The sequence below is a fragment of the Drosophila tropicalis genome, unplaced genomic scaffold, assembly GCF_018151085.1.
Source record: "Drosophila tropicalis isolate 14030-0801.00 unplaced genomic scaffold, ASM1815108v1 contig_867, whole genome shotgun sequence".
In the NCBI taxonomy this organism is placed as follows: Eukaryota; Metazoa; Arthropoda; class Insecta; order Diptera; family Drosophilidae; genus Drosophila; species Drosophila tropicalis.
Genome location: NW_027173362.1, coordinates 1,676,864 through 1,793,377, shown reverse-complemented (window position 1 = coordinate 1,793,377; position 116,514 = coordinate 1,676,864). Strand labels below are relative to the sequence as shown.

General features: G+C 37.8%; 7 protein-coding genes and 1 long non-coding RNA gene across 9 annotated transcripts; 3 read left to right on the top strand and 5 right to left on the bottom strand.

Moving 5' to 3' along the window:
• Nucleotides 1-18,110: 18,110 nt before the first annotated feature.
• On the top strand, nucleotides 18,111-18,822 carry LOC137583661 (uncharacterized). The gene is made up of 2 exons (XR_011033428.1): nucleotides 18,111-18,160; nucleotides 18,221-18,822. It is a non-coding gene; the product is annotated as an uncharacterized lncRNA (long non-coding RNA).
• Nucleotides 18,823-26,273: 7,451 nt separating this feature from the next.
• phtm (phantom) lies at nucleotides 26,274-28,856 on the top strand. Its single transcript, XM_068298322.1, has 3 exons — nucleotides 26,274-26,883; nucleotides 26,936-27,084; nucleotides 27,724-28,856. The coding sequence occupies exons 1-3, from the start codon at nucleotides 26,511-26,513 to the stop codon at nucleotides 28,741-28,743; spliced, it is 1,542 nt and encodes a 513-aa protein (XP_068154423.1). The 5' UTR covers nucleotides 26,274-26,510; the 3' UTR covers nucleotides 28,744-28,856.
• A 2,087-nt stretch (nucleotides 28,857-30,943) lies between these two features.
• Nucleotides 30,944-34,834, bottom strand: Cyp18a1 (Cytochrome P450 18a1). Its single transcript, XM_068298525.1, has 5 exons — nucleotides 33,944-34,834; nucleotides 33,201-33,322; nucleotides 32,660-33,089; nucleotides 32,279-32,543; nucleotides 30,944-31,930 (listed from the first exon to the last, which is right to left on the bottom strand). Exons 1-5 carry the CDS (start codon nucleotides 34,341-34,343, stop codon nucleotides 31,519-31,521), a joined length of 1,629 nt encoding a protein of 542 aa, XP_068154626.1. The 5' UTR covers nucleotides 34,344-34,834; the 3' UTR covers nucleotides 30,944-31,518.
• A 16,819-nt stretch (nucleotides 34,835-51,653) lies between these two features.
• CCKLR-17D1 (Cholecystokinin-like receptor at 17D1) lies at nucleotides 51,654-75,029 on the bottom strand. The gene is made up of 5 exons (XM_068298520.1): nucleotides 74,284-75,029; nucleotides 59,035-59,235; nucleotides 58,633-58,977; nucleotides 52,923-53,223; nucleotides 51,654-52,810 (listed from the first exon to the last, which is right to left on the bottom strand). The coding sequence occupies exons 1-5, from the start codon at nucleotides 74,810-74,812 to the stop codon at nucleotides 52,378-52,380; spliced, it is 1,809 nt and encodes a 602-aa protein (XP_068154621.1). The 5' UTR covers nucleotides 74,813-75,029; the 3' UTR covers nucleotides 51,654-52,377.
• Nucleotides 73,451-73,987, bottom strand: LOC137583472 (mitochondrial import inner membrane translocase subunit Tim13). Its single transcript, XM_068298521.1, has one exon. The coding sequence runs from the start codon at nucleotides 73,877-73,879 to the stop codon at nucleotides 73,598-73,600; it is 282 nt and encodes a 93-aa protein (XP_068154622.1). The 5' UTR covers nucleotides 73,880-73,987; the 3' UTR covers nucleotides 73,451-73,597.
• Nucleotides 75,030-94,508: 19,479 nt separating the features above from the next.
• LOC137583452 (proteoglycan 4) lies at nucleotides 94,509-96,205 on the bottom strand. Its single transcript, XM_068298497.1, has 3 exons — nucleotides 95,895-96,205; nucleotides 95,636-95,818; nucleotides 94,509-95,576 (listed from the first exon to the last, which is right to left on the bottom strand). Exons 1-3 carry the CDS (start codon nucleotides 96,199-96,201, stop codon nucleotides 94,552-94,554), a joined length of 1,515 nt encoding a protein of 504 aa, XP_068154598.1. The 5' UTR covers nucleotides 96,202-96,205; the 3' UTR covers nucleotides 94,509-94,551.
• A 12,005-nt stretch (nucleotides 96,206-108,210) lies between these two features.
• On the bottom strand, nucleotides 108,211-109,018 carry LOC137583549 (cofilin/actin-depolymerizing factor homolog). Of its 2 annotated transcripts, none has more exons than XM_068298620.1 (2): nucleotides 108,877-109,018; nucleotides 108,211-108,796 (listed from the first exon to the last, which is right to left on the bottom strand). In XM_068298620.1, the coding sequence occupies exons 1-2, from the start codon at nucleotides 108,880-108,882 to the stop codon at nucleotides 108,350-108,352; spliced, it is 453 nt and encodes a 150-aa protein (XP_068154721.1). In that variant the 5' UTR covers nucleotides 108,883-109,018; the 3' UTR covers nucleotides 108,211-108,349. The 2 variants fall into 2 exon arrangements, with proteins under 2 accessions (XP_068154721.1, XP_068154722.1); XM_068298621.1 differs by having other exon boundaries at nucleotides 108,893-108,993.
• An 802-nt stretch (nucleotides 109,019-109,820) lies between these two features.
• Nucleotides 109,821-110,898, top strand: LOC137583584 (uncharacterized). The gene has a single exon (XM_068298670.1). The coding sequence runs from the start codon at nucleotides 109,895-109,897 to the stop codon at nucleotides 110,828-110,830; it is 936 nt and encodes a 311-aa protein (XP_068154771.1). The 5' UTR covers nucleotides 109,821-109,894; the 3' UTR covers nucleotides 110,831-110,898.
• Nucleotides 110,899-116,514: the final 5,616 nt, after the last annotated feature.

Genomic DNA, 116,514 nt, shown 5'->3' with positions numbered 1-116,514 from the left:
AGCTCGCAACGATCTGTGTGTGTGTGTGTGTGTGTGTTTACAACACACATTTCAAAAGTCGGTGACTGTGGCACTGAGTTAGTAGTGCGTTAAGTCAACGAACGCTGTCGCGCAGACGCCAACAGAGGAGCGGCCATAGCGATAGCAGCAGAGTGTCAGTGGCAGCGGCAGTGGCAGCGGCAGCAACAGCGACGTTTAAAATCCGTCAGAGATTGGGAACTAAAAGAGGTGTTCAGGGTGGTTCAGTGGTAAAAAGGGAGGGGAGGACGGTAAAAGAGGAGAGTGGGCTGGGTTGAGAGGCAGACTTGGGAAGACGCCGACGACGACAGTGACTGAGGCTTCAACTGCGTCTGCGACTGCGACGACAACGTCATCGCAATGCAAACGCATTTACAATTTGGTTGAATTATTTTTATTTATTTTTTTTTTTTTTTTTTTTATTAATTTTTGTTGTTTTTTGTGGCTTTCACAAACGTTGCACGTTGCTGCTGTCGTTGCCGCAGTTGCTGCTGCCGCAGTTCTTTCTGGCGTATGGTTTATTTATTTTATTTATGTTTTTCTTTTTGGCAAACTTTGTTGAAGTTTATTGAACTTTTCACTGTTCTCAAGCCGTTGAGGTTGTCTGTGTGCCTCTCAGCTGGCTCCGTCGTCATCATCATCATCACCATTGTCGTCGTCATCATCATTATGATGATCCAAGCACGAGACTTTCTCCACAATCGTCATCAATTTATATACCCTACGGCCAGAGAATGTTTCAAGGGTATATAGAATTTGGAAATGTCTTTCTATGGATGGAATCTTTGGTTCTGATATAAACTAGACCAGAAGATCCCCTTGGCATCCAGGCACATTCTCGGTTCTCATCGATTTAGACATTGTAAGCATATGTGGTTCTTTTTTTTACAGGGTATTTGCAAAGTCGGCCTATCCAGTTGTCGTCTGAAATTCATTTCATTTCGTTCACTTTGGTCTGATCTGGTTCGGAGGCCAGCGATGATTTCTCATTATCATTATCAGTAGAACACGACAAGATTGACACAGTGAAAGGGGGAATCATTTGAGGAAGTGTCTTTATAAGCATGTGTGTGTATACACACACACACATACATCTATTTTAATTTCTATTTGGAAATGGAAGTCTGGTCTGGTATGCTCTAGATCAAGAAGTCTTGATTTGACATTGCAATTTTGCAAAAAAAACTATTTGTTTTCAAAAAACGGAAATTAATTCATAGTTTCTAACAGAAAGTTATCTGAAAACTTAATCCAAGTCAATACTTAAAAGAGACCATACTATAACTAAGTAATAAGTACATATAGTCTTTTTTAGGATATATATTATAAGTCCTTGCATCAGGAAACACATTGTATACATTTAGTATACATATTGATCAGTTTGAGAAAGTGGAAAGTGCATTAAAACTTGATATTTTTCACAGTGAATTATTGAAGAAGTTCCATGACTTGATCATTTCTATATTCTAAGTAAGTATACTAAGTAAGTAAGAAGAGAGACAACTTCTTGTCCTTCTATTAATCTCAAATTCCCCAATGAAGACTTCTAAGTAAGTTGTTTGTTTTATGTAGTTTTTGATGAATTAACGATCCCCTAAATTTCATAAGAATCTGAATAGTTTTGTACATATGAACTAGTTATACAGAAGAAGCGAAACTGGCCGACAGGTGCGCTTAAGTGCTTTTCGAATTGGCATAACTTTTGCTAGCTTTTCTAAAAGGACTTGGTTAAGAGTATTCAATAGTCCATGACTTACTTGATTTCTTTTCTGTTAGTTTTTTTATATAGGGCGACTCAATATCTATTTGTTTATATCTACTATGTTATCTTTTGGCAATCACTAATAAAACAAAAACCATAAAAAAAAACTTGATAATACATATTCCGAATTGATCTAAATTGTGCCAATTTTTTGTCTTATTTGTCTCTTATCTGAAACATTTTACTGGAATGTACAGAAAATTTTCAAAATACACTATACAAAATCGATCCATACTAAAAATTCATTTATTTGAGGAATGTTTGTTAAGTAGGATTGAAATATTAAACAAAAACAATAAAATAAAGAATAAAATATATTAGATTGTCTTTGGATTTATTTTCAAATTTAGTTGAAATTCAAAGCCAATATAAAGTAATTTCGAAAGAGTATAGAGAGTTTCGTTAGCTTAGCCTTACGAGTTCAAGTACTTAGTATCAGGCTGTATCTGATTCTCTGTGCATCTTTAAAAGAGTCGAGTAAATATTTAAGCAGACTTGGCAAGAAGAAGCAAAAACAACACACACAAACTGATGTCTCTTGGTTCTTCAGTGACCACGTGACCAACGTTTCCGATTCATGTGTTTGGGTAGGAGAGGACAAGGCTAGATATTTCAAGGGAACAACATTCTCAAAGACAAGAAAAACATCAAAAGTTTGCAAAATACACAAAAACAAAAACAAAACTAAAACGATAAACAAAAACAGAGAACTCTTTCGTTGCTCTTTTTGCCTTTGTTTTGTTTCGTTTGCTCCTTGTGTTTTTCCATTTGCACGTTGCAGTTGCACACGTTAGATGCTTTTCTTTTTTTTTTGCACTTTGTTTTTAGTGTCGCTGACAGAACAGAAATAAAGGAAAAAACAAAACCAAACAAATCAAAACAACCAAAAAAAATAAAAATACAAAACGTATGCACAATATTTTCGAGTATAGATACATATATACATATATAAAAAGACCGCCTCGCATTGACATTCGATCCGAAACGGAATCGATCGAATCTGGCATCTGGCAAGCAATTGCATTGCTGGAATCGAATGACTTTGCCTTATCAATTTATCAGATACTAGATTATAACGTCTTCTACTACATTCGAATGTTCGAAAGTGAATTCCTAAACTTATTCACATATTTATTGTGTATTTAATCAAGAAGAGTGAATTTTCAATAGATTAACAATAAAATAACACAAGTTGGACTGGAGGTTTAGTTATTCTTCACTTGTTTTCAATCATAAAAACAAAATGTATCTATTGAGATAAATATTTTAAGCTGTACTTTAATATAGAGCTCCGGTTTGGGCTGACATCGTAATATGACAATGAACTGCAAGTCACTTCTTTTTGAAAATATATGTTTGTATTCAACGTATTATCATATCAATATCCTGGCATATCAAGGAGGTTTTCAATACAATTTTCTCCCAAACCAATTTCTTAATATATATATAACATATTTAGAAAATGTCTATGCAGGATGAACTCTTAACCCTTGGCATATTACTCTCACAAATTTAATGTATATATCATCTAAAGTGCATCAATGAATGAATGATTCACAACTAGTTTAGGCGTCAGCTGATATTGCTAGTCGAACCGTCTCTAGACTGTCCATACATATTTCTGGGACCCTTGTTCAGTCTCCCAATTGACTGGGCCACATAGACCACTTATGAAGACCAATATGAATCATATTCGTAGCTCTATTATATATTATATTTATATTTCTATATTCAAACAATTCGACTGAATCTGCCTTAGATAGATATTCCTTGTTGCCTGTTGTAGCCAGTTGAGAATTCTATGCTCTTCTGATGGCACTGTGTTAAGATATTAACAAAGTATTTGAATTCTTCTCCACGCTACTCATCAGCATAGCTACCCAACACTAGAACTAGTTGGGAATTACACCTAGATGAAGCGAATAAAGGATGGCGTAGCGGCAGCAGAGTTTAGTGTAAGGAATTCCTCAATAAATTTCTGTTGTTATAATAAAATTACACATCTATCAGTTTACTTGTTGGTCCAACGATTCATTGAAGCTTTTGTCTTAATCAACTTGATTGAATCGTTACTTTTAAAGTGCTTTTAGGTGCATCAATATTCAGTATTGAAATAAACCATGAATAGACCACGCAGTCCCTGATAGATGAGTGGTCTAAATGGCCCAGCCAAGAAGGATCCGTGATCGAATGCCAGGTTAGTCTATGGTGGTAGTTTTCCTCTGAGATGAAGATCATAGTTGGCAGTGCTTGTAAAATGTAGTTGGGTTGATGCTTACTAACTATGTACATATATCCCAACCCTTTTTAGTCTCTCCAATTCGAGGTTGACCATAAGATACGCAACCAAATTGTCGAGGATCTTCTAATTCTTATATGAATTTCAACGCTGTCTGTTTCAGAGCTTAAACAAATACATAAACGGGTCTCGGGCCCAACAATAGATTGTGTGTGTGTCTTCAATAGCCTGTGTTTCCTTAATATTCAGTTCTCAGTAAGTTTTGTGGGTAAACTTTTCGTAATTTCCGTTTGCTTTGCTTTCCCATATTTACATTTTAGCCAAGATAATCGATACTGAATAAATGCAAAAGCCTCACTTGAAATGAAGTGCAAAAGTTACATAAGTGTACACTCTGGCCTGTTGGCCAACACATACACAACAGGCATATCTCTGCAAGAGGGGGGAGGGGGAGGGGGATACACATACATATGTATGTATGTATGTATAACTGATGCGGTAATAATCCTATTTACATAAAGAGCCAATTTTTTAATGGTTGTTCAAGCTCGTAGGCGGTACAAATTCTCAAGCCGATCTCGATTGTGATTGCCGATGTGCCCTCTCCCTCCCCATGCCCTGAGCCCTGTGACCCCCTTGTGTTACGCCAGCCGAAATGATTGGATAAGTCTGTCTCCCCCGTCCGCATCCGAATTTAAATCCGTCAAGTCGATGTCCGATGTTTGATTCCGAGTTCGATGGCAATCAGCTGTTGACGTTGACTTAGTGACTGGGCTGAACGATGGACTTTTGAGTATCGTTACAAGCGAATATAAAGAAACCAAAAAAAACTCACACAGAGTAAAAAAAAAAAAAATTTCACTGGGCTGGTTTTTTTTTTAACTTTACGAGCGCTGCACGTTCAAGGGCCTTACGTAAAAACCAATTTAACAATAATGAAACCAACCCGAGTAGTTTTTTTTTTTTTTTTTTGTATGTATGTATGTATGATGTGCGTGTGTTTGTGTGTGTGTGTGTGTGTGTTGATTGTCGCATATTGTCCACGCGTACCTTACCTGTACCTCCCCCGCCCCAGTTTCAGATCAACGGCCGGGCATTAAAAATTGAAATTAAATTATAGTTTGAATGATTTTAAAATTCAGTTTTTTCCATGTTTTGCATAATAAAAATGCCTACCAAAAGTCAAAAAAAAAAAAAAAAAACTTTAAGAAACACAGATAAAAAAAGAAATAATCGGTTCAAAATTAATGTAACTGGCGCTTAAAAATGCGCCTGCTGTTGTTACTCTAAAGCAAAACACGGCACATTGGCTAACACTTTGCATTGGAACTTTACAAAACGTCATCGAATTGTATGGACTTTCAAAGGTGTCTATTTTTCTGCCCCGGATTGTATGTGTTAGGCTTACAACGCTCGGAAAAGACAGCTAAGCAAAAGGATTCGAAAGGGAGCCGATCAATGATGTTAAGACTTCGATGGCATTTCTTGATCAGACTAAACTCAGAACTGATTGCTTGTCCATCCTTTAAATATCCTTCAGAATGCAGAATTTCGTGATCAACATGACACTATACTCCATCGATGTATGAGACACCTACAAATACAATTACAACCTACTCAAATAGTTCTATCGAGGATGGTGGAAAGGAAAATAGTTTAACAAAATTTCTGGTCTAGAAGGAGCTTCTAGTGGACAGCACTTTTACTTAGTACTTTCTCTTAAGTACGATGGAAAGAATTTCGTTTGTTTGTAGGGCGAGTGCATCCTATTAAGGAAGGGATTCATATCCTATCCCATGTTTAAGCATTTGTCATGGTTTCTTATGGTCGAAAGGGCATTCAACGTTTCGATGGCAATTCAAGTTTATTTTATCTTTTCAGCGCTCACTTATGGGCAGATTGTGACATGCTTTTAGGGTCGGTGGGTCTTTAGGCAATATTTCTACTTTGCATAAGTAGAAATCTTTTTCGATGGTTTTTTTTTTGTATTTATATTTGCATTTCTTTGCCATTGCGGTCATTAATTTTATTTATTTTGGGTTTTTAAATCAAAAAAGAAAAAAAAAAGAAGAAAAAAGTCAAAAAAATCCAACAGAGTTTGTAAAGGATTGTCGACTACAAAATACCCTGTAAAAATAAGTTGGGCACTCATTCGAAAAGCCTAATGTAAGCAATTTACCCCCAAATGTATGCAATGATTAATCTAAAAAGGACCTTACAATGACCCGTAGATCCAAAATATGGCCCTCAACCTAACAAATGATTTCGTTTTGATAGGGCTTTTGGCTGTGGGCTTGCTCGATCGTTATATACCCCGTTAACCCTTTTTGGGCAAGAGGGTATAGAAAACTGGTTGGAACTCTCGAAGTGTGTTTGCTGTTGTTTGACCGCTGGTTGGTTTGGTTGGGTTTGGAGCGGTGTCAACATTCATAATTTGTCATCGAATGCGTTTGTAATTTGAAGTGATTAAGCATTTTTTTCTTTCAGTTTGGTTTGCTTTTCAGCCCAGTTTTTTTTTGTTTCACATTTTTTTGGTTTTTTTTTTTTTTTTGAGTTTTATTTTATTTATTTATTTATATTTTTTATTGAGGGGCTTCGCACTTTCTCCAATTAAAATTAAATTAAATAATCGTTTTTTTTTTTTTTTTTTTTTTTTTTTTAAATATACATACATAGGTATATTTACACAGAGATGTATGTATGTTTGTGGGGTCTTAGTCCCGAATGTTAAATTGAAAGTTTTTTTCAGAAGACTTTTTTTTTTTTTTTGTTTCAAGGTATTTTCGATTGGGAAACTTTTAAGGGCCTGGTCCGAACTCTTTATGGAACTGGAGACCCGAAAATGAAGATCAAGGATCTGTGGCTAACTAAAACATGGGCATCCGGGTTAAATGCTTGATCTTATCTTCCATTCAGAGATTCAAATCATTTATTTTACTTATTGAGTGTTTTTTTTTATTTTGTCTCAGCAATAAAGATATTATTTGTAGCTGCATTCATCGTAATACATCATACCTACATCATTGATACTTTATAAATACATCAGAAACAAATGAGACACTAACTATATAAATCTCTATCACATATCTATCGAGGTCTTTACTAGAATATAGCATGAATATATTCAAAGGTCAGAAGAAGTCATTCAGTTTTTGAAAGAGTTCATATTCGAAAAAAAGGAATAGAGTTATCTACAATGATTATTTATTGAGTACTTATTTATAACCTGATATCCTATTTTACTCTTATAAGCCTTGTAAATACCAGGAACTATTTCTTTCGGGCACTCATTTGTTATTCGTTCAATCTTTATCCCACATATGTATGTATATACATCAATCCTCTAACACACTAGCATCATACTTACATCACACATAGACTCACTTCATCGCTGAGTCCTTTCACAATGAATGAAATCTTGAGCTGCACGCAGTTTGCATGGGGTCGTCGAACCAAACACTTACGATCATGGCCATGTTACTTTCAGTTTCAGTTTTCAGTTCTTGTACATAAAAATTAATGATCAAATTATGTGAATCACATGCAACGGGGAATCACATTTCGATTGGGTATAGGTTGGTTGCATTTGAATCTAGCTAGCCTGGTATTAGCATATGTAAATAGAAAACTTTCTACACCCTTGAGTAGTTTTTCTTTGGTGAAAAGCGGGTTGGGGGTCAAGCAGGGATGAGGGAAATGAACATTTACTCAAAAGTAAGCCCAAAAATATGAATGTGAGTGTGTGCCTCAATGAATCTGAGTATGATGGTGTGTCTGTGTGTGTGTGTGTGTGTTTGTATGTGTAGCATAGCAGCAGCAGCAAGCTGCTAGCAGCAACAAGTTGAATAAACTTTGCAAAGAGTGTGGATAAAAATTAAGCGCTTGAATTATCGTTTTGAAGGCCATTTTCGAGTATATATGAAAATGATCGGCGAACGAGGCTAGCTAAGCATGCGCAATAGTAGAAATCCCCTCGACAAGCCACCCCTCCTTCTGCATCACACACACACATATGTATACATACACACATTCCCACCTACCTTGTCTTCACCCCCTTCCTTGATCGAACTTGCGCCTGAGATGGCGACGAAACGCCAACGCCAGAGAGACGAGGAGGCAGAAGTAGGGTAGAGTTGGTTAGGGTAGAGTAGGATATGGAAGGGGAGGCAATATGTAATGGCAAATGGCGTAGGAATGGCGGAATGGATGCGGGTGATGGCGCGGGCGGCTCAAAGTGCAAAAGTTCAATAAACTAAAAAAGTGTCTTTTAAAACAGGTAAACATACACACATACACCAATACACCTATACACATGTGATGTTGCTGTGGCTGTTGGTTACTTGACGTGTAAAACAAAATGCAGTTCTTGCCAAGCAAGCTGACAGCCAACTACAGGTGACAGCTACCAACTATATAGTATAAAAGACATACGTATATTACACATACATACATATGGGTGTATATGCAAGTCAGTCAAGCGATACGATGATATTCAAATCGCCATTTCGATCTCGATTTCAATCTTAATCTGTATCTCCCTCGGAATACATGCAAATCTATCATCTATTATGTCATGTCCTTGGTTTTCTCTATTCTTCTTTTCAACTCAATCTATACAAATGAAATTTAACCAAAATCAAAACGAAAAACCAATTGCTAGCCCTTTTATTAGATCATTTGACCAACTGCTACCATTTGAAGTCAAACAGGAAGCCTTTGGAAGGAAGAGTAAAGCTAAGTCCTGGTCGTTGGCACAGTACTAAAAAGGATGCCTCCATTTCATTCATTTGTAAACTTTGCACTTGGATTGAGAAGGATTGAAAAACTTAGGAGATCCAAGACATTGTTCTATAGAATCGATACCAAATACGATGCATTAAGAACCATTTGAGATTTCTTTATGCTCCCCGAAACTATAGCCAACCTACTTACTTACCTCACATAGAAAGCCGCTTAAAGTAAAAGCAAATTCTCGCATAGAATCAAAATCAGCTGGCCGACAAAAACGAAAGCTAAAGTTCAAAAACCTTTTTAAGAAACAAAGAAAAAGAAAAAACCCAAGAAAGAGCATTCAATCTCAAGATTCTTTTCAATACAATAAAGGTTCATCATCATCATCATTATTATCATGATCATGATCATAATCATTAGGTAAAACATTTCCCTTGACGAGAGCGTGAAAGTTTCGATACGAATTCGATTGGCCAACATTGGATGGAAATGTAAATGTGATTTCAAAAAATTTCAAACTTTTAGGCGACTTTAATGATTGAGTATTGAACTAAGAAATCGCATCAGATTGATCCTGCACCTAACTCTGCTTGGAGTCATTGACTTTTATCAAAATAGTGTCCAAATGTTACAATATCCAAAAAGTTTGTTCTCATTTAAATTTGACCCAAAGCCAGAGAACTAGAGAGACAGAGAGAGGGAGAGAAAATTAATAAAAGCAGAATAAAAAAATAGAGCATCTACATATACATATGTATATATAAAAATGCTTTCATATTTAAAACTTTTTCCCTACCAAAAACCGAAATGAACAAGCGAGAGTAGCTAATGATGACGTTTTTCTTTCTCTTCTTCTCACACCCTGTAAGTCAGACGGACCAAAAAAGGGTATATTCGCAAATTGAAAACGTTATGAGATTATTCTGCAGGTCATTGTCCACCGTAAAGGATGTTTGACTAATGCTTTCCAATCCTCTCACCAGGTATAAACGGTTTTCCAAATTTCTACAAGGTATTTCAAGGTCTGTGCATGGAACGAGCAAGAAACTTTTAAAACTTTATCGCCGTGTCTCTCGAAATGTGGTAGAGCTAAAGGGCAGAGAAGGGTTGGCTGGTTGGCTGGGTAGAGAAAAGGGGTAAGGGGGGCATTTACGTACACCCAGACGCGGCTTTCTAATTGACCAGCTGAGCTCTGTTGTTGGGGCCCAAGCAGCTGATTAGAAGTTGGCAAAAGCAGCAACACCAACACCAACAGCAGCAGCAACAGCTTCGACGCCAATTGAGGCGACCGCAAAGTGACAGAGACAAGTTTTTTGGGGGAGTTCGTTGACCGTTGGAAGTTAAAGTTTAGTTTTTAATTAAGCCAAATACATATTGCCTTCTGGCTCTCTGCCACTCTCTCGCTCTCTCGCTCGCTCTCTCTCTCTCATTTCTTTCTCTGTCCCTGTTTGTGACTGATGATAATGTTGTCGATGATTAGGATGATGATAGCTTCAACTCAATCAGCTGTTTGTAACAGCTGTTCTAAGCGTTTTGAACTTCTTTATCTTCTCATCATTTATGCTGCTGATGGCGCTGCTTCCGCTTCGTTCATTGCCTTCGTTTTCGTTTCAAGAGATCAATGAACGATATAAAAAGAAACAAAACAAAAGTAAAAGAAAAATACAACAACACCAAACAAAATTTATATACATATATATATATATATGTTTTTTTGTATTTTTTTTTTAACAAATCAAAAGTTGATTTTGATTTTGTTTTTCTCCTATTTTTAGCCGTTTAGATATTTTTGGCACGCTTCCGGTGCCGATGACCTTTTCCTCCCCTCGTGAAACAAACATATACATATATATATATAATATATAAACATATATAATATATATATATATATATATATATATTATTATTCCAATTCGTATGCGAATTTTATGGGGTTTTTTGTTATTTTATTTTTTCATTATTCAGAGGTTGACAAACTTTGACTGAGATCAGCTGTTGGAGCTTGTGGTGTGTGTGTGTGTGTGTGTGTTATGTAATTTGATCAAAGTTTATTGACTGCTCAATGATGAAAGTTTTGCGACCCTCGACCTGCTTCCACCCACGCCTTAGCACCCACTCCTTCTCCTCTCCCTCCACCTACATGACCCCCTCACCACCCTCACACACAAACATCAACGTGAAAGTTAATCGAAATATTAACAAGAAAATGCAAAAAACCAACAAAAAATCAAACGAAAAATTCATTGAATTTTTGTTGAAAAGTTTATTGGCTTTTGATCCCCACGCATTATTATTGGGGTGGGTAATGGTTGTTGTTGTTTACGTAACGGTATCGACAGGAAGTTGTCTCGATTGTAGCTTCCAGCTTTCAGTTATTTTTGAGCGCTTTTTTTCTCCTTTTCTTTCCGATTTTATGTGGGGTCGGTCGTTGCTGTCATCTGATGTGTGTGTGTGTGTGTGTGTGTGGGGGGGGGAAAAGCACGTGCTGCATTTTGAGGAAAAATTATGCACTTTCCTCCTTCATTTGGTGCTCATTTTATACTCTTTTCTTTCGAATCTCACAATAGATAGATCAATTTAATCGAATCCCTACCAAAATTTCAATTGTGGTTTTTGATATTCTTTTACTTAAGAATGAAATTTCATAAACTCTAGCTTTCACTTTTTCTTTGAGGAACTTTATCAAATGGCAACTCGAGAATTTATACTTTATTTAGGCGAGAATGTTACTAGATCTTAAAATACTTTGTATTCTTTGACTCAAACAAGTTTTGAAAGTTCATTTCGAAAGAACTTTGTAAAAGTTTAAATTGAAAAAAATGTTGTTTCAAGTTTGCTTCCCATTGAAGTCTTTCGTTTTGTGTGGCACGCTTGGCAAAATGTTTACACTTAATAACTATTAAGTTGATGTACGAATTGTATTATTTTGAGAATTGAGTCTCAGAATTTCTTGATCTTTGCTATACCCATAAAATGGGTGTTGCCAACTCAGCCATCCAGGCAGTGAGCGAGCCAGCCAGCCAGGCAGTAGACCTCTTGGCCCTCTCCAGATCTTCCCGTCTTACAGTTTTCTGGTTTGACAGCTGCTTCATGGACAGAGAGTAACTGAGTGAGTGTGACAGATAGAGGGAAAGACTGAGATAGAGAGAGAGAGAGAAAGAGTGAGATAGATAGACAGGCAGATAGAGAGAGAGAGAGAGAGGGAACATTTATTGGTAGTAGTAGTCGTCGTCGTCGTCGTCGTCATCATCATCATCATTGCCGTCGTCGTCGACGCACACATTTTGCCTTTGTATATGTAGGTCTACGTCCGATTTTACTTTCACTTTTAAAGGTTTACGAACTTTTCTGTTTACAAGTCAAAATGCTGCTACCGGTAACAGCAACAGCAACAGCAGCAGCGGCAGCAGCAACGTTGACGTCGGCTTCAAATGTTTGAGAGAGCGCAAACGAGAGACAGAGAGAGCGAGAGGAAATTTTTGTTGTTTTGTATAAAAATTTACCTTGAGTCAGGAAGTGACTTTCAGCGTAACTTCCTTGACATTGAGGCAAGGATTGCCTCGGAAGTAACAGCAACATCAGCAGCAGCAGCAGCAGCGCCAACATGAAGTTCGAACAACGATCTCTGAATAAGTGTGTGTGTGTGTGTGTGAGTGTGTGTGCGTGTGCCAATGCTGTTTTTTTTTTTTTTTTTGTTTTTTTTAGTCGGTCGGTCATTGACCGTTTACAACTGAGACGCATTGACGCCGCTACCATTGGCATGGTCGACGCTGTGGCTTGCAGTTGCTGCTGCTGTTGATGGCAGCAATAGTATCAGTAGCAGCAGCAGCAGCGGCAGCAACAGTTGTTGCCTGTTATCCTGCCATCTAACTGTGTGCGAACAATTGGGTGGGGTGGGTGGAGGAGGGCATAAGAGGCAAAACAGTTAATGATGACGACAACAGCTCCACCACCACCACCACCATCACAACTACCACCGATGTTAGTTCGAGGCTGTTGCTGTTGTTGCTGTTTGCTGCCGCTGTCGTCGTCGTTGCCGCTGTCGCCGTTGCCGTTGCTGTTGCTGTTGCCGCTGCCGTCGTCGTCGTCGTCTACCCAACTTGTTGGACAAGTTGACGGCCTGCGTGTGAGTAAGTGAGAGAGTGTGCATTGCATTGAATGGAGTTGGAGGCTTGTGCGTTTGCGCAAAAGTCAATGAACTCCGCTCTCAGTTGTTACTGCTGTCGTTGTCGCTGTCGCTGTCGTCGTCGTCGTCGTCATCGTCATCGTCGTGGGTGTTGCTGCTGCTTCTGCGGCCTGCTGCTGCCACTATTGTGGGGAATGTAGGTAAGCCACTTTGCCAGTCGGGTTTCTAACCTTTTTGCAATTGCATTAGGCAACCGACTGAACGGACTTCGGGCCTCGGGTGCATTGATCTCGCCATTGAGTTGTTGTTGCCACTAATGTTGCTGCTGTATGTATGTATGTATGTGCCTCTCTCAGTAAGTGTGTGTGTGTGTGTGTGTCTGTATGTGCGATTGCATGACACAATGTCGTTGGCACAGTGACCGGAAAACTGATTGACTTAATGACTGACTTTGCTTTTCTTTTTTCCTCTTTCTCTCTCTTCCTCTCTCTCTCCCTCCCTCTCTCTCTCTCTCTCTCTCTCTCTCTCTCTATCTATCTATCACCTGTTGGGGTTAGCAGCGTTTCCATTTTCATTTTTGGGGTCCTGTTAATTAACTGTTGAACTTTTTGGCAATTCTTTTCTTTCCTTGATTTTGAACAAAATACCGTTATGAAAGTTTCAGTCACCTTATCAATGGGTAAATCTAAAAAGTTCTTCAAAACGTTCTTCTAGTAATTTTCAAGGAAATTAAATGAAAATGAATTAGTTTCTTTTTTTTGTTAATCGATCAATTGGTCTAACTTAAAGTTACAAGAAATCCAAAATACTCTTCGACTGTGCAAAGTTCAGGATTGTTAAATGACCTTACTCCTTGTATGACAGGGACTTGATCCTACCATTACTGATAATGATAATGATTAAAATAAAAGTAATAAAATTAATGGGAAAAGCATGAGAAAGGCCAATGTAAAGAATTCAGAAAGCGGCTTCAGTTTTTTTTGGCGACTTTCTGTCCTCTTGGCAAGTAGCCAATTTTCTACATTTCATGTTGTTGTCGTTGATGATGATGATGATGATGAGGTTGATGATGATGCTGCTGCTTGCAATTAAATTTGGCCTCAAAAATAAAATCCCAATACCAATGCAGCACTCTTTCTCTGTATCTCTATCTGTGTTTCTGCTTCTGTCTCTGTTGCTGTGCTTCTGAGGTGAAAAGCAACTGCAACTGAAAAACCAATAAAGACGAAAAAACGAGACGCATATTAACAAAATCTGCCCTCCAGGTCAATCTGGTATGCAACAATGTTGCAGAAGGTGTTGCAAGCTGCTTCTATCGCTAAACATCAGCATCAGCAGGATGAACTTCATTGTTGGAATTGGAACAAGAATATAAAATATAAAACTCTTTCTTTCTCTTTCTCTCTTTGGCGCTGTCACTTTGTGTCACGTTTTGGCATCTAAATAATTCATGTATCCAATATCGAAAAGCATTTGCATGCACAGCAGCAGCAGCAGCAGCGGCGGCAAACAAAAGTTTTACCTTTGAATTGCAATTGCAATGCTAAATTATAATACTCGTCCCACTTGTCTCATTTGTCTGTCACCTTATATAACACGTGCCATTTTCTCATTATATGAATAGGTTTAGAAAGCTTTGTGAAAAGTTGACAATTTCTATTGATTTTTAAGAAATTCATTAGATCGGGGCAAGTTTTCGACATTTGAATCCAGTCCCGGCAACATAATTTATCAAAAAGATGTTAATACATAGATATATCTGGAAATCTTTTCAATATTTTAACAAACATTCCATTAGATCCACGCATTTATGAGCTATGATGTTGTAAGTTTTACCTATCTGACTTTGCTTCGTTTAGTTGGAATTCTCAACTGGTTTTAGCCATGACAATTCAACCAAGAACCCAAAATCTGTTGATAATAGAGCTTGTCTGCTCTTGAAATAGTTACACAGAGAACCTAAGCCCATAAGATGTAAGTAGGTCGAAATTGAGATATATTTTTAGATATTTTTTTAAGCCTACAAGCTGAGAACGGCTTAACTTTAATCATTTACTCAAATATTTATAAACTGGTCATAATTTAACACATTTTAGAGAAAAAATCCGGGACAGTATAGTACGCTGATGCTGATGAAATGTTTGAATTAATTTTAAGTTTATTACGAATCATTAATTTCTTTAGTTCTTTGATGTAGAAGGAGAAGCCCTAGTTTCGTATTGGGAGTCTGCGATAACTTTCGCTGGCAGGCTCATGGTAGGGTGGGTACAGACGCGGAGCGCAATTATCATCTATAGCGCCTGCAAGAAATGATATCCGAAAGTCTTTTGTATTCTTCTCTAATTAAAATCCAGGCAAGGGATTCGGTTAATATGAATAGCCGACATACATAAAATACGCTGTGAAAATACTAGCTATAACGTTCACAAAGAACCCCCCACAGGCTGTTTTTGCTAGTCGTTTATGAATCCCATTGAGCAGTCATATGCTTACTAAACATCTTCTCAAAAGTCTACCACACGCGTTCTCAATATAATCTAAGTGGTTCGGGTAACTCTAGTTGGAAATCGAGGTATAGTCCTGGTGGAACAGCGGGAGTAGGTTAATCCGTTCTGCCTCCATTTTATTGAGCAAAAGGATCGCGGTGTCACTACCCTTTGTGTTTTGCTGACCTATGTCGACAGTTGCAGGGTGCAAGCCAGGAGTGTTAGACTGCTACATGATTTTATTGATATATATGTGTAGTTCTCTTTAGCTAATACATATATAAGGCGGGATGTCCCAATTTAATTGAGATTTTGTCATGTGTCGGGTTCTATTACAACAGAAAGAAGAACAATTTATGGGTCGCATATTTTGTAATTTTTGGAAAATCAAAGGACATAAATACATAAGCTTTTTAAAATTTTTTCTTCCTAACAATCTTGTTGAAAGTCTATCTGAGTCGAGTGTTCATTTATTAGGAATCAATCTTCCTATCATCTTGAAAATCGATTGCAAGTCGACAAAGTTACGAGTTTTTAAGAATTTTCAGAAATTTTCAAGTTAAATTTTTGTCAATTTACCTACTTTGCACAGAACCGCAATAAAAATTTGAAAATTATCACTAATCAACAATTAAACAGCTTCCTGTTATCCCGTAGCCCTTTGCTAATCCTGCTAGTCCTGTCTATGACCAAATGAAAAGGAAATATCTAGACATTTAAACATGTCAATTTGCCATCATACTCCAGTAGGCATATTAAAACAATCTTCCTTCTTTAATTAATCGTAAAATAATGCTTGGTGCCATCTTTATTCACAAACTTTTAATTGGTGAAATATACTCTCCTGAGCTATTGAATTAGTTGAATCTATCTGTACCCCGTAGACCTACTAGAAATTTTATTACTCTATCCTTAAAACACTGTACTTCTAACTACTTCCCTGCATGAACCTTTTCGAGTCCTATGTTCTGATAACAATCTTCTGTATCCCGTAATCAGATCAGAAGCCTCCCTTTCTCTTGTAAAAACCTCTACCTTAGCACACTTAGCTCGATATATGGCTGTGCCCCGCGGACGATAGGAGGCGGGAGGTGGACAGCTCTCTGCTTGGGCTCGCGGGATTTCGGCAGGATGTCCTGGTGTCGTATGGGCCACTTGTACGTCCAGACAAATCACCAGTTTCTGGTCTCTGGTCTAAATGGTAGGTCAAGTGGATGACATGAATTGGATTTCTATGGATTGTCCTGATTGCAGGACACAAGCCTATAAGATCATTCTCTTTGATGTTATTGGAATGGAAATTTATTTTGTTTTTTTTTTTTTAGTTTGTTATTTATTCAATGCATTTGTTATTGTAATTGGATTTGATTTTGGAATTGTCAATCGATGACATTGTGAATTGCTCAAGCGCAAAATCATCACGTAAAATGTAAATTTTAACTAATACAAATTTCAAATAATGAAAACAAAAACAAACTGAGATAATTCTCTAGGTTACAATAGAAAACAAAACGAAAAAGAGAAGAAAAAAAGCGTTACACAAGAAAATTGATCGTTCAATTGAAATGGATCCTGTCATTATCCAATGCCTAGTCCAAGGTTGTAAATTGTATTTCTAGTAACCTCTATAATAGTTTATATAAATCAATAAAAAAACAAAAACAAAAACAAAACCACCATCAATATGAGAGTTTATGAGTTGAGGAAACTGGAAGTTTGGCTGCAATTCAATTTGAATTTGTCAAGCGAATTGACTTTGAGGCCCTTGATATGGTTGACCTTTGAATATTTTTCCAATGCCCTACTGAGTAGTAGGAAATCTCCATAATTTTTGTTTTTATATTGAATCTATGTCAACCTTGAAGTGATTTTCCCTTCTGTAAGTGGTCAAAGAATTAAGAAAAACAGAAAAAAAAAACTAAATGAGATCAATGAACGCTTTCAATAGGAAATTGAAAACGAAATCATGATTTTTGATTTTTTGACATTTGATATTTTTTTGTTGGTTTTTTTTTTTGTCACAGCGGCTGATTAGCGATTAACAAGAGCTTCGATACAAGTTGTGTGATTTGTTTTAATTTGAATTGGCGGCAGCAGCAACAGCAACAGAAGCAACAGCAACAGAAACAGCAACAGCAACAGCAACAGCGGCGGCGGCATCGATGCGATACATTGACCTAACCAATGCAGAACCTTGAAATTAGCATAAAACGTTGTTGCTCCACATAAGTCCGGCTTCAGCTTGTTTGTGGAGGGAAAGGGGGGGGGGGGGAAGGGAATGAGGATGACGGCAACGGCCACGACTGAGGGGATGGGGCGCTTTGGCCTCTGATGCTTGCTCTCTTACCATAAACTAAATAAGGTTTTTCATAAAACAAAAAGCTAAAAAATTAAAAGCTAAACTGTTTAGCCATTTAAAGCATTGATTATCTAGCTAAATATTAAATTCGATTAACTTGAGCAACCCTGAAAATATCCTTTCAAAAATAAACCCTGAAAAGTAATTGAATTTCTATAAAGAGAATCTTCTCTTGGTAATTACTTTATGCTGCTGTTAAATGGAAATGATAAAGACCATCAAAGACTCAGCTGGCATTGGAAAATACTTCAAACTAGTCTGATTCGATAAATTTCAAATGTTTCGATTTCCAATTACAAGTGAGTGCTTTTTAGTGAGACCATATTTCCTTAGGGATTTTAGTTGGGTCAAATCTAGTTACCTTAGATTTTGTTCATGTCAAACAATTACAATATTCTCGTTTGGCACACAGAGCAGTCTAACTTTGAGTCTCGACTAGGTAAGTTGAACAAATCAAATGAAAATTAAATATAATTTCTTCTCTTCTTTCTTGGTTAAGGTATATTTTCTGACTGAACTAATGAAGGTGGTTAACCAACGGCAGCGCGCAATTACTTTCTTGCGTCACAAGTTGTTCAGACTGGCGGACGGCTTTGAAAGGGATTGCCAGGTTTCGTTTAGGGAATATGTTAAAGATTTCTACAAAGTGGAGGATCTGGAGAAGCATATCAATTGGCTGGAGCGTTTCAACGGATTTGCGCCACAAATGCAAATGAATCATTCAACGAATATGATTGATGTTCGTATCAAGGGCACCATGGTGACAACAACCATGCAGCAGTATGACAATCTGGTTGGATATTTGCAATTCGATAGCTTGGAATTACCCCGCAAGAAGGCCCAATACATGCTGGAGATGCTGAATGTGGCCCGGAATTTCCGAAAACATCATGTGAGCGGGCGTCACGGGACTGGCTTAACCAATTCACTTGTGGATAGTCTCCTAAATGTGGATGTGGCCATTGAGAAGTTCCACTATTTGGTGTATCATTTGATGCCATTGTATCATGACCATATACGTTTGCAGACGTTTTAAGGGCTATCCGGATGTGTGATGTGCATATGATGAAATAAATTCAAACCGAAAGGCTCCACCATTCACTTTTTGTTGTCCTCTCTTGTTTCACTTTTTCCGATTCATTCCAATATTGTTTGTTTCTTTTCTGCCTCTGTCATCTCTGAGTCATCGCCCAGGGTCTGCCGGTGGTTCAGGGCAGGGCGGGGCGGAGGCTAAAACAAGTTCAGGGCTAAAATAGATCTGGCTCAGTCGGGCCATTGACTTCGGCTGAAATCAAAAGCTCTCTTACAAAGCAACTAGGACCAGTGTGAGATGAGATGGACGACCTAAACCCAACAAAACGAACAACGCAGCCAACGACTTTTAGCATTTTACTTGAATACATTTATTTTATTTAACTTTTTTTTTTTTTTTTTGTACTTTTTAATGACCAGTCGGTGGACAAGGTGGACGATCTCAGGTGTGTGTGTGTATGTGTGTGTGTGGGTGCGTGTGTGTGTCAGCCAATGAACCTGGGTATGGTGGAACGAGAATGGGGTAGTGCCGTGGCAATAAAAAAGAAAAGGGACAATGTGGCGGTAGGCCGCATCAGCAGAAGGAAGCTGCACTCCAATATACAAGACAACACAAAAAAGGGTTACATTTTCGATTATCTACATAAATCACATTGCCAATCCGAATATGAAACCGGATGTTAACCAGTGTGTATTTAGTGAATGCAAAACGGCAATGAACGGATGTCGCGTTTCCATATTTCCTTAATGTAACGGTTCTGATTCTGATTATGTGCTAACTACATGAGGTGAATATACACATTTATTACATAAGGCTTTCAATATGTTTGGGTGAAACGTTTTGGGGCCAAAACAACTGCCGCATAAAGTTGCAAAGGCCTGCTAATTAAGTTGGTTAGAATCTCTTTTGTAATTGCATAAACTGACGAATTTCGGACCCACTTTGAGATGGGAATCACAACCAACCAGATGAAACAACAAGCAAAGATACTTTCGACTCAGAAGTTTAATGGTTCTGGGAGATAATTATCTCCCAAATTTGCCATTCGCCATCTCTACACTAATCTAAGTGACTTGTTCTGCAACGACTTCTTAGATTTTGATTAATCAAACTGTGAGTTCAATTCAATTCTTTCTAAAGAATCCTTTAGGACAATAGGCACATATCGTCAAAGGTAAACATGCAATGTGGATGGAATCACCAGTCGGTCTCTGGTATAAATGACAGGTCAAGTGGTTGAGTTTCTAGCCTGGAGAGGCTACCGTATGCCATACCATCCGATCTAGCACTCAATTGACAGGATCTTAAGGCCTCTGTGGATGACTGAGTTAAGCACGTAAGGAGGCGAACTTCAGGCTTCCCAGGGCGAGACTGGAACTCATTTTAGAACTCTTTGCAGGATTCGATCTTTAAAGGTGTTCAATCAAAGTCTAATTAGATTAGAAATTCATAACTAACTTTTCCAGAACAAGTATTAAAAACATAATTTCAAAACTAAAACAAAGAACAATAAGACTAAAGTAAATCAAGAGAAAACTTCCCACTGAAATCATGTTTTAGCCATTTCCAAGCCATGGGTCTTATGAACTCTGATGCAGGTGCGAATCCTTAACAATCCGGACAACTGTTGCGGTCGCTGAACCCCATTTATTATTGTTGGGCTTGCGATTCCTCATCCCACCGACTGAATGAGCTCAAAGGGCTAGGCTAGGCTAGGCCGATGACGGCAACAGCAACGGCAACGACAACATATAAAAAGATCATTGGCCGCGTTTGACTTGCGCGGTTAAGTGGACAAGGAATGAGGGAGGATGGTTGGGGGAAAGGACATGAACCATGTCAACTATATACAATGATGCATTGTCGGAGAAGGAATGCTGGATTGTTGGTGAACTATTTATAGATCGATCGAATGTTCAGGTAAAAGGTGGCTACGTGATCAGGGGATTGAATGTGAAGCTGCTGCTGCTGAGGCTGGTCAATAAACCATAGAAAGCTACGCAAAATGTATAAAAACGGCGACGCATTTCCCCGACCAACTGACCACTTCAATGTATTGACACACGACCAAAGTTTGTCTAATCAGTTTTAAAATTGAAAATGCTCATCAACTCATTTAGTCGCATATTTGGAATCGCATCGAAATGGGGCCAGACAGAGAGCTAGAGCGCGAGAGCGAGACAGGGGGAGGGCGGGATATACATACTCTCTTCCATGTCTTTTTCTCTGTGTTCTCACACCGAGTCAGATCGACTCTTATCAATTTCGTTGAGATTTCGTCCACGCTTGTGTGTCTACATATACATATGTATATACTATACGGTTGCAACAGCATTTTGTCATATTGATATTGTAATTGAATGGGCATGACCTACCTACCTACCTAGATACCCACCTTCCATCAGCTACCCCGCCCTTTCCATCCATGGTCATCCAATCTCTTGTCGCACTGCGAAAGCCAACGACACACCCGCGACACGAGAAAAATGTGTCAAGGTAGCTTGGCATGCTTTTCATTTTTCTTCGTTGTAACCCAATTTTCACACTGAGCACGCCCCAAAGCACAGCGAATATAATTATTATTTTTCTTTTTTATTCACATACACATAAACCTATATATATATTTGATTCGTTTACATTCTTTTCTGCCCAACCCGCATTGAAATTGAAGCAATCATCCAAAATGTGATGAGTCCAAGTTCTTCGTTTGTCGTTTTCCCTTAATGGAACATCTCGTGTTCCATACACTCACTCACTTTTAACATATAAAATTTCTGGTCAAAGTCCAAGGTTGAACTTTTTGATATTTGAAGAAAACAAAAAAAGGGTTGCGGATGAGTCGCAAGTATCTAATACCCAGTACAATTCATAGAATCGAGGTAATATATTCTCATATCAAAAAAAGACAAATAAATCTATATGTTGATAAGAATAGTGAATGAAATTAGGTATATAGAGATTTATAAAAAGAAAGGAACAACTAAACCATCCAATTAGAAAACAAGTTTAAGTTTACCAAGTTCAAGGGTATCAACAGGCAGACTAGAGTCGTTTTTTAATTTCTTTATCAGAAAGTCAAAAAGTGAATTCAGAGTTTTCCGAAAAGTGACAAATTTAGCTCAGAAAAAGTGTCTAAACATTCCAAAATCTATTGTTGGATTAACTCCTCATTCACTGTTGGTAGTGGATAGTTAGCCATTCTAACTTTGACCCTTTCCTAATGTCAGGTGAGTACCAATCAGGCCCGGACTGTCCCTCAAGGTAGGGGGCCCCTTTTGATGAAACTTCTTGTAGTAGAGTAGCAGTTTTTAGTCACTAGGGCCCTTCGAACGAGGTTCCCCTGTCGTTCACTGGCTCTGTAAGACACTCGAATTCCAGGCATTGTTTCATTGTATTATATGGCAGAGGACTTAATTTATTTTAACTAGGTTCTAATACACGATGTTCCTAGTAAAAATTGTTTTTATATTGGAAAAGACTGGGGTCCTTTGAGACGAATAAAGTGAAGACAAATTTTCTTAAAAAACAGAAGTTGAATGTAGCAGTTAGCCACCAGGGCCCCTTCATACGAGGTTCTGGGATGTTGAATGCTGGAGCCCCTGGAATTCAGAAGCCCCGTAAGCTACTGGAACTTTAGACATTGTTTTCAAAAGTGAAGAAATATTGTGTAGCAGAGATCTGATTTTATTTTAAGCAGGGTCCAGAACACAAAATTCATCATAAACAACGAATTATAAAAGCCTTATCCTTACAGAGCAATTTACATGAAAAACTTTTGAATGTTTGATGAGTGTTAAAATCTAGTAAAATTATGCCTTACGTAGAAGAGCATTGTTGAAAAAAGATAAACGATCATACTTAATGTAAACCCTAAAAATGTGTACATTTCATTTTCCTCGGAAATAGTTTTTCAAGCATATAGTATAGGGGGCACTTCAATCTCCAGTCCGGGCCTGGTACCAATGGATCTATGCCATGTAGATGGTCATGAAGGAACCCAGAAGTTCCAAGTGGAGCAGAATGCTCAGATATGAATTCTTTAACAGTCTTGAACCACACAACTGAATAGTCAAAGTTGTGTGGATCAAAGGATTTGCCTTATAATCGAAACGATGACATAAAGTCAACTGACTTTGACAAAAGCCAAAAATGTTTCATCGTTTCATTTGAATGCTAATTGCTTGGAATGTGTTTTCACTGTTTTCCCTGACTGTGCAAACTTTGTGTTTCAATGGGGAAATCGTTCACGCATATATGTACATATGTATGTACATAGATCGATTACTTCAAAATTAAACGAAATTGATTGAATTACCAAACCAGCATGAAAGAAAGAAAACACCATGAGGAGAGACAAGTCAAACGCATGTGTATATGCTATCAAGTGAATAACTGAGTAAAGTCCGTAAAATAAAGGTCAGAAAATGTAACAAGAGATTGACAAACATATGCACACACACACACACACACACACACACACTGTATTACTTGTATTATGTATGCATACATGTTTGTTGGTTAAACCCAAAGGTTGCTTTGGGGTATTTACAACCAAATTCAAGTTGGCCAAAACATTCATCAATCACATTAGAATTACGGGGACTTACAATTTGGTTTGCTCTGCTATAAATAGTTTTAGTTTCTGTCTATCTCCTATGGTTTGTTTAGTTTCAAAATGAAATGTAAATGCGAATGAACGTCTTTTTGCCTTTTCATTAGTTTGCTTTGTTTTTGCTGTTTGTACATTTACTTTAATTATTTCTTTTTGGTCTCGTTTGCACAAAATGTTTGTGTGATTAGCTTACTAAATTTGTGCAAACACACTCGCACCTTGACATCTTTCATAGTATAGGCGAGCGTTCATTTAACCCATCCAAAGTGGCAGGCAGCAGCAATATAAAGAACGTGCTAGCAGCTTCTAGTATCTGATAGACTCTACTTTTTTGTTGTTTGTCATTTCAAAGTTTAAGATAGAGAGAAAAAAAAAAAAATTTACATTTGATCACATTTTCATTTCATTCTCGATTTCATTTCAGCAGCGATCTGCTGGAAAGGGGAAAAGAAGTGGAATAGGCGCGTTGAAATCCGAATACATTCCAGTTAGGGTATCACGAGGTATACTCAGTTTATAAACTGTGATCGAATCTGAACTCAACAACAAAAACTCTGCATGAATGCATTCAAAACGGCAAAAGGAGCACTTACGGTGACGAAACGAATACATATGAATACTTTCGAATTAAAGTAAGAATGCAATTAAGCAGTGAACAACTTACAACTTTGTTAATCGAATAGCTTAAATGACAACATTAAGTTTATAGACAATCATTTTGAATACTTTATGAATTCATTCCATTCGTCTCATCATAAATTTTGAATATGCGCATACGCAAACCTCTACCCCATATGAAAAAATCCTTTTGTTTGGTTTACTTGGAGCTACTCGAATAGCTAGAATGACAATATGAATATTGTGGACAATTAATTTGAATACTTTCAGCTTCTCTATATTTACTCAATATGCTTTAGTATGAAACCTTTGCAGTAAATTTTATTCATTTTAAGTGGGTACATCATAGTATTTGCACTACCTTACACTAATGAATGTATTCATGTAGATCACTGGTGCATTCATTTGCCTGTATTCAAAATGTAAAGTGTGGCAATCGAAGCTGAAGAGAATCCTTAAGTACTGGCTTTAGAAATTCCCAATCGGTTCACTCCATTCATTGGATGTTGATCCTTTGTTGGATGTCAGATGGGCATGGCTAGAGCAACTTGCCCATTGTTGCTGATCAGGAATACATATGGCATACAATTCTATACCTATGTCTAATATTAATATGAGTTTTGTTTTAATCATTCCCTGAACTTAAAACTAATGACTGAAAGTGCAAAATTGTTTCATTGTTCAGATTCAAATACTTGGCAAGTGTTCTAAGCTCATGTGAGTTACAAACTTCTTGCAAATTCATGAGAAGAATTGCATTTGATAGGAGATTTCTAACTACTTGTCCATCTGTCTGATCTTTGGATTAGAAAATTATGAAAAATTTACAACATTTTCTAGGGTAACCGAGCGAACGCAGCTTTAAAATTTGCATAAAAATGCATAAAGAATGGAAAAAAATAAAAAAACAAAACGCCCAAGAAAAAAGATACTCAAATACACATACATACAAATATGAAAAAAAGAGCAAACAGTGCTAAAAGTTCTGCCCGATACGGTAGGTAGGAGAATGGTTATTGCAGATCGGTGCGTAGATCTTGATGTGAAAATGTCGCTGCCGCCAGTGAGGCTGCTGTGGCAGTTGTAGTTGCTCGTGGCGGCATGGTGGCATGGTGTTGGTGCTGCTGCTGTAGCTTTTGGTGTTGTATTGGTGTTGAAGCCGTCACTGCAGTTCAATGGCCTTTGAGCCATTTTAAGATCAATGCACCATGCCAACACCATACCAACAGCAGCCACAGATCGTTGAGTTGAGAGTTGCTGCTGCTGCTGATGCTGCTGGAGTTGCTGCTGCTGCTGCTGCTGCTGCTGTCTGTTGAGCGAATTGAAATCGAACTAAGCGCAAAAAACCTTGCGCATGAACGAATCCATGGACATGGACACACTGTCCGCCTAATCAAAAAATGAAAAAAATAAAATTACAACAACAAAAAAAAAAAAAAAACAAATTCAAAAGCTCGCGGAAATTTTATCGTTGGGGGATTTTTTTTCGTTGCTACTTGTTGTTGTTGTTGCTGTTGTTGTTGTTAAAAAAAATGCATTTCGAATGTAAAGTGGAGGTAGCCGGCTCAACTGAGTTCGGTTTGGTCCGGCCGCGTGTCTAGCCGGTTGCCGGTTGACAAATTGCCGTCTCAACTTGTTCTGACATTTTTATTTGAGCGTTTTTTGTTTTTGTTTTCTTTTTTTCTGTTTTTTTTTTTTTTGGGTTTTTCTTAATGAATGTGGCAACATTCTAATTTAAATTGCGCGCCACACATTGTTTCGACACCTGCCGATTCACACACACACACACACACACAGAATTAGTATAGACAATTTTTGCTTATGAAGTCATCAATCTAAAGATTGAAATTTATCAATAAAAACAAAAAGAAAAAAGAAGTATTTTCTTAAGTTCTTTTCTTTCCGAAAAGAATCTAATTTTGAGAAATTTTACCCTCTGAGATGCTAAACGGAGTACATTGGCTTTGGTATGATGTTTGTCAATGAGTCAAATGTCCTGGAGGATATCTGTACTAGGTGTTGGGGGATAAAGTAGCTGAAGAGAACTGTTGGATGAACATGATTGCCAAAGGTGCACTTAAATTTGATTCAGAGTTGCCAAGCGAGCTAAAAAATAAAAAAAAAAAAAACGGAAATAGGAAAGAAACAAGAGAAATGTTAATTTGTTCCATTTTATCATCATGGATCTCTGTCGTATGTAAATTTGTTGTGGTAGACCAAAAATTGATATGTGCATTTGATTTAAGTATTTTGAGACCATGTGAAATTGTTTACTGCTTTTGTTGTTGTTGTTGTTGCTGCTGCTGCTACTGCGGCATTGTAACCAAAAACTGCTGTGAAATCAAATTCTAAAAAGGAAATTCCCAGTAGTAAGTGATGAGCATTGCAGCCGAACGGACGTCGACGATTTCCAGTTGAAGGTGGTCAGACAAACGAAAATAAAAACTCAAAGACCAAGTAAGGGAGAGAGAGAGGCGGGAGAGGAAGAGGACGAAACACAAAGAGATACACAGATAAAAGTGGATAATGGAGTCACTTGAGTCCATGGAAAGTTCTTGGTTCAATTATAGTTTGAGCCTCTTGCTTGGTCCTGGCTTACTTTTAATTCTAATTATGTGGATTTGCGAGCATCAGCATGATAATATTCTGGGTAAAAGACCACCAGGACCTTGGGGTATACCCCTTTTAGGATATTTGCCCTTCCTCAATGCCAAGCAACCACATAAGAGCCTACAAAAGCTAGCTGAATACTATGAAAATGGAATTTTTCAATTACGCATGGGTGGCATTCAGACAGTTGTCCTTTCGGATGCCCAACTCGTGCGTGAGTTTTTCCGCCACGAGGAATTGACGGCACGAGCTCCACTCTACTTAACACACGGCATTATGGGCGGATATGGTAAGTACAATTCACGTGGATGACTCACTGCTCTTACACTAGCCTACCCTAGGGATCATTTGTGCTGCTGGCGCTATATGGAAGCATCAACGGCGTCAGATCATTGATTGGCTAAAGGCTTTGGGCATGAGTCGACGTCCCAGCGAGATGCGTAAGCAACTGGAGCAGCGTATCGGACTCGGTGTCGATGAGTGTGTGCAGGTGAGTGAGCATCTCAGAGTGACCAACAAAATTCCAAGAATCCAGAAAGCGAAGGTTCTTCAAAAGGAGCTGTCGGCATAGCTACAGTGGGCTGCATGTGTGCACATACATACATGTATGTAACTAAGCAAAGATAGAGGAGGGATGGAGAGGAAGTCTTCCATTAACACTTTAAAGAAAATGCAAAGCAAATTCTAATCCCTTTTCGTTTCTAGTGAGAAGCAAATTTGGTAAGAAATGTATTTTCTTTGTTTTTGCTCCACTGTAACTCTGTGACTGTGTTTGCCTGCTGTTGCTGTTGTTGTTCGGTTTTCTGTTGTCTGGCGTTGCTGTTGCTGTGTGTCTGGGACATTCACTTTCTGTTTTGTCGTTAATGTCTGGACGATGTTGCCGCCGTCGTCGTCGTCGTCGTGGCCGTCGCTGCCGTTGACGCCGCCGCCGCCGCCGCATAAATTTAAAAATTTGCTAATTTGTTCTCTCTGGAAAGAGATCCACTCTTACTCTCTATCTCCATCTCCGACTCTGTTCGAGACACTGATCTTGGAATTTTGTTGAATTTTTTGTTTCAATTCTCGTTTGTTTTCTTTTCTTTTGGTTTTGATTTTCTGTGTTTTTGTTGTTATTGTCTTTTTGGCTTAGTTATATGCCCGCCAGTTGGAGACGGAAGTGGAATTTGATCCGTTGCCTGCTCTACAGCATACACTAGGCAACATAATCAATGATTTGGTATTCGGTTTGAAATACGAACGCGACGACACGAACTGGTTGTATTTGCAGCAATTGCAGGAGGAAGGTGTCAAGCTGATTGGCGTCTCTGGCATGGTCAATTTTGTGCCCTGGCTGAGGCATTTGTCGTTCAATAAGAAGAACATTAAATTTCTGCTCGATGGCAAGTCAAAGACACACGACATTTACGATCGCATTGTGAACGAGTGCGAGGAGCGGATGAAGGAGAATGCGGGACAGCCGCCGCGAAGTATCCTTGAGCATTTTCTACGCGAACGCCAACCGCACTCGGAGCTGTATTGTCAGGAGCAATTGCGTCATCTTTTGGCTGATCTTTTTGGGGCCGGTGTCGACACGGCATTGGCCACATTGCGTTGGTTCCTGCTCTACATGGCATGCAATCCGAATATACAGCGCCAGTTGCGATCTCATCTAAAGCATCTGAGCTCAACACCTAGTCTGGAGGAGCTGGAACCATTGACATATCTGCGCGCCTGCATATCGGAGGTGCAAAGGATACGAAGTGTTGTGCCCTTGGGCATACCGCATGGCACTGAAAAGGACATTAACATTGCCGGCTATCGCATTCAGAAAGGCAGTATGATTGTCTCTCTACAATGGGCCATTCACATGAATCCCGAACACTGGCCACAGCCCGAAGAGTTTCGTCCGAATCGTTTCCTCAACGATGAGGACGAATATGTGGCTCCTGCCCAATTCATACCATTTCAGAATGGCAAACGTATGTGTCCAGGCGATGAATTGGCTCGCATGATGTTAACCCTATTCGCCGGACGTATTCTGAGAAAATTTCAACTAGAAATGATCGACGATTATGCTGATATGAATATGGATGGCGAATGTGGCATAACTCTGGCACCAGCTGCATACAAACTGAAGTTCATTCCAGTGGATGAAGAGTCTATCGAATAACACAAAACAAGGAGCAGAAAAGGACAATCTGTCCACATTTGATTTGATGAAAATTCACAATATTGTTTCTACTCTTCTGTCGGCTTTAAATGCAACTTTTTTTTTTTATCTATCAAAACATAATGTTAAAATAAAATATATAAAATAGATTTGAGATAAAAATTTTGAAAAGAAGTTGTCAAATATTTGATTTAAAAAGTGTTGCATACTTCTCTGCAGCTCGAGATGATGCGAAAGTTTTGTGGGTGAAAGATGGTTAAGAATTAATTATTTCCGTACGAAATGTTTGAATAAATAAATGTTAAATTAACTCCAGCAATCATATATTAATATTTATTAGTCCTTTCTGCTCATATGGGCTTGAAAGGGTTCGGCTTAACAATCAATTTGCATAATGTTCAGATGCCAAATATCAAGAATCAATATACATACATATGTACATACAAAATGCATATGCAGAGGTTTCAACAAGAGACAACTTCTACATACATACACACATATGCATGTATATGTATTACAGTCCTGCACGAGTACACTCATTTGCCTCAGTCTTTCAAATACTTACAAATTTTCCTATATTTGGTTTGATAATATTGCTTCGAAACGAATGAAATGAGATGAAAAGTCTCAAATGACAACGACAAACGAAACAAATGAATGTGATACTTCTTTTAAGTTACTTGGTACTTCCAAGTACTTTCGAGTAAGATCATACTTATGAAATGTCAATAATTTTCGAATGCCAATTTCATTTCGGTTTTGTTTTATTCTCACTGGATTAGTTGCATATTATGTACATACAGCTATGTTCAAAAATATAGTAGCGCATCAACTTAAAAAATTAAAATTAATAGCAAGATAGTTTTATTTGACAAAAAAGGCTCTAGGAAGTTTTTGCGACGTCCACCAAACACCTAATATAATCCTAGATACACCACAAACAACAGTTAGGCATCGTGGCATGAGCATACTAATACTTGCATGCTTTTCTTGCAACTCCGTTGGCCCCACCCATGTGACAAACGGAATTATGGATAGGTTTTTTTTTTAGTAGATATATTACAGAATACAATAGTACCATATGGGAGTTGGAAAAGGACTAGAAAATGGACATTTCAACAGGATAGCGATCAGAAACATACCAAAAAAGCTTGCAAAAGATAGGTTTGCATCCAAAAAGATCGATGTTATCCTATGGCCACCTCAGTCCCCAGATCTTAATTTGATCGAGGACTTATAGGGAGATGTTCAGCGGGTTGTGGCAACATCAAATCCTTCAAAAAAGCTTAGCTTTGGCAAATAGTTTAGGAAGCATGGTCGCAAATCCTCTTGAAGCGTTGCCAGGACCTCATCGAGTCAATGATACGGCGATGCGATGTCAGAATTTTAAAAAAAAAGGCTATAATATATAAAAGGCTTGTGAATTAAATTAAACTGTTTTTTTTTTACTCCTTTGTAGCCACTACTATTATTTTGAACAGGCACTTTTTGGTGTATTTCGCAAAAGTCATTAAAATATTATAAAAACCAATGTAAAACAAACGGAATCCAGTCATATTCTCATCTTTATATTCTATTCTTTGAAAAATAAAAAAAAAAATTTAATTTTTAATGTTTAACATGTTGAAAAATTAATATAAATGTTTTAAGGTGATGCGCTACTAAATTTTTGAACACAACTGTATGTATGTATGCGTGTATATGTCCTTTAATCAATTGATTTGTGGCTTCTCAGATCTGTTTAGTTTATACTCTATAACAAGTAACTATGTATAATAAAATTGAATTTTGTTTTTATCCCATAAAACATCCCATGACAAAAACTGAGTAAATGTTCTTAAAAAACTTAAGGACATCGGTTTATTAAGTGCACGGATTTGAGAATTTGGATTTGGTTTAGAAAAATGACTCATCTTAATTTGCATAATAAGGACTAAAGTGCATTGATCTGGGTTAAATCCTTGAATCCTTGAGATCACTTGAATTAAAATTTACTCGCTTCCTTAAGAATTCATTGCCAATTGATTCTTGAGGATGATTTTGTTTAAGGATTTTCATTCTCTGTCATTGAAAAAAAATGAAATAAATTTTTTTTTTTTTTGATTTCTTTTTTTAATATTTGTATTTTTATTTTCTCATTTTCATTTTGTTTTAAAAAAATCTCATTAATATTTCATATTTATTTAAATTATTTTAAAAATTTGTTTATGCTTAATTATTTATTTATTTTTTGTATGTGTGTGTGTGTGTATGGGTTTTTTTTTTTTTTTTTTTCAATTTTAATTTATATGAATTTATATACCTAAGACTAAACCACAGTTTGTTTTTGTTGGATTTGCTTAATAACTTATGGGCTAGTGTGGGGGTTGGAGGGGAGGCGGGGCAAAAAAAAAAAAAACAATATATTATAATAATAATAATAACTAAGTGAACAAAATTGTGCAAACATTAATTCATTAGAATAATGTTCGGCTATTGATTAAGGGGGAGTGTGTGGGAGGGTGGGGGGAGGGTAGGAGGGGGTAGCTTAGAACTAGAAAATTATCAACTATATTGAACACAGCTTCTTTTGGGGTTGATAGAATAGAATTTGTTTGTTTGTGAGAGAAAAATTGTAATTACTCCCATTCTCATACGATTTAGGTAAACGCTAAGATTTAAGATTTAAGCTAGAATTTAAGCTAAAAAAACTGAGTTTAGGAACAAAACCGTGCTCTGGGGCATCCCGGGCATTGGTTGGTTGTTTTCATTTGTTTGCCGATTGTGTGTGTTTGGCTAATTGGAGCCCACGTTTCGCACATGATGCGGTTCACTGGCCGTCGGTGCCAGGGGTCGACGTTTCAGGCAGACCTTGAAGGCCTCAGGTGTGATAGTGGCACCAACATTACCCTTTAGACTCGGCAACGGTTGGCCCTCCGGCAGGGCAATGTCAAAGCAATGCATGAACGAGGCAAAGAACAGGAACAGCTCCATGCGGGCCAGCACATCGCCGAGACACATTCGCCGCCCGACACCGAATGGTATAAAGTATTCAGGTTTACGCACTTTACCCGTGTCCGTATCAATGAATCTCGATGGACGAAACTCTTCGGGCTTCTCCCATAGATTGGGGTCCATGTGTACGCTATTGATGAGGGGAATGACATGTGAGCCGGCCGGTATGGTATAACCATTTAGTTCCACATCTCTAAAGATTCAAAAAGCAACAAAAAAATGAAAGGAGAGAAGAGGAGAGATATACGTATTAGTATATATGTATGTATGTATGTATGTATGTATGATTACTAATCAGTTATCAAACTGGGCCAACTAATGTGTGTGTGTGTGCTTGCAAGTGCATTCTGTCCATTATGCACATGTGCGATGATATTCATTTACATACATTTTTATGTGCAACAGATGTGAATGAACCGAACGATTTGCGTAAATTTGCGTCAGAGTGCGTAAGCACTCTATGGAACGTGCGCTAATCGTTCGATGCTGATAAGCCACTTGCTAGTTAGAGTTAGTTGGTATTTGTTGGTGGTGGGCTTACCTTGTAGGCGAATGCGTTGTGGCCAATGGCACAATGCTCGAGCGACGCATGGATTCGAGTATCGTTGATTCGGTCAGGGGTAAATATTGCAAGTCCTCAATTGTTGGCAAACGATGACGTCCCACCACCTGATCGAGCTCATCTTGTACGCGACGCATTTCCTTTGGATTACGCAACATGAACACATTGATCCACAGTAATGTGGTCTTAATTGTCTCCATGCCAGCTGAGAACAAGTCAATGATCACTTGAACCAATTGCTCTTCTGCAGGTCAAACAAATACAAAAGGAAACCAAAGTACATCACATTAGTTATGGCCACAAAACACACGATTCCCCAACCCTATTAAGGTGTATATGTAATTTTTTTTGTTTTCTTACCATGATTTTTGCCATCGAAGAGCTCGGCTTGGGTTCCTTCGGCCTTTGCCTTCTCAATTTCCAATAGATAATAATCAACCAAGTCACGGACATTCGTCGGATCAAATGTCCGCTTATGATCATCAATCACATCCTGATAGAACTTTTGCATTTCGGCACGATTCTGGGCAATCTTATTTTTGGCTGTCGATATGCTGGGAAAGCACTGCATTGTTGGTATATAATCGACTGTATGGATCTCGCCAAAGAGGCGCATGCCCTCCTCAATCAGGAAATTGAAACGACGAAACTTGGGATCATCGATGCTGAAACGTGTCGACATCATTAGGCTGCAGATGACATTGCTAACAGCCACCGATATGACAGGTGACATATCAATCGGTTGGCCATCGCTGGCATGTAAATGGCCAATAAATTCATGTACTTCTGTCTGCAAGTGCCAAGACAAGAAAAAGGGAAAACAAAACCATATAGAAAATGGAATCAAGACGCAAGAGGTGTGCGTGTGTGTGAGTGTGAGATATACAAAACTTGAACTTACCATAATGCGTTTCTGCATTTGCTGCTTGCCATTGCCCATGTAGGTCATGCCAAATTGACGTAGTTTGTCGTGCAAGAAACGACGCTGATCCTTCCACAGTTTCCCTGTGCTGTTGATAATGCCTAAGCGAGTGGGAGAGAGATAGAGATACACCAAAATTAATTAAACTTAATTGAGGTAGGCTAAAGGAGTTTCGTTGTGGTGACCGAAATACCACACTTAAAGTAAAAGAAAAAGAAATTCCCTCTTCTTATCATCATCATCATCATCGTCATCATCATCATCATTATCATCATGAAAATAAAAACTTAAGCCGACAAAAGAAATGAAGGTAAAAATTTACAAAAAAAAAAAAAAAAAAAAAATCATCTCTCCAGCAAGTTTGCGTATTAAATATTTTGTTGTTTCTGTTTCTGTTTCTGTTTTTTTTTTGTTTTTTAAATTTAATTGCATTTGTGCATATTTGCTGAAGCCAGAAAATCAGATAATGGGCAGAAATTTACAATTTATTTTTACTTATTTACTATATACACATACATATATACATATGTAAGTATATGTGGGTATTCAGTTGGACTTGGGTACAGACCAGATGCCGTGATATGTTTCAAGCTTAGCTCAGCAATATAAATATCAGCAATTAGTTAGTTGTTTTCCATAGTAAACAGAGTAGTAATAGTAAAATGGGGGGGAAATTTCTAAAACTTTGGGGGTGTGATAGGGATGGGGGGCAAAACACTCACCATAGCCATTTAGGGTTTGCATGAACGGCGTATCCGGTCGTCCTGTGAACTCTTCCCGGCGAAAGCACTCACGTATCATTTTATAATCACTCATAACAACTGTCAATTGACTGCCGAGGCGTGTGGAAAAAAGTGAACCATATTGCTTGGCCAGCTCCATGAAACGTGTGTGCTTCTCATTGCCCATGAAGAGCAGATAACCGATAACGGGCAGACCCCAGGGGCCGGGCGGCAATTTGCGTAGCTCACGATAATGCCTCAATAGCCATTTCATAAAGATGATCAATACCAGAAAACTGAAGAATACCATTAACATATGCTGGGCATCCTGTTGTGAGTCCTGTTGTTCGATTTGTAATTGCCGTAGCAAAAATTTTATAAGGTACGAATCGGTCAGCATTTTGAATTGATTATAATTGTTTGTTTGGGATTTAATTTTGTTTTTTTTTTTTTTTTTTTAATTTTGGATGGATTTTTAAAGCGTTCTTGTTGTTGTTGTTGTACTAAATGTGTTTAAATGTGTCTTTTCATTTAAAGGCCATTGATCACTTATTGTTTATTAGGAGGCGCAGAAAAAAAAAAATGTTTAATTTTTAGGATTTTTTTTGTTGGTTTGTTTTTTTGGATTTGTAGGCGAAAAAAAAAAAAAATTATAGTTTTAGTTGTTTTTTTTGATATTTTAAAGCCGTTGTGTTTGGTTTGTTGGTTGTATTATTGTTATTACTATTATATATATATATATATGTATGTGGATCTACATATATATTTTTATATAGATTTAGTTTTATTTTTTTGTTTATTTGCTCGATTGCTGGTTGCTCGGTAGGTGGCGGGAGCCGGAGACGATTTCGCGTCGAGCGTTTATAGTTTTCGACTAATGGCTCGATCGTATGTCCTTGCCACTTTTATAACAAAATCGGGCCGGGCCGCGCGTGCGAGCTCAGCGCGCAAGCGAGCGAGCGAGTGAGCAGAGCCAAGCGCAAGCCAAACGAGTGATAGTAGGTGATCGTCATCGTCATCGTCATATTGTCGTCGTCGCTGCGTTTGCTTCACTTGCTTGCTCGGTCTCGGTCTCAGCCTCGGTCTCCGTCTCCGTCTCAGTCTCAGTCTCGGTCTTGGTCTCTGTCTCGTGTCTCTCAACTCAAGCTCAAGCTCAAGTGGCTCAAAGCTTCGAGCGTTATTTTTTTTTTTTTTTGTTGGGGAGGAGGTGGGGGCAGCGCAGTCAGCAGAGCTCAACCCGCTGCTCAGCCCAGTTTGAAGACCGACCATCTTCTCCACTTCTTCACCACGTGTGTGTGTGTGTGTGTGTGTGTGTGTGATTTTCACTCAAACATGTTGTCAGAGCTTCCCTCTTTATCTCTACCTTATTCGCTCTCTCTCTAGCTCAAACATGTTTGAGATAAATTTGAAAATTTGCTTCTCTGTTTATAAGTTATATATGTGGTTTATACGATTTTAACTCAAGAGAATTTCGGTTTCTTTTTCTTCTTCGTTTGTGTTTGTTGCTTTTGTTTTTGTTTTTCGGTGTGATAAGAAGATTGAGATTAAACAACAAATTTGAAAGCGGAAGCTGCAAATGCAACAACTGATCCGATCCGATCCGATCTGATCTGTCGGAAATCGACATTAGTCCAAAAATTAACATTTTAGGTCAGGGAAAATGCATTAAATCTATATAAAAGACAGCAACTAACTAAATGGTTAGCTGACTGGCTAACTAGCTGGCTGGCTGGCTGGCTGACTGACTGACTGACGTCACAAATAATTATAATTATAAATGAATTCTGCAGAAGTTTCTGTTTTGCTTTCAATTTCATTTTCGGTTATGGGTATTTTGTTTGTTGTTGTTGTTGTTGTTGTTGCTGCTTTGGTTTAAGGACAAGTTCCGACCCTCGAATTCGAATACGGAAAATACGCGCAGACATTTCAAAAGACATTGGCCAAGAAATTTCGAAATATGCATATGAAAATGTTGTTTGCCATTGGCATTGGCCACACACACACACACACACCACACACACACCACATGGATAAACAACAGAAAAAAATAAAAAAACCAATAACATGTAGATAAGACCAGAAAACCAGAATGTTAAGGGCTCTCGTTGTTGGCGTTATTGTAGCCTGTTGTAGTTTTTGTTTTTGTTTTTTTTTTCTTTCATGGCATCTCAAGAGTGTCTAGAAATTTCATCAGGCAATCTGCCAGATCTGCAGATTTCAATCGGATGCTGGGAATTCCTGAAAGATTTTTCTAGTCGAGCATAGATAATCCTACTATCCCACTTCCCATTTGCCATTTTCGGGATCTGCATATGTATGTGTGTGGGTTAGAAGGATTAGAGTCCTATCATTTGAAATTGTTCACGTTTGGACTTAATGCGGATTATTATTATTGTTTTTCTGTATACAATTGTGTGCGGCCAATGAACTAATTTGCATTTGCTAAACAAAAATTTCAATTTCAATGAATTTGTATATATGTATGTTTGGATGTGTGTGTGCGTGTGTGTATGTTTGTCTGTTGCCAATTGGCAATTGGTGGAGAGGGGGAATGCTGACCAAACCAAAAACAAGTCTCGAAATTTAGAGTTATTCGCAAAAAAGGGAAGAGAGCAAATCAAAATGTCAAATGTGAACGAAATAAGTATATAGATGGATAGACGGGATAAGATCAAAAGATCATAATCAAGTCTACATCAGATCAGATCAGATCAATGGTCAGACACACGCAACTGTACAGGATATATGTATGTACTTATATACGGAATGGTTTCAGGTAGCCGTTGAGATTAGTTAGGGACCCCGACCCCGCTCTTGTCTCGATTTACACACTCAGTCATTGAACTTCTCCTACAAGTGGCAGCTGGCTAAAACCAAAAATAAATGAAAGAAACATAAAATAACAATTTCATGTCTAACTATGAAATATCCAGAAGAAAACAAAGCACTTGAAACAATGAAATGCAGGTCATTGACTTAACACAGGACAAGAAGGACAAGAAGGTGCATGAGGACGACAGCAGCAACACCACCAACACCAACACCAACAACAACAACAACAACGAAGACGAAGACAAAACTGAGGAACGAGAAACGTGAACGAGGAAAACTGTTTCCAGCCTGCTCGTTTGGCCTGCTTCCTCGGCCTTGAACGCGTTCATTGAGCCCAAGGTCCCATTCCAAACCATACCATACCATACCATACCATAGCATCCCATCCCATCCATCGGAGAGATGATGACGACAAAGACGTTGAAGAAGAAGTTTCCAGGAACTGCTGCCCAAAGGCTAATGACTGCGCTAGGCCAGGGCCCAGGCAACCAACGAAACGCATCAACGAACGAACAAACGAACTGAACCAACCGACCAACCAACCAACCAGCCAACCAGCGAACCAACCAACCTATCAACCGAGAACGGGAATGCGAACGGGAACGGGTACGAAAAATGGATAGGATCGCAAGATGCAGCATCACAGATGATTCCAAACAGTTTCCATTTCGCTCTCTTTACTTTTGTTGTTGTACAGTCTAAATAAATGTGTCTGGCATCAGGATGTGAGACAGAGAAACATCTATTCATACATATACATATATGTAAAATCTGACTCATTCCTGAACTATGCCAACGAAAACTCTAGGAAAACTCTGGCACTCTTTGTCTATCTCTCTCTCTCCCGCTCAAAGTGTGGTTTTAATAACCCTTGATCCTGTCTAACCAAATATCTTTAACCGATACCTAGGACATCACTTTTGTTTTCTTATATCAAAGAAAACACTTCTAAATACTTGAACTTGAATATGTATGTTAGATAATTAATTAATTTGATTAAGTCACCTTTTGATAATGCTGACAAGATGCCTTAGCATCATCCGACTCTTACTCGAATTGATAACGTGTTTTTTTTTTGCCGCTACCAATTAGAAAGAACACATGCCAAAATGAGTCTCAAAATACGCATATTGTAGAATAATTTTATAGTATTTCATATACAGGTATGTAGACATCATGTATGTATGTATGTATGTATGTATGTTTGCATGAATACATATTTTCTTTATGCATACTTGTTATAAGAATTAGATGTCGTGAGTGAGTTTTTAGTTATTGTTGTTGGTGTTTCAAATTCAAATGAATGCACAAGTGTTTCTGCCCTTACATCCCCTTTGCCAACCCCTCGTCCATACACACACATACACATACACGCACACTACCTTCTCCCCACAACAGATTCTGAACGTAATTCTTTTATTATAATTCTCGATTCAATGATGATTATCTCTACGAAAATACTCTATACAAATTCAAGTCTAATTGAAAACTAATCAATGGACAGTAAATTGAAGTGAAATCATTCGAAATAATCCAATATACTAACAAATTTCGAGGCGTTTTTTATCGTTATCGAAACCTCCTTTATCCTTTGCTTGGTAAAAAGATTTTAAGATCTCTAGAAAAGACATGGAAAGAAAAGAAGAGGAATATATTAAGGAACTAAGGCATATTAGCTGATAACTGTTTTTCTTTCGTAATATTCAAACTAACGTAACTAAATTTAAGACACTAATATTTGTTATTAATATCTATGGGCTGACTAAATTTCATAAAGATCTGAATAGACAGAGTCAAGTTATACGCATATATGTTTTCCCTTAGATGAGCTAGAAAAGAGGCGCCTTTGAGCAAGACCGAGACCGAGTTAAGATTACAAAATTTTGTCTTTTTTCATTGGTTTGAATGGTTTGTTAGTTTGGTATTAGTTTAGGTTAAGTAAACTTAGCGTATTAACGTTTCGGTCATCATCTAATGTCATAAATGGCAAACTCATTGTATATGTATGTACACTTATACACAAACTTATGTATTCTTCAAAATGTGTGTGTGTGTGTGAGTGTGTGTTCTGTTCGTGATGCAATATTTAGAATTATTATTATTTTTATTATTATTTTTTTTCCCCCATTTTGCACGACCTTGGGTTAGGCGAACAAAGCTTTCAGCACAAAGCAGCCCAACAACGCAATAAATAAACAAATTCTCAAAATCCACCAAAAATACATACAAATGCAGCGGGAATAATATTAAATATAACTACCTTCTGGTGCCTATAAATACGATACGAGTTGGAGGTGGTGGGGGGCGGGTGCTCTGAGACTTTGGATGATGGAACCAGAAACAGAATAACTCAAATTGGCTGGACACACACAGCTTGAATGGATATTTGCACAACGCTTTCTACATTTTTATTCGACATTTATAAATGATAGAAAATAATTAACAAACATTATGACCATATAAATAACACATACAAATGTTATATTTGTAGCTGTGACACACCTCGATTGGTGGCAACGACTCTGAGATACTCTTTAGGAATTAATTGCAAAATTTGCATACTCAATTCTATGGCCATATTTTGACAGACGGAGAGACAGGTAAATCAACAGTCAAAATATTTGGCTAATGTAAATTTTGGTTCGCTTCTAATCCACAACTAAATATACACTCTCGTTATGTTGCTAGTTGGCAGGGTATTAATGATATGCACATACAATCAGCTTATTGTTTGAATATTTATATTCTCAACCATGTGATTTTTTTATTTTTGTTATTTTAATTAAATAAGTTTTAATTGAAATATAATTGAAATGCCAGATTAAGAATCATTGCACTATATTGACATATTAAATGAGTTGCTAACATTTACTCAACTTAAAATTTAATCAAATGTCAATAGAATTCAATAAATTAATCTAGCCATCATATTTTATTGACTGTGCGATGAAAAGTTAGCGAAATTATGCACAGAAGAAGAGTATAATCCAGTCGACATTATCCAGAAAAGCAAATTGCAATTGAAACTCAAATATATATCAGATAGTTTACCTGAACAGGAGATATAGATACATATGTTGTTTCATCATAAAAGTCGAGCATAACTAGATACTTACAACTCAAACTAGTCTCGTGTCGTATCCCACTTTATCTGTTAATTCTTGAGCCTAATATACCCCAATGAACATAGAGTAAAAGTAAAAGCAAAAACTATGTTGTTATCTCTTCTCAATTCTATATATGTTTATATGTATGTATGTATAGTATTAGTAGGAGTAGTAAAAGGTGCTCTTGAACTTGAAACGAAATTCCTGATAAACGAAATTCGTAAACAACCAATTTGAAGATAGAATGTGGGAGAAAACAAAAAAAAAAACTGTCTATGACTGCGCAGAATTCAGATTCATGGCTAAAAATCATTGGTGACGTTCACCGGCTCAATCCGGACTTCAAAGAAAACGGGAATGGAATGGAATATTATGAAATTCGCGACGTAAACAAAAATACATAAATCTTTTAACGCCTATCTTCACTTCCCCTGCATGAGTATCTTCAAATCACGATGTTTGCTTTTCTCTTCTTTCCAATCTCATAACGTATTGGTCATCCTTTTTGGCCTTGACATTTCATTATGAACCTTATAACAAAATACGAAATCCCACACACACTTAGACACCCTTGAGATACCTTTAACCAGTCAAGTCGAGAGTTTTCCAAGTGCAAGTCAACATCAAATGCCAAATGTTTCACTATAAATTAACCTATCCTAAATCTGCAAATGCCAGAAGCTAGAACTACATACCTTCTATGTAAATGACTTTCGAAAACAGTCGAATGACTTTTCTTTGATTTATGCATTTTTATAATAATGTGAAATTCACTTTATTCTTCAATCTTCTTTATAATTAAACACAATGTTGTAACAATATATATTATATTTAGATTGTACTCTTTCAAAGAGCCAAAGACGTCTTTTTCCATTATATGAAGTTGATAAACCTTATCAGGTGAAAGTTTTGAAATGAATATACTTACAAGCCATATTTTCGAATGGACTAATATTGTTTTATGTTCTATCTCTCAAGTGAGCCAAGTGAGCCATTTCGAATTGAATGATTGGCCAATATGCAAAGTTGTGTCAAAAGCAAAGAATTTCTTTATGATATTCCCTAACTTTTGTACTTTACACCCGATGTTTATAAAAGGAAGCATCAGCGACTATATAAAGTATATATAGATTCTTTATCAGCATGATGAGATGAATTCTTAAAGACATGTCCGTCTGGGTCGACTGTGATCAAGATCGGTTGACTATATCATACAGTTCCCATAGGAACGATTGGTGGAAAGCAGTGGCTTTGATCCATAACTTCGTTATTTGATTTGTTAAGATTGTAGGAACTCTTTTCACTTCGACATCAATAGGTAAGGAAAGAGTAACTAAATCGGGCAAGGGTATACTAACTATGACGCGATCGAAGTTAGCCCTGGCCCTCTCGTTTTATTTGTAATTTATTGCAGTTTGCTGTTTATCCGAAAATAGTTTATTTTATTTTACTTTTATTTTGAATTATTGTTGTATCCACATTCTGGATATTAAGTTTGAAATATTTTCCATGTCTCTATCTAATCTTTTATATGGGAAGAGAAATATTCTAAAATTTTGTTCATGATGGCATGCGGGGTAAACAAAACATTGAATATTACGAAATTTGTAAACGAAAACCATTTCAAAGTCTGCTAAAATTATATCACGTACAAAGTGTAATCCTTATAAATATTATTTATATAGAACTGATAGAGAAATCATTATAAGCTTGAGGTTTACTCTCTGTGTCTCTTCGACTAATTAGAGTAAATATGAATGTCATAGGCTTTGCCAAAGTATTCATTCGACTTAAAAATACAATTGTTTTTCATTCACCAAGTGACTAACCTCTCGTATTCATTGTGGGCTTGTCATTCATTCAACTCACAATATGGAGTATTCATTTGAGTTGTGAATGGAGTCATGTATCTTTGATGCACGTTTTGCTGATTGAAATCTGTTTCGATTTGGTTAAAGTCAATCGAAACTGTTAATGGGGAAAATCACCTACAACTTGGCTACGGAAAGACAGACGGATAATAATGCTATAGTCTGGAGTTTTCTGTCTGTGTGGGAAGTTCACAAGCTTCAAGAGTTCCTATATATGGCAATTTGAGTATTTGCTTTCGACATCATTTATTTATGAATTACATTGAAATTGGATATGCCCCTTAGAACTGGCGTTCAAAAACTGAATTGTGTTTACTCCAAGTATGGTAAATTTGTACTTAATTTTTTTTTTGTGTGTTTTTCATGTTTACGTAAATACAACGTCATTCATGGAAGGCGTGAAAGACATCCGAGTACATTGTATGAATATAATGAGAAATTCAAAATGCAGAAATGGCATTTTTTTGGTTTTGCCATCTAGACATGTGAAAATAATTATTTTTAAAGTTGGTTTTTGATTTTGTTTTTTTTTTTTTTTGGTTTTTCGGGGATTCATTGAACCCAAATGCATTGGCAAATGTGATACAAATGTTGTGGTTCGATGCGTTATGTAACCTTTAGCGATACGTCAAAAATCATGGCGTCAAAAGTTAAACAAGAAAATTAAGTAAGTGTATATAGTAAAATAATAATAAAAATAAAATAAAAATAAAATAAACCTGTGAAGCTCGTAAATATGCGCAGAATGTGCGTCTTTGACTTCGTATTTTGCCTTTTGCCCAGCGTTTCGTTCACTGTTCACGAGGAGTTCATTAAACTCGACCCGGGGTTGCTTTTTGGAAGGGGTGTGCTCGGTGGGGGAGTGTTGGTGGTAAGCACTTTGGTAAGAGCCCCAGTCTGAGCGAAACAAGAAAACTGCGACATTTCGTTTTTCAACAACGCGCCGTGCTTAATTAATTGATAAATAATATTTAACCATAATAGCAACGACAACAAGTTCAGTTCAGAACAGCAACAACAACAACAATGGCTATACAGAAAAGGGCCTGGTCGCCACAGCACAGCACAGCAGCACTAACTGAGGCTGAGACGGAGGCTCAGTTGGGTCTGGCTGGTCAACCTGTTGCTGACTCATCGCACTACCATTTGGCGGGGAGACTCCAACACTTTAGCCCTACGACATGGCTTTTTGTTTTTGTTTTTATCTCTTACTACATACTACTACTTCTACTACTACTACTACTACTACTACTACTACTACTCATACTACTACGGCTACTATTTATACTATGGCATGCCTAGTATTTGTTTTGTTATTGTCTTTGAATTGTTTATTAGAAACAGACTATCAATACAACGTGCCCTGACTGCTACGCACTGTGGTCAACGGTCTGGTGAAATCATAGTGAAAACACTTGTAAATCATCGACTTGATGCTTAACTTTTGAATCTTTCGAATGATCAGTTTATATCATCAGTATTGCTACCAACTTCTTCTATGTCACCATCTCAAGGCTAAAACTGATTGGGAATTACAAAAACGAAAACTCATTTTGAGCATAAAAAAGTATGAATTAAACAACGATTAAACTATTATTTAAGAAAAACTTCTAAAGATACCTCGTCTTTGTGTTAGAATTTGAGCTAAACTTGCTGACAAAATGGGTTGACAACTATTTTAGCATACTTACATACCACTGTGCCTAGAGCCTTAGACTCCATTAAGGTGGACAGCCAATGAACTTTGTGGGCGGCAGGTGGCAGATGGTGGCTTTCAGTTACCGATCGGTCTTTAGTAATTATATAGCAATCGCATAATGTGTTGACGTCTTGATGTTGATTTGTAGCGATGTGATTATATAACGATGTTGGCAATTCAATAAGCTTCCACTCCCCGAATGAGCACGATGCGCCATGGCCTTGAGATCGTACGCTGACATCTTAAAATCTTGAATCGAAATCCGAATCAGAATCCAAATTGGAGAGTTGGCAACACGCAGAAGCAGCAACAGCCTTAACATCAGCCCCAACCCCAGCCCCAGCACCAGAATCACCACCACCACCACCATCACCACCACCACCAGCACCACCATCAATAGCATCAATAGTAGCCACGGCACAGGTTTGATTTCAGCATTCTTGGAGAACTATTGAACTGTTGTCTGTTGTCTGTTGTGACCGCCCATTGGTGAGAGATTCAAGATTCGAGGCGCACTTAAAGAGGGGTTCAACCACCTTTTGGGGTTTCGTTTTAATGGTGATCATGATGATGGGGTGGACTAGGCGCATAAATTAAAATATTCCTAAATATAAATAATGAAAAATTAAAGAAGAATAAAATACACCACACACACACACACACACACACACACACACAAAGATCTTAGTGGCATATGTATGTGTATACAATTTATATGATATTGTTAAGAAACGCGTTCAATTTGCGTCAATTGGCCAACGACATTCATGCCGCGATCTTGATTGCAAATATTCTCAATATGAAATTAAATTTATATATATATATTTTCAGTATTCCTGTTTGGTAAACACACACACACAGACATAACAACAGCTACAACTCCAATAACAACAAGAGTAAGCAGAAAACAAGCTTTCAGCTAGCCAAAAGTTCTATCAAATACCAAAATTCCACCTGTGAATGAGTTTGAGACGTAGATTTCCGGCTTACGTGAGACTTTGTTTATTGAAAGGGAGCGAGGTGGTGCTGGCTGTGACGATGGTGGGGGTGGTGGTGTAGTGTGATTTAACTTATGACTGAAAGTTCTCTTGGGTTTTTTGCCATATTCTTTGAATGGTCTTCTTTGGGAATCGTTGTTGTTGTTGTCGTTGTCGTAGTCGTCGTCGTACCAGGCTTCAGGTCGTCAACATGCGTGCGTGAAAATAAAAAATACCGCGTGGTGGTTCTCAAAATAAAACCCCTGCACCTCTGCTCCATCCCACCCGGCACCCGATCCATATGATATCTCCAACTTTGCCGGCCATTCTGAAGTGTTTATGTTTTGATTCGGTTAGTTTTGCTGTTGTTCTTATTTTTGGTATTTATTATTCAAGGTTACTCTTGTTTTCATGTCCATTGACCTATTTGGTTCTTAGAAGAGGCATGCAAATGAGCGGACATTTGTTATTGTTGAATTTCTTAATTTGGATGATAGACTTACACAGAACGTAGTTACATGCCAATCCATGTGCGTTTGTGTGTGTGTCAAATAGTGAAGTTGTTTTGAAACTTTTCCTCCATCCGAGGATCATTAGCCACAATTTTCCATTCACAAGAGCTATTTGTGTGCTTGATATCTTTCTTAGAATCCCCAAACCCAATCAGTTTGAATTTCCATTCTCTTTAAAAAACACCAAGAGGAAATATGTTCAATATAATTACATGTTTTAAGGAAATCCAAAACAAATTACCAAATCTTAATATTAATATCATCTTAGTGATAGTTAACGGCTTCAGAACCATTGATTAAGATGGTCCAATCTGAAGATATTACACAAATAAGTTGTCAATTCAAAGTAGATATCTATTTCCTATAGATGGTATTATTTAGTATAATTGAAACTGAAATTGTATAGATTAACGGTTTGAATTAATATTCACTATTGACCTGGTTATACCCTTGCAGAAGGGTATCATCTCTTCAGGATAATGCTACATACAGAATGAAAATGCATATTCATTCTTGATCAACATAAATAGACTAGTTCGTGACTAGTTCTGGTATAGTCCTAGTTATATCTGTTTGTCCGCATTTTTCAGTATTTCAATTTCGTCATTAAGGATTCAGCAGGATCATTTTTGTCGAAAATAGCCATTGACGTAAAGAAATTCGCTGTTTTTTAGGGATTATTATAAAATTTCATATATGAATGTTTATTTTTTAGCCTAAAGAGGTTTTATCCTATCCAGCATCTTACTAAGGGAATGTCACATAAAGTCTACAAAATTCAATGGAGTGGAGTTTTACGAATTGTTATTATGCCCTTGCAGAAAGTATTATATAGTATAAATGTGTGTTCTTGATCAGCATGAGAAGCTGAGTCGATATAGCCATGACCGTCTGTCAGTCTGTCCGTCGGTGCGTATACGTTTTACTCAGCCATCTCAAGGCTATCGGGATAACATCAAGTATGAAAAACTCTCGGATCGGACCACCATATCATAAAGTTATAAACGAAAAGTAGGTGAAGCAGTTGAAGTATCGCTAGCAGAAGTTAGCTTCTTTGTTAGTTAGCTTCAAAAGAGTTTGGAGGAAGGCGTCTTCCTTGAGGATTTCCCTGCGGGACGGAGCAATGAGAACCTTATGTCTCTACATCTTTATGAAATATTGAATATTTTTTAGGATGAATCAAGAGAAAGAGTATGTACATAAGCATTCCCGAAAATGCCTTAAATAACGAAATCCCCAAGAACATTCAAAGGGAGGGAGCTCATGATACATATGTCAGCAATATCCCTTACTACAAACTAGTATTAACGACTGTTTTGCTTATCTCAACAACAAAGACCAAAATCAATTCCATTTCACTAGATAAACGATTTTACTAATCAATTTGTTAAAGCACATAGTACATATTGCATGATTTCCTGTACGTGGTCATTAATCATCGTTACTCAATCATGAACCCATGATGTAAACATTTCCAAAAACTGTGTGAAAAGTGCAGAGGGCGGCACAAAAGCATAAGCGAATGGATTACCATTGGCCATTGTCATTGCTTTTGGGGGGCAAAGCGGCCAATGTCCAGACACATGTTTGTTTCGTGTTTTCCAAATGAATTTTGAATGAGTTATAATATTGAACTAAATTGTTGCTTATTGACAGGGAAGTACATGAAAGGGCCCTCCCTCCTTGGTTAGTCACTCTTTATGTAAAACATGACCATTTAGTCACTTTGCCAAGGGCCATTCGAATAGCGGTCTCTTTGATAATAGTCAAGGTACTTTTATACTAATGAACTTTAAACAAATATTAGGTAATGAAATGCAATAGCAGTAGATACTAAATACAGCTTAAGGATATTCAGTCAGGTCAGAGACTACAATATTAACCTGTGAATTGTATGTTCCTTATTAAATATCCCTATCCCTTTTGGGTATCCACATCCACAGTAACTCATTGATATCGATTTTAAGCTGATTACGTTGCGATTTATGTAAGAATGCAAAAAAAGAAAGGGGAAAAATTAATTGTTAAACGAAATAAATTACATTTCCGACAAATGAATTGTGTGTACTTATGTGTTAATAATAAGGAAATTGGACACCAGGATCCATGAGTGAACCCCAAGCTTGTTATTTTTTGAGGAGACTTTGAAACTTCTCGTCCCCATCCCATCATCAGAAGTCTTCCATGACTGATTTATATTAAAGATTTTCATTTAAGACTAACAAAATAGATAATATGAAGAATCTGCTATTTTATCTCTCTCTTAGCCAAAGCTGGTAATGACATTATATAACATAAGGAGCATAAACTCGTTTAAGGCGCACCCAAGCAGAGCCTTTCATCTACCAAAAAACCAAAAACTTTCACTTCTTTTAATACCCTACAACAAGTTGGGGTATATTAGGTTGGACAGCAACGGTGGATCTAAATTTATCGGAATAGAAGTGATTGAGAAGGCGCATTTAGCGCCGATAAGATATCCTAAGGCAAATAGAGGAAATTAAATATATATGTATTTGAAGTCGTTGTGCATGGTATACTTAAGTCGATGCCACAAAGTACTTCATTTAAAACAGCGAAATATTTGATATATACAAAATCACTTACGAATAAGGCTTAATTGGTTGGTCAAGCAAAAATTTCTCACTGTGTCCGCTACTCGAAGGTCAACTGTATGAAATGAATCGTGAAACTTCTCCAAAATAATATTATCAATAAGTACACATACATATGTATGTAAGTATGTGTGTGAATATATATTTAGTGTAAAAACAAAATAATTTCGCGTATTTCGAAATTGAGTCAAATAATTGATATACAAATAAACACCGTTCAACTTACCAAAAAACCCGTTTCAAAAAAGGGCGTTGCGCAAAAGGTGCCTCCAAAAAATAACAAAAACACACACACACACAGAGACATCAAAGTTACCAAAAAATCTGGTCAAGGTCGTTGCTTGGGTGGCAGAGAGGGAGCCAGGTGGGTAGGCAGCAGACAGGCACAAAAGGGAGACACCGTTAGCTTAAGCTTTCAATAACTCAATTGACGACTTCGAATTGTTTTGTTGTCATGGTTGTTGTTGTTGTTTATCACCACTAACGCCCACCCACACAAGAGAGTCACGAAATGCGACTCACTTAAGATAAAGGTACAAATTATATCCACAAACAACTTATCTTTAATTGCAATTAAGACAATTTCTTTTGCTCATTTTTCGATGAAACAGACATATTCTAGAATCTTATGGAAATACATATGTTAATAGGTATTTGAATACAAGTGTGGACACGATAGTCAAGAACTCATTCATTCATTCTTTGCTCTGATAATTCAATAAAAGAGTAAAAGACCCACAAAAAATGATTCATTCCTCTTGAGAGTAAGTACTGAATCCACTTCAGTTGGCTCAAAGGACAAGATCTTTAACCACTAAGCCACCAAGCTTCTGGAAAGATAATAATATAATAATAAAGAAAGTCGGGTATTTCCTATTACTCGATTACATTCATCTGATGAAGCATAAACCCTCAAAAACGAATGATTGGGTTACTCTAGGTGAAAAGTATTTGTAACTATTCGAGAATGAAAACTCTTCAAGGTTCTTTTTATCAGTTTTTTATTGGCCTTAACAATAATTCTTTCAACTTTCGCACCTTTCGTGATGATAATAGTGAAAATATTTGGGCAACAAACTTGTAGTCCGGTTTCGGCAATTACAGATACAGTAGAGGCTCGAAAAATAGAACAACTTTCTTTCTTATTCGTCAAAATTTGCAGTTGAAACTCATTAAAGGGTGATCATTTACGTCGATGTCCTTTGTAGAAAACGGAAAATCAAAATAAAAGTTATATTCTTGAACTTTGAAAACTCTTTTTTTCTTCGCAAATAAAAATGAATTAGGATGTTTAAATAGGATATTTTGTCTTTAATTTCATGGTGTAACTTTTGATTTTCGAATTTGAAGATTGTGGGGTCCAGTTGTCCTTAATCATCCATGACCTTTGAACAGATTGCATAAGACTTGTTTTGCTTGCTGCTGTTTATTTAATTTGATTTTGCCGAATGCCTTCGGGGCACGTGTTTTGGGCATTGAATGTCGACTTTTAGGTCTTTGACATTATGTTTTTCGAGGGAAGAAAGCAGAAAAAGGATTCCACCTGGTGGCCAAGTATTCCCAATTGGATGAGCTCGTGCCTCGATTTCTACATACAAATGCAATGGCCCATGGGACCGGTTTTTCTGTCTTTCTTTTTCTTTTTATTCTTTTTAAGTTGACGTCAGAGTGTCCTTAGCTCTTGCTTTCTCTCTCTGTGTGTGTCTCTGTCTTTCAGGGCCTTCTGTGTTGGAGTCTACGTGACAATTACCACAGTTATTACACGTAATGAATACACGACAACAACATTACCAACAACAAAAACAACAACCATGCCAACAGAGGTGAGACCTTTACGCCTCTTGAACAACCAGCCAAGTAGATGGTATTAACATATAAAGGGTATACAGAAAGGTATATAACATGTGACCATTTTTGGCATGAATTCCCTATCATTTGTTATCAAAATTAATTAAATAGTTTTAAATAATAAAATCCGTTCCCAATCTCTCTAGAATATTTGCTTAAGACCTGCTACCAATTTTTATGGTCAATTGTAGGTCATATTGGGAGTCGTATTGAGTAACATCGAATGCTCTTTTATTTGCTCTTGCTCTTGCTGGTGTTGAAGCCATTTTTTTAAATTTCAATCGGGATCGGGGTCCAGGTCACGTAGCTGTAGAGATCTCTCCCTCTTGTCCACCTGTTCGGAGGCCAAAGCAAACATGCATAATGCTGCCCAAGGGGGTCAATGGGTGAAAAAAAGCCAACTAAAACGGGTCATCTCCATTCGTATTTGTACTTTTATTAAGTATTCATTGTTTGGCCCGCAACTAAAGCTATGGCAAATAAATTGATGAAATTTTATTATTTTATATTTATTTATGATGAATGCGGTTTAATTGTTTATCACCCAACTTCAGTTGAATGAAAAAATGTGGCAATTTTTTTTTGCAATAATCTTAGACTTGAAAAAAAGGCCTTTGAACCTTTTCTTCTGATCCATAAACTCTAATCAGCAAGGCGAGAGGAGCATGCGGGACGAAGAAAGGAAGCTATAGACCAGGGGGTCATGTCAACTTTTCTTTTTGTTGGTTTCGGTCAGAGGGCGGTAATTGATTTCTTTTGACCACAAAATAGCCACGTTAGCATTTATGTATGAGCACAAAGTAAATGGAGATTCGTATCTAAGCCATCATTATTGTTGTTATTTATGTGACGGAGGGGGTTACGGGGTGGACCACAACAATGGGCTCTTCGTTGTTTTCCTTCCTGTGATACCTGAACTTTGCAAAAAGAATGCTGAGCTTGACAGCTTAATGACTGCCGTGTCCAGGATATATGTATGTAAGTGTGTATATAGGCGATGTGATGAATGGATGAAGTCAGTAAAAACCAGTCCATAAAATCAAAATGCCTGCACCCGAATTGATGTACTGCTCATTAGCTGCAAATGACCAACCGATGTCAAGGATTTACGAACTCTCCGCCAATTTCTCCCAGTGTAGTTGTGCAAGTGTATGTGCGTAGCCATGACACAACATTTCTAACCGACTGACTGACTGGCTGACTGACTGGCTGGCCAACCCTTAATCTGTTGCCCAATTAGACCAACAACAATCAATTAGCCATTGATATTTTCAGCTTTTCTGTTACATGCCCAAAAGTATGCAACTGACCATTGTTATTTTTGTATTGCCTGCACCATGGGCAAAAATGTATTATTTCTTGTCAAAATGGTTTCAAATTTCAAAACGAATTAAATCATACAATGACATTGTCATTTTGGTGAATAGAAAAAAGAGAATGATAAAAAGAGATAGATATGTCAACCAATTAAACCGTTAGCCATGTGTTATCCAAGTCTCATTGTAATATGAAATTTTTTGTTGTTTTATCATTCTTTATTTTAATTTTTGTATTTTGCAATTGCAATATTTACATAAAAAACATTTAGATTTGTATTGTATGTAGTATGTATATGTATATGTATATCAATATCAACAGAATTGCAATTCTGTTTTATTTTTTATGGTTACGTGTTCGTTGAAGTGTATGCTTAGTTAAGGAATTCAAGCCCAAATAGTGTAACTTTTGTATATACGAAGGGAGGGAGATCCACTAACAAAAACTTGTTTTCAGTTATGATCTCCTTTTGTAGGTAGGTACAATTCATTTATCGGATTTGTTTATCTGTTTGGTGTACATATAACAATATTATGCTAGTATTTGTTAATAGACAATAGAAACCATTTTTCAAATGCCAAACATATTCATAGATCCCAGGCAAGAGCCGTTGTGATCTGCATATGAATGAAAACTGAAACTGCTTATTAACTATAGTAGAATCAAATTGCTATATATGTATGTATGTATTTATCAAATATCATTTCAAGTTCAATATCGTTTTGAGCTTAATCAAATACTCTATAAATAGATTTTGTTTGTTTCATCGAAATAACCCCAATAGGTTTAGGATATTTGTATTTATAATATTTAGTTTCAGCTGCTCTTAGAAGCAATATCAAGGGACTGTTAAAAGGTACAAGTTAGTGTATGCAAATGTGTGTCCTTTAGGATGTAGTTACATATAGATGTATGTATTAAATTCGGTACGGTGTGGTTTTCAGTTTTCAACACAATTATTTGTTCACATTGAATCATAGAGTTTTTACTTAATATTTATATTGAGCTTTATTCCATTTTCATTTTACTATTTAATAAAATTTGTGTGTTGTTTGCCACCTGTTTTTGGTTTTCGTTTCTTTCTTTCTTTTTTTTCGTGTTTTGTGTTGGGTTTCGGGGTTTTTGCCCATTCGAAATGTTTGGTTGAAACCGCAGTTGTGCGAAAGTTTTGATTAAAATTCGAAGCATTTCAAATGAAATGCATGTAAAACAAATATAAATTTTGTGGACTAACTGTGAACCTGTTAGAACATTTAAATTTCAGTTTCGGTTTGGTTTTCTTTGCTGTTGAGGGGGTCATATCTAACAATTCACATTGAACTACTAGAGTATTTTATGTAATATTTAGTTTTGCATTGAGACATAATTAGTAATGAATAGATTTGTATTAGAGATTCCTTAGGTAAACGGCTTAACAAATAACCACAGTAGTATTAGTATTCATTCAGATTCATTTACATAAAATATATAAGTAATTAATGTTTTTATCATCATCATCACATCACATTGGGGGGGAGGGGGGCTCTTGTCAATTTAAAGCGACTCTGTTTCCATCATCTGGACAGCGTGGGTTGTGGGTGTGCCAATGGGCCTGTTGCCCAAAATTCCGCTCAAATTGCCGCGTGTACATTTTTTCATAAGTGACTTCCTGCTTTCTCATAGACGTGGACTCTCTAATATCGTATGGCTTGACATAACCGAATTGGCCAATGCAATTGAATTGCCTGCCACCGATAGATTCTGTTCCATTTTGGAGCGACGACGCCAGAAGCAAAACCATTCCGATGTATGACACAAACGCATTCCCTTGAACGTATCGACAAAGGCACGCCGGAAGCTGGCATTCATGAAACAGTAGGTAATCGGATTGCAGCAACTGGATGAATAGGCCAACAAATGTAAAAAGCTAATGGCCGTATAGTCCACATACTCGTAGACAACAGGACCAATCAGCATTGTCATCGTATTGATCACATACAAGGGGGTCCAGCAAATGAAAAACTCCAATACCAGAACAAAGAGCATTTTCACGACACGCTTCTTGCTCTCCAAGTTTTTGTTCTCGTTGGAACGACGTGGCACAATGCTGCTGCAAGAGGGAGAGAGAAGGAGAGAAAAAAAGTAAAGAAAGAAATTCAATTATAACGACTATCGTATCCATCGTTCACCTGTCATCTCCTACATATTTCTTTATCACTTACCTTCTTAGAGCGGCCTCTGTAATACGTAAACTCGGTTGCGAAATACTCTTTCTACGCGATTCATGCGATTCATAATACTGTTGCTGCTGTTGCTGCTGCTGTTGTTGTTGTTGTTGTTGCTGGTGGCGCATGCGTTGGGCCCTGCTGCAACAATCTGCGGCACCTCCATTGATGGCCTGTTGTAGCTGCTGTTGACGCAGCGACTTAACCGAAGCACTACGCATACAATAAAGATGTCGTCGTCCTTCACAGCTGCCGCCAAGCAATTTGCGTTTGCTTCCCCCATGGTTATAGCCATCAGCTGTCCATACGAGAAATTGTATAAAGAAAAGAGACGAAAAAATTGCATGAATGGCAGTCGAGAAACAGTGCACGAAAGTTAACTATCGTTAGCGTTTTTGTATTAAGTCGATAATTAAACTACTAATTGAGACTTAAACCGACCCAAATTGAATTAATCAAACAAATTGTCTCAAACAGCACAGTGACGGATCTAGGAATGTGGAATGGCAGACCTTTACCCCCTAAAGTATGCAACAACCAGACGGACATGGCTAGATAGACCCGGTTGATGATACTGATCAAGAATCTATATACTTTATTCGGTCTGTTACATTCTTTTTTGGCTATTTTGATATACCATTTCAATCTCGAAGTGCCTGGTATAAAAATGGTTCTCACTGTAAACACTTCTCATAGGAGATTCTTAGATTTCTTTACTAATTTATGCAACTATAAAGTTCCCTTTCTTTAAAACTGGGTTAAGTCCATCATGAGTTCAACAAATCTTATTCTTCAAATCAAATCATTGTCTGTATATCTATTTCAAGACCATCAAGCTCTATAATCAACAATCTTTGCCAAGTATCCTAAGTTCTGATAACCATATCTTCATATCTAACACTAGTTGGCAATTCCAACGACACGAACACGGATGAATCTGAGATATACAAACTATGCAGTATATAAAAGCCAACATTTAACTGTAGCTCTAACGGTCTAGGAGAAGTTCGCGCCGATCGAGACGGACAGAACAGACGGACATATCTATATAAACTCAAGATCAAGAATATATATACTCTTTAAGGTCGGCGATGCTTTCTTCTTTGTCATATACCCTTTTTGCAAGGGTATAACAAGGGAGAAGCACAAACAGCTGATAAAATCAGAGTTCATTCGCAAACAAGACAAAATCTCGAAATTGCAAGTTACGAAGTTTACTAATTAAATGACAGAAATAATTGACCCTGGAAAATACGGCGTAGGCTTCAATGAAACCACTGAAGGTCCGTTCATTATCTATATCAAATTAAACTTTATCGTACGCCTTTTCTTTATTACGAATCATTAATCTATCCCTAATGCAACATGACAATTCCAGGTCAATTCAGATCTGTTTCGATTTTCTTTGATTCAGCGTTTTTCAATTGAACCCCAGATCCGTCCCTGGGTCTGACAATGCCTACAATCGCTCGGCATCGTGAGTGTGTCATTTAATTTTGAAAGATATTCGTGAAACGTTCTAGCTTAATTAAATTAATTAAACATATTCCAATATATTTTTTAAGCTAATTTAATAAAAGCTTTTACATTTACGTATCTCATTTTTTTGTTTTTTTAACAAAAATGGTAAAGTCAACCAGTTTTAAATGGCCCTTCATTTCTGTTGTTGCATTCCTACATACATATATTTGCTTTAAATATTTTTTTACGTTTGAAATTTAAGAATTTTATCAACAAATTGTTGAAAATGGTTTTTATTCAGAGAGTTTTTGCGACGCGTTGATGTTTGAATACCCTTGAAAGTGTTTTTTTCAAAGGGTAACAAATGTTTTATGCAGAAACTCGAAATCCTGCCAAATAACGGTCTACAAACTAAAGCCTGATCAATGAGTAACATTAAGCATTCCGTTTTAACACAGGCTTATGTGACAGCTATGTATATAGGAATCCGAAATTGCTCAAGTTCATAACCTACTATAATTGGAACAAATAGTCATCCGATCGTGATCGATCATAAACTGACAAATAATTTCTATGACAACTTTGTTGTCATAGAAACGAACTTGCCGACCAAACCGCCAAATCGACCCTAAATATGCCCCTCCACTACACCCCCAACTTTAATTGCACTGATATAAACAAATTCCTTAATTCCTTTAACTTATCCCAAAAACTTAAAAACAACATAGATAGCTGCAACACATGGTACCAACAGTTAAACAGCAATCGAACACACACAGGAGACTATCTCAAAAACACTTTACAAAAAAAACATAACAAGAATGGACCAAATAAAAATTCTAAGACTTAGATTAGGACACACAAGATTCACTCAACAGCACTACATCAACCCGAACGACATAACACCCTGTCCAAACTGCAACTCAACATCCGACCAAAACATAGAACACGTACTAAAAAACTGCCCTGCAACCTCCCACATTAGGGAAGAAATCTTTGAACAAGTTTGCCCCATATCAATCCTTGCAAACCCTACTCCAACAAACCTCTTAATGATTATAAACTACCTCAAAAACTCAAACTACTACCACATCCTATAGGTTTAAATTTATAAAATATAATTAATCAAACAAAATGTAAATAAATAAATAAAATAGGTTAATGAAATAGGTAAACTAAATATGTAAATATGTAAATACACAAGCCGAAGGCCCAAGCAGCTAGCGCTTAGTAACTAAGTTCCGACTAATTTGTAATTAGTCCTAACTCTAAGATAAATAAATAAATATTGATTTGATACCGAATTATAAAATCAAATGTTTTGATAAACTGTAAAGAAGAAAATGTAGTAGGCAGGATATGTAAAATTGAATATGTAAAGTTGTTATTAAAATGTTGTATATATTTTCTATATATTTCGAAGACCAGAAATTTGACTATGGCGGTAGATGTAACCACATACATTTGGGATTCCTGTCCACAAGAATTAGAAATATTCAGTAGATTGTTTATGTATGTATATGAAATATTCTAGCCTTTTTCGACTCTGCCTTGCCCCACCGTCTTGTCTGCTTTCCTTGCCACCCCGTCGATCAGCTGTTTCGGGAGAGGTCTGGTCATAAAATGTATCTTAAATCAATGTAGTGACGATTAGTTTCTATTCAAGAACTTGAAGATGTACGTAAATGCTCCAACTTAACTCTTAAATTACGTATACGCAATGTGTTCCTACATATACAGGTGGAACGGGTGGGAATGGCCGAAAGAAAATCAATTTAGCTTCACTTTCTAAACTATTTGATTCAGATGAAGTCATTTAAGTCAAGTTTCAACTTGTCACACATATAAGAGTTCATTTAGTTTTAACTATTTAGGAGGAATTCGCGTTGATCCAGAAGTACGGAGAGGCTGGGGGACAGAAATGGCTATTTAAACTTGTCTCATAGTGCTGATCAAGCTGTATATATACTTTATGACAAATTTAATATATCCTTTTTGCAAGGGTATAACAAAAATCTCAATAAAAATCGATTTTTGTCAAAGCGTTGCCGATTCACAGAGTCAGATAGTATGGAAATATGATTTGATGGTAAAATTAATTTAAATAAATTGGCAGTTCATCAATCGTTGCGAACTGTGTGAGTGTGTGTGTGTGGGTGTGCCTATCTAGAGCATTCATTTGGGGCTTTGACATAAATAAGATTTTTGTCATCGTCACTAAGCTGCTTTAAAATGAACGCGAATGGCAAACATTTTCATGCTTCTTTAATTATTTGGTACTTGGTTATGCAAATTGCCAACAAACTGTAGCTGGAGCTGGATCTGGAGCTGAAGCATTCCACTCCTAAAATAATAAAACAATTTTCGCCTGCGGCCTGGCTTATGTATCCGTATGCGGACACACCAACACCGCAGACTGAAAATCTCTACCCTCCCATCAGAGAGCCTTCCCGTCCGCACACTCTTTGCCTTCTCAGTGTCATGGCAATTTATGGCACGTGCATTTAAAAATCCAAAACATAGAAATATAGAGAGCGAGAGAGTGAGAGAGAGAGAGAGGGACTCTTGCGGGGAGAGGAGAAAAATATGAAATTTATTGTCACAAAAGTATGTGAAAATGTGTCGATCCATGCACTAAAAATTGCTCAATGGTAACATGGGGGACAATTTTTGTGGCATGCGTGGGCGAGGTTTGCATGAGGGGGGTGGGGCGGGACCATGAGATAAGAGTTTTTAACGAGCATTTAAATGGTTGTCTTTTTGCATAATTTACGGCATATTTAGGTTGACCCTTTTCATATAAACGAACAACAATTCAAAATTTTCAACCGTTCGGGGTTGCCTATGATAATTCATTTTCACATCTTTAGGATGTGGCATTAAATTCCTCACCCTGGCCATGGTCACATTATTTACTCGGAATTATTATATACTAGAATTTAATATTTTGGTCACTTTGTCATTAAATCCGCTTATCTCTCACTTTTTCTCATCTTCAAGTGCATCTGAAACTCTGTCAAACTATTTTTGCCTGAAAAATAACTTGACAGGGAAAATTTTCCTAAATACTTTAACTAAGGAAATGAAATCGCAGCAGAAATGAATTTTTGACCCTTTCATGCAAATGAGTATAAAGAAAAGATGCTTATCGGCTTTTTTAGGGGACAAAATCTACACACCCCCCCCCAAAAAAAAAAAGACAAAACAAAAACGTTGCAAAAGAAAGGATACAAACAAAAAAAAAGGAAGAAGTATATTTTTTTTCTTCTAGTCATCCATATTAAAATTTGTTCTTTGCTGAATGACAGCCGAAAGGAGGATTTCTATTTCTTTTTTTTATCAGTTTTCATCACATTATCAAGTCAAATTTAATTCAATTGAATTTTGCCAACAAATACTGCAACAGAAATCAAGTGTTTTTGTTTCTTTGTTTAGTATGTAGATTGTTTTTTTTTTTTTTTTTTTAATCCCTAAGCCAGCTGCCTGAGTATGTTTAGGGAAAACATATATTGAGCTTTAAGCTGGGCAAAGAAAGAAATGAATGCAAATGAAAGTCAAGTCCTTGAAATCGTATACTGAATTGGCATTTCGGATAGCTGCGTTTAACAACCGCGGCGATTTATAGCCTACACTTGCGTAACATGGTTCGATCGTCCAACCAAACTCATACTCACTCATCGTATCACCCCCCACGTACACCCACACTCACACTCACACACACACAGACGCCTGTTAACCTCTAACCTAGTTTCAAAACCTACATCTTGTTATCGCCAGCCGAGTGTGACAGGCCATGCATAAGAGTCAACTGGGTAATGGGTCGGTCTGTGTTGAAGACTAAAGGGAATGGGATTGGCGCCTAGTGCCTGGTGCTGTTGCGGATGCGGATGCTTGTGAATGAAACTGTAACTGGAACTGGAATGTGGATATGGATGTGTGCTAAATTGAACGCTTGGCATATTTCGTTTGTGGCAGAAAGTTTGCTATGCAAATTGTCTGTGACTGGAGCGACAATTGGGTAAGCTAAACTAGATAGTCAGCCGCGTGGGAATACCTGATGAGTAGTAGTGCATCAATCGATTGACAATGCTTGCAAAACATAAGACAATCAAATTTTATCAAATTTCCCCAAAGTATATTTGACAAAAACGAAAATCACATTGAATATTTAGTTATAACTAAATGCAAATTGAGTAAAACTTTTAGTTCGCCCACATAAGTAGGCAATACAATGTTTCTATCTTACCATAATAATACTGGACATTGCCAACAAATTGTTGTTGTTGTTGCTGTTGCTGTTGTTGGTTTTGTAGCATCATATCAAGAGATTGAGCATTGGAACGTCTACTACCGTTATTCACTTGTGTGGTGGTTATTGCCGATTGACTTTGATTTATATCCGGGCCACTGCTACCAAAATTCATAGCTCGCTCATTTCGCATGCTGACATAGAGAGTTCGTGTTATAAACAAATAGGTAAATGTCAATGCCAACAAAGGCAACACAAGCAAAGCCAAGTCCAAGAACAAATTGTAAGCAATTTCATAGTTCAAGCTATCAGCGGGCCATTGATCGCGGCATTTGCGAAAACCTTTAAAGAGAAAGAGCCATTACAAATCAAAATATCTGCTGCCCTTGGATCGCTTACCTTGCCGACTCGTCGGCATCAGTTGACTGAACACTGCAATCGGGGTCATACAAAGCAGACTGCCCAACCAAATCATTGCAATGATCTTATTGGCGTGATTAATGGTCTGCCAAGTTCGAGACCTCAATGGATGACAAATGGCATAGTAACGTTCACAGGATATGGCCACCAAAGTCCAAGAGGAAACGGCTACCGAAGCGGCTGCAAAGGCATAAAATGAGAAAAATTATGAGAAAAAGCTAATTAATATTTTTACAACTTCATTTTCTTGATGAAAATACATTAACACGGCATCAAAATATTTTTTTTATTACTAGCAGCACATTTTTATTTTTGTCTGAGGGCAAATATTCTACGCTTGGCTTGGCTGCAGATTTGGATATAAACTCGTTGTGACTTGACCCACTGTGCCCAGCTAATGAACTACTGTCTGAAAGAAAAGCTTAGACAGATTGTATGCCTTTCTATATAGTATTTAAAGAGGTGGCCAATGAAATTCGAGAAGGACAATAACACAGCAGCACATCCCTTCCTGACACCATCAATCGAGCCACCAGCCACGAACCTCGTTAAACCCTTCTCTCGGTTCGGCTGGGGAGTCGGAGAGCTCATTAGCAAAAATTAAATTTAGCTCTGTCGCATGGCTCAATGAGTACGTCCACTACCGTACCGCACTGTCCGTCCGTATAACTCGCTTGTGCCCCCGGTTCCCGAGAGTCCGAGGCAACAAACATAAATGGAAATTTTATGGAAATACTGAAAATAGCAAAATTGGCCAGAAGCACAAGTTCGCGCCTTCCTCCTACACAAAATGTGTTGGGAGTAAAGCAATAAAAGCGAAACTCAAAATAACACAAAAAAATGGAAACATAACAGCAAATTCTTGGTAAAATGCTCCAGCACAACAAGTTCAGTTGGGGTATTTTGCGGGTATTATGCTGGCTAGCGATGAAAGGGTTGGAGCTGGGTGGAGAAGAAGAAGAAGAAGCCATTGCGGAAAGTGTTTTACTAAAATGACACTTAAGTGTGCGTTGCCATACTTGTAGACAGTCACCTACCAAAAATAGGTTGTTATGACCAAGAGACAATATTCTGGGCAAAAAAGAACAGAGAGAACAAGAATTCACTAAAATATCCAACTAAATGTAGTTAAGTAACTTATATTTCGGATCACTTATACATACATATTTTGAATCACTCATTTCGCTTCTTAATTAGCTGCTAAACAAAATGGATTCCATTTGTATAATCCTCTCTCATTGGCATTTTCTTTTTTGCACAGAAAGAAGGAGAGAAAAAAGGCAAAGCGAAATCATTATGGTTGCATCCTCAATGATTGGGCATTACCATCAACAACAACAACATCATCAAAATTGCCATTGCACTTTCCCATCTGATGGTAGCAACATCAGCATTTGAACATTTGGCCAGAGTTTGCCTAAATTCTACCTCTCTCTCTTCTACCAAACCTCACGTTGTCCCCCTTTATGTCATTTCGTACAAAAATTGCAATTCCATAATCGCACAGAGAACACAGAGGCATAATAGACCCAGATACACACACAGGACGAGATACAACGCACGGGATGCCTTATTGGAGCAAGTTTGTCATTCAAAATTCTGTTTCTCTCATGAACATGAGAACCAAATTAATGTAAATTTTTGTTTCCTTTTGATTTAAGACAATTGGAAATTTGAAATAGTCAAGTTTGCTTGTCTTACTTGGCAAGCCAAGATATTGAGAGATTAAATTCATTTTCCCATTGATTTGAATGGGGAGCTTATCTCAGTAAGTTATTCATACTTTTTTTTCCCCCAAACTATAAAAGTTTGTTTCATTATTTCCCACGAACATCTAGATAAATTAACATTTGTTCAAAAGAGTTTCGCGATATTTCGAATTGGGCTGAAAATTATAGAAATTTATGTTAAATTTGCTGATTGATTTTGGTTTGGCTAGGTTCAAGAGCTTATCAATTATACAAGAAACTGTAACATATATTAAGTCAAAGTCACAATATTTAAAATGTATTCACATTTTAGATTTAGTTTAACCTGAAAGAAGTTTCTTTGGAAAGGGGAAAACAAGTGATTGGCAGCTGTCGACATAATTTTTTGCTTTAGTTTAGTTAGTTGTGCAAAAATTGGTAATTAAAGTTTTCACATTGGTCAGAAGAGGACTGCATCCTTTGATTAAAAGTTGCGTAACGTAATTGACTTTTCCCAACATCTGAAACTTTGCTCACTCAATAACCCAGCCAGCCGGCCATCTATCTACGCATATACATAGATAGTGAGAACCACTAAGCTACCTTCTCTTGGCTTCTTGCTCTAGACATTGGTACTTTGTGTTTTTTTTTTTTGTTTCTCTCAGTTTTTCTTTTTTATTTAAATATTTTACCTTGTTACTTTGCGCTTTTTAGAAATTCTCAACTTTCCTCACCGCATGAATGGCTCCTGTCCAAGTCAATTTGGCATATACATAAGACTTGCTGCAAGTTAACGTTAAATTTATCTCTAACAACCGCAAAACTATAACTAACTAACTAACTAACCGGACTCCACAGAAAACAACGCAGCGAGATGACCAGAAAGAAAACGAAACTGAAAAACAACAAAAAAAAAATGAGTAAACGAGAAGTAGAAGCTGGTAAAACGAGTCCACTTGTAATTTCATTTCTCAGGTCAAATACACAACCTGTGAATGGAAATAATTAAGAGAATAACAAAGGAAACCCATGCACTTCTAGTTCAGTTTAGTTCCAGTTAAGCTTGAAAAATAATCTGCACGATGTGAGAATGTGGTTGAATTTCTAGTTTAATTGAAATGTTTTATAAACATCTAACATCCTCAAAAAGTAGTCGAAAAGGATGCAAAAGGAAGAGCATATATGATCAGGACTTGAGCTCATTTATGACTGATTTAATTATAAAAAGGATTCGTATTTGATCGACAATTTTCATTTAATAATTCCAAACTAGGCGATACACTGAGCCGAATTCAGACGCATCTTTCATCTTTGAATATCGACTAATTATTTACACTTGTTAGTTAGGATTTACACATGCATGACATTGACTATGTTTCCATGGAAACTATTGAAACAACATTATCCACATACGTATGCACTTGTGAGCCGGAATTCCTTTCCCCCCATAACAAAAGGCAGCCACATAGACAACTGCATAACATTTCAATGTGCATTTCGTGCCTTTTATTGTGGCATTGTTCTTGCTTGGTAATAAAAATCTAACTAAACAATGTGATTGGTTATGTCAACCAATCAACTTTTGTCACTCTCGACCTCTGCATTTGAAATTGATAGCAAATATTTGAAGAGCGATGCGCAGCATTGTGAACCAATAGGCAAAGGGAAATCTGTGATGAAATAAAACTCAATGTCCACCACACACACAAAATTTCACATATAGAATGATTTATATAAATACTTAATGCAATTTGTCTTGCAATGAAAACAAAAAACTAAAACACTTTGCTTTATTCTATTCCCTTTTTTCACTGAAACGAGGAAGGGACACCTCCCACATTTGCTACTTCTGTAAGAGAGTCATTGAAGTGCTTGAAATAAACAAACTGATAAATGTTTATACCATTGACTTTCAGTGTAAGCAAAACAGTTTTGCCCCTGTCTCCATAGGATCCTCTAGAACTATCCTATATCCTTATGTCAAATACCAGTGAAAAGATGTGCATCAGGTCATTGAGCACTTAAATGGCAAGACCATTGGAATGCGATGCCAAGCGTTAAAGTGAATGCCCGGTGGAAAACTCCCATTGAGTCTCGTATAGCTAAGGACTCGGAATGAACTTTACAAGTTGCAAGATGCTCACAGGCATACTCAACGGACAGTTGCAAGTTAAACCCACTACGGTGCACCAGTTGCGGGAAATCCAAAGCAAACAATGTCCCGGAGAGCCTATCTCCTGAACACGCCAAAGGATGTGGCCGAAAGATTAAAGGACGAACGGCAAACTCACGCATAGATATGTAGGTATGTTGAGATCAACTTGAAGCACAATCTGACACCTAACCTAATGATTGCAAGGTATTTAGGTTTATTTTGTTCGTTTTTCAAGGGATAAACACACACATATAAATGTCATATGCCTCTGGTCGTTGATTTTGATTTAGTTGCCAGTCCTTTTTTTTTGTTTTTGCTTGTTGTCTTTTGTCGTCCTTTCACTCTCTTATCAATAAAAATAATTTCAAATTTTCAGATAACAATAAAAAATGGGCAAACGGGCAAACAAAACTTTTGGCAGCAAACGGCAAAACGAGCAAAGAAACAACAAAGAGACAAGTTGAGCAAGAAACGAAACCCAAGCACATTTATTTCAATAGACATATTTTTACTTTTTGTTTGGTTTATTTTATGTTCGGCGTTTTTGTTATTGTTATTTTAGGGTATTTCCGAGTACTTGCGACTAGCAGCAGCCTATTATTAGCAAACTTAGAAAAACACAAAAATATAAATCGGAATTTCTTATGAAAATTGTGAATTCTGACATTTTGAAAATAGAATCTGAACTTCATTTCAGAGTATTTGTTTTATTGGATTCTTCGAGCTTTATTATTTTTTTGTTAGCCTGCCCGAAATTATGTAAAAGAAATGTTTTTCTTTGTTTTATATTGATTTATACAATATCATTCTGTCTGTGTGTGTGTGTGTGAATATGATGGGAAGGGATGCAGGAACTGTCATGCTACTTCCTTTTTGCCCAAAGGGAAACGACTTTTTTTGTGTTTTTTTTATTATCTTTGTGTAGGCGTGTGAGTGTATGGTTGGGGGGTGCGGGTAGGGTTGGTGGAGTTGTCTAAGGCAGAAAATCTCAATGGAAATATTGAGGAATGGGTCATGTCATTCAATCGGTGTAAAATTGTTCAATTTGTGTAAAACATAACAAATTAAAATGTCAGGCAAAAGGAAAACAAGACTTGAAAGCCTTAGCTAACCGAAACTCATGTCAGTTGCAGGGAGAGAAACGATTGAACAGAAACTGTTGCATACTTTTGGCAGCAAGTACATATGTATGTGTGCATACATGTGAAGAATATTCTGAATAAATTGGCCAGCATTAAGCGCCAAACAAAATGCCATTGAGAATTCATAAGAAATGCACAACAGAACACACACACACACACACAGGCGAACAGACATACATGCTTCTGTGTAAGTAGCTATAAAATGGTACCTATTTCTTCTCTCTGTCTGCACAATGCAATGACAGTGAACAATTTAATGGAAGGTCTTAGCCCTTAATAATGCATACATAAGGCCATGGCTCACCTGCATTTTTAAGTTGGCTCTCGTTTAATTTGGAATGAGTTATTATTAACCAAAAGAATGTAGTTGAAGTCAAGAAGATTATATGGAGCCAATTAAGCTGCCAAAGTGTTGAAAATGTATCAATTAATTTCACTTTGCAAACGAATCAATAAAGGACGTAACTAGCTTGTGCGTGATATTTTCTTACCTGAAACATTTCTGTCAATATTTTTCAATCATTTCGCTCTAAATATAGAAATTTTATAATGCCAATCTTCTGTACTTTGCTTCTTATTTCTAATCCTGTCTACTTATACTGCTGCTTATGCTGCTAGATGCACAACGACAAAATATATATACATATATATATTTATAAATACTATATAGTCATTGCAACTTTGTTGTTCTTTCTTGTTGGCTGCAATGGAAATACAAATGGAATGTCAGACACTTCAGCTGCTTCAGATTCTTCAAGTGACAGCGAACTGTAAGCAATCTACTTAAGCTCGATGTGGACTCTGTGAATCGAATGCGGGTATATGTACATACATACATACATATCTCCGTCTATATGTGCACAATAATAACAACAACAACAACAACAAATCGTTTTAAATGTTCTCCCATGACAAAGTCTGAGCTAAAAAGCAAAACTTTTGCAATAATGTAAAGGAAAAGTTCCTGTTCGTCTTTGTGTGTTATCCTTCAAACCAACTCGCCATTTCCCATTTTTGCTTGTTTGGCTGGATGACTAAATAAATTGCAAAACAAATTGAGTGCAAAAGGTTTGTTTTTTTTTGTTGTTGTTGTAGATGGTATTTAGTTTATTTTTAGTTAAGACTGGGGCGTGTCCAAGCTCAAGGTCACGAAAAGTGTCACAAACTTCTGAAAACTTGAAAATCTGCCCAAAAAAAAGGCAAAAAGAGAGCAAAAAAAATAATCATAATAATAAGGGCCATACATAACAGAAGACAACAACAATAATAACAACAAATGATGCTCATTTATATTCCATTTTCTAAGGCAAGATGTAATAGGCGGTGGCTACGATAGATAGGAGTGGTTAGGGGTTTGATTATACCCAAGAAAAAAAACACCTGACCTGGCATGGCATGGCATGGCCTGGCAAAATATTTTCCATTTCTAGCATTAATTCAGTTTGAAGTATATTTCATTTCACACACATTTCACACTTTGTTGTCAACCTGATTTCCATCTTGAAGGCAAGTTGTACATTTAATACCACCCAAACATAAATTGAAAAAGTTCTCCGCCACAAGTCGACAAAGGAGAAGACCTCAAGTTACCCATTACAATATATTAAATTAGTTAAGGTCTACTATAATTAGATAGTTGTATATCAGCATACCCTATATTCATTTGTTTTAAGGGTATTAGAAAGGCAGTCATGGCAAATTGATGTTTTTCAAAAACCATTTAAGATATGATTGATAAATCAAGTCATTTGTTGACCCAAACGAGCTATATATAGCAAGTAAGACTTAGTGCCCCATGTCTTGGTCAGATTTTGGGCCAATTAACATCACAATGGCCAAAAGGAATCAAGAGATGAGCAAGTGTCAAACTATTTATACAAATTTTTGACCAAATTTTATGCAAAATTTAAATCAATTGTATAAAAAAATGTACATGAAAGATCTCAAAACTTTCTCAAAAGTTAGAAGAAGATAAGACCTATGAACTTTGACCTTTGATTCAAAGGAGCAACTAAATATTTGTTGGTTTGGTAATCCTTGCCATACAGAACACCTAATCGATCTGATTAAGTGTATCTGTCTCTTAAATCAATGTTATCAAGGATGTTTAAGATGGGGTTTCCGCCCCGCGAAATGCTGATAGTTCAAGCTCTAATCCAGCAAGAGAATGTTTCTAAAGTATTAGTAGTTCCGCTTGATTCAATTACTTAATTTAGTTCGGTTTAGTTAAGAGTTAATCTTGTAGATTTTATGTTAGATAATATTGTGAATTCAATGCCGGATATTAAACAGTCGAGTTTTCTTTTCTTTTCCCTTTTTTTTTTTACTTTTATTTTAAATATGTATGCCAACATGTTTGCGTTTTTTTTTTTTGTTTGTTTGTTTGTTGTTTTTCGTTCTCTGATGCTTTGTTTGCTTTTTATGTGTTTGCCTGCTTGTATGTTGCTTGTTGGCCCCGTAGTTTTTAATAAGAGTTAACCAACCGAAAACGCGTAGCACACACACACAGCCACGCCACACACACACATACACGCACACGCACACAGTGACAAACAGGGAGTCCTTACAAACCATTTTAAAGATTTGCTGTTTTTTTTTTTTGCTTCTTTTACCCAACAACATTCTCATCCTCATCGCTTTCATCCGCATCAGCATCATCGTCATCATCATCATCATCGTCATCATCATCGTCATCAACGTCCTTGCAACCTTTTGCCAAGTGAATAAGCCGCTCCAAAATGTTCTTGTTGTTTTTCCTTCTTTTTTGTTGTTGTTGTTTTGTTAGTGTTGTTTGCTGTTTTTGCTGTTTTCGTAGCATTTACACTGCGTTGGATGGTGCTTCACATTTTTAGCTAGGTATTTGTACCCCCTAACTTGGGCTTTCACATTTCATGGCCGCATGGATTAAGATGACTCCTCTCGAGTAGTGCATGAGATTTTCCATTCTCGACTACTTAGCGTAAAACGCTTCTCTAATCAAACGGGCTCTTATGCCTTTTTTTCATCCCACATTTTCTTTCTTGCGGATTTACCAAGTGCCACCTTGCTGAGGAACAAAAAAAAAGGTATTTGGCCTCAAATTAAACTTCTTTCACCTGCATTTCTTTTAGACTTTGCCCTGGCAACAACTGGCAACTTATGAATATTTTCCAACTGAATTTTGCATCATCCTCAGAATGACAGATAAATTTGCTAGTTGTGGTCTTTTATTAGATACATTAAGGTCGAGAATTTGAGAGTTGAGAGCTATCTCGTCGTCTTTCTATCGAGATAGTTTTAAGCTAGCCAAGAGTTTTGAGTTTATTTTCAAGAATGAAGCATCTAAAAAAGTGTTTCTCTGTACAGTTTAAACAAAATGTTGCAGTTTTCTAACCATTATCGTAAAATGTCACCCAAAGAGACTATAGAAAAGTTTAAAGTGTTGTTTCGTTTGACGAAAACTTTTGAAAATTGCTTTCAGGGGCTAATCTTGAATAAACATACATACCTATGAGACTTTCTTTATAAACAGTTCAAAATTTAAGCTCAAATTTTATTTTTTTTTTAAGTTGGGAATAATTTAATCTACTTTTCCATTTTCGTTTGTATTTTTGAGTTAGTTGAGGTTCTTTTGATTTCTTTTGTTGGGCATTGCAGTAAAAATATTTGATTTGCCTTTGCCTTAACTTGAGTCTTTACTTGCAATTTCCCTTTGACTCCTATTTAAGTTATACACTGGACAAAATTTATTTTGGAATAGACTTAATAGAAAACTGCAACTAGTCAAAACCAAAGATACATGTGTCTCTCACAAGATACTCTGATAACAAAGTTGAATTGCTAAAATATTTCAATTTGCCAGACAAGTTAATAAGAGTGAGGAGTGAAACCTGAAAAATATGTATAGATGATCTACAACTTATTTGAACACACTTTTTGTATCGAATCTGCCCAGCAAAGCTGATAAGGACACTCTAACTAAACTCATAGTTAAAAGAATTTAATAAAATTAACGAAAAGAGGGACAAACTTAAAGCAATTACTTTCAATTAGGTATCAGCTTGTTAGTAACTTTCTAGGAAAGCATGACTCAAGACAATATATTCGAAAACTATTTCTAAGTTTGAGGTTCTAAACTAAAGTCAGGTCTGTTTGATATTTTATAGTTTATTTGTTTTACAATTGACTTGTGAACCACAGTGCAGGATAAGCAAATTTTTAGGAAATATGTGCAACATTTAGAAGGCGACTACACAAAGTTTGTATTTTAAAATGTGTTTACGGAATGCAGGTAAGCTTAATCTCTACTCAAAGTGGTTTGTAATAAGCTTTGCTAATGAGTGGGCAAGGGGATTAGAAAGAAACAGGGCAAACAAGTTTTTACAGAAGTTTGGCTTTACTTTTCACAAAAGGGAAATATGTAACTATGAAACTTGAAAATAGTATAAAGAGAAATGTGAAAGTCATAATGTTAAAGAATTTTTGTTAAATTTGACTTTGAAATGTCATTGAAATAAATACCTAAAACACCTTGAGTTGCAGCTTAACAAACAAACATGTTACAGTGGGGAGGGGGGGGTTGGGCTGTAAGGTTAAGAACTCAGTCATGCAAGAATGTTTTGCAAATTTTCTTTTAGTTCTTGTAGTTATTTTTCTTTTGACCCAGGCGAATAATTTTTCTTCTTTTGCTAAGTGATTTTGCATGTTTGTCCAGTGTACACGTATGCGTGTGCGTGTGTGTGTGTGTATGCGAGTGTGTGCATATGTGCACGTTTCGAGTTTCAATTTATTTCGTTCAATTTGCAAAAGATTAATGCTCAGTACTTAAATTCCCACCACTTGAGGGTTTGTTGCATTAATTTGCATTTTGGCCAGGCTTGTTGGCATTTTTCTTTTGCACTTGTGCCTTTGTTTTTTGTCCAATTAATGGTTGCGTCTCTGATTGTTTTTTTCTTGCCCGTTTTGTTTTGTTTTTTGCTCCAACAAAACGAAAGAGCATGCGGCGAAAGCAACAAGAAGAATAACCTAGAAAAATCCAATTAATTATTAATTTGCAGACCTGTCATCGCCTTTTCGAAGAAACCCGATAAAACGAGCTGCGGGGAGTCCCCAGACACAATTTCTCACACACACAGAGGCACAGTACTATACTATATACACAGACACACATCACACACACACATAAACTTTACGGCGATGGACTAATTAAAAATTTGTGTAAAATTGTTGCCTACTTCTCGGCTGGCTGACAAAAATTCTACAAATTTCCTTTTGTCTCTTTTGTAATAAAATTACATTCCACCAACTTAACAATGTTAAATCAGAATTCTATATAGGCACCTACATATATCTCTTGGGAGTCTGAGGCCTGAGAACCGTACAATCTGTTATTCGCACTGTCATCATCACAAGCTCTGAGCTGGCATAAGCTGTGTAAGGATTTGCGAAAAGAATTCAATTGCATTAAATTGAATTGGCAAAGAGAAATTTAGTATTTTCGTTTCGTTCTGCTCCTTTTTGTTGCTTTTTTTCGCAAATGCATAATTGCGTCTATAAATCAGGCAACGGCAATGATGGTGAGGGCTGTGAGGGAAATGAGCTCCTTGTAGTTTTTGGCTGCACCTTGGACATGATGATGGCCATAAATTGGTGTGACAGCTTGTGACTGGCTGGCCAACGCCCTGGCACCAAGTTGACATTTATAAATTTACGACCCGATGCAACAGATGGATATAAGGCATACAGGACTTCCACATACAAAAACAAGGGAAGGACTAAAGCTTAGTCTTAAGAGTAGAATTATCTTTCTCAGACTTGAAATCGAATTAGAAGTTAGTTTCCCTTGAAAAACTTGCCCATCCACTGTAGAATTTTTGAATTTGAAATTGAATTTTAGAAAGAAACGATTGAAAATGAAACGAAGACGAATTCAGACAATGGTTGGAAAACCGAAAAGTTCTTGGTGAGACACTTTGATAAACAAATGACCAAAAAACCTTAAGAGGGCGGCCTTTTGTTGTTGCCGCTGTAATTGATTTTGCCATCGAACAGCAGCCAAAGACCACATAAAATTTATTATTCATTGTGCATTAAATAAAACATTACTTGGCAGTCGATGGAGTAATGGGTGGAAGTTTCCAATGGGATTCGAGGTTTCACATTGAACTTTAATCCCAAACGTGCTAGGTGGCATTTGGGTATTAGACTTGTGTAAATGAATTCATAAAATGCAACTGAAATCAAAACCAAGAGTTAAATATTATATTTCGTAACCAAGTTTAAACAATAACCACACATTGTCTATTTATTAATTTACCAATGCAACAACAAAACTAGTTCAATGTATTGAGTTTTGCTATTGGTGCTATTGTTTTCTGTCAGTGTTTGTCTAACAAATTGCCTTTTGAACTGTGTGTGTGTGTGTGTGTGTGTGTGTGCTTTAGTATGTGCGAATGAGTTGATGTTAAATTGGCGTGTGGGCGAACTTCTACTTCAATCAGTCCTATGCATTCAATTGGGCTGATGCCGTTCAACATGTTTGCCTTGGCATTGCTATTATGTTGTTAATAAGTTGGCCATGTGGGCGTCACACACGCATCCAATGATGAATGGTGGGGAGTGGTGCGGATGATTTATGTATGTATGTGTGGGGGTGGGGAAGGGTTCAAATTGCCAAAGGGCGGTGGAAGCTGCCGTTTTGGGATTGGATGTTTGAGCGAGCGCATTTAAGAGACGTTAAAAGTTGGAGTCAGAGTGGGTGGGGCCTGGCATCAGGGAGCAGCGGTATTTGTGCACGTAGCAGCAATTTCCCAAGTAGAATAAAACAAACTTGCAGCTGAAAGACAAACAACATTATCAACAACAACGACAGCAGCCACCAACAAGAAGCGATGGAAGGAAGCATTTCGCGCGGAAACCGGAAACAAGTCATGAAAACTGCACAAAACATAAAATAACAACACCAGAGACATAATAATGATGACGATAATGATGATGATGATGATGAAAATAGCTTGCGATATGATGATGATGAATATGGGCCAACGTGATGCTGCACAATATGTGTGATGGTATATAGAAAATCGTTAGACATTTTTAAAATTCCATTATTGAGGGAGAGAAAAAAAGTTTCAACGAAAATAGAAAAAGCAAAGCAAATGGAAAATGGAAGCGATATTTTCTTTGCCTCCCACAAAAATAGATACACTCGGAGATAAAATATCACAAAAATAAAACAGGTATTAAATTTTTTAGGGAAATTGTACTTAGGCAAACGGTAGGACATATAATTTTGTTTAAATTGAAATGTTATATTTGGGCAATTGGGGGCTCATTGATTCCGCATCGTCTCTTCATTCTTTATGGTAAGTCAAAGCCTTGACAGCAAATTCCCGGTATGGAACCCCTGATGGTAATCGGCCAAGCGAAATGCTCTTGACACCTGTCACAAATGCTTATCAACATGTACCCACAGTTCATTTAGTTTTACAACTCAACTCAATCTGTTTTTGTCTCTCTCTCTCTCTCTTTCGGTCTTTCTGAAAGTTGCTTGAAGGACTTCGCAGGGCTTTAATTTGATTTTGATTTCAGGACACATATACATACATAGATACAAATACAAACACCCACGCAAACACACGTAAGTATTCACACATACCAAGCAAAGTGCATACAATGCGTACAATTCTAATTATTTGCACATCATTTATGAGTCCCACACACACCCTATGTAGGACATAGGAAGCCAAGCAGGATCTGTTGACAAATGACGATAGCGATTACAAATGTTGAATGAAACAGACACGAGGACAGACAGTCGTAAGATAAGAAGAGAGAGAAAGAAACACAGAAGAGCAAATTCAAAGTGAGATGGATTCAACAATTTATCTAACATCTAAGCATTGCCAGTGCCACTTTTAGCAACCAATTTTCGTGTTTTAGCAGCACATAAACATAAAACATTTAAATCAGCATAAATGCAATATCAGCTGAAATGTATGCTATTCTTTTCTGGCCACATCAGCCAAACTGTATGCTATACTTTATTTCACTAGGATTGCTAGATTCATGATTTTGAATTCTTTCTTCAAACCTTAAAGCAAACATCCCATGGAGTTGGTTTCTTTAGATGTATTGAAAACAAAAACTTCTTAAATTAACGGGGAAGTTCGCTGAAAAGTAAAGGAACAGTCTAGTCATGTAGACTGAAATTCATGGTATTCTTGATGCGTAATCCAAAAATGTGCAATTTTTGATTGATATCTCAAAAATACACTTCAAAAAAGAAAAGAACAAAAAGAAAGAAAACTTTGAGTTAAATCTGTCACGAATCCCACTCACTTAGTCATCATTAACAAGAAGAAAACATGTTCTCTTGATAGGTATATATGTAAATATTTATGTCAGGATGTCAGATTGACATGATCCATTTTCACTAAAGGGTCATTTTTTCTTCCAATTCCAAAAATTGAAAACAAAAATAAAGGTGTCAAAAATACATATACTCAAATGCATATAAGGTAATAGAAGTGCACCCAAACTAGCTGAGAGTTAGTAGTTAATAATCGAGCTGGCTTATTAGAGGAGGAGAGGAAGAAGAAGTTCAAAATTTTGACAAAAGAAAGAAGAGTTGATAGACTGTTTCCAAGCCCTTTAATTGGTGCAGAGTAATCCCAGTTCTGCAATGTTTTACAAATTGTTGATCAACAACAATGTTGGTATATTAAGAACTCAATTCGGTGGACCCAGTCCATTCCATTTCTATTTATATAGACTTGTAGGCCAAGCCAGAGCAGGAGAAACATAACACACGCACACACACACACACACACGCTCACACAATTTGCAATCTTGGGTCAGTCGTTTGATTTAACGGTTTTTTAAACAGCTACGTTTGTGCCATCAAGCTAGTAATAAAAGTTAAATAATCTTTCCATGCGTGTGTGTGTGCAAGTGTGTGGGTGAATGTGCATATTTAAGCCCTTTAACCCTTTTGGAACATGGCCAAGTTGGTTAGGTTTTTTTTCGAAAGGGGGGTTTGGGTTTTTAGCATAATGATGGCATCCATTTTGTTGGCTCTCAGCTGTTCAAGAGCTTGCTCCACTTGTATTTCTTTAGTTGGTAATATTGGCATAAGGCAAACATTGGAAGGAATACAAAGAAGGAGCGAAAGCGAGAGAGAGAAAGAGAGAGACAGAGTGTACCAAGCGTGTTGAGTGTGGCAAATGTGGTATCTGAGTGTATGTGTGTGTGTGTGGGCGTACTTGCTTTGAATTATGATTTTAACCATAAATAAGCGAGGAAATTGTGCGGAAACCGATGGCTGACAGTAAGTTTAGTTTAAGTGGGAAATCGACTTGCAGCGATATCTCTGCAGTCAACAACAAGGAAACGAAATGAAAAATTAAATATATATATATTTTCTGTGCGATCAGTGATTGTACACATGTGTTTAGGGCCTATTACTACAATATACAGTCTCCTCGTAAATACAGTGAAAAAGAAAAACAAAAAAAAACCGAGCAATGTGTCACGACAAACACAATTGCTCTGTTATTAATGTGAATATACAATTAATTTCATGTTGCCTGCTGCTTTTCGCTTTTATATTTATCGGGATTTTTACGACTTCGATGTTGACGAATTCGTCGACGAAAATATTGCCGGGAGACCAATTGCAGCGAGTCCATAAATCGATCCATACAATTCGTTAGGCAATCCCGCTCGATGCCACGCAATTCCACATCAGGCACTTGGACACACTCCTCAAAGCAGCGTTGGGAAATTTTTCTTAGCAATTCCTGTATATTGGCCAGGAGAATTTGTTCTTTGATTCTCTCCAGATCATAGTCAGAGGGCATTCTATTTGCGTGTCCCCCTCCACCACCTGACCAATTGTTTTGTGTCTTAGTCCCTAAGTCTGTATTTTTTTATCTTTTTCGTATTTTTTCTATTTTTTTTTGTGTTTTTTTTTGTGTTTAAGATTTAGTATATGTTTTTCACTTCTTTAATTTTTAATTATGACAGATTATTCCGAAATTGCTTGAATTTCAATTGAGAAGCCTAAACAATGTTGCAATAACAGTAAAAGAAAACAAAAAATATTAAGTATACGCCCTGTATTCACATTTTCACAATCGAAACCACTAGCCACACATTTGTCTCACTACAGACCAAGCAGTTCTTTAAATCTAGCTAGAAGAGGGACACGATATATCAAATATGCCAAGTCAGGTAATCTATTGACTTTGCTAACTTGACTCACCTTGAGCAAATTGTATTAGCTTGCAGAGGAACTCGCCGAAAATGAAATTCCTCAGGATAGTGCCAACTAGGGTTACGGGCATACATAGAACGCCGAGAAGAATGTCCGAAATAGCCAAGTTTAGAAGGAATACATTGGTTATGGTGCGCATGCGACGATTCTGCACAAGTGTTAGGACCACAAGAAGATTTCCGACAACAGCACAGAGCAGGATAATCGAATAGCAGGGTATTACCCAAATGGGTATGTCAGCGCTTACTCTGGCCACACTGCGGTTCGTATTATTTGCCAGCGGACTGTGGACTATGGATGATGAAGTTACTGGACTTGTAATGAATTCGGTTGTTGTAAGGGCCTGCTGCTGTTGCTGCTCCTGGTGCTGCTGATGTAACTCCTGCTGCCTTGTCGGCCATGTCATTTCGCTGCCATAATAAATGTAAAGATCACTGCCATTGATAACATCGCCAGTACCGTCACCACTGCCGCCAAGTCCGATGCCACCGATACCCATTCCCATTCCGATTCCCATGCTGCCCTCACCAGCGACACCAGCAACACCGCCACCACCACCGCCAATACCACCACCGTCTATGCCATATATTTCCTCTGCCGCATAGCTGGCATTTAGCTGAACGGCTGCCCTGGTGGCCAGCGGTCCCAGAGCGGACAGCAACTGGCTGATATAATTATAATAAGTGCCAATTGTGAGGCTGTCTGTGATCCCTTTTGCTAGGAAATAGCAGCACAAAAACAAATAAAATAGCTACCGAACTGCAAACTCTTAGCTCTCTTAGCACTTAAGTTCGTCTTACGACTTCACAAATTCACTCGGAAAAAATTCACAAAAATTTCTGTCATCGACTCGTGGGTCGCAGTCCGTGTTATGTGCCGCGCCTCGTAACCTTTCGTCGTGCACTGAAAGCAAGGCATGGCCTGGCACGGCACCGCACGGCTTCTTGTGTCGGCATTTCCCACGCACAGCCATACAAATCACAGCGGTGCAACCAACACCAACAGCAACACAACCAACGGCAGCAACATGAGGCCCAAGGAGTCAATTCACCACAGCAACATGTTGCCAACGAAACTTGTTGCTGTCGCCATAACTGCTGTTTTCAATGGTCATGGCTTTAACTCAACAACAAGATAACTAAAACAAGTTCAAACTTAGTTAAATAATACGGAACACAAAAAAAAATTCACATAATTATCAAAACGTGCATAGAAAATGAAAAAATCCAATGGGTAATTTTTCAGAAACTAAAAAACAAACCCAAAAACTTTTACTTTTGCATTGCAAAATGTCTTAAATACAAACAAATGGCCAAGTTCAAGAGCTCCAGAGTTTGTGGAAATTAAAATACTGGACTAACAATTATTCGCTCTGAAATTGTAAGCTAGTTTGTTCTAGCATATCCTGAACTAAGGACCCTCCATGTGAAGCGACATAGATACAGTATACGTGCAGTACAATAAGATACAATAAGATGAACTACAAAAATATACAATGAAAGTGACACTGAACTTCAGCGTTCAGTTAATCGCAGATCGCGCATCACTCTGGAAGGAATTCACGGCATCCCACTTAAGTGGACTCGATATCATCTCCTCTATCAGGTTAGCAACTGTGAGGGAATAGCATCTGCCGTTTGCCAGAGAAGCGTTCGAAAAAAGGGTGCTCTGCATCCTCAATGACGCCGTCCCCACAAGAAGCCCAGAAGGGGAAGCAATGTAGGTAATACCTAAAAGAGCCGTGGCCACTTATGAGTTGCGTAAGTTGCGTATATCGGGAATCAATCTATGAGTCCAACGCCCCTTAAAGGATTGAGTCCACCTCCGTTGCCATGTGGCCAGACTTCTCCTTTTAGCCTCAGCCCTCTTCTTCCTCCTAGATGGCCCATCCTCGAGCGATAATGCCAAATGATGTTGGATGTTTTGATATTATAGAGAATATTATTATAAGAAAACATAAATATTGAAATAAATGAACTATATTTTAACACTAATCATTTAGATTCTACTCAAGTATAAACATATATACTAATATATATCTATTAATCAATAGAAAAGCAGTTAGTCAATGTTTAAAAGTTGACTAAAGGAAGTCGGGATCTGGGTTCGAATCCTAGGCTAAAGAAGGGATATATCTAAGCCGACTTTGCAGACTACGAAAAGATATTGTCTTCTATTCAGCCTGTAGATGGTCATTTGGCTCGCAAGGGGTCTAGATGTATGTATCTGCAGCCTGTCATTGTACTTTCTGGTGTGGCGATTTATTTGATCTTCAACCGATTTCACGTCAAGATCAAAGTTGAGTCAATTTTATCCTTCCATAACTTTGGTACTTCAGAAGTTCCATTTGACTTTTCTCTAAAGGTTTTTGAAATTTAATGAGACTAAAAAACCCTCAATAGAAGGTACCGAATGATCAAAAATTAATTGATTGAATTCTTAGATACAGGACTTAAAAAAGAAAGCGGCGACATTTTAAAGCGACTTTCTCTGTGCCGACATATAAGCCGGCAAACAACTTAAACCTGCTAAGATATAGCCAAACCGAAAATTCTCACCTATTCTCAACTTTATTCTTCTAGGACTTGCTAAATATACATATCCATTTTCCCATAGATGGCAACTCTTCTCCACAGATTGCTCACACATTTCTTGTTCATTAGGAAAAGAAAAGAAACAAAGAGACACTCAATTATGTTAAGAAGTCTTGAATTCTGGGGAAATATTGACTTCGTTCATCTTTAACAACTGTCACCCGATCGGATTGCTTTACTTGCTTGGTATGGGCGAAGAATAAAGAACCTCTTTTGGGCCTTTTGTTTTACCTATTCCTCTCGACTTTTCAGTAGTCAACTAGTCAACCATTTTCCTTCGACCATTCTAACATCTTTCGTTTCCCAAGGCATCAACCAGTCCTATTTAAGCCTAATTATAGGTATCCTAGCACTATATCGAGGAGGGCTGTCTATACAAGTAGTGCATCATTCTTACAATTAGTGAGATCAGATACCAATTGTGGATAAGTCGAGTTATCATCCCTGTATCTTTGGGCCCCATTCGCTACCTTTGTATTCTCACTCTGATTTCCATCCTGTTTTTGGTCTATGTGGAAAAACCCTAAGTCTCTAATTGAAGAGGTAAGAACGAAGTGACAAATCCAGGATATTCCCTTGATTAGGTAATAAAAGATTTTATTTATTTTATCTTTTGAATTCGATTGCGCAAAGCGATTAATTCATTTCTGCAAACAACCATTTGCCTTTTCAACCAGATGAATCTTGGTTACTTCATTTTCAAAATCACTTCAAATAGCATTTCCGTCTTCAGCTCCCTCCTCGTCGGCATCTTCATCGCCATCTTCATCGCCATCTCATTATGCATTCATTTTCGGTCTTAATATTTAAAAATCTGTTTTAGCCAGATGATGCCATTAAATGATAGCGCAAAATGTAATTTTCATTTCATCCAACGTCAATTGACATTAACAATGAGGACAAACAAAAGCGAATAAAAAAAGTCAAATGGGCATTATATAAAAAACTGGCTGCATATTTCGCTAGTGAAGCGGCAATAACAAATGCAAATACAATAATTAAAATTAATTAAAGCGCAAAGTAAATAAATAAATGAAGAGAACAGACAATTTCAAGAACCCAAAAAAGAACTCCGAACCCAAACCCAAACCAGAACCTCAAAGACGAACCCGAATTTGTATCTGAATCCGAATCGCTCTCTCTCTCTCTGCTCTCCATCTCTCCCTCTCTCCTTTGGTCCTTTCGGCAAGTTTAATGAATGCTCCAGCATTATTTATATTTATATGCCCAGCAAAAGTTTCGTCTCGGCCGTTTCCCGCAGAAAAGTTAAATTGAATTAATCAATTTGCAAAAAATACAAAAAAAAAAAAAACAAAAATACAAAAAAAACAAAACCGAATAATAAAAGAAAGAGCAAACATTTTGCAAAAGTTCAATTCAAGTTAAAGTTCAACTGCATAATTACCCTGTAATATATGCAGAATGAGAAAAATGTTACAACAACAACACAAAATCGATGGACCAGACAGATGTAAATATCTCAATTTCTTCTGCCAAAATTTTTCCCACAAAATATTTTTTTCGTTCTCGAGTTGAGTTTTGAGTCGACTCTCAAGTATCCTCCACGAACGAAGTCATTAATTAGTTGATTTAGAGGCAATGACTAAATCAAAGGAATATATTCGAAGCTTGTTCATTCTAATATACCCAACAATGTTGTTGTCCCCGAACAATGGGATTAAAATACAAAAACAAATGGCTGGCACATATAGAAAGTCAACTCCTCAAGGCCTTTTGCTTAGATGGGTGGTGGTGGGTTTGGGGAAAGTCTTATATTGTCGCGTGATTTATAAAGCCAACGAGAAAAGGTGTCAGACACAACAAAAAGGCGAACAAACAGGACTTTAAATAATGAGCAAAAGGTGTAAACAAAAGTTGGCCAAAGCGACTAATTAAGTTGACAAATGTGGCCAGGTCCCAGCCAAGTCAACCTTGATTATGATCATTTTCCACTGAGCCAAAGGAAGCTGCGGCTGTACACACACACACACACACACACACACACAGCTCCCCAGAGATAAGAAACATTTTTGTGCCAGCCAACGAACCAACCAACGAGATGTTAATGCCACTTGGGCTTAATTATTTCATTAATAACAAAAAGTATTTAATGGTATATTTTCTTGTTCGCGAAAAATATATTCAACAACTCAATACAAAAGTGTGTAGTGGGAGAAGTTTGCTCATGGGAGAGTTAGCCAACATGAGCAGCTCACTTGAGTGAATAAGTGAATAGTATCCATTCGCTGAATCACTTGATCGATAACTAAGTTCGGCCCAACTGGGTGAGTAACAAAAGGAACGACTCCCATCTGTGAGTGAGTGAACATGTTCTTTTTTGACTCATTCCCGTGTTCCCTCAATGATTCACTAGATTCACCAATACATCTTTTTCTCAAGAAGTGAACTAGTGAGTCAGTGAGTCAACAACTGAACAAGTGAGTGAATGAGTGAGTGAGTTGTTCACCCCTTAAAAAAGTGATTCATTGAAGTATTACAAAGTTCTAACAACGAAGTCTTACCTCAGTTCCTATTAAACTTTTGATTAACTTAAAAAATAAAATAAAGGACTTAAAGGATCTTTTATTAATGCCTTATAAAAAACTTAATCTAATTTGTTCCTTATTTATAAATTCGATCCGTTTGACCCAATTCTAGTGGATTTTCACGCATTAGCTCCTCTAGTGACCCAATAAACGGCTCAATGGATTTTGTTAGTTGGAGTAAGCCAAGGAGAAGAGCTGTTAACCTACATTCCCTTAAATTCCTTGATTACCCATACACGACCTTCGCCCACATCTTAAAATTTGGTAAACTTTCTGCTTGAAATAATCTTTTCATATCCTTTTTATGGAAATTTCAATGAATAATGTTTGAAAATTCGTATATTATTATTATTTGTATATATTATGCACACGTCTTTACATATGTATATACATATAGTATAAAGGTCGGTGGTGAAAACTGCTGTCCAGCTAAATGTGTAATACGTGCCGCAGCATTAAAGTATGCAACAACAAAATTACATTGCATACTTTTGGGCGTGCGCCAAAGTGCAAGTAGAGCAAACATTAGCCGTATGCTCATGCATAAGAGAAAGTTTTCAGTTCCAGATGAGAAAAGAAACTATAGCAATGTTGGCAGAAAATTCGCTAAACTAATATTCTTGAAACTTCAAGATTATCTTGAATCGTACACATTTGCCTTGAAAACGGTTTCTTTTAGGCTTTTTGCTTTTCAAATTTTATTGTTTGTCTTGTCATTTGCAACCAAGCTCATCCATTCCCCAAGCCAACACATAATTTGGCTCCTTGAAAGACTTAAAAACCGTCAAGAATCGTAAATCGCCAAGGAAAATAAAAAAGAGTTTTGTCCAGAAAGAACCAAAAACACAAAAAGGAAAAGTTGATAGGCTAGAAAATTTCTTCCGTCCCATGAAATACTCGTCAGACAGCAAAACCAGCAACAGAAAACAAAAAGACATAAAAATGAATTCCATATCTCTCCCTCTCCTTCTTTTTGCCTCAATCGGTCTCGCCGCGGCCCGTGTTTATGTACATATATTTGAAACGAGTTCAAGTTACGCGGAAATTCGCCCAAAAAGCACGCAGCAAACCATAATTAGACTCAAGTTGCCGTTAAAGATGCTTAAGGATATTTACCCAAAAACTTTTCACGGATACGGATACACTGGCTCTCCGAGGCCAGCGGCACGTTCTCACACCATTTCAGAGTAGTTCATAAGTAAACAAAAGCCAGGCTAGCTTAACCGGCACAATCGCATGATAGTACTTTGTATACCCTTTCATTTGTCCCACTTGGCAAGTGAGACTCACAGAAAAGGGTGTCCATATACCTCCTGCAGAGGGTATTCAGATGAGCAAGTGGGCGTGGGATGTGGGCTTACCTTTGCCTGTTCAGCATCAACAGAAAGTAAATGCAACCATCGAGTTCAAGAAGAGGCCGGAGAAGTGAAGAGGAGGGCGGATGCGAGAGCGTATCTGGCTTTCTTTTGCGGCATTTGACTTTGCTTGGTAAGAAAGTGGCGCAAAGACACGGCAAAAGCTAGATGTAGATAATTATCGTAAATGCCTGGGTTTCTTTGACCAGAAACAAGCATGCACAGTGGTTTCAAAACAAACAATAAGAATAATCGATACCAAAAAGAGTACAAACAATGTTTCAGTTAAAATTTTCGGCATATTTCCTTTTCGGTTGACTTGCATTTGCGGCCATTTTCCAACATTGTATTATACTAAGCCAGTTTTAGTTTAATAAATGAAATGAATTGTATTTGAAACCACTATGGCACTTGCCACTTGCCACTTGGATCTGTTTGCAGATGGCTATTACAATTTTTTGGGTTGCCACGTCAAAAGTCCAGCTGAAATTGGGCAACAAAACGCCCAAATGGACAGAGAGAGACTAAGAGAGAGTGTCTGAGAGATTAGTGCTACGCTCGTTGAACCAAAAGCCAACTATAAAGCAACTTGCAATTGGTCAGCGGGGGCGAGGCGAGGGGTTCTTGAAGGGTTTAAGTTTTCAACTTGAAACAAACCAAACCGTGTGGCTGGAATTTGAATGAGAATTCTCTACTCACCATCTCTCATAATGGTAATCCATTTTCAATTCACTTTTTAGTTGGCCGACAAAAATTTCTGTTGCTTAATTATTTGCTTTGGCCGAGTAATTAGCATAAGATTTCAAATTCCCCAAATTGTGGCGGGGGGTTAAAACCTTTAGGTTTTAAGCCTTCGCATCTGGCCCCAAGCAAGTGTATGTAGAATTCAGTTTATTGACTTAGGCCCTTTCGCCCCTTTTTCTTGGAATGCTTTCGCCTATTTGCTGACCCTTTTATAATGCAAAATGAGCAAATTGAATATTATATGTATATTTAATTTTTGCCTATTTAACCTAAATCCCAACCAAACTCTTTTGTTTTCAGCCTGAGTTAATTAACTCCGATTTGGGGAAAGAAAAAGGAAAGAAATAATCTGGTTAATGTGAAAATGTGTGCAAATATTGAAATGAAATCGTTTGTCGGCATGCATTTTATATTAGCCGCCCCATCAACAGCCACAACAACTTCAGACAGTTGTCTAAATGTAGTACATGGAACACCCTGTTGCTGCTGCTGTTATCCTGGTGGCATTCGCATAACAAATTAATAATTGCTCTGTGGCATGACATTTGTTAAATGGCGTTTATTTGCTCTTTTATTTTTGCAACCAAGGTAAATAAATGTATACATATGTGTGTGTGTGTGTATGTGTATGTGTGTGGGTGTAGCCAACTTGACCATATTCATTTAGGTACATACATACATATATTTAGCCTGGTCTAGAAAAAAGGCTTAAAGCCTAAACTAGACTTTAAGATATCCTTTACGAAATTCGATTCAATTCGATTTCTATCAATTAAAAAAAAAAAGGTTTTCATTCTCATTCAATAAACAAATTAAGAGGGAAACTCTTTCTTATTAATTGGCATGGACATATTAAATCTTTGTATGCCCCAAATAAGAGCCAGAGGGTAACCACTTGACAGGCGAGACACGTTTCCTTTTTTTTTCAGTTGTTCGGTTTTTGGTTCTCGGTTCTCTGTTTTTGTTTATGCCCTCATGCTTGACTTTATTTGTTGTTGGCCTTTTAAATTGACGTTACGCATACGCCCGATTGAACGCGCAAATGCCACGCATCGGAAATGTCTAGCTTATGAACGAAACGCATACATTATTAGCCGTTTGGCACATTGCATTGAAAACCAATGAAAATGTGGGAAAATCTCCACACCATCAAGGAATGTTATAAAGTTTATAAGTTGTGATATCATTTTTGAACTTTTTGACTTGCAGGAATCGTTAGTCATAAGAATTGTCGAAGCCAAAGAGAAGTTTTCATATCCAAAACTTTGTTTATACCAATAATCTAATAGATTATAATGTTTTTTAGAGTATAATTACTATAAAGAGGTGGTGAAAGAGGTAAAGAAACTATTAAGAAGGGATAAAAAGAAGAGAAGAGAAAGAAATCAAATAACTAAAATTAACCATTCAGCTCGTTGACTCAATCACTTTTGCCACACTGTATGCGACCTTTACTTGCATAAATATACATTCATTCATCTGTATGTAGATATGGATGTATGTGTATGTATGTACGTTTGTATGAATGTTTCACTCATTTGCATTTTTTCATAATATTTTTGGTTTGTGTTTTTTATGGAAAAATCACAACGTGTGCGACATGTTGTCTAAAATAAATCAAAATAAAAATAATAAGAGGACAACAGAGGCAAAGTAAACCGAAAGTCCTGAATTATGCTATACACTGATTTGTGGCCATTAGCTATTGCCAACATAAATTTCATCAATGGATGGACCTACTTCGATGGCAAAGCGTGGAATTTATAACACCAAGACCAGGACCAAGAGCCACAAGAAACACCACCAAGAACAGGGGCAGAAATAGAAGCTGATTCAACAAAAAAAAAAAAAAAAAACCAGATCAACCCCAGAGATAGAGACCCCCGCACCGTGGTCACCAATCAAGTGACACCTGAAAAAAATGACAGCTCAACAAAATGAACTTGCAAAGGTGTAGACAGAGCAACAGTAGCTAAAAGAGGCACAGTCAGAGGCAGAGTAAGAGGCAGAGTGAGAGTCAGAAGGTACGTTCGAGACAAGCAGCGAATCAATCACTGCAAAGTGAATATACAGAAACAAAAAGGGAAAACAAACTGAGCTCCATTTACGAGTATCATCGATGGTTGTCTTGATTTTAATTTTGATTGATGACTCGACCATATTTCCATACCCTTTAGTTGCCATCAACTGGGGAGGCATATATACTACAGCAAGAATTAGAGATAAGACTTTCCACTAACTTGAAGCTTGCTTTGAAGATATTTACACATTGCTTGATTTGATGAAGAAGAAACTTAATATCTCACTTTGAAAGGGTACATGGTGTTCGACTCTTTGAATTTTTGGTATAACGAATTATTGTTTATTCTTTTTCCTCTGCCACTCACTCTCTCTCTCAGTGTCTCTTTCGCTCTTTGGTTTCTATTTTTGAGGTGCACTGAACAAACCTGGCAGAATGAATGAATGAATCAATGAAATCTCTAAGGGAGGAGGCAACAACTGATGAATGAACTTGCCATCACGTGCCAAGCATAAAGTAAACTAAGCTCCCCCGTCACTTTTGCCCCTCTTTAGGGTTGGAGAAAACATAAAAAATATGTGGGAGCTTTTCATAAAAATATTGCTGACAATTCAAATCCATTTCCTTCATGCTCGATTTCAAAAATGTTTCATATATCATTATAGACAGCAGTTTTGAATTGCAACAGAGACTCAAAAACTAGAATAGAATAAATTTAAGCTTAAAGTTTCTTATATACTAAATATGATGATAGATATTTAAAGGACAACCGGATTAAAACGAATCCTAACTCTTTTGAAATCTGTTTGGCTCTTTCAATCGACTTGATCTTAAATGATCAGTTTATCATGAAAATGTTTGAATCTATGTGAGTACATTCCAGTCGAACACATTTGTTTTTTCTACCTGAATTCCTTGAGGTGGGGGGGGTTTCTGCTTGCGTTTTCTGTGATCTATTCTCCCTAACCACCTGCAGGCACAGGACTTTCTATATTTAGCCACAATTCCTTTCCAATGTCGCCTTGCCGCAAAATATTCTTCACATTATTTGTCTCTGGCTATGTGTGTGTGTGTGTGTGTGTGTGTGTGTGCATGTTGCTGTGGTTGTGACTGTATCTGGCACATTCTCTGTTTGCTCGTTGGAGCATGTGCGGGGAAATTGCATTCCTTAATGTGTCTGTGTGGCAAACTGTGCTTATGTGTGTGTGTGTGTGTGTGTGTGTTTGTGTGTGTTTGTGTGTGCTTTCGTAACTCTCCTCTGGCGCTAATGCGATTAGTCTAAAGTGTTGCGAACGCATTTGCCGACCGATTTTGAAATCGTTTAGCGTAGCCCGCCCACATTCTTATACATTCCCCCCTTCCCCCCCCTCCCTACCCCCCTTCAGACGCCTGGAAACCTGCGTTGACTGAGTGCACTTTCAATTTCCGTCATGAGGCAAGTTTGTCGCTTTGGCTTCTCTGGCTTAAGCAACAACATTTCCAACTTTCCGACTTTTGCCGTCAAATTTCATTTTTCTTCTCCAATTTTTGGATTTTTTTTCCTGACTTTCTCATAATACAGCAAAAAAAAAAAAACGGGGGAAAAAAACAAAAATTATGTTGTCAGGATGAAGCTTAAATAAACCCTGTGAATACCTAACTTTCTCTCCCTCTCTCTCTCACACACACACTCCTCCACATATTGTTTTTATCAGCTAAAGGGACAAAGACATCACCGACAGACTCATCCGAAAATAGGAAAATGCTTCCCTTTGCTGCACGGGCAACGATAATCATGACGAAATATTTGCCAACATCAAATTAATGTAAGTACAAACTTTAGCAAAGTCAAAAAACAACAACAACAACAACGACGTGGAAATAAAACTTTGACCAGGAAACAGCCTACTGCCACGCCCAGCCCGACAATTCCTCCTGCAACTTGGCTCTGAGCGGCTTATCAATGTTTAAACAGCGCAACGAGCAAAAAACAAAAACGTAAAAACAAAAACAATAAAAACAAAAACACCAACAAGAAGGAAAGTAACCGAGAAAAAAAAAACAAACTTAAATCTTTTTAAGGCGCAATTTTTATTATAATTTCCACTCGACTCACAATTTTTGTGGGTGGAGGGCGGGTGGCGCCCATGTGAATGGTTGTGGCCGACACGTGGCGTGCCAGTTGGACTCCTTTTTATTATTGAAATATTCTTTTGTGCCTGCTGCTGTTGCTCTCTTTTTCATTTTATTTCTTTGGCCTAAACAAAAATTTCAATTAGCCATTAGGAAATGCAAAGAAAATGGACAAATGACAGAAAAAAAGCGAAAGCAGTAAACAGATCCCTTTGCGTAGATAAAACAGACAGAAGGACGTGGACTTCTAGGAACCCAGTCATATACACACCATATTGGACAGACATTATACAGTGATTCTTCCTTTCGATTTGCCAATCAGAAAAGTTAATGAAGAAGAAATCTAAAAAACGTGCCAGTGGGGGATGCTACCCTCGGAACCACCAAACCAGCATCCCTCCCTGTTAAGACTATATATAGATATTCCACAATGAAAATCAAAAGTTTTAAAGATCACAGATCATCCAGAACGGGGCTAAGTACGACGGTGTCAAAGTTTCTATATAGTAAGGATATCCTTACATCGTTTTTCTTACTCTTTCCTTACCTATTGATGTCAAAGTGGAAAAACCTTTTATATAAAAATTCGAATGCTTGCGAAAGAGCGGCCAACAATCTTAACAGATCAAATAACGAAGTTATGGATCAAGTCACTCACTGCTTTCTATATATATGATAAAGTCACCTCCGATCTTGAGCTACAAATGATATATTGGTTCGATCAAAATGCCTGTGCATTATATTCAAGCCTTTCCGTCTAGAAGGACTTTGCGTTGATCCAGACATGGCTATATGATTTGTCTCTTCGTGCTGATCAAGAATATATATACTTTATATGATCGAAGATGCTTCCTTCTATGCGTTGCAGACTTCTGACCAAAACTAATATACCCTTTTTGCAAGGGTATAGAAATTAGCAAAGTTATGGATAGGTGTGCCATAGGAGGGGGATGGGAAAACTTGATCTTATGAAATTAAAATAGTTGTTTCACTTTGGAAGTTTCAAAAGACCAAGAAAATGTACTACAGTGAACCCTCGCCTAACGAACACAATTCGTTCCAGCATATTGTTCCTTGAGCGAACTAACAAATTGGGAATTGGCAATTAAAACTAAAAGGAAATGAAATCGTAATCGAAAACGAAAACTGGCTTGATTTTGTTATTGTGAGGATATGTTTCCCAGTTTCCTCATTCTCTGCGCCAAGTGACAAGGATATGTGCCAAAAATGAACAAGAAAGTTATTAGATGTTAACAAATCAGTAAACGGCAAATAAATTGTTTTTCACTCGGATTTTTTATTACGGCTCGCCATATTTAGGTGCCTTAAGACCCTCGATGTGATATTTAATTTAGTATTCATCAAAGTTTGATGCCAACAATTTTATGACATTTGTGTCTTCAAGTCGATTACTTATCACGCCGTGCCACACTCTATCATCAAATTCATTTACGAGGATACATTTTCCATTTATGGACTACGTGTTGACCTTAAACATTTTGTCTCATTGTGCACTGAATGGGGGAAGGACACTTCAGTGTAGAAGTGAGAAAACAATGGGATTCATTTATTTCGTTTAAGTTAAATCGTCATTTTGAATCGTTCACAAACTGATGTGTGGCTGGAACGCATAATTCCATTTTCTCGCATTTAATTTGCGACATTTGCAATTCGAGTGCCAATATCTAAGTGCACATAAAACCGGTCGGTAAGTGAGAGCAATGAGAACTGAGTTGTGGGTGGAGCCAATTATGTCAAGTGTTCCGACGACCCACATACTCGTACATATCGAAGCGGGGACAAAGAGTCAACTAGTCAAAGTCAGAAGCAGAGAGTTAGTATAAGGGCTTAGGTTAGGACAAATCCGCTTTTAATTAATGAACAACTGACTTGTGTCCATCCACATCCGCTGGCTGTCTCAGTGATGAACCGATATGGGCCTCCCTGACCTTACCCATGCCGTTTCATTGGGTGAGTTAATTAGCGGTCACAGGCTATTCCTCCCCTTTACCTTCAACGGATTTCAATTACAAAAACTGCTGACCTAGGGCCCTATCCGAGTGTATATATATACATATATGTATTTTTTTTTTTTTTGAGTTCACCTGTTAATTGGCAATTCCTGCATTGATTTGCCTTTGTGTGTTTGCCCAATGCAATCCACGGCCTTGGCACGCTAATCGATTGTGTTTTTCTTGTTACAATTTTTTGTTTCTTCCTCCTCGTTTTTGTTTTGCAGTTTTGAGTTAATCGCATTAGGTTAAGGCTTCGTTTTTCCTCATTACTCATTTAGCGAAATGCAATTAGCTGGTTAAGGCAGCAAAAAAAAACAAACAAAGAGGAAAATTGAATCAATTGACCAGTAGACAAGTTAACTCTGAGCAAAATATAAGAGGAAATCAAGCCACTCAACATCTTTTTTGGCCAAATAAAATGGCCGAAAGGAAAATACAACAATTCCCATTTCGGGGTACATTTCTCTAACATAGCTTGGCATATGTTAAAACTTGATGTCCTTACAAAGACAAGTGTTTGTAATAGACTGAAAGAGTTTGTCTTCAGTCGAGATCTTTTCTATACCAACTAGATCATTTGAATCGAAAACCCTTTTAAACTGTATCTACCTATTACCAATTTTTACTCCAATAGCAAGTGTTCTTCCCTCTTTGTCCCTGTGGATCAGCAGATAGTCCTTCCTTAAGAACTATCCGCTAATCCAGAGAGACATTTGATGATCATCTTGATCTTCTTCAGTTTACAAATCCTATAGAAGGTGGTTTAGATAAACTGAGGTGATAGAGGACGGCCAATGTGGGGCTTTCCAAATGTTGCAGCAACACTTCTGTGAGGCAAAAGTAATTTGATTCCGTTGTGGCACGTGTTCGAATTTGACTTAAAGGCTTATCGATTTAATGCTCCATCCAGACTAAGCAAAGACGATGGCGCGCCGTCTTTTTAGCTTCTTGCGATGGCTGAGAGAGTTCTTTGTATATGTTCGGCTACAACCACCTACAATACATACCGTCAGCATACACTTGCAACAAATCTGATTTAATTGCATCTAGGAGTCGTCTCCAATGCTGGCGGGGCATAATTTTGATGCGTATAATTAAATCCGTAAGCAGCTTATGCGGCTTCTGCTTCTGCTTCTGCTTCTACGTCTGCTTCTGCTGGGGGCACGTGCCAGAGTTCCTTTTTTGTGTCAAGCCATACCAAGCATTCTTTCCCTTCTTTCCCTTGTGCTGGTGCGAGTCAACTGCAGAACAGCTTGAGATTTCTGATTTCTTTGCCAGCCATCCCACATATAAATTCATAATCATCATCATAATGTGGTGGCGTTGATGTTGATTTTGGTACTGCCTCTGACATGGTCACAGTCAGCAGCAACTTAATTAGATAAGAGTCGTCTCCTCTCTCTCTCTCTCTCTCTCTTATAGACTGTGGCTGCTTCACTGACTGAATTTCAGCTAATTGAAGACACATGTGGTGGCTGTTGCCACATTCTTGCCATGCAACAATTTTGTTCAATTTTTTAATTAAATCTCATTGGCCTTATGCACCCATTAAAAGGGAGACTTGCCAAAGGCCGATATTAACTTCTGTCCAGCAAGATAAAACACTTTAAACAAAAACTCAAGAGTTTCTTATTGAAACATCCCTAAACATCTTTCAAATTATTTCCCTGACAGAAATCTTTCTTGGACTCTTTTTAATAAACTTTCTTATGAAAACGGAAAGACTTACTGGAACTAAGTATGTATTTTTTTTTTTATTAAGAACATTTGAAAGTTAAAAACAAAGAGGGCGATGGCTGTTTAAAGGGTTTTCGTCCTCCAAAGTAAGCCCCAAAAAAGGCAAGGATAACTCGACTCAGGATCGCCTGAAATTTAAGTTTGAACGGCCGTTAAATTCGGCATTGATGTACCTCTGGTCCAAACTTTATTCAGCATTAGGATCTGGGGTTACAAAATAGGCACCCAAAAGTATGCTACAGAAAGCAAAACAGTTAATTCTATACTTTTTTAACAGATTTTAGAACATCCTGCTTAAGAAATAGCTCTTTTTTGTAAACACTACTAATAAACAACTTGTTAGATGCAAGAGATTCCAATAATTCTTTAATATTAATAAACAATAAAACCTTCGACTGCCTATAGCATACTTTTGGGTTCAAATTTTACTCATCTCAGGTGATCAGCACCCACGGTGAATGCAGCAATAAACCAAATGATCTGTTTATTTACCCCTCAATCCTAAAGGAAAGTAGCTTCTAATTCGGAAGTTTATATCGTTGTAATTGAAAGAAATCGAACACATGATTGATAAATTCTTTATATATACTAAAGTTTATATTTAACCTTTTGTCTAACACACCGAAAAACACAATGTTGTGAGGCTTGGGTTAAATTTTATCGCACTGCCATTCAATTTGCAGTCATTGCAGCACGTAAAACAAACCATGGCACTTGCATTTTGGTTTTTGGTTCGGGGATTCGACTTTTTAATGGAAAAAAGCTCTTTCTGGCTTTTAGCTGACCCACCTAGAAACCTTTGCCCCCCCTACCCCGTTCATATCACAGGCCACGGAGTATATCACATTATGGAGTTCATATGCCGTGCCATGGTCAAGTTTGAGTGGTCAGAGATGGCGAGGTCACAGTATAGCGCGTCCGCAAAACATTACTCAAATCCGCCTCAATGGCAGGTTTATTTATATTTCATGGCAGTCAGTGGTGCGCTTATGTTGATGATGTTGCCCCATGTTATGGCCGAGATGCTGACCATGTTTGCCTCTCTCATTCAGTTAGACAAACAAACTCCATGCACGAAAAGCATGACGCCTTGCCACAAGAGACTTTTGGCACGCACAAATTCATTTGGCCGCTCCGACAGCAGCAGCAGCAGCAACAGAACGTTATAAATATCTAAAGCAGTTCCGTGGCTATTTGAAGCGATCTCTCGTCACATCCTGCATATCCTACAACTGCTACTCATCATTAGCCTGCCCGGCCCATAAATCTTTGTGCAGAGAGTGCCTTCATGTAAATTCACTAACCGCGTGACGATATTGCAAATGCGTTGCATGCACCAACACCGGGCACCGGACACAAACCACTTCACTTGCTAAATTAATGCCATTCTAGTGACATGTTCGGCTTATGAGTCACGTCAACAAGCTATATTTGAATTTCAATCCGTACAGATTAAAAGTGTTTGAAACTAGATTGTCGGCCAGCTAGTTCACTCTAGGAAAACAGAGGCTCAGTCTTTGTCAAAAGTGTTTCTTCCCCCGAAAAACGATCGCCGAACTACTCTATGCATAGGGTATTCGTCATCAGACCACAAGTAAATGTAACATATATAGTGAAGTCATCTTTACCATTTATTAGAACTAACGATGTCATTCGAATTTTTAATTAAAAGTTTCTTTTGACTTATTCTATTCGAGGGCTTTTGGCCTCAAGAAAGGCGAAAAAACAAATGAACAAATAAATCGCCTCCAATGTCAATGTTTCTTTTCTCTGTGTCTCTCTGTTTTGGGGTCATTACATTGACTATTTTGGCAATCAGAATTTCTGCTCAATTGAGCCTTGGCTTGTGTGCCCCTAGGGGGCGACACTGTGACTCCAACCAAGTTCACTGACTTGGTTGAAAGACCTCTTCGATGAAGCCGCAGCCACAGTTGCTCGAGAAGGGTCAGACATTAAGAATGCACATGTGTGTGTGGGTGTGTGTGTGTGTGGGTGTGTGTGTGTGTGGGTGTGCGTGTGGCATCTTAATTTGCAAAAATTTTTGGGCAACATATTAAATATTTAAGCGTTAAACCATAAAAATGCCAATTTTCCAAATATAAATGAACATTTTTCTCCATCTTGCCACGCATGGCTCGTTTTGGCTTAACTTGGTTTCGGTTTCAGTTTCGGTTTCGGTTTCGTTTTCAGTTTCCAGTTTTGTGGTTACTTTCTGTCTTTTGCATTTCTTTCTTTCTTTTTTTCTGCGTTTGCAATTCAAATTTGCAGACGACTGGACTCTGCTCCCCTCAAGGAACGGAAACAATTTGTATTTGTTTGGTGGTTTTTTCTTCCAAATCTTTTTTGCATTTAATTTGCATATATTTTTTCTTTTTTTTTTTTGAGAATATTGCTGTTATCAATGTCTGCTAAAGACTTGGTAGTAAGGACCAAGTAGTCCTTGAACAAAGTCATACTCTCTATACCCTCGCGAACTTAAAGCCAACTAAGACAGACTTTTCCAAATGAAGTGGAAAAATGTTAATAGAAAAGATGGCTTAAACATGTTCGATTCCTCAGTAAGGAGAAGACCATATCCTAACCATCTATGCCAAAAAAGGAGCATCCTTAATTGGATTTAACAATTCTTTTTGGTTAAAAAAGTATTTAAAAGTCGACCAGATATTAAAATTTGTTGACCGGGTTTAGTTTTCCCTTTTTTTTTTTTTTTGTCTTGACGAGACGCTGACTTATAAATGGACAACAGACATTACAATAACAAACCAAAAGGAAAATAAAAGAACTGAACAGCACAAACAGACAGAAGGAAAGGGACATCAGCAATGCAGTCCGACCCACAACAACGAGAACGAGAGACAGGCCAAAGCCAGTTGAGGTAAACAAAGCCACGTTTTATGTTTACTAAAGCAAAATTTCATGATCCTTCTACTCTGGCTAACGGTGATGGCATGTGGTGGGGTGTAGAGTGGTGAGGTATGGAAAGAACAGGAAAATGCCGTGGCCAGCAACGCAAAAGGCAAAAAAGAACAAACTGCCAAACAGCAACTAGGCACATACCCACACACTCATCCGCTGACTCACTGACATTGACGCCTCCAAACACTCTTTCACTCACATTCGATCCGCTGGAGGACTTGTATTTATTTTTGAGTGTGGTATATATATGTATATATGTATAAATAAATCGTATTTATTGCTTCTTCGCTCCTTAACTGAGCGAACAACGGACCACTTGTCATCCACGTTTATTGATTGGCTTCTTGTCATTTGTGTCCCGTAGCTACCCATCGGTATTTTCTTGTCTAACTGCACTTTTGTAGCAGACACATTATTATGCCAACGCCCACCGTTCGGTGTACCGCCCGTCGTCCGCCCAACAGACTGTCTGTGTCACATTACATAACGCAACAACAAGGCACGCTTCATTGGATACCATGTCAACAGAAATAATAAGTGAATGCACAGTTGCAGTTGCAGTTGATAGCGGAAACGGAAATGTTTATATTGTCCATATTGCAAGCGAGGGTTGCTTTTAGACTTATGACAGAAAGCAACAGGCCCCCAAAATAGGTAAGACTGCGTTACGGTTAAAAGCAATGCTCAATTTAAGGGCCAAAAGGAGTCAAGCCACGTCTAATGGGCTATTCATGTCGAAGAAGTTTTCGATTAAACCTCGTTGTTAACTTGCTGTTTGTTTGTTGTTTGAGTAATTTCCTCTTTTGTTCAATGTAAATACAAGTAAGGAATTCGTAATTTCAATTAAATAAAGTTCATAGCCAAGAAAAATACAAACCATAACATTGCAAAATAAAAGAACTTATTGAAAACATTTCAAACTGGTAAATTATGTTTCGCGACTCGCGATTCCGTTAACTCAAAACGTCGACAATTTGGCAACGTTTAATGCGCTTTGTCAATGCTTCTTCTCGGGGACTAAAAGTCGAAGGCAAGACAAACTTTTGCATTTGGCCAGACTGTTGCCAGTTTTCAGTTTCAATTTATTTTGTTATAAGCAAATTTTACCCCGGCCACGCAACGAGACATACAAATTATATGTATGTATATATATATGGACGGTAGCTTACCAGGAGCAAGAATCTCAACGCTATCTAAGCCGCTTAGTTTGATGACGCTGGAATTTTGTGCCAAAATCCGAAACAGCTGTCGGTGTCTGTAAGTCGCAACCAGAAAAGTTTTCCATCTTTCGTTGGCCTCCTTTCATTACGCATCATCCTCCTCCTCCTGTTTCTTCTCCTCATCCTGCTCCATCATCGTCTGGTATCTCCTGCCCCAATACGCAACCAATTAAGAAATGCTCTATTTAATTATGGGTATTAGCAAATGCTTCCCAATCAGCAGCATGTTTGTTTTATGTCCTCAGACTTTAACAATTTCTATAGAAAAATAAAACCATTTCATAATTTATGATTTATTATTAAGCCTTGACTTGGACGGATTCGGGCAGTTTGTATTTGAAATATTTCGTAAAAAGAATTGAATTCAAAAGTATCTATAAGATTCGAAACTTCCCTCAAGTCAACAGAGAGAGACATAAGTATTTTGGTACCAAGAGACAAAACATTTCCCACTCAGTGTTGAATGGACTGGACTTGATCCTTTGAATACATGACCAAAAAAGGATCCTTAATCAATGGAAACCGCTTGCATTCAATCCTTAAATTGATGGCTAAGGATGGGCTAGTGGAGGAGCTTTGATCCAGAATGGAAAATTCTTTCGTCCACCGACTAAATGAATGGATTTTACTTTTGTTTATAAACAAAAACATTTCGAATAAATAATTAACACTTTCTAAGATAAAGGAAGTAATTAAAGTTCCCTTATAAATTAAATATCTTTTGTAGTGAGTGTCCACTGTAGCAGACAGAGACTCAGCTACTTATTATATATTTAGCTGATAGTCCATTGGATTCTGTTTGATTTTAAATGTTGTTTGCTTTTTGCAGTTTATTGGCTCTCTGTTGATATTCAATTCGTTTGCGTGTGTGTGTGTGTGTGTGTGTATTTAGGGATTGGAAAACTATTTTGTCCGTTGCCATTTATCGATTTGACGTATTGAAAGTACAGTTGCTTCATTTCAATTAAAGTCGTAATTATTTTTATTCAAAATCGTTTCAAAATTCATGACATTTTAGCTTTTGTTGCCATCGCAGTGGTGCTGGCGGTGGCACTGTGGGTGGTGCTGGTGCTGCTGGTTGTTGGGGGGTGGTGCTGCTGGTGGTAGTTGGTGGCGTGGTCATGGCTGAGGTTGATGATGTGATTGCGGTTGCTGGCGGTTTCGTTGTTGCTATCTCAACTCGAGGTGTTGTTACCTCTAAATGCTTCGTGCTGATAGTTGACTCGGTGGTTTTGAGTGGTGCATTGGTGGTCGTAACACTCGAAGTCCTTGCAGTTGTCGAGGTAGTCACTTGCAATGGCTGTGATGTAGTTGTAGTAGTGCTCGACCATGATGGGGCTGTGGTGGTGGTGGTGGTGCTTGCTTTCGATGTGGTGCTAGAGATGAGCCTCTTTGTGCTGGGGCTTATGGTCATGATGTAGGTTGTAATTAGTGGCTTTGGTGTGGTGGTTATCATTTTTGGCTTTGCAGTCGTTGTTGTTGATGTTATTGGCTTCATGGTCGTTGTTGTTGTTGTTGGCTTTGGTGTTGTTGTCGTTGTTGTCGTAGTTGATGTTGTTGCTACAGTCGTTGTACTTGGTGGTAAATCAGTCACATAACCAACCTCTGGCACATAGACAGATAATTCGTTATCCATTATATTCTCATAGTCCTTACCCACATCGGGAATATTGTAAATATTATAAGGATTTTCCGCCTGCGAAACGGAAACGTGAGGCGCAGCCGAGTATTGGAATTCCCTAAAACGCATGGGAGATTTGGTTGGGTTCTGATCAATACTGCTGCTAGTAGTCCTTGTGGGACTACTCCTGGTGGTGCTGGCACTAGTGGTGCTTGAACTCATGGCAGCTTTCATTCTGTCTGCTCTGGTGGTTATCAGAAAATGCACATTAGATGAGCTATTTTGCTCTGATTTGATGTTCGGCTGCACTCGCTTGGGTTTCCTATTTTTATTTCTGTTTTTGCGATTACGACGCTTCAATTTCAACTCCCGACAGACACCCTGATTCACAATTCGCATGGCTGGAATATAGATGGGTTAGATGGCTGTTGAGGCAATAACCAGGACACAATTAACATACCCCTCTGACTGACACACTCGTGTTTACGCACTTCGCATAAATTGCCAAAGGTCACACCATTTGTTGTTGCATAGACAGCATCGGCAGCCTCAGAGGGAGCCGCACACACGGGCTGATAAACTGTTGGACATTTGATAGTCTCACAGTTTGGTGAACATCTTTCCAAATCGGTGCGTTCCAAAACTACACAAAACCCAATAAAAAAACAATTTTAATTCCAATAATTTGCAATCTCAATTTTGTTGTCACACAGACTAACCTGTACCATGTTGGAATAGTGACTTCATGTTATGCGATTCCAATTTGCATTCGTTTTCAAAATAGAATTCTTGTGTGCCATTTGTAGCGCAAACTGGCTCGCCACCCTGTTCACATCTGGCCTGATAGTCAACATATTCGAAATTATTGATTCCACCTGGGTTGTCCATTAAGTGGGAGTGCTCATAGTGCTGGTCATTAAAATAGTTCCAATCCTTGTCCGTCCTCATCATCGAGGACATGCACCGGTTTGCCTGGAGCAAAAGCAAAAGCAAGGCAATAGGTTTGAATTCCACTTGAGGTTGCATCTTTTCCATTCAACTAAAGAGTGTACTTTCTCTGAGACAGACCCACGGTATTTATACTCATTTCTTCGCTTTTTCTTTTCTTTTCGTCTCTTATCAGCCACGTGCTTAGCATAGTTTGTCTTTTGCCTATCGAATCATAAAAATGCAATTGCCACGGTGAATGAACGTTGGCTAGCGATAAAGAAATCAGAATGGTTAAAGCAAAAAAAACACCTGAGTTCTCTTTACTATGTAGAACAAGACATCTTAAGTAATCATATCTTAAATTTCATATCTCTTGTCATTAGTTCATTGAGTGTATTAAAGTTTATGCATATCAAAAAAGTAAGCACAATAAAAGATTAATGAATTGAAGAAACTATATTTATTGCAGTTATCTGATTTCATTGACCACCAGCAAATGGTATCAGATATATAGAGAGATGTATAATTTATTGACACAGTTTATATTAAATGATACTGATAAATAGTTTATACTTGAAACGGGTCAATGAAATCTTATAATGAAACGTATAACAACTCAAAATATAATCAAATTGAAGATTGATCTTAATTTCGACCTTGTGAGATTTTGCTGACAATGCAGAAAACCCCAAAAAAAATACACTTGAATATTGTGTTTTATTATAAATAAACTTAATTGTACTTAAAAATATAATGTTATTTATTATAAAGCTTACAGAATCATTATTTAAGTGTAGGAATTACTTAAAAAGTTTGGAAGATAATTATTTAATTTACTTGTTGTGGAGGGATACAAAACTGAATCTCTCGGAGAGCCCATTCACATCAGATATTTGATAGGCTAGATATGCCTGGTAAGTCCTTTCGATTGGTATATAACTTATCTAGATCGTTCCTTACTATCTTAGTTAGTCGTCAGAAGATGTTTTTGTAGTTTTAATTTCAAACTTGCCTTTACTTGGCTTGCATTTTATCTAAAGTGAAACAAATTAGGTCGATTAACCTCACAGGCGGATCTAGACGAGGAAATGTGTGAAATTTGCTCCCAAATGTATGCAATAATCAATCAAAAATGCGTTTTCGTTAGTTTTTGAATACTCTGTGGATAATAATTGTATCAAACACAGTTTGTACGCAAATTTTAAGTTACGGGTTAAAGTAAAAGTTATAAATTTGCTGCAAGTAATTAATACTTTGCCAGCCTATTGCATACTTTAAGGGGCAAGAGTCTTGTGCAAATATACAAACACCAAGAAATCGATAGATATTAAGCAAAGAGAATGAAAGTGTGTTTCGATATTTACCCACTGTATACAGCATCTTTTATGCGTATGTGGAAAAATTAAAATATATATAAACTTTTGGCAGTAATTTGGCATTGACAGAATGCACAAAATTTGTTCAAGGAAAGATTTTGGAAAGTTTTTCTTTATTGATTTGTTTGCATTTGACTTAGCAACATTTAATGTCGCAACATGCTGTCGGCTCCCATCTATGCATAGTTGCATACTTTTAAGCGCAATGGCAAAAAAAACACAAACGACACAGAACTAAGAAAAAAAGAAGTGAAAAGTTTTGAATGCTTCTTGCCAAGTTCTTGCTCATGCCTAGGCGAATACAACTTTTTGCCTCTCTTCTCGTCTCTTCTCCACTTCTGTACGCTGCATAAGAAAAGAGCAAAGTTTACGAGAAAAAGTTATAGAGTTGAGGTAAAATGCGTACAGCCAACAACGACAAAGGTGAAGCGCACCACCTGGACCACCAGCCGGTTTCACACTTCTGGCTTCCCGTGAAGGCCGTGGTTTTTGAGTTCGAGTGTTAACCGTTCCGTATACATACATACATATATGCCAGAAATTGATGGAGGCGAAACTTATTCGTACCTATGTATATAAGTGTATACCCAATGAATTGCACTTAACCTGCGGGGACTGAAAAGAGAAAGAGAGAGAGAGAGAGAGAGAGAGAGAAAGCAAACTAGAACGACAGATAGAAAGCGGCAGAAAGAGAGAGATAGTGTGTGCCAAAGTGTGAAAAGTATCATTACTTACCTGTCGCCACTTTGCTTCTGTCTTTGACCTGCTGCCTCCATGTGCTCCTTTCTCTCTTCGCTTCTGTGCCACAGTTTTCCCATCGTTCTGCACCACGCCCGGCCTCCTTCTTTTCAAATGTTCATTATGACCAAGTTGCATTGATGGTGCCCCTGCAGCAATATTTTTCACTTTTTCTCTCTCTCTCTCTCTCTTTTTTTCTTTTCCATTTCTGTTGGCAGGCAAATTAAATGTCAGCTAGACAGGCAAAGCTCAACTTTCGGTCCTGGACAAAGTGTTTGCATGATGGGGGCAGCAACACATCAAACAACGAACTTGGGGAATTCAATTTGTATACTCTGGAAGAATATAACCTGATATTAAAACTGGCCATGAAATGAGGATAGAAACAAGTTTTGTCTAAAAACTTAAACTAGAAATCGTGTCGCCATAAAGCCAGATACTTTAACTTTACTAGAAGGAAAACTAAGTGTAAGCTGTCGACCACGGAATCTTTAGAGTATACAAATGTCGTCCAATTGGGCAGCACTTGAAATCTGTTCTTTTGGTTATGTTCTTCAAGTGGCGGAAACATTTTTAAGCGCCAGCAATTCTAATGCGTGACGACGTGCTTTTTATGTTGTTTCTTGTTCGAACAGATCTGAACACAGCCTCACACGCAATTTAGATTGCCTTTTTCTGTTGTTGTATTGTTTCGTTGATTGTCCCACTTCTGGTATTGTCATCATTACACGTGGGGCTGCTTTTTGAGGGCTTCCGGTTTCCGCTTTCCAAAAACTGATGCCAAAAATCACGAGAATTTTTCATTTGACAAAGCAAAGCAAAATATATTACAAATTGTCATATATGTGTGTACGTATGTTCTATATAAATGAGATGAGTGAGGGGAAATCACAGGGCAAATGGGAAAGGACTACCCGTAAATGTTTTGCCGTCTGGCGTCGCCGCATTCCGACAGTACATCGACAGACCGACAGAAGTTGACTAAAAGTTAAGGTAGGATAGAGACAGAATCGAAATGAGAAGCTGCCGGCAGCACATAAATGTCAAAGGCGCAACAGTGCGTATGAGCAATTTGTCCCAAATAGTTGAAAGTACGTGCGGTTAAACCTATTGAAAGGGCAGTCGAAAAGGCACAAACAACAGCAACGAAAAATGAGGAGAAGCCAACTTCAACTCTATTTCAGCTCAGTAAAAACTTACAGTATTTAATGCCAGAGTTTGCAAATATTTGCTACAACTTTGCCATTTGACCTCCCCATCCATGCTCTCCACTGCCCTTGAAGGCGTTTCTTTGCCACAAGTTGGACTGGTATTTTATTCTTTGTTTTGAGGAACTCCTTAAAGCCTTTCAATTCAGTTGGTAGTGTACTTTGACGGGCACTGTGCATTAATGGCCATGCACATCGATTGCATCCTGGTATGCGCTTGAATTTCAGCTCCATCACACCCGCATCGACTGCAATTGAACCTTGAATCATAAGGATGTGCCACAGCTCTACAGAAATTATGAAGCTACGCTGAGAGAAAGTCCACTCTTATGTATTTTTCAGTTCGATTTCGAATGCTATTTGTCTACATCTGTTTTTTCTCAGTGATTTCTTGCAGATGAATTCATTTTCTAATTGCATTTCAGTTCAATGGTCAGTAAATTATTATCTCCTTTGCCTATCGTCATCCATTACAACTATTTGGATGAGTCGCCACACGTGCACCTTGCATCAGCTTGTTCTTTGACATTTTCCGAGTGTATGTATATTGATTCCTTTTAAGGGAATTAACGGAACATGTTGGTCAAGTAATTAATTACAACCACCAATCTTTACCATTCCCAATGGCCGGCAGAGGCCACTGCCAACTTTTCACTCTTTCGGATTCTTCTCTCTCTCTCTGTCTCTGTCTTATTTGCTGTTTGCTTGCTTTTTTTGCTCCCTGTTTTTTGTGTGCAAATATTGAATAAAGATAAAAAGTGAAAACGAGCAAAAAAAAAAGGTGAAAAACTGCAGTAAACCAAAATGAATTCGTAAATAATTGCCAATATCTGTTCGTGCAAGTGCATAATATGCAATACCAATGCAGACAAATAAACCGATTCGCCAAACGATTTACTCTTATAACCACAATTAAATAGCATTAAACATAAGTCGATTTGTTCAAGGATGGACACTTGTGCAAACGGAAAGAGAAAGTTCTCTTGATTTCACTTGACCACAATTAAACAGTAAGTGAACTAAACTGAATTTGAATGTAAACAATTCAAAAATCATTGAAAGAATAAATGTGTTTAGTCATCCCAAAGACTCCCCATAGCAAACGATGCTGTTCTGGCAGAGTATGTAAACCATACTTTTCAATAGGAATTAAAAATATAAATAGTTTTTGATTTCAATTAAATATTAAACAACAATTTATGTATACCCTTCTAAGTGGTAGGTAATGATAAAGCATAGAAAGTACTTACAAAAAAAAGTGTTCAGAAAAGGATTAAGAAATGCTTCTCTTCTCTTCCAACTAAGCTGACCCAAGTTGGGTCTTCACTCAACTCATCTCAATATCTCTCTGGCAATGGGGAAAAGTGGAAGAGACAAACAGCCATTCGAACCTCGATCAAAAGGAAAAATTATACACGGTGCGTATGGTATTTGAGGTCAAAGTGATAGTAAAATAAAAAGATTATATTTCAAACAAAATTTAATGAATCTTCACGAAATTTCTACACAATATTTATTCAATAAAGTTTCCATTGGCTGCTATAACCTTCTCGATCCGGGTCCTAAAACGATTGCAAGCCCGAATTAAATGATCCTTATTCATATTGAAATAGAAAGAAATAGTGTTATGAGGATGTTTATTGGTTTTACGCTCAACTACGCCCCATACGTAATAACCCAAGGGATTAAGGTCTGGGGAGCTAGGCGGCCATAAGTTCGGGGTTATGTGGTCATGGAAATTCTCAGCCATCCAATCTTGGGTTGTGATGGAGCAGAGTCTAGCTGAAAGATGTATGGACTATCTCCACACATACTTTCAATCTAATGTTTCACAATTTAATAACTTTGTTTGATGGTGATGGCAGGGTGAGTGTATACAAATATCGGCATTTAATTATTCATGAGCTTAAATCCATTAAATTTCACTTGGCCAAATTGCAGATGTTTGCATAAAACAAGCAATAAAAAATTTACATACATATAAGTATGTACATACAATTTATATCCATTATTTATATGCAATTCTTTGTTTAATTACGTGTTGAGTTGGGCCATCCATCTGTAGCCCGCAGGACTCGTTGTTCTATCCCTTGGGCTAATCAAAGAAAAAAAAAAACACAAAACAACAACAACAAAAGCAAAATAAAATAAAGTAAAGGCTTTTCCTGCAATTAAAGTCTGTGTGGCAAAGCACTCAAACACAGCAGTTGTGTCAGCTGTTGCCGCATTTCAATTTGTATTCATGACAAACGCACACAGATACCCAAACAAACATTCACAAACATATACACACAGACACACACATATACATCCTTATGGCAACACCTAATCAAATGTGTGTGCATGTGTGTGTGTGTGGGCAACAAAAAAAACGCGTTGTCTTGCCAAAACAAAAAATGAAAGGAGAATGTAAGCAAAGTTTTCTCGCATGCAAATGAATGACATGACGATGACACAGAAAGTTTAGTTCGGTTACCCGCAGAAACCGAGCACCTTGAAATCCTCTCCAGGCACACCCAGCCAGGGCACCCATCATCAATGTCATGACTGTCATGTGGCCCACATCTGACAACTGAGACAGTTACTCACATTTGCGGCCATTGACACAACCAAAAAGTCATACCCGAAATCTATGTAAACACAGATCGAATAGTTAATACTCTATATAGAGTGTGTGTCTGTTCAGATCGAATGATACTTATTTTCTATATGCTTTCCGTAGAAACTAAAAACTCTCTTCTGGCCTCTTGATTCGAGGGTACACGAATCATGACTAATTTTATGTTATGACAAATAAAACGAGAAACAAAAAGAACAAGCAGGACCCTGAAAATATAAAAAACAAGGAATAAAATAATAATCTAATGCAAAAATATTATTTTTTAATTAAGTCATAATGCCAACAGGCATGACTTTTGGCCCAAGCGAGGAGTATCCAGTCATTCCAAGTCATCAAAGAGACAAAGGGAGAGACAAAGTGAGAGGAGAGAAGAGGAGCACGAGATGCCAGTTAGATGCTAAAGAATGCTAATGGGAACGAGTCCTTCGGGTTAAGGGGAATGCGAAATTCTTGAAGGTGAAACGTGCATAAAATTTTGCCACAATTCGTACGCAGTTTGCATAATTTCACAGATCATAAAATGTATTTTTAAATTGTTGGCCGGAATGGCAAACGCAAAAGTCAAACTGAATCTGATGGAACTGACAATGGAAAACCGAATGAAAATCAGAAATTGGAAACTCAACAACCTTTTCAGTGTTTATTTGAGGGCATCTCTTGTGTCAATTAATCAATCAATTAATCAAAATGTTTGGTGCGAGGAAGTTAAATTTCAATTTTTGACCCGCTAATGAGAGAATATCTTGCCAAACGGGGGAAAAACCCAGATGGATTGCCTCTTTTCCTTCTCTGGGTCCTGATGGGGGTGGGGGAGTTGAGGTTGACGGGGCATTAGGCCGATGGTTTTGTGAAGAAGAAGAGGAAGGGGTATGAAAAGCCTCTGTGGTTGCTAAACACTTTTCAAATTTCACAACCTCCTCCCACCACCCCCCGCAATGCATGCAATTTGTGAGAAACAGGGAAAGTAATTTTCTTTTAGCGGTTTGGAACAAACTTTTTATTTTACTTCTCACTCCATAAATCATGGCCGCAAGTGGAAATTGAATTAATCAAATTGATGAACTGCAAATCAAACAGGAAAAATCGAAAATGTCTCGACTCCCAAATGCCCTGTAAATATGTACAGTCGGAATGACTGTCACTTCCATCAATGTAGAATGTGGCCAACTCACCGTAGTTATTCAAATTAAATTCCATAATCCAAAGAGTGTGAAAACTCTTGATTAAGCAAACAAAAAGGGGGCGGCATTTCGGCGCCTTCTTTTATGTTTATTTGAATTCTCAATCACTTTCGTTCGTTTGGTTTACCGGGTCTCAGGACTCACTGCCTCAACACACTCAAGGTAGCAAATGAAGTGCATTTGGTTTGCATAATGCAAATATGAAATTCACTTTTCAAACTTAAACATAAACGTTTCCCGTTCGATGATTCTTCTTCCGTGCTCGTTACTCTTATCGCCACGATGATGCGGTGACGGGACAAACAAAAAGTATATACATAGATATCCCATCATGCTTGAAAACGGAACAAGGCGCAGAGGGAAAGAGAGAGAGAAAACCCAGTTCTCTAATATCACGAAAAGACGAAAGGAGAAAAAGAATGAAAGTTTCCCAAATGAAGCGAGTACAAAAAGATAAAAGAATCCTCAAAGAGAATGTGCGCCATAAATTTGCCATCCTCCTACACATACACACACACAGACACACAAACACACACACACATACATATATGTATACTTGCGGAGGCTGAGAATTCAAAAACGAAAAAAAAAAACGAAAGGGAAAAGTACAAACAGCAAATAAGCAAAAAGAGAACAAAAATCCCACGCAAATCTAGTGGAAAATTAAAATTTTGCCAATTTATGCGTTCTAAAACGAGAAGGATATATAGAGTGCGAGTGAGAGGCACATCAGCTTTAAGGCCAAGTAAGAGATTCAGATATAGAGACAGCAGTAGCAGAGCGAAGGGCACAGAGTGACTTGTCTTTAGTTCTCTGTCACGACTTTAAGGTAAACCTCTTAATATTACTTCAGAACGGAAATTAGTTTAACTTTAACCCGAGAAAAGTTATTAGTAACCCTTTTCCCCAAAAGGGAAATGAGAAAAACTGGCAATGGTTGGAATTTTGAAGCTATGTACATACATTCAATGTGCATGCATCATGGAGAAACAGGCCACAATGACTTTGAGTGGCCCCCCACCCGCTCCCCCAACAATGTGGAAAATTTAGTGTAATGTAATGTAAGAGCAAGTTATGAAACCGGAACTCATTGATCATGCCTAATTGGTTGCACATTCTGGCCGGATATGTAATCAAAGAGATCTCAATCATATTCTATACCCTAATCAACTCAATTCTCTAATTAAACTTTACATTACATCTTGGAAATGTTCAAGTGAGTCTCTAACATTGTCGATTCACTGGAACCAGAACAAGGACATGAATGTTTCTTCCCTGAATGAGATGGTTTGGTTTGGTTACAATCGAAACATTTTCAACTATTTCTATAGTTTCCTTGAACTCCATTCACATGGAGGCACAGTGGAAATTGCTGTCTGGAAATCAATTCCAAATACCACAACTCAAATCAGGGTACAGGATAAAATGTGTTTAGGTCACTTGATTAAATGTCATCCAATTCAGCTAATTCTAGTCAATTTCAGAGAGAAAGATAATAATCAATTAAGACATTGTTGTGTAATTACTTTTAGAACCGTTTCGAAGCACTGTAACACCTCATGTTGCCCTTTGTCTAACCACAATTAAGAGGTGACACCAACAGAGGCAAGACACACACAAACGCAGAGCCAAACAAACGAAATATACATAGAGATCTTAAGCATGAACACGCAACACTGACAGACACACAAAGAAATTTCAAGAGGAACTCCTTTTGGGCTTCGTTCTGGCGCGCGGTTTAAATTCAATAGGCTTTTTAGCTCATGCATATTTAAACGTGTTTCTTTATGTAATCAACATGCATGTTGGGCTCATATTTTATGCCATTAAGCAACCCACCAATTTGCCATGGTGCGAATCTCAGCCAGAGTGTTTGGGTGTCTTTCTTCGGAGTGTGAGACGGACAACGCATAATGATGCCAGAGCGAAAGAGGGCAGGAAAGAGAGAGACTGTAAATTAAATACAAAAATAAAGTGAAATACACTCGAGGCGAAAGAACAACAAGTTATGGGGCATTAAGGACCCCCATTACCACCCATCCATACCGCGAGCTGTTTGAAAGATTTCTCATTTTATTGCTCGTAAATGAAAGACATTTGTTGTTGGCAAAATGGACGAGTGCCTCATCCCCCACAGCAAGTGAATGAGAATCGCCTTTCAATAATTAACAAGCAACTCTAGAACCAACCCACACAACCACCCACCCATCCACCAATCAGCAGGTAAGGTCCATACATACCACCCACCATTCTCTGTACATACATATGTATGTATGTATGTATGTATGTAGTTGTGTATTAGAGGACGAGGCGCATGATGAGCTGGCCAACAATTAATTATGCCCAACATTCAACAGTCCCCCCACTCGAAAGTTCACTCCAATTTAATTGATTTACAAAACAAAGCAAAAAAAAAATAAATAATAATTTCTTATTTCACAGTTGATTCTTTTGTGTTTTTGCTTTGCTTTTCGTTATACCCTGTAGTAAAAGACGTTCAAAGAGTATGAACAAGTTAACATCAAAAGATTAAAATGGAATGATTATTGCCTATTCATATACCCTCAATCGACGTCCTGGGGTAAGGAAGCAATCTTAGAATCATATCCATAGAATCATCAAAGTGATCTCTTTGGATCCTTTGCCTCAGGATTCACGAAACTGTGTAAATAATGTAGGGTATCTTAATGTCGGTTTTCGCTTCATATTCTTCTTCTCAATTGTTTCAAAGCAACAGTCCAAGTGTGTGGGGGGTGGAGTAGAGTGGTTTGAGTGCGTGTGGGTGGCTGGAACACAGAATTTTTGATCCGCTCAGATTTCAGAAAAAGTTTTCTAATTGTTTTAAATATATGCTATGCAATTTCACACAAAGCAATCAAAGTTTATTCAACATGTCTTTCAAATATTCAACATCAAAATGCTCATTCAGGAACTGCTGGAATAGCCAAAAGAACAAGGTAAATGTATATAGATGTAAGTACATGTGTCCCAGAGTTTGTTCATTGATTTGTATCCATCCAAAAACGAAGTTGGCAGTCAAAGGACTCACCTGTAAGTTATAGTTTCGATTCTTCGAATTCATTTTGAAGAGACAGTCAATGAGTAAAAATGATTCTAATAATTTTAGCCCTCAAGTGCCAAACATCTTATATTTGCACATAATCAATGAAAAATATGGGAAAAACACACACTCAGGATTAAATTAATAGGTACACCCCTTAAAATTTAACTTTAATGACTTCATATACTTTTTTTTATTACCTTAATCACTAAAATTTAAACGCAACTTTCTTTATTGAACATTTATTTATGAAAATACCTTAATTTAAAGAAAAGAAAACAATTTCTCCAAAAGTTACAACAAAAAATATAAAATTACAGAATTCCGTAAACCTTAATAGACTAAGCTATATAGTAGAATCCGTCTGGTTATAGCGACTAAAGTTCGATGAGTGATTGGTTGGTCCCAATACAAACTTATGTATGTGAAAGGTCCTCCGGTTAGTCCGATATAACGACAAAAATCGTCAGACCCTTGAGCGTCGTTATAACCGGATTGTACTGTATTTCATTTTTTGGTTTTTAAATCACTGAACATCTATTTTTGTTTCATTATTCGATTAATATTCAGTGTATCCACCTTTATTTTACCATTACTTTTTCCGGTTGGGCATATTCTTAATCAAAGTTTGGCAGGACTCTATCGAAATCTTCTTCAACGCACTCCCGCAATCGTGGATTGTTGGCAGGTGTGTTTTAGGTCGTTATCCTGTTGATAAATCCAGCGCAGGGGCATGTTTTCCTCTCTATTTGGTAGCATAATATTTTTCAGGACATCCCTTTAGTCAGCTGCTCCCATCATGTAAGATATTAGGAAAATTGGACCTACTTTATACCAGGACAAGAAATCCCACACTATATTATTTTTAACGCCATGCGCCATGCTCCATGAATAAATCCTTCGGGTTTAGGGCGGCTTAAATACATGGAACAGTCTTTTCCGCAAAGGTAAAATTTGGATTCGTTGATAAGTAGGATATTACACCCATTTTTTTGTGAACTTCAGATGCTGGCCATGTGAAATATTTGTTTGGGAATCTTTGCTACATGATCAAATCTTTCGCCCTAGTGGCTTAGCCATTCGTAGTCATATCCTGATTGGAACCAATGGCTCTCATGGATTAGAATGGATCGGAATTACGAGTTTTTTAAACCTCGCAAAAACATTTCCAACATGTCATAAGGCTAGTCAATGACTAAATTTGTCAGAACCTTTAGTAGAAATGATTCTGAATGCCATTTTAATGCTTTATTTTAATAAGGGAAGATTGAGGTCAAATACCAATCCTCTATTATAGTCCGTGTGCATGAAGGATGTGAAAGGTGTGGATAAACCTGAAGAGATCTAAGTAGGGCTATTGATTTCTATGTCGATACTAGAAACGTACATATAATTAACGACTTCTTTTAACATGATATTAAACGTTAAATAAAGTGTGTTGCATGTTCTATTGTAGCCAGGATTTATGGACTCTTATTATTTGTTATTTTCAATTCAAACAGAAATGTTGCACGTGCCCATCTCGACGATTTGATTTATTTTTCTCGACTCTCGGGCCAAATGAAATGGAAAGCCAGAGCAAACTGGCAGCCAAAGGAATGATGAGATCCATGATTTATGAATGAGATAAAATAAAATACCAAAACTTTTGCCAAAGTATTTTTGGCCCACAAAATCCAAGGCGGGGATGGGCGGAAGGTTGGAAGGGTGGAAGGTTGGGTGGGCGGCTTATTTTGGGGCTGAGAGACTTTGCGGCAAACAAATTACAGTTACATCTTGAGGCTAAAGTCATGCTATATGTTAAATGGGCTCATTAGATGCTGCCAAAAATCAAATTAAATCGGCTTACAGCCGTTTCACTTGGAATTTGTAGACTGTTTAAGCACTCGAAGCATGCAATTCAGGCGAATGAAAAAACACATTTGGTTCCGACTAAAAGTTTATAAACATAAGGCAAACAGCAGGTGGGATCGATTTCAAATTACTAATAAACATTTGGATGATGTTGTTGTTGTCGTTGTTGTTATTGTTGTTGTTGTTATTATCGTTGTCCTTGTCGTCTAGTCACGATCCAGAGAGCGCAATTGCTCCTCAACAGCCTCGCGACATGCCTCATCCATTTCAGTTGCCTGAATACATTTCTGTACACCAATGAAATCACGTTTTAGGGCAGCAAACGAACTGGAATATAGCATTTTGTCCTTAACGCGAGCCTGCACCGGACACCAGAGCATCAGAAAGAGCTTCTCCTTTAGGCAAGTGGACGAGGCGCCCTGGCATTGATGATGATAGGCATAATCGTAGACCGCATAGCGGCATTCCCTCGGCCCGCCCCGGCGTAAGTCGCGCAAAAAGTCATCATAGTTCGCATCGCGAACCCCCAAAATATCGACACGAATCTCCCGCTCGTCCTTAATGATGAAAATGACATAGCGATGTTGCTTCATCTTCCGTATCTGTTCAAAGACATGTCTGCACTCACGAGTTAGCTCGATGCCCGATGCCATCTGCAATAATCAGAACAAATCATCATCAGTTTACCGATACAATCAGAGTGAATCAATGTGCGGGAAGGGGGAGGAGATACCTTCATTTGCTGTTACCTGCCTGCTTGAGTTATCAGTCCTTTTTTTTATTTTTTTTTATATTTTTTTTTATTTTTTTCGTTTCTTTATGTTTTTTTTTTTATTTTTGTTTATTTGTTGGCTCAAACTTGCCGTTAACTTGTGTAATGTATCTGATATGAAAACTAAAACATCTTTTTTGTATGTTGAAAATCCAACGAAATATTTTTTAAATCTGGCACACTGAGTTTTAAAATTAATATAATCAAAAAACGTTAGTATACAAGAAATATTTAGTTATAGAACTTTTAGTGTTGGGAAAATCTGACGACTTCTTTGAGTTTCGCATGAAATATTTTATTGACCATGCTTTTGTTTTCGAAACTTTTAAGAATTAGAACATTAAACTGAAATGTTATTGAATCCAAACAAAGGTCAAAACGATTTGGAAATTAAGGTTAAAGAGGATAACAGTTTCGATTCAGACAACTCTCTTACAATATATAGGACAAATTTACTTACAAATGCTAATATTTCATTTTGAACTCAACTTTGAAATCGATTTCAGCTTGTTGGACATTTTGAATACATAGACGATGAAAAAAACTGATTTTAATATTTAAAATAGTTTAGTGCTTTTGCATATAAATCTCATAACAAAATTGTTTTCATTTCTCTTTTTGCAAAACATCTATTTACATGTAATTTGTAAGCTGTTTATGTATGCAAGACTTTAAATTGGAATTTTGGCGCCACAAAAATTGAAACTATTTCTATTTGTTTATTGCCCCGGCGAAGGCGAAGGCAAAGATGAAGTAACTAAAAGGACAAAGAGCCTTGGAACTAAATCTATGAAGATGAAAACTACTTTTGGAGTTGGAAATCAATCTAGTATGTCAATATTTTGATGGAAGCTGGATATGCTTGGTAGTCTCTTGGAATAAAGTCACACAGGAAAATATTTCATTTCATTCGTGCACACAGTTCTGAAAAATTTTGAACAGAATTAAGTATATTTGGTAATTGAAAGTGGTCAGACCAATGGAGGCTCGTCGTCGTCGTGAGTCGGCCAAGTCGGGTGCCGCAACCGTGTTGCCTTCAACTAAGGATGAAGCATTCGATTTGCGTTTGATCGAACTGTATGGTAAGAAAGAATGTCTGTGGAATACCTCGCTGGCAGACTTTGAGAACAAGGAGCTGAAGGAAAAGGCCTGGCAGAACATAGTCAAGCAACTGGGGGCACACTTGACAACGGGATTTTTAAGGAGTCGTATACGAAACTTGAGACATCGTTTGAATGTTTATAAGCTGCATGAAATTGAATATAAAATGTGTCCAAATAATGATAAGCTGCCGGAGAAGCCTTACTTTAGCGATCAATTCGCCTTCTTGGATAAGCTAGAGAAGCCTCAGATGACATCCCCAGAGAAAGAGGCCAAAGAGACAGACTCGCTATCGAATCTGAAGGAGGATATTAGAAAGCGATTTAGTGTTTTGGAAACAACTAGCATCCATTCAAATCCTGGAAGCATTGCCAACATGGTAAAACAACGTTTGGCCGACCACGCGAAGTTGCCAACGTCTGCTGTAAGGCAGCGTCTACAACTGTCGATTAGCTCCTCATCCGATGCGGATGTCGATAATAGTTCAACGGGCAGCAGCCTTGTAGCCAGACTGCCGCGTCGTATGCCAACATCCATACTGAAGGCACGTCCTGGCGATTCGGTATCACGGACCGAATTGATGAACCCCTCAAAAACTGTGACTCTGCCGTCCTTGCCTCAGGATGGCGAAATCGAATCCGAGGACGAAGAGCTCTACCATCAGCACTGGAGCATACGCAAAAAGTTGAGTTCGCAACGCCATCGCACTTCGACGGTTCTCAGTAACCATGAGATGCGTTATTCAAAGACACCAGACTTGCCGCTGACCCTTCGCTCCAAGGCCTCAACCGAAGATGTCGATGATATCATCTAGATCATGTTTAGCTAGTGGAAGTTCTGTTTAAGAAATTAATGAATAAATGTTTTCTGGTTTCCTGTAAATTTAGTGGGGACCTACCTCATGAGTTGCAGAGTAGTAGACAACATCTCGTAGAGATGTTGACTTGAGTGACAGGGAAACACAAAGGCCAAATCGTGGTGGCAGTTGAACTGCAACGGGAGTGCCACATGCTGCAGTTGACATTCCAAGGCATTGAGTTCATCCTCCTGCCACCTCAGCTCTCCTGCTACATATGGAGGGGAAATTTCCATGCTGTTTTCCTCCAATATCAAACAATTCAATTAGTTAAACACTCTTCCGCAGAGCAACGAAATTTATGGACAAATTAACCGAAAATTAAAAACATAAAGTTATATACATAAAAGAGGAAACCAAAGTGTCCAAGTTGAGTGTCGGTAATATTTAATTTATTAACGTGACTATTCATTATAGAGTGTCGCGTCGGTTCGAAGTGTCTGTTGGGGGTCAATTTAATTTTAATAATCGATACAATTTAATTTCACATGGATTCTGTTTACAAATTTCGTTTAAAGGCTTGCCATGAGTTGTCACCAATGTCATTTGCATGGACTTGGGACAGGACATCCTGCTGCTCATTCTGCTGTTTGTCTTTGTTGTCCAAAACCTGTCCATCCTTGCAGCGATTCTCCACACAGACAAAGCAGTGGCTAACACACACACACACACAGACAGGACACGGACAGAGTTACTTGTGCCTAAGGACGTGGAAATATGAAAATCAAGTGCAACATAGCAACAGCAACGGAAATGTGAAACAGAGAGAGACAGAGAGAAAATGGAATTGTGAAAGAGAGAGAGAGAGAAAAGACAGAGACAAAATGGAAAAGCCACAGGCGTGAAGGTAAAACGCGAAAAAATACTTTCACCATCGCCAATGCCATCTGCCTTCAATCTTAATTTTCTTTTCCCTCCTTTTCCGTTTTGACTTTAAATGTTTTCTCCGATTTCTTCGTAGAGTTTATTGTTTTATTTCTTCTCTTCTCCTCGATTTGTATGCACTAAATTTTTGATTGCAAAAGCTTTTCCTGCAATAAGAGCCCATAGAAGTGCACTATTGCCTCTATGTACACTCCTGGAAGGGCGGAAAGATGTATGTATGTATGGATGGTTGTTGTTTCTGTCATGGGTATGGGTTAGGGTCTTCTGCATCAGGCACTTGAATATTTTTTTGTAAAATTGTTCAATCAATTAGTCCTTATGCACTTTGTGCAAATTTAATGCTCCAATAAATCTGTTGTCTAATTAATTAACAAAATAAAACAACTAAATTGTATTCTCTTTTTTGTGTGATTCTTTGTCGATTTGAGTAATCGCATTTCATGTGATAGCCAATAATATGTTTGGTACGAATCTTTTTAAGCCGCTCTAACCAATACATAGAACCACAAAAAAGCATACACAAAAGACGTATTAAACATGAATTATAATTAACTGGTAAGCTGAAGCCAATTTAATTATGCAGAGAATAAACAAACATGAAATTGGATTGCATTTGAGTAGGCGCATCTATTTAGTTAAGGTCAATATTATTCACCCCTTCCTACATACATATGTACATATGTATGTATGTATGTACATCCTATGTAATCTGTATACTGGAACACCCTTCTAACCACCATACCCCATTCCACATGTATGGCTTCCATTGTTTTCATAATTTACTTTTGCCAGCATCCATTAGTTTATGAGAGACCATAAAATCCCCAAATAACTTTCAAAGTAATCTCATTTACCAAAAGCTGCATACCAAGTCACCCACATGGCAAGTGGGTCACTCAGTAAAGGGTACATATGTACATACATGGCCAACTATACTCACATACAGTGCGACTTCAGAACTCCGGAAAGGATAATTTGTTCTTCATTCATTTGCCAGAATACCGTCTGAGCAAGATTTAATTGAAAAATTGTAAATTCCTAAAAACTCTTTACTACTTATTCACATACATACATATGTACATACAACACATGTGCTTATCCGCTTACAAAACACGTGGACGGAAATGCGAACAACAGTGTTGAACATCGACAAACGTTCAGTGGCGGCGTCACAATCGCACATTGTGTCACTTGTGTCCCCATTGTTGCACAACACTTTTTGAATATTTATTGTGATGAATATTTGCTGCACATCAGTGATATTGAAGTCACTGAAAGTTATTATATATCAATATATTATATGCATATTAATAATTATTTAAAATTTCGGGTCCCTTGTCATATGTCACATCTATGAAAATTACTCAAAACCTGTGTGGAATTGAGGACCCTATAAACCAAAACAAAAAAAAAAACCATATAATTTCAGTGGATTAACGAGCTCTCCAAAATTTGAATGGGAACTCACACAGTGAACAATTTGCCCATCTCTATGATAATAAGATTCTGCCCAGTGTTGGTCAAACGCAAGTCTCAACATTAGAAAAGCACATGATGCTCACTTCCTCATTCAATGAAAGACTTTCAAAGCAAGAGGTCGACAATAAAATTTTTTCGCCATGAACAACATTTTTAACAATCCTGAAGACACTTCTGATGAAGATGGAGCTGAAGCAGCCGTCTTGGTCGACTTGGTCAAGACTTGCCAAGAAATGATGGGAAAAAGAACAAGGTATGTAAGAGATCTATCAAATTAGTTTTATTTTTTGTACAATTAAATAATTTCTATGAATTGCTGTTTAGGCATCCGGTGATAACAGTTCTTCTAGCATGCAGCCGTCTTGGTCGACTTGGTCAAGACTTGCCAAGAAATGATGGGAAAAAGAACAAGGTATGTAAGAGATCTATCAAATTAGTTTTATTTTTTGTACAATTAAATAATTTCTATGAATTGCTGTTTAGGCATCCGGTGATAACAGTTCTTCTAGCATGGATGAAGATGCTTCCACCATCATTCAGAATGAAGGTACATGAAGTCGAGTTTATGTAACGTGACGTGTACCCATTGATAGGGTGTACAACCACAGTACTCTAATATGCTACATTTGTGACATATAGTACAGCGGGTCAAAATAATGCGTCAACCAACGCCCTTCAGAGATACTGCTATTGCCGACTGTGATGCCCAGGTATCGGTATTGAGTTACATATTGTAGGCCTGCTCCTGCAAACTCTACAAAGGGTGACTTAGAAGCGGCCAATCTCGAGTGATCTCCACGTTAACCTCTCCGAATCTGCTGGTCATCCTCGCTTTTCTGGCACTGAAGAAGTTTCTCCATAAGCTGGCTTCTTGGCATACCGCGTCGATCAAGCGGAGCATAAACGCACTCCACTCAACGTTGTCGAAGGCACCGTTAAAGTCCACGAAAAGACCCAACACGTATACCGCCTGGCTGGCGGCAACGCTGGACGCCGTATGTAGCCCCCATGGGTCATCCCTTTGGTCTCCAACGAAGTTCCGCCAACGATCCTCCTTCGTCTTCAGGATGAGTTTCTTGAACTCGCGGACAGTCGTCCGCAGATGAGTTGCCAGAAACTGCGCAGATTCCTAAGTCTCCTGACTTCATGACCTTTTTTTCACCTTACCAGCGGCTCGCGACGTTTTGCGAACTAACTCCCTGTCGCACGTAGACTGTACACCGAGGAGTACAACAGCGACATTCTGATGTGCTCCCGAATATCCTCTACCAGTACGGAGTCAAACAAACGCCAGTTAGCATTTCTGAGCTTCCAGGACGGTACAGGAAAGGTGTCTGGGAAAGGCGTCACCACAATGGTGATCATGTTGTGATACGCGGCCCACGTAGACGCTGCTTCGCTAACAATTGTTACGTCAATACCGCTTTGTCCACGGCGATTATCGAACGTGTACACCTCGCTGAGTCTGTTGACAACTCCGGCTAGGCTTGCGAGAATCCAATCCTCTAGCTGCCCACCCCGTCTGTAGTTCAGCTGGCCACGATAGCTGTCGTAGAGTTTACTGAACCACATCGGGGATACAGCATTCGAATATAGGCAGAGGATGACCGGAGTACTGCTCGCCAGTAGCAGTATGGTATCCATGTACTGAAAGACGCTTGTCAACTCAGCATGCGCATGGCAGTACAGTGAGATCAGGTAAATCGATCCGAATTTACCCGTAATCCTCACGCATACTCCAGCCTCGGTGATCAATGACTCGACCGGCAGGCAGATGGCATCTGGATCGTCGATGATGACGGCAGAGTTCCTTCGGTGTCCCTCGAAGATCCGACTGCCGAAAATTCTCATCCCAGTTGGGAATCCAATTATTCGGCCATCCAGGTCTGTGTGGGGCTCCTGCAGCAACGCAAAGGCCCGAGACCACGCATACGCACACCGATATCGATGCACGCAACGCGACCCCGACCACAATTGGCTTGGATGAAACTAAACATTGTTAATTTCCTTCTTCTCAGGATTATGGTTTCAATGATGCTCTGGCATAGACTTTTATATATAGAATGAAGGTACAGTAAGTCTGTTTTGTTTTACGTGGCGTGTACCCATTAATAGGGTTTACTACCACGGACTCAAATATGCCACAATGGACAAATAGTACACGTGACGATACGATGCGTCGCCAAACGCCCGAACGTGTACACCTCGCTGAGTCTGTTGACAACTCCGGCTAGGCTTGCGAGAAGCTGGCCACGATAGCTGTCGTAGAGTTTACTGAACCACATCGGGGATACAGCATTCGAATATAGGCAGAGGATGACCGGAGTACTGCTCGCCAGTAGCAGTATGGTATCCATGTACTGAAAGACGCTTGTCAACTCAGCATGCGCATGGCAGTACAGTGAGATCAGGTAAATCGATCCGAATTTACCCGTAATCCTCACGCATACTCCAGCCTCGGTGATCAATGACTCGACCGGCAGGCAGATGGCATCTGGATCGTCGATGATGACGGCAGAGTTCCTTCGGTGTCCCTCGAAGATCCGACTGCCGAAAATTCTCATCCCAGTTGGGAATCCAATTATTCGGCCATCCAGGTCTGTGTGGGGCTCCTGCAGCAACGCAAAGGAGTGGCCGAGACCACGCATACGCACACCGATATCGATGCACGCAACGCGACCCCGACCACAATTGGCTTGGATGAAACTAAACACTGTTAATTTCCTTCTTCTCAGGATTATGGTTTCAATGATGTGTGGGGCTCCTGCAGCAACGCAAAGGAGTGGCCGAGACCACGCATACGCACACCGATATCGATGCACGCAACGCGACCCCGACCACAATTGGCTTGGATGAAACTAAACATTGTTAATTTCCTTCTTCTCAGGATTATGGTTTCAATGATGCTCTGGCATAGACTTTTATATATAGAATGAAGGTACAGTAAGTCTGTTTTGTTTTACGTGGCGTGTACCCATTAATAGGGTTTACTACCACGGACTCAAATATGCCACAATGGACAAATAGTACACGTGACGATACGATGCGTCGCCAAACGCCCGAACGTGTACACCTCGCTGAGTCTGTTGACAACTCCGGCTAGGCTTGCGAGAAGCTGGCCACGATAGCTGTCGTAGAGTTTACTGAACCACATCGGGGATACAGCATTCGAATATAGGCAGAGGATGACCGGAGTACTGCTCGCCAGTAGCAGTATGGTATCCATGTACTGAAAGACGCTTGTCAACTCAGCATGCGCATGGCAGTACAGTGAGATC

Coding starts and splice junctions, on each gene's coding strand:
- Cyp18a1 (XM_068298525.1), bottom strand. CDS start 34,343: ATGCTGACCGATTCGTACCTTATAAAATTTTTGCTACGGCAATTACAA. Junction 33,090..33,200: donor AAATGCAGAAACGCATTATG/GTAAGTTCAAGT, acceptor TGGCACTTGCAG/ACAGAAGTACATGAATTTAT. Junction 32,544..32,659: donor CTTCGATGGCAAAAATCATG/GTAAGAAAACAA, acceptor TTTGACCTGCAG/AAGAGCAATTGGTTCAAGTG.
- CCKLR-17D1 (XM_068298520.1), bottom strand. CDS start 74,812: ATGGGAATCGGAATGGGAATGGGTATCGGTGGCATCGGACTTGGCGGC. Junction 59,236..74,283: donor GCTAATACAATTTGCTCAAG/GTGAGTCAAGTT, acceptor ATGCCTTTGCAG/CCGCTTCGGTAGCCGTTTCC. Junction 52,811..52,922: donor ACAGAGGCCGCTCTAAGAAG/GTAAGTGATAAA, acceptor TCCCTCTTGCAG/CAGCATTGTGCCACGTCGTT.
- LOC137583584 (XM_068298670.1), top strand. CDS start 109,895: ATGGAGGCTCGTCGTCGTCGTGAGTCGGCCAAGTCGGGTGCCGCAACC.
- LOC137583452 (XM_068298497.1), bottom strand. CDS start 96,201: ATGCAACCTCAAGTGGAATTCAAACCTATTGCCTTGCTTTTGCTTTTG. Junction 95,819..95,894: donor ACTATTCCAACATGGTACAG/GTTAGTCTGTGT, acceptor GGTTTTGTGTAG/TTTTGGAACGCACCGATTTG. Junction 95,577..95,635: donor CGAGTGTGTCAGTCAGAGGG/GTATGTTAATTG, acceptor TCTATATTCCAG/CCATGCGAATTGTGAATCAG.
- LOC137583472 (XM_068298521.1), bottom strand. CDS start 73,879: ATGCCCTCTGACTATGATCTGGAGAGAATCAAAGAACAAATTCTCCTG.
- phtm (XM_068298322.1), top strand. CDS start 26,511: ATGGAGTCACTTGAGTCCATGGAAAGTTCTTGGTTCAATTATAGTTTG. Junction 26,884..26,935: donor CGGCATTATGGGCGGATATG/GTAAGTACAATT, acceptor AGCCTACCCTAG/GGATCATTTGTGCTGCTGGC. Junction 27,085..27,723: donor GTGTCGATGAGTGTGTGCAG/GTGAGTGAGCAT, acceptor TTTTTGGCTTAG/TTATATGCCCGCCAGTTGGA.